The sequence below is a fragment of the Leiobunum rupestre genome, chromosome 1 (genome assembly GCF_980474605.1).
Source record: "Leiobunum rupestre chromosome 1, qqLeiRupe1.1.hap1, whole genome shotgun sequence".
NCBI classification, from domain to species: domain Eukaryota; kingdom Metazoa; phylum Arthropoda; class Arachnida; order Opiliones; family Sclerosomatidae; genus Leiobunum; species Leiobunum rupestre.
Window position 1 is genome coordinate 39283370 of NC_143384.1, and position 144179 is coordinate 39427548.

A 144179-nucleotide genomic window follows, 5' to 3' on the forward strand; every position below is an offset into this window, starting at 1 on the left:
CAAAATTTCATTACAGAAATTTAAGAATTTCGTTGCAAACATTTTAGAATTTCATTACAGAAATTTAAGTAATTAGTGGAAAACATTTCAGAATTTCATTACAGAAATTTAAGAAATTCGTGGAAAATATTTCAAAATTTAATTGCAGAAATTTAAGAAATTCGTGGAAAACATTTAAAAATTTCATTGCAGAAATTTAAGAATTTCGTTGCAATCATTTAAAAATTTCATTGCAGAAATTTAAGAATTTCGTTGCAATCATTTAAAAATTTACTTGCAGAAATTTAAGAAATTCGTTGCAATCATTTCAAAATTTAATTGCAGAAATTTAAGAAATTCGTGGAAACATTTCAAAATGTCATTGCAGAAATTGAATAATTTCGTTGCAAACATTTCAAAATTTACTTGCAGAAATTTAAGAAATTCGTTGCAATCATTTCAAAATTTAATTGCAGAAATTTAAGAAATTCGTGGAAACATTTCAAAATGTCATTGCAGAAATTTAAGAATTTCGTTGCAATCATTTCAAAATTTACTTGCAGAAATTTAAGAAATTCGTTGCAATCATTTCAAAATTTAATTGCAGAAATTTAAGAAATTCGTGGAAACATTTCAAAATGTCATTGCAGAAATTGAATAATTTCGTTGCAAACATTTCAAAATTTCATTATAGAAATTTAAGAAGTTCGTTGCAAACATTTCAAAATTTCATTGCAGAAATTGAAGAAATTCGTTGCAAACATTTCAAAATTTCATTACAGAAATTTAAGAATTTCGTTGCAAACATTTTAGAATTTCATTACAGAAATTTAAGTAATTAGTGGAAAACATTTCAGAATTTCATTACAGAAATTTAAGAAATTCGTGGAAAATATTTCAAAATTTAATTGCAGAAATTTAAGAAATTCGTGGAAAACATTTCAGAATTTCATTACAGAAATTTAAGAAATTCGTGGAAAACATTTAAAAATTTCATTGCAGAAATTTAAGAATTTCGTTGCAATCATTTAAAAATTTACTTGCAGAAATTTAAGAATTTCGTTGCAGAAATTTAAGAATTTCGTTGCAATCATTTCAAAATTTCATTGCAGAAATTTAAGAATTTCGTTGCAATCATTTCAAAATTTCATTGCAGAAATTTAAGAATTTCGTTGCAATCATTTCAAAATTTAATTGCAGAAATTTAAGAAATTCGTGGAAACATTTCAAAATGTCATTGCAGAAATTGAATAATTTCGTTGCAAACATTTCAAAATTTCATTATAGAAATTTAAGAAGTTCGTTGCAAACATTTCAAAATTTCATTGCAGAAATTGAAGAAATTCGTTGCAAACATTTCAAAATTTCATTACAGAAATTTAAGAATTTCGTTGCAAACATTTTAGAATTTCATTACAGAAATTTAAGTAATTAGTGGAAAACATTTCAGAATTTCATTACAGAAATTTAAGAAATTCGTGGAAAACATTTCAAAATTTAATTGCAAAAATTTAAGAAATTCTTAGAAACATTTCAAAATTTAATTGCAGAAATTTAAGAAATTCGTTGCAAACATTTCAAAATTTAATTGCAGAAATTCGTGGAAAACATTTCAAAATTTCATTGCAGAAATTTAAGAAGTTCGTGGAAAACTTTTAAGAATTTCATCGCAGACGTTGCGTTGCAGTAACACAAATATTTCGGTACCAATTTAATTGTTATGGAAATTGCACATTTTTTGAACAAAAACTGCATAACTGACGGTAATTCGCCAAAATTTAATTTCCAATATATCAGTTCGGAAAATTAAAATGAATTTCGCTTCGAAATATGTCTGGAAATATTTCAAAATTATATTTCCGAAATTCGCCAACAAACATTACGCCATAAAGATAATAAAATAAGATAAAAACCAATCGACCAAAAAAGGCATGTACAAGAATTTAATCGAAAAACCAGCAAAGACTTAAATCCGAAATCACATTTTGCCCAAAAAACAGGACATTATCAAAAGATCAAAGAATTCGAAGATAGTTAAATTCAATGGACAACCAGTTTTCAATGAAGAAAATTCTTTCAAAGACCTCGAAATTCATCGAAAAGTCTTCAATAAATTATCGAAGCGAACGAAATGATGGAAGACCGAAAGGGAAAAATAAAATACTTTCTTGGGCCTTTGTGGTAGAAATTTGGGAATTAGGTAATTACGTAGTCATGGAAAATAACTCAACCAAAAACTAGAGAGGCTTAAAAGAATTTCGGGCATAAAATGGGATACAAGAAAAAATAACTCGGCAAGAACAACAAAGAAAACCGTTTGTGTTTAAAAAAAAGTGGAAAATCATAAGCTCTCTATTTCTTCAAAACCGAAAGAGCAACGTCTTACCGAAAGTTTTTAACCTGATCCCGCTACACCTATTTTGTGTAAGCAACTTTTACAATTAGCCAATAAATATGTTGTAGAGCTTTAAATAACGATTGAGATATTCGATCATAGCGCCATCTAGATTTATTTATCGGGCAATGTTAATGAGATATTTAAAATAATATAAAAGTTAAACCACTCCTTGACAACGTGTTGAGTAAACGTTAAGCTTTTTGGGGTGACGGAGTGGTTAGCACGAACGCCTCGCAGCAAGAGGAGCCGGGTGGCACTCTGTGAAAACTCGGAACCACTCCTCCTGCGTTGAGTTGGCAAGTTCTCACTCGTTTAAGGGGTTTTCCCCTGAGCTCTTCGGTTTCCCCTTTCATAAAAACTTGTAGAGGTTAACGGTAATAGTTAGTGTAGGGAGCTGTTGGCTTGCCACCACCCTCCTACGCGTCGTAACCGGCCACCTGAATTAATGGCTTCAAAAGTCGCTTGATGACTTAGGCCTAAGATGGTGCCTTGGGTATTAGCCTAGCTGAGTATTATTTATTAATATTATCTTCTAGTAGTTCCCCTTACCTGACTATTAACAGGGAATATTTTCTTAATTCGTGTTTAATATTAATTTGTTATGGGTGCGGCGCACCGGAGATGGTGCAACACCGGGGCTACACGTAGTGGCAAGCCACAATAACGTCACCTAAACTCAAAAATAAAATTAATACCAATAGACTCGATAAACCCGGAACAGATATTAAGCTAATCAGAACAGATTCTAAAATCGATCTTAGCCAAAAGGCCGAGAAGCAGTGTTGCCAATGTTCGAAAGTTGAAATTCCCATTGCTGGATAGTAAATTTCACACTCCTATTTAGCCCCGGAAAACATGCCAAAATTAAATTTTCCAAATTTTGGAAAATGAACTTTTTAAAATGAAATTTTATTTTAAATTACAGTTTTAAACATTTTGGTTGTTAGGCCTATACATTGATTGATTGAAGTATTAGGAGGCGCCTCCTTTACATTATTTACAGAGTCCCAAGATTCACAAAAATACACTGCGCTATTAATAGTCAAATTAATAAAAAACATAGAAAAAATCCCTACGAAATCAAGGTTTTTGAAAAATATTATCTTTTTCCCCAGAGCCAAAATGGACCACAAAATTTTTTATAATATGGGTTATATCTTTAAATTTGGCAACACTGCTGAGAATCTATAATAATGGTGGATCTCCTTTAAGTACCTTTGTGGAGAAAACTGACTTGTGTTTACATTATAAAATACTCCATGATTTAAACTATAATTAACTCGTTGCAGCTACTGCCTCATCAAGCACACCTTAGACAAGATACCCTTAAAAACATAATCAGTTAATTATTTAGAAAACTGATCGAAAATATCAAAACGTCGCAGCTCAGAACGGATGAGAGGTGAAGCTCGCGTCATCATAGCTTGGCCGCCTTGTCCCGGAATAATTCCGTCGTCCATAATCACTCTTCGTACGAGAAGAACATTTCGCGAGCCCGGGGAAATGGGAGTGGAGAGATGAGCCAATCAGCAGCGCGCGGATTAATATTAAAAACGAGCGCGAGAGGGCGTCCGGACCGTTGAGGGCTAGGGCACTTTTCCCCGCCAGAGGTCGCGGCAACGATCTCCCACGCAAATTGCAACGCTCGGCTAAAAACTCATAATGTGAAGGCGCGAGTTTCGCGTTTTATGTATCGCTTTTTTTATTTTTTCAAGTCTTAAGAATTATTCGCCCACTAGTCTGTAAAAAAATATCTGGAATTATACGTTTTATTTTTTTAAATGGTTTGGGTGCTTTTGGAGTGTTTTATGCGGTTTTTGGATGTCTTTAGTTTTTCGCTGACTGATTTAAGAATAATAGAATTATTTATTTTAAAAAAAATTTAAAATATTTGCCAATCCCCAAAATACGTTGTCTGCTGCGAAATTTATTACGCAAAGAAAAAAAGATAAGAATTATACTAAATTTTGCACAAAATTGCTAAAAAATAAATATGTTTTAAGAACAAATTTACAACATTTGAAATTAAAAAAAAAAAGTTCTTCACGTACCTGTGGATTTAAAATGAATAAATTAGAAATGAATACTGTACAATGTAAAAACTCAGGTTGGCGCGTAATATTGGTGAAAAAATTGTTTCAAATATGATAAAACTAAACTTAATTAATATTAATTAATTTATTAATTAGTCATTAATTTATATTAATTATAATGGCATGGATTTAATAAATTCTGTAAAAAATATTTAGATTTTTGTTTAATAGTAAAAGTTATTATTTTATCACTTTTTCAAAATAGTTTTAACGTCTTTAAGAAAACTAATTTTATCTCCCTATCCTGCTGTAAATACGCATCTTCAATTACGTCAGTAATAAAAAATATTGCATCTTTAATAATCATTAATAATATTTTTATAAAAAAACCGGAAAATTTATAATTTTCTCATTTGTTAAAACTATACATATCTTCAAGTTACCAGCATTAGCCCAAACTAATAATCACCCTCGAAATCAAGAACCACTAAAAAATGTTTAAACCAGTTAACCAAAGCCTATTTATTATATTTACATCAAACAACAACTTTCAAAAGCATAACCCAGTCTAATTACTAACATAATCAACAAAATAATTAAAAGCTTGTACTAATTTAATAAAATTATTAACTCAAACCGTGGGTATCATACTTCAATAGACCTTTCTATAAATGCCTAGCTAAACAGGTCAAACACTTTCACTCAGACCACATAGCGCTACTTCAGCAGGACTAGCAAACTTATTTATTCTCTGGTTTAAGAACATCTGCTTATGCTCATTCCTATTTAATTGGTGCTTTCTGTAGCGTCACCCATAAAGTCCATTTTCAAAATAGAGCTAAGGTAGTCTACGTGAAGATAGTATATTTCAAAATATAGTAATTACATAACTGAACTATTTATAAAATCAATGAGATATAGTTAATTAGCTATTTATAATGGTTTGTATAAAACTATAACCGTTAAATGAGTAGGACTTGTATCAAAAATCCACTATTCTTCCAGACAACTAGGTTGGCAGGTTTGCCAGATAATCCTTTTATGAGCCTCCCTGGTTCGTGAAAAATCGGGCCAAACCTTCTGCCTCTCTATACACAAAAGTAAATAAGCACTAAGTATTATTTTATTGAATGGTCTATTATCCCCGGGCATTAGAGGGGGGAGGAAAAACGTCACAGGGTGCGCTCCAGTCGCCTCGGAAGACGTCACTGAAAGGGAACCAATGAGAAAGCGTTCTGATTCGATTTACCTTACTCTTTAGCCGCGTTCACACTCACCCCTTAAATCACTTCGTTTAGATAACTAGTTTTCGAAACCAGCGTGAGAAATCGCTTCGTGTTGGTTCGGGAAGCAAGTTGTCCAAGTCCGCTCGCTTAGAATCGTTTACAAAACGACAAGGCGGGGAAGTCAAATTGCTCGTATTTTCGAAAACCATGGGAATAAAATTCTAAATAATGTCCAATAATATTACTGTATGTATAGTAAACTTGATTAACTAATTGCTTTGGGATACATTTTAGTATTTTCAAAATTCTAGTCATAATTTGAAATGGCGTTAAGCCTTGGCTATAAGCGAACCGGGCTGAATAGATAATAATCAGCTAGGCTAATACCCAAGGCACCACTTTAGGCCAAAGTCATCAAGCGACTTTTGAAGCCATTAATTCAGGTGGCCGGGTTACAATGCGTAGGAGGGTGGTGGCAAGCCCTGCATGCCACGAGATCGAGCCAACAGCTCCCTACAGTAACTATTACCGTTAACCTCGACAAGTTTTTATGGAAGGGGAAACCGAAGAACTCGGGGGAAAACCCCTTAAACCAGTGGGGAGTGAACTTGCAAACTCAACGCGGAAGGAGTTATTCCGAGTTTTCACCCAGTGCCACAAGCTGGGATCGAACCTGGCTCCTCTTGCTGCGAGGCGAAAGTGCTAACCACTCCACCACCCCACTTATGTGAACCAAGTATGATCGTCGGCGGTCAAAACTGGCATTCAAACCGACCTAAACTGGGTTTTAGGCTATAGTGTGAACGTGGCTATAGAGCATAGTTATTTTCCCTTGAAATACATTATTAATTCCAGAAATAAGTAGCGTGTAGGTTTTCCCCGTTAGTCACAAACAAGTTAGCAGAAACACGTTTAACAATTCGCCCCAACTTGTAACAAACAAATAACATAAAATTGAGGACGTTACGCCACTTGAATATTTCAGGAATAAATTAATTCCCGGTATATCGAAAAAAAGTGAAATCCTTGGAAGAATAATCAACTATTTCACCTTGAAGGCAGTTATTTCGGAGATGGCACTAGTTTTGGCATTTAGTCAATAAATGACAAGAAAAGCGGTGCCCATATTGAAAAAACGATTACTTCAACCATGAATATATCTAGCTATGAATATACAATAGCAATAGCCTCTCTAACCTCCCGCTAAAATTTGGGTTGGGCTTATCTAGTCACGTGATCAATCACATCTGCTCCGACAGAGTGAGGAGCATGCCGTCATTTCCTTCAGTCTCCTGATTGGCTGAAAACGCGTCACTGGTCTCGAAAGTTGCCACCCAAATCAAATCGACATGATAGAAGGGCTATATCATAGGGTTGGATATTCATAGCTAGATATATTCATGCTTCAACTTATTTTTATAATTTTCACTTAGATACACAAAATTGTTTGTCAACTTAAAATTGTTAGTTCCAGTCTTATCAGGATAATAGTCATCCAAATTCAATTTATTTATTTTTTAAATTGGGATTGTTTTCTTAATATCTTCATTCCGATATTTTATTATTTAATACCGGAATTATTCATTTAGATATTTCTTAATATCTAAATTCGGTTGATTAACTTAGTTTCTTATATTCGTTTCCAAAATTTCTTAACATCTAAAATATGTTAAATTGTTAATTTCTTAATATTTAATTTTTTTAATTTTCAAAATTTCATAATATTGAAATTCACATAATATAATTTTATATTACTATCTAAATTATTCATTTAGTCAGATCTTAATACTTTCGGATAATTAGCTTAATTTCTCAATATCTAAATTATGTTAGTTTTTGCTTTTTCCAATTTTTTTATTCGTTTCTTAATATCTAAACCATTCATTTAGTCATTTCGTAATATCTAAGTTAATTAACTTCTAAATTATGTAAATGTCATGTATTTTGAATACCTAATTTTGGTTAAATCGTGTTTCCTTAACATCTAAATTCGGATAAATCGGCTTAAATAACATCTAAATTCGGATAAATCGGCTTAAATAAAATTAAAATTCCGATAAATCGGCTTAAATAACATCTAAATTCGTATAAATCAGCTTATTTAAAATGAAATCTAAATCCGGATAAATCGGCTTAAATAACATCTAAATTCGGATAAATCAGCTTAAATAAGATCTAACTTCGGATAAATCGGCTTAAATAACATCTAAATTCGGATAAATCAGCTTAAATAAGATCTAACTTCGGATAAATCGGCTTAAATAACATCTAAATTCGGATAAATCAGCTAATTTAAAATGAAATCTAAATTCGGATAAATCGGCTTAAATAACATCTAAATTCGGATAAATCGGCTTAAATAATATCTAAATTCGGAAAAAATCGGATTAAATAAAATCTAAATTCGGATAAATCAGCTTATTTAAAATGAAATCTAAATTCGGATAAATCGGCTTAAATAACATCTAAATTCGGATAAATCGGCTTAAATAACATCTAAATTCGGATAAATCGGCTTAAATAACATCTAAATTCGAATAAATCGTCTTAGTTTTAATATTAATTCGGTTAAATCTTTATGATTAATATCGAAATTCGCTTAAGCCGTCTTAATTAGCATCTAAATTCGGTAAAAATGTATCTTTACATCCAAATTCGGTTAAAACATTTTTTTTAACACCTGAATTCGGTTTAACACATATTTATCCATATTTTAAATATTTGGTGAAAATATCTACTGTTTATTTAGGAATTATTTACATAAAAATAATAAAAGGTTATCGATGAGCGCCATATCAGAATATAATGAAAATATAAAAAAAACACGCAACGAAACTTTAAAGACAGATTTGATTACATTTCTTAATACATTAAGTTAAAAATCGTTTCGAACAGGAAAAACGTTTATCTAAAACCGGTCGCGGGGTATTTATATTTTTTAATAAAAATATCTAGATATAAAACAACAACGTTTAGTAAACTCCGGCGAACTTCTTCGCTTCCTCGTCGTAACGCGGTGCTGACGAAATACGACGAAAATGAGGAAAACAAACCAGACGAAACTCTTTAGCGCTGATAATGAAAATTGAGTATGCGAGACGAATGTACAGTTTGATGTGTTTATGTCGGGACTCTAATTAGTTTTCTGGTTAGGCCACTTGAGGGTTTTTTCCGATTGAAGATATTGTGTTAGGGAATACATTTTCTCAATGTATTTATATCATAAGTAGCACAATAACTATAAGTATGACAATTAACGAGATTTACAACCAAACTGATTTTCATAGTTATTGCGTAATCAAGATGTTTTCTCAGCGCAGAGCCATCTAGTGTCTAAAATACGCGAGACTTCCGCTAAGCCGAAATAACTGGTTTCCGATAGATAGGCGGAATATTAGGCTAAAATGATAAAAATTAAAAAAGTTTTTCTCGGCGCCACGAGCCATGTTTTTTTTATTACGCGTGATTCGATCAGCCTAACTAATCATCTTCAGAGACAATGAAGATGATTAGCTAGGCTGATCGAAACTAAGGTTAGACAAAGGCATAAGCATTTTTATTTAATAAAAACGAATATATATACAGGGTGTTACGGATAAGAGTACCGAAACTTTCTATATGCATTCTATGGGTCTCTATGAGTAAAGAATGTCTCATAAACATGGGTCCTAAAGTGCTTCGTTTCGGAGATATGGGTTCCCAAAAAACTACCCAAAAAAACCGGACACAGCCTTAAATCTGGCCAACAATATTCTTCCTTGAACCAAATTGTTTTCATTAAACTATCAATTGTTTTTTATTCGTGAGGCGAGAAACTTTAATAACAAGTGGCAAAAGTTCATTAATGTCCTTTTAGAAGTAAAATGAGTTTGAAGACAAATACAAGCCATTTTAATTTATTGATACGATTTTAATTATTTTATCTAAAGATAAAAAATAAAAATTCTAAAGGAATGGCTTTAAAATTGTCTAATATTGTAGCTAATATGGTACATTGGTCCAGGAACGCTTATTGCACGGACGGGCTCAAGAAAAATGGGTTAGAAGGTTAAAGATTCAACCAGCAGTAGATTCCTAAAAGACTGGTGTCAGATCGACTGGCGTTTGAGTCTGTAGATAGACGGCCAAGAGAAATACAAGAAATTTTTATCTTTAAATTTAATAATTAAAATCGTATCAATAAATTAAAATGGCTTGTATTTGTCTTCAAACTCATTTTACTTCTAAAAGGACATTAATGAACTTTTGCCACTTGTTATTAAAGTTTCTCGCCTCACGAATAAAAAACAATTGATAGTTTAATGAAAACAATTTGGTTCAAGGAAGAATATTGTTGGCCAGATTTAAGGCTGTGTCCGGTTTTTTTGGGTAGTTTTTTGGGAACCCATATCTCCGAAACGAAGCACTTTAGGACCCATGTTTATTAGACATTTTTTACTCATTGAGACCCATAAAATGTATATAGGAAGTTTCGGTACTCTTAACCGTAACACCCTGTATATGAAAATATAACAAAGTATACTTTATTTTAATTAACCAAACTTTAAAATTTTTTATAATTTAATAAAATCTGATTACGATAAATTTTGAAAGGTAAAAGTTTAATGGAAATAGATTTCTATAACAAGCTACCGCTCGAAAGAGTAAATTTGAAACAGCCTGTATGTAAATGAAATTAAAGACTCCAGCCAAAATATTCCAGTATTCTTATAAAATAACATAAAGCTATAAAAATGAAAACGAAATATTGCAATGGGTACTCCACCTCAATTTCAAAATCTCCCGGCTAACGAAATATCATCATTCAAATTTATTATACCAAACCCGAATCTAACCTCAGACGAAGAAAAAAAAACACCCAAATTTGGCCAAACTCCAGGAAAATATCCTTCAGAAATCTACGGAAAATTATGTAATCGTTGAGTATCTTAAATATGTTCAAGCTCAACATTAAAACGCGTAAGTTTTCAGAACTCCGCAGGCTGCCTGCATCTCAGCACCCCCTAGCGTCTCGAAGGCGAACCCACCGATTTCAATCTAACCTTCGTCTTTCGGGCGGGTCAAAGGTCAACTGTGCGCCCCTTTACCTCGGCGCGTCCCCACCCCTGGCGATGACTTATAATGAATACTTATTTATAATCTCGAGGTTCCTCTCTAGTGGCGCCCCCTCTCGTGGCAAAAGTTTGCCTGTTTTACGATCTGGGCATTCAGCCTTATTCCAGTCAATTTTTTTAAATATTTCTTAAAGGAAATTTTCGAAAGAAATGTGGTATAATGGATGAGGTAAGGGTGAATTTATGGGAAAGAGGGTTTTGCTATTTTTTTAATATTTACGTCTCGGAAGGATTTTTTATTAGATTTATATTTTGAAATATTTTATCGGGATAACCGAAAATCGTTGAAATTATTTTCAATTGAAAATATAAATGAAGAATAATATTAAATGTAAGTTAATAAAAATATTAATAATATTAATATTATATTTTTAATTCAAAATACCTTCGGAAAACTACGAATATTATTCTAAATAAATTAATTTTAATATTAATATTCAACCGTAGTTATTTTAATATTAATTAATCTCTTTCAACCAGTAAAATATTAACGACTTAAAATGAGTTTTTACCAGTAAAATATTAATATTAATATAACTCCAAAATGAGTTTTTACCAGTAAAATATTAATATTAATATAACTCCAAAATGAGTTTTTACCAGTAAAATATTAATATTGATATTAATATTTCTGGTCAAAACGCATTTTAAGTCATACTAATATTTTACTGGTCATATTAATATGACTTCAATTGAGTTTTGACCAGTAAAATATTAATATTAATATGACTTAAAATTTGTTTTGACCAGTAAAATATTAATATTAATATAAATATTAATGACTTAAAATGAATTTTGATTAGTAAAATATTAATATTAATATTAATTAAAATTAGTTTTGACCAGTAAAATATTAATATTAATTAAAATTAGTTTTGACCAGTAAAATATTAATATTAATATGACTTAAAATTAGTTTTCATCAGTAAAATATTAATATTAATATGACTCAAAATGAGTTTTGACAAGTAAATTATTAATATTAATATGACTTAAAATAAATTTTAGCAAGTAAAATATTAATATTAATATGACTTAAATGAGTTTTCACTAGTAAAATATTAATTGTAATAATGACTTAAAATGAGTTTTTACCATAAAAATATTAATATTAATAATGAATTTAACTGAGTTTTTACCAGTAAAATATTAATATTAATAATGACTTAAAATTAGTTTTGACTGGTAAAATATTAAAATTAATGACTTAAAGGAGTTTCGACCAGTGAAATATTAAAATTAATTACTTAAATGAGTTTCGACCAGTAAAATATTAATATTAAGAAAAGGCAGTAGCGTAGCCATGATTTTGGTTCGGGGGGGGCACATTTTACAAAAATATGTATTGGGCATTCAACTCAGGATACTGAATTAAACTGGCTTACAGAATATTTTAGAAATTATTCAGTTGTCATCTTACCAGACAATATTTCCTTTTATTTTAGAAACTACATTTTAGAAATTATTCGTTTCCCTGCAAAATGTTTTTATTAGAGATAATACTAATAAATCACTTTAGTATTTGTCATCGCGCCATCTACGGCAGATTTGCGAAAGCAGACACTGTGTAAGTTTTGCGTTATGTAGGGAAATAAAAATTACATATTTTATGCTGATAGATGGCGCGTCAGTCATGGCTCTACCGTATTACTTAATTAAGTGGCAAAAGCTTAAGTGGGAGCGTCAAAAGAATACATAATTTTAATTCACAATATGCAGTTCCTATGTACCGGGCATATTAACTATTTTAACAATTGTACACGTGATATTACTGTGATATTATCTTTAACCCAAATTTAATTTTACTGTTTAATTTTTAATTTTGCTTTGTTTACGCTTATTTGTGTAATTTTTGTTCTGTATTTTTATACAGCAATAAATAACCTATTCGCCACCGAAAACTACAGCTGCGCCACCTAGTCACACTGCCTAGAACTATATTTGGGTGATACGAGTAATGGCGTTATGCGAAAATGCGCGTTTTATAACATCAATTAAAACATTTTACTAACGATTTTAGCATATTTTTTAAAGCGTGTTCGAATGTTTTGTATTAACAAAGGTGTATATACGACATTTATTTATTAATTTTGAACTGTCAATAGGTATTGAATTCGTAAATATAAGTATAAATATTCGAGTTTAATAACACTATGAGTAGGCCTTGGAGAATTCATACACGGGATCAGTTTGAAAGTTTTAAAGGTATGTAGGAAATTTATTATTATCTTCTCATTAGAACAAGCCCAGATTGTTCTAATTTCATAGACTAGTAGCTTCAGCATTTTGTATAATGTATAATGTATTTTAAATAATTTTATTTGGTATATGAAGCATTTTTTAAGTATATTGGAGAGTAGTCTACTCTTGATCCATAGAATAAGGTGTGCGGATGCTTAAAACAAAAGTTAAAATTTTAAGTTGGTGATGGAAAACACAGCATTGAAAGTGTCCATTGTTCATGCAATAGTGGGTAAATATATTTTTTATTAAATCCCAATTCTTTAATGTAACCTGTTTTACTTATTATTCTAGAAATTCAGGCTTTTGCAAACATGCAGTAAATTGCTGGTCTATTTTATATATAAAGATACTGAGAGCTATCCCAACTTTCTGACTTTAGAAGTGGGGTAAAATGAAGGAAAAGAACTAACTGTGCCTTCGGTATTGTACGGTAATAAAATGGTTAGAGTTGCGAGGGTTAAATTTGGCTGGCTCAAAAAGGTTTATGTACTCTTATTTGGTCACTTAGTTAGTCTCAAAAATGTATTTCTAGCTTTTAGTCGGGATGAAATATTTGTGGAGAGTCCATTTGTAGCTAAGATAATATCAATTGAAGAGGCAGTGCCACAAAATAACTAAGTTGGAAAGGAAGGAATCTACTGGCTAACGACTGTAGAGGCTACTATGGAAAAATTCAGCTAGGCCTTTTCATTTTTTTGTCTATTCTCTCAAGGGCTATTTTTAATTGATATTAAGAGAGACTGACAATATTTGAAGATATTTGAAGAAAAACGTTGTCCAAATATATCATTTTTATTTTAGATTTTAGTTAAAGAAAAGTTAAAATTAAATTTACACTTCTAGTCAAGGAAAGTTTTATTTTTAATATGTTAAAATAGTTCCTATTTTAAATTTTGGCCAATTAGTATTTGTAGATAACAAATGAACTGAACTATTTATGTTATGAATTTTCTACTCAAAGCCATGTTAACTAAAAAGGCAAAAACAAATGTATTATAGAATTAATTCAAAGTTAAAAGCAATTAAATTCATTGAAGAAACCTTTTAATTAGAAATTACAATAGAAGTGAATAAAATGTTAAGATATGCAAATAAGTATTAAAAATAAAAACCATTTGAATTTACAGTATTATTTTTAATCATATTGGGATCTGCGGCAATAGCTCGAAATGTTAATAATCAACTCGAAAACTCATACCGAACCATCAGGGTGGCAAAGATAGGAAAATTGGGGTCCAATACCAAATAGAAGAAAATATGCCCTTTTAACGCATAATTTTGTGGGCCTCAATGTAATATTTTCCAGCGATAATGACAATCGAACGGCTTGACCTAAAATTAATTTAATTCATTAGGATTTCCTTATTTTGCAGTATATAATAAAACAGATCACCTTTAAAACGATTCACAAAACGTAGGGTCCACTCTTTTTATTTAGTTAAATTGGATTTGTAATAAGTCTACATGGTAAATTATTGCTCGGAATGGCACTGCATTTCATGCGTCTCTTGAATTCTCTTCATCTAAATGACAGTTATTATGATATATATTTAATAATATTAACTTTAAAATCAGTAATAACAAGTAAAATTTGTGTCTCACCATTTCTTTCTAAAAAGTCTTTATCTTTAAAATGGGCGCTGCAAATCTGTGCCCACTAACTAATCTTCCCTGATTTTATATTAGTTAACCACACATTAAAAAGATTTTTTGCATTTCGGAAAATTGTGAAACGATAACTCCAACGTTCTTTTCTCACCATCTACTCGAATTGTAATATTTTTAAAGGCAGTATTACTACAAAAAGGCAATTTATGCCACCTCTGCGCCTACAATCCGCCATATTAATCGTTTGTTTTGATCAACAAAGTACGCAGACAAACCAAGCTGCAGGGGTAGCGACTGTGGCGCCGCCTATACCCGTTTCGCTAGCGATACCTATTACGGCAGTGCTACGTTGCTCGGTTTCCATGGCATTGTATATTTACCGAAATAAGGTTGTCATAGAAACAAACATTATTACATTAATTTACCAGTCGATATTAAATCGTATTTCAAACTTTATTGAGGTTAAAAAGGTGGACTCTTAATAAACAGGTTGTCATGGACACTAATCACACTAATCACACTAATTTAAACTCAAGAGCAGTATTACCCCCTGGCTTGAAAACATACAAATTCCCACAGAAACTCTAAGCCACAACACGTTCCAAACATAATAATATGAATGGAACCATATTTATCTATGCCCGCACCAATATTTCACACAGGAGTCCCGCGACACCGAGAAGACACCACCGACAGCGAAAATTAAAAAAACACGCTAAAATTAACAAGGACCGTTAGTTAAAAATACTTATGAGACTGCAGTTTTGTGTGGGAAAAGTTGACGTGCATTTCCCTGAGAGAATCACAAAAGGAAAACTTGAAGAAAAACGGTTCGTCTTTTAAAATAAAACCAGTCTTAGAAATGTATTAATAAAGCTTGGATATTAATTTACAATTCCGCCACTAGGACGCGCCACGTCGTGAGACGCTCACCCGCGCGGAAACGGGGTAGAAATCCCGAGAATGGCCGACGGCGCTTGTCCGTCTATTTTTGCGACTAGAATTGGGTTGAGATAAATTTGCGAAGTTGCTGGTAAAATGCAGTATGTTGAAAGTTGATAAAAGTATAAGAAAGCTTATTTTAAATTATTATTCAAAATTAATGCAAATAGTTTTAAAAATTTTAAATTATAAAAATTCAGTGTAAGAATATTTTTATTTCTGCCATAGAAATTTGTGGAAACAAATATGGTAACGTTATATAATTGTTTAAAAATTAGGAAAACAGAGAAATGTACTTAATTTAAATTTCAAATAAAAATTAATGCAGGAATTAGCTACAGTGTAAATTCAAAAACGATAAAATCTATGTATAAATATATATTTGTATTATTTAATTGTAATTTGTGCCATAAAACATGGTTAATGTGATTGTTATATAAAAAATTGTTTTTTTTTAAACTTTTAATTAAAACTGTCGAATGAGTTAATTACAATTTAAAAATAAAAAATTAAAAAATTTACAGTGTAAAAATAAAAAATTAGAAAATTTACAGTGTAACAATATAAAATTAGAAAATTTACAGTGTAAAAATAAAAAATTAGAAAATTTACGGAGTAACAATAAAAAATTAGAAAATTTACGGAGTAAAAATAAAAAATTAGGAAATGTACAGTAAAAATTCGAAAATTTACAGTGTAAAAATAAAAAATAGAAAATTTACAGTGTAACAATAAAAAATTAGAAAATTTACAGTGTAAAAATAAAAAATTAGAAAATTTACAGAGTAACAATAAAAAAATTAGAAAATTTACAGTAAAAATTCGAATATTTACAGGGTAAAAATACGAAAATTTACAGGGTAAAAATGATTTAACCTCGGTCTGTTATTTCATAGAAATTTGTAAAATTAAATATTTGAATAAACGTCATTTGAACCATATAGATTGTAACTCTTTATAATTAAAATCACGAAATAGCCAACTAAAATCGCTGTTCCATGATTCTCCTCAGAATATAGAACCTTCAAATCGAAATTTTCGAAAAATAAAAATCTTCAGGTATACGATATTTTTGCATCGAAGCGGTCGTATTGAATCCCGTTTGTGGATGAATTGATAAACAATTTGGAGATACCGAAGTTCTTTTTCAATTTGAAGTTCCTTTTTTTATTTTCTGCGGGTTTTCGTGGTGTTATTTCGAGGTGGGCTTGGTTCAAGGATATAATATTTCAAATAAAACCTTTTGACGGCTTGATGGATGAACTGATTACTATTTGGGTTATCCTATTCATTTTACTAGTTTTTGTACATTTGGATTTTATTAAGGTTGTTGCCTGCTAATGCTACAATTTATTTACTTTATATCTTTTTATTTCATTTAAAGTTAATACGCCACTTTAGTGTTTATTGTGGCGCCATCTATGACAGTTTTTCAAATTGTTTGGAGTATCAGGGGAGAAGGATTGCATGATATTAACTCGTAAGAGGGTAAACTCCGTTTATAATAAGTATATTAAAGTTATGTATTATCAGAAGTAAATGAACTAAAGTTACAGAAATAGCGGTCAGAATCGGAGGGCAGTTATCCTTATGAAAATGATGATAAAAGCTAATTTCCATCCCCGTCTTTTGACGCGATAAATTGCACTTCGGAATTGTGGGTGTAGCTATTTCTATGTATATAAAATGGTTTCATAAACAAAAAACCTTTTTTTTTTCGTCCTAGGAGCGCGCAAAATTTTAAATTCGAGGTCAAAATGTAACTTCATAAGAAAAAAGCCTCCAACAAGGGGAGTATAGCAGTCTGATAACTTCGGTTCATTTACTTTTGGTATTACCTATGGAATTATATAATAGTACACTCAAAATGGACGACGATTTAAAGCCAAGGCTTAGTTTCAAATACCTCTATTTTCATGTTATTTCAATATAATTTTAAAATTTAAAATTTTAACTTGACTTATGAGTTAAAAATAGTTTGAACTTTAAAATATTAACTTGACTTATGAGTTAAAAATAGTTTGAACTTTAAAATTTTAACTTGACATGAGTTAAAAATAGTTTGAACTTTAAAATTTTAACTTGACTTATGAGTTAAAAATAGTTTGAACTTTAAAATTTTAACTTGACTTATGAGTTAAAAATAGTTTGAACTTTAAAATTTTAACTTGACTTATGAGTTAAAAATAGTTTGAACTTTAAAATTTTAACTTGACATGAGTTAAAAATAGTTTGAACTTTAAAATTTTAACTTGACTTATGAGTTAAAAATAGTTTGAACTTTAAAATTTTAACTTGACTTATGAGTTAAAAATAGTTTGAACTTTAAAATTTTAACTTGACTTATGAGTTAAAAATAGTTTGAACTTTAAAATTTTAACTTGACTTATAGAAGAAAACATTATGTGGAGCTAAATACATAATACAGTGAATTTCCAAAATTATTCATGATAAATATGGTTTATAAATAAATAAATATCCTTGCGCAGTGGCAGTAGCACCGAGGGGTAAGACACTCTGCGAACTCGGTGTACACTGCCGTATCTTTGACAGTGCTAAATGGAACTCGCGAACTCTTTAAAATATGTACCTTTAACAGTGCTAAATGCACGAACTCGGTGTACAGATTTTCTGGGACTTTCTTACCCCTCGAGTAGCACCTCTCCTAGTGATAGCAAATACGACCAATCAAATTCCAGCATTTTCCCAGCTCTACTTCCAAAACTCAAATATTAAAATGAAATTAAAATAAAATTATTATTAGCTGTAATTACATTTATTTCCGAAATAGCAAAAATCACACTCGGTCAACGAATTTCCAATTTAAATCGTTATGTTTAACGACACTTTAACCTTGAAGATATTTTCCAGAAAAACAGTCCAATAAAACCTGAACTCTTAGCACATTTCTATCATAAGCCTGTGTACTTTTCAATAAAAACCTTTCATTTATCTACAAGCTCAACAAAATACGCTTACAACTTGGAAAAAGAGAGATTTCGGCGTCTTCAAAAAGTTGGCACGAAAGCAATTAAGACATCCTTCACCGTCATAAAAAAAGCCCAGAGATAGTTCCTTTTGCAGAATGTTAAAAGAAAGTTTTAAAAAATAGTAAAATATGACTGTTAATGGCCAAAAACGGTGTCGTCCCATTGTGATGCCGAAAGAATCTCCCAAAAGGACGCAAAAAGTTTCGCGCCTAGAGGGCAGGCGTGTCGTAAAACATTTCCCTCGCGCGTTTAGTTCCGCTGGCGTCCGTCGAAGGCCTCCACCACCGCGTTCCTTCACTCAATTCGTAACCGGATAGTATCATATATGGTCGCGTAGGTTACTATTCCGTCTTGGATGGGGATGTCAGGTGACGTTTGATCTTCTCGGCGCTTTCGAGGCAAGGGTCGTAAAATAATTATTCTTTGACTTTTTATTGCCCTATTTTTAAGGAAGAAAGAAGCATTTTACGGCGAGGCTGGCGCGGCTCCGATCCCATTTTAGGACTAAATTGCCCTTGTATAATGGGCAAAGGCTTAAGTGCCCGTAAACGGCCATTTTGTTCGGGCTTGCACGTGGAAGCAATGATAAATGGAAAATTTTCTGTTGCCATGGTAATGCGATTTAGAGAACCGGGGCTGGGTTTACTTTTGGAGAGTGGTTCATAATGGAAGAACGAATAATTTTAGCAGTTTATTTTTAATCACGTTGGATTTCGGATTTCTTAACTTCGTCCCGATTTCCCGCGGAATTTCAAAATTTAACGTAGGATTTCGTGATTTCTTGCCGTATTTCTGGATTTCTCATCGGATTTCGAGATTTCACGTCGGATTGATGAATTTCTAGCCGGATTTCGGGATTTCTCATTGGATTTCGAGATTTCACATCGGATTTTGGGATTTCACGTCGGATTTCGGGATTTCTTGCCATATTTCGAGATTTCCAGTCGGACTTCGTGATTTCTTACCGTACTTCGAGATTTCCCGTCGGATTTCGGGATTTCTTACTGTATTTCGAGATTTTACGTTGGATTTCAGAATTTCTAGACGGATTTCGAGATTTCACATCGGATTTCTGGATTTCTACCCGGATTTCGAGATTTCATATCGGATTTCTGGATTTCTACCCGGATTTCGAGATTTCATATCGGATTTCTGGATTTCTACCCGGATTTCGAGATTCCACATCAAATTTATGGATTTCTAGCCGGATTTCGAGATTTCACATCGGACTTCTGGATATCTACCCGGATTTCGAGATTCCACATCGGATTTCTGGATTTCTTGCCGGATTTCGAGATTTAAAAAAAATCCAGGCTAGATTTCGGATTTCTTGGAAAGTGTTCAAGATTTCTTTGAATGTTCGACCCCCCGTTCAAACCACTTGGCGCTTTTCGGCAATGCTACGATATACTAGACACTAAATAATAATTAAATTAATTTCTGAAATTCATTATTATGTATTTTTGTGATAATCAATACTTTCAATTTTGAGCCTTAGTAATTAATATTTAACACTAGCGATTGTTACGAAACCTGTAAATTATTGTGAAATCTATTTCAATTAATCTTTAGTAGACCATATTGAGTGTAATACATTATTCTTTTCGTTCATTATTTTCATTAAATTTAAATAAAAATTCACGGAAGTAATAATTTTATAATTAAAATTTTTTAAATTAATTTCACGAAAAGTATAATTTGAAATTTAATCTTAAAAAAATAAATTTCTCGAAAAGTAAAATCCCAAATTTGAAACATAAAGTTCACGAAACAAATAATTCCAATTTTGAAAAATAAAGTTAACGAAATAAATAATTTGAAAATTAAATTGAAATTTAGAAAAAAATAAATAATTCCAAATTTGAAAAGTAAATCGAAATTCAGAAAAAAATAAATAATTCCAAATTTGAAAATTAAATTGAAATTTAGAAAAAAAGAAATAATTCCAAATTTGAAAATTAAATTGAAATTTAGAAAAAAAATAAATTCACATAATAATACATTCTACGTAAAAATTATTTCAAATTTAAATCTATTCGATTCGAATTATTGGCGTATTCTAATAACAACCAAAAATCCCAAAAAATGAGCCTTTTGAAAAAAAGTTACCACTAAGAAAAAAAACTCGAATTTTCAAACAAAAATCCTCCCTTTCCATTTCAAAGGATTTTCATATTCCGAGTCTGAATTCCCCGAATTTAACGCGTACAGCCCAAAAAAAAAGAGAAACTCATAAAAGAAAAAAAATCAACGCAATGATTTATAAAAGTGGAAATTTTTGTGAATCTCTCTTTTGGCGTTGAACAAAGAAGGTTTTAGTTGAGGAGCGCCCAGGGCTACACGAGCGCCATCATGCGCCCATCCAGAGAAACGAGAGAGAGAAATTACATCGACGCCCTCGCATAAGGAAAGTGAGCTAAAATCTCTCGCCCAAAATGTGCGCGTTTCCACCCTCTGTGATCTTCGTCCACCGCCCCCCCCCCGACGCCCCCCTCCAATTCCCCCCCCCCCTCGGGTGAGTCCCAAGACTGCACTTAAACATCAGTGGTTTACGCTTTCGCGAAAAACGTACGTCGCCCCCTCTGTACGTACGGATCTCCACTAATCTATTGAAATCTCACCAAGAGAAAAAGGTGCTTTGAACCGAACGTGAACCCACAGATGTAGCAGCGAACGTATGCTTTCATCCCGTCCGTTTTTAAGTGTTTTTGAGGTGGTTCCTGTCGAGTCATCAGAACGATCTTTGGAAACGCGCGTCTAAAAGTCGAAAGGCAACCGTTGCTATTTTCGTTTCTAAAGCTAACGGTAACACTTGATATTACGGAACTAAAACCTAACGGTAACAGTTGCTATTAAGGTTCTGAAACCTATCGGTAACAGGTGCTGTTTCGTTTCATAAACCTAACGGTAACAACAGTTATTTTGGTTCTTAAAGCTAACGGGAACAGCAGTTATTTTGGTTCTAAAAGCTAACGGCAACTGCCATTATTTGATTTCGGTTCTAAAATCAAAATTGGGGTTCTAAAAGCTGACGGCAACTGCCATTATTTGATTTCGGTTCTAAAAGCCAAATTGGGGTTCTATAAGCTAAAGGTAACATTTGCTACCTACGTTTTTAACGTTATAATACGATTTCTGCGTTTAGAATCCAAAGACGACCGCTTTACTGGGTCTAAAACTAAAGCCAATAGCAACTAGCTTGGTTCTAAAGCTAACAACCACAGCTAGGTTATAATTGATAACAAAACAGAGCTGTGTTATAATGCTAACAACAGAGCGGGGTTATAATGCTAACAAAAAAGAGCTGGGTTATAATGCTAACAAAACAACTGGATTATAAAGCTAACAACAGCAGCTGGGTCATAAAGTTATCAACAACAGCTGGGCTATAAAGCTAACAACCACAAGCGGGGTTTTAAAGCTAAAGCTTACAACAACAGAGCTGGGTTATAATGCTTACAAAAACAACTTGATTATAAAGCTAACAACAACAGCTGGGTTATAAAGCTAACAACAGCAGTGTTATAAAGCTAACAACAGCTGGGTTATAAAGCTAACAACAGCTGGGTGTCTAAAGCTGACAATAACAACTCGATTCTAAAGCTAAAAATAACAGCAGGAATATAAAGCTAACAACAAAAGCTGTGTTCTAAAGCTAACAACTGGATTGTAAAGTTTACATTTATAACTCGGTCATAAAACTAACACATACCGACATTTCATAGAGCTCTCACCTTTAAAGCAACAACGACAGAATTATATTCGTAGTTATATCGTAGTAGTTTTAGTAGTTGTTATTTTTAAAAATGCAAAGCCCATTTCCTCGCTTTATCGGAAGTTTCGAGGGTCAAATCTAACGTAGGCTGGCGACTTATTTCTCGGGTGATCCTCCCCATCACGTTTCCACTTTTTTATCGGAGCAGAACATCTCTACTCGCGGGCCCAGCTATACCCTCATGCGTGGATCCATCAAGTCTCAAGAGCAAGGTTGTTGAGGATGAGAGAGAAAGAGAGCGCTTCCCAGAACCACCGCCAGGGGAATTATACGGAGGGGAAAAGGGGGCCTATCTTTCAACGAGGCCGCGCTCGAGAAATTGCGCCCAGAGGAACCAGACTCAGTTCGGCCAGCGGTGCGGAACGCCACGGATACGTCGCCGCCGCAACTCGATATCGCCCGAATCTAAACATTGATTATTTACCGTTACGCGATTAATTGCCGCGAGGGGGCGTTCGTCAACAGCCCGCTACCCCCCTTTCCTGGGATAACATTTCGACGCAAAACGGTACGCCTTGTTCATTGCGTTGTCATTGATAATACCTTATTTAAAATTAATTAAATAAGTACCGAGTTAATCACTTCGTTAATTACTAGGTGGCGCTGATTAATTAGCGGTCGTTGTCATGGTGACGAAGTGAATTGTTTTTCGTATCAATTTATGGTGTTATTACGTACAAATTGCCCACCGCGACTACCTCTACTAGCGGAGTGTAGAGGCGAGAGCAATATTTTGATAAACAGTCGAGAAGAAGAGGCTCCCGTTGCAGCGAATGCGATGTATGAGAAGGAAGCGGGTGTGACGTCACGGCAGTAATTGGCCAAATAGGAAAAAGGGACACATCCTGTTTAAGGCGGCGCGCAAATTTGTGAGAACTCTTTCGGGAGGGGGCGGCCGCTATCTTCCGCTCTTCAATTCGACTCCCAATGGGATGGGTCATCGGAACTTCCTGGATGGCCACCACCAGGGTTCGACGCCGTACCGGACATTGAAAGGGACACTCGCCGTCTGGTTTTATCTGCTTCTGATACTCTTGTTCACCTCCGCCCTCAGGATTGAAGCCCGCGATGCCTGCGACTGGACTGGGAGGTAAGCAAAGGGGTCAAGGGGTCATTGTTTTAGTAGAGTGGTTAAGACAGCGCCTGACAGGCCCGAGAACAAACGAGGGCAGAGCCCCCCAGAAATAAAGTTGAGGAAAATAGCAATCAGGGAAAAATGTATTATCTCACTACCTTTATTTGGATCCGAATCCAGTCTTTCACAAGAGATATTCTGAAATTGCAGATGCGAGTAGCGTTAAGAGATATAACCGTAAAATTGATTTCGATAGATTCGTCCAAACCGAAAATCGCCGCGTCGTGTACCCTCTTTTACCTAAAATTCCTTCGTTAAAGGCTTAATTATATAGCCTGATATTTTTTTTAAGATATCGACTTCACTTTTGTTTTCAATGTATTCATTGACAGAGGAGACATAAGAAAATTACTTTTAAAAAATATATATAGTAATAAAAATTTAGAGCTGTACATTTTCTGGCTTAAGTTTTAAGTATATGAATTTTTGGATAAAATGGTTGAGCATCCCCAACCCGACCGACTAAAAAAAAATCGATTGCTCAACTACCAAAAGACATGATCTAGAATATTTGTATATTAATCAAAATGGAGAGCTACATCACAATTTAATTTCAGAAAAAAACAAAGATTTTACTGTAGTTTTGAAAAAATTGGTTTTCGCGGGTTTCACTGCACCTAAAGTTTAAATATTTCAATTGAAGAAATACCAAACTAGCCGATCAAAAGTGTTTCGGCGGATATAACATTGCCTTAGTATTTTGGGCTTCACCAGAATAAACGAAATTGAGAAAAGTGATTGACAATACTATAAAAACATATTCACTCATAAGTATGCTATAAAAGCAATTTATTTATTGAAACTTTGTCGTAATGAAATTTGACGTAAATTACGTCATTTCCAACTGTGACGACAAACTTGTCCTCAATCTTGTAAATCGGAAACGGAAGTTATTGTAGCGGATTTAGCATCTCGATCACGAGGTTTTGTTTCCATGGTAACGTTTTCAATTAATGGATCTTAAAATTCCTTTAGCGCGTGAAAATACGCCTCCATGTTAGGGTATAAAAGAAGGTAAATAAGCCTGCTATACCTCACAATGTAAAGGTACTGTCACGCGAAAAAACGTAATTTTGAAATCGGTCAATAGCACAAGCAATATAAGAAACAAGATTTCATTGAAATATTTCCTAATGAAATCTTATATGGGTACTCTTATGAGTTATTATGATTATGATTACATTTGTTATTTCAACTAATAATCCCTAAGGGTCTAAATCTAAACATAATATTTATATATGACATATTATATGACATTATTTATTTAAATAATAAATAACTAATATTTTTTGGAAATGAGGCTAGAGCTATGGTTAAATGAGCTCTAACCTACTGGTTAACTGGTGCTTTAGCAACGCAGACTGCTTTTAAATTATTTAAAATCTCTACGATTGTAATAGAAAATTAAGAAAATTTGAGACTTATTCTACAACAAACAAAATACGAGTTCGAAAATTACTAAAGCCCTCCTTCTATAGAGCTGTGAGCATTGTCTAAACATACATTTTGTTTTCGTGTACCCTGCTTTATCGACAATTCCCCACATTTTAAATTCGTACCAATACAAGCCTTACACGCGACTCAATTTAAAACACTTCTAAATTTAGTTTAGTTGGCCAATAGTCGAGTTGGAAAATTTGAGTTTAGTTGTCCTATAGTCGAGTTGACAAATTTTAGTTCAGCTAGACCACTGGTGTAGTAGGTTTTAATCTATATGCTGTGCTTGGAGCACCGGTATATAAATATCTGACATACTGGCGAATAGTCGAGTTGGCAAATTTTAGTTCAGTCGGAAAATAAACAAGTTGGAAATTTTTAATTCGGTTGGCCAATAGTCGAGTTGGCAAATTTTAGTTCAGTCGGAAAATAAACAAGTTGGAAATTTTTAATTCTGTTGGCCAATAGTCGAGTTGGCAAATTTTAGTTCAGTCGGAAAATAAACAAGTTGGCAATTTTTCATTCTGTTGGCCAATAGTCGAGTTGGCAAATTTTAGTTCAGTCGGAAAATAAACAAGTTGGAAATTTTTAATTCTGTTGGCCAATAGTCGAGTTGGCAAATTTTAGTTCAGTCGGAAAATAAACAAGTTGGAAATTTTTAATTATGTTGGCCAATAGTCGAGTTGGCAAATTTTAGTTCAGTTGACCAATAGTCGAGTTGGCTAAATCGAAATTTCAACCTTTATTTTCGCAAAGGTTCCACCAGCACCAGCCCCTTAGTTTTTCCAGCACCCCTGCCCCTTGGGCATTAGTTGGCAAAAAGTTAATTTCGCAACTCTCGGTTAAAGACGAAATTCACTACGCCCCTGGTGAATAAAAGAATATCCACTGTCTTTGTAGACTAGATAAAAAAGTATCAAATTTCACTCCTGGGATGAAAATTGTTTAATTTAGTTAATAAAAAATTAGGCGAATTTGAACTTGGCCCAAACGAGATTATTAAAATAAAAAATCCTAATTTCTATCACGAAACTGAAACTTGGAAACGATAAATTTTAATTACATTCCAGTTACCCTACTCCTTGATAAAAAAAAACCAAAACAAAAGACGTTTTTATCAAGGTCGCGTGACTCGCGTGCAAATTAAAATATTATATCCAGGCCGACGCGTCAACAAATAATTTCCCTTTCCGAACACACGACAGCCGAGGGGGGAGAATCTCCAAACGGTACCTCCCCCCCCCCGTTAAAAACGGTATATTATTTTCCCTGATTCGCTCGCAGTCATAGGCATGTTTCCGAAACGTTTATTTGTTGATTTCGCCCGAGTTGGTGAACAGGACGGAGGGAAAACGAAACCTTTCGAGCTATTTTTTCGGTCGGGATGGGGGGGTTAAAGAAGGTTTCGGTAAAATGTGACTCACGAGACCTCCGGGCTCATGTTTTTCGTAAAAAAGATTTTCATAGCGAAGACGCGAACAATAGATGGCGTTATACGCAGCGGCTCCTCTTCTCTACTGCTATTATAGCATTGCCCCTAACCATTAACAATGAAGCTGAGCCCTATATTTTTGTTGCCAGACATTTTCCACCCCCGGAGACGGCCGGAAAAGATTCTGCCAGATATTATTGAGAGCCAGTTCCGACGAGGCCCAACTTTCTTTACAGTTTTGAGTTCTTGCACACGCTTATGACCGTAGTGCCCCCTGTGGCGGAATGGAAAAATAAAATGGCCGTTATAGGTCGAAATTACGCCACTAAGAAGTTCTCGAAAAGAAACTTTTAAAAGTTGAACCGCTTTTTTTTAGTATAGAGTAAAATAAACTTAAGTGTTATTGGTCTGAAGTGTGTGTCAAGTTGAGAAAAATTCTTATAAGAATAGTATTTTCTTTGGCGCCAAAACGTAGGTTCCGCCATAGTATTGTCGATACTACGACCCAAGATATTAATTTCAGGGCCCCCAGAGGTGCTATAATTCCTGTAAATCCTATATTTTAAAAAATGTCCTATAACATCCTATATTTTTAGCAAAATCCCCCAAAAGTCCTATAAAATCCTATAATTTTGATATTATGCCCATTTGAAATACCGCCTCTCAGTTAAATTTCTAGATTTAGCTATAGGATAAATTCCTATACAAAGTCATTCTAGTCTATACTTTGTTATTGTTAACATGGTTAGCTACTAGTATATTTTTGTGATGAAATGGTTCAATAGTTTCTATTTTTCAAGTGAAAATCAAAGAATTATTTCACTAAATATATATTTTGTTTTTTAAATACATAAAGTTAGTAAATGAAATAGCATATTTAGTCCTATAAAATCCTATAGTTTGAAAAAATAGTCCTATAAAGTCCTATATTTTTAGAAATATAACCCTATTTTTCCTCTAAAAAAATTTATGATTTGAGTGGGGGCCCTGTAATTTACTTCCTTCACATTTTGACAGGAAAACGAAAGTTGGTTATTTTCAGTGTATTTCAAACAATAGAATCGGAATTTGACAATATTGATATCTATTTTTTGGCCGGCTGTGTATTTTGTTCGCCTGGCAGCCCTGTTTTCCCTATACCGAAAATGGCGTACGTTTGCAGTGTTCCCAGGTGGACAATAGTGTGGAAAATTCCGACCTGGCCCAAAGTGGACCATAAATATTTTCACCCCAGAAAATTATAAAATAATAATTTAAAAAAATATTTTAACACCGAAATTTCAGATTTAGGCTACTTAAAGCAAATATATGCGTAGGAATGGTCAGATTCTGTTTAACATTAGAATAGTTTGTTATTTTTTGGAATAATTAATTATAACATCGAACGTTCAGTGTAAATCAAGACATTTTTACAATAAACTCCCTTAAAATGTAATTCCAATTACAGGGAATATAATTTATCTGGCAAATAGGAAACATTTATTAAAATACAAATGAAAAAAATAAGCCAAAATTTTGGCACAAATTAAGTCAGGTAAAATCTCCCGAGATGATTTGGGAAAACTTGAAAATCCAGGGAATTTGAAAAAACTATGATTGGTGATTAAGCCTTGGGAAATTTCTTAGTTCCTTTTGGCACTGGTTTGGCCACATTTAAGTGTGAAACCTTATTCATTTATCGGCAAAATTATTAAAATAATCTTTTCTATGCAAAGAAATAATCCCATCTCAATGTTATGTGCATGCATGTATAACATTTATAATTATATTTTTAAAATAAATACTCAATTCACGTAGATCACCTTAGCCATTTAGAGAATACCCAATGAAATTGTGGTTTTCTTGCTGCTACTAAAAAAAAAACAATCTTCCTACCTACAAACAACATTAATGTTGTACAAAATGGTAGCGCCCACTTTTGGCGCGAAATAAATTCTGTAGCTTTCTAGAATGCGTCAAGTTGATAAGAAATTAAGAATTCGAATAAGAATGCTAGCCGAAACACAATACCAAGAAAGTCTACAGTAGCATTTCCCTTAAAAAAAATTAAAAACTTAATTTTTTCTGATTATAAAAATTGTGCAATTCTTCCAAATTGACATTGTATGTTTTGTCCGTAAAATTTCTTCTACAAAAAACTCTTTTTAAGATTAAAAGTCAATCAATTTCGAACAAGTTGGTAAGTGCTTGTAAAACACAAACACCTCTATTTTCTGTGTTCAACTTCACGAAAATAACCCGGAAAAATGTCAACAGTACATTTCAATTTGATATCGACCCGGAAATTGTTGGTAGTTTCTATTTTATCAGAAGTCGCTTCCGCGTTCTAATCGAGCTCCTTTCTAATTAATTTAATTAATAATAATAAGGAGTTCTACAAAAGCAACCAACTTCTCTCGCGTCATTAGTCAACACGTTACTCTCGAGGTTCACCCATAAACAATTCTGGAAAGCGCATTTTCGAAATCTTAACAACAAGTTTGTTCCGTGATTTTTACCAACAATTCACCAAAGTGCATTTTCAAAAGCTTAAAGTAAGTTTAATCCTTGACGTTTACCAATAATTAACTAAAGTGACGTTTACTAACAATTCACCAAAACGCAGTTTCGAAATCCAATAAGCAAGTTTGTTCCGTGACGTTTACCAACAATTCACAAAAGCGCATTTTCGAAATCCTAAAGGCAAGTTTGTTCCGTGACGTTTACCAACAATTCACCAAAACGCAGTTTCGAAATCCTAAAAGCAAGTTTGTTCCGTGACGTTTACTAACAATTCACTAAAGCGCATTTTCGAAATCCTAAAGGCAAGTTTGTTCCGTGACGTTTACCAACAATTCACCAAAACGCAGTTTCGAAATCCTAAAAGCAAGTTTGTTCCGTGACGTTTACTAACAATTCACTAAAGCGCATTTTCGAAATCTTAACAGCAAATTTGTTCCGTGACGTTTACCAACAATTCACCAAAACGCATTTTCGAAATCCTAAAAGCAAGTTTACACCATTAATAATTCAGTATGGCCACTAGCGAATCAGTTCGTCCGAAAAAGACTCCATTAACGGGAGACATTCACTACATCAAATTCAACTGCGGATACAAAATATTTTGGACCATCCCCAATTTCGTCAAGTACTGCAGACAATCGAAAGAGACGACGTGCCGCCAAACAGTTCCCAAAACGAAAGAAATCTGGATACTCAGCCTCCTCATTTCCGACTACAATCAGGACAGAAACGCATTGAACCTAAACTTAAAAGCGCGAAAAACCAAGAGTTCCGAAAGGGTATCGGGCTCCTACGAAGTCACCATTTTGACCGAATTGCGAAAATCCGTTCTGAGTCGCAACGCATTGGCGACCGATATCAATAACCTGGATTTGACGTTGACGACAGATTTAATTCCTCTGAAGGATATTTTAGTGAACGGGGTTTTAACCGTATTCTGCACGATAACGACGGGGGACAACGTCAGTACTGGAAAGTTGCTACGCGGAATATTCGAAACTGGCGTCACCAGCGACGTCCAGTGCGTCACCGGTGACGCGCGTTTCAATTGCCATCAGTACGTTTTAGTGTTCGCGTCGCCCGTTCTGGGAAAGATGATCGAGGCATCGGATGACGAAGAGTGTGTTGTCGACTTCAGCGGTGTTTTAGACGACTGCACGCTGAAGGATATGTTGTCGTTTATTTACACCGAACAGACTCCGAACATCGAAGCTACGCACAAGGACTTATTGCGGGCGGCGTGTCGTTACGAATTGGACGATTTGAAAGCGAGGTGCCAGTTGTTTATTGCCAAGGAAATGTTAATGTTGGACAACGTCGTGGAGTATTTGGAATTAGCGGTTGCGAACAAAATCATTTGGTTGAAAGAGTACGCGTTATATTTTGCGGCTGTTCATTTCAGGCGTGTTAGAGAAACTGAGGGTTATCGGAAAGCATCTCCGTATATCAAAGATCTTATATTTTGAAAGGGTCAAGTACAATCTGAAAATTAATTTCAATAGACTTTAATAGACTTTAAATCAGGTGTTACGCATTATTAGGCGAACTTATAAATAAAATTATTTCATATATACCACATTAATTATACGATACAATATAATATATTTTGAAATATGTAATGTTTCAGCCCTTCAAAATTTAATAAAATTTGACTCTCTATTAAATTTGACTCTCTATTTCAGATCCTTTTAACCTCTATTTAAATAATTGCTCCTAATGTTTGGGTACGTACATATCGAAAACACGTGATGTCACAATTATAGAATTATTATTTACTTAGTTTAGTCTGAAATATTAAAAAAAAAGAATCGTGAGTGCACCGATATTAACGTTTAATTTGCCTTGACTAAAAACCCGAGTCACGGTCGTATTAAATTTAAAACTAACTTCGAAATTTAATACCGCGTATCGTGTACGTAAAACATTTATCCAACTAAAGAAATGGTGAATATAGAACTCGAAAAGATTTTTATCTAATTAAGAAAAAGCGTTTGAATTGGAAGTTCTTGTGCTAATAAATTGCGAGATAAACCTGGGTACCCGACGACGAAACAATTGGGCGAATAAGTGTATAACGTGTGAAAAAATCAGATATAACAGTTTTTGTTACTCTGTCGGAGCCACCCCTTTCTCAACTGGAAAATATCCGGACCCTTAAAAAAGTGGAGTTATTGAAATCGTACCTATTGCTAGGTACTCGGAAATAGTATTGTCCAAACTCCAACATTTCGTCGTCGGAAACCCGGTTATATCTCAAAATACATTGCAACAGATATAAAGAATTGTATGACATACATGATACATTCTGCTAAAGCCTAAATATTACAGCCCAGGTTAGGATAAACTACGAAAAATCAGGAGACAAAATTTTATTTCCGCAAATTCTACACAATTTCTATAAATTTTAATCGGTTCACTCAAAATATGTACCTCAACCTTGAAAACAAAATGCTAGTGGGCATATTTTTGCAAACGGGTAATTTGCCAACCATTAATGTTCTGGTCACTAGAAATATCTCTATATGGATTAAACTACTTTATATATATATATATAAAGTCGACATACCAGTATCATTAATCCCAATAAATAACAACCCAACCTTAAAAAATTAATTATCCCGCCACAACTAGACCACTTAAAATCACATTATACCTTTTTATACGGCAAAATATCAAACTTACCTTTTGGGACAAAGAAAACTTTATATAGGTCTTAAACTCGTATTGAAAAAAAGGAGCATAAAAATTCGAATAGAGGGTCTATTTGTCTCGACGGCGCTGAGATCTGCATTTTACGACCCATTTTCCTTCAACAATAAACAATCCTTACAGAAAAGAACTCCGGAAGATTAAGAGCCGGGGGAAAAGGCTTAGCGAATAAAATGAAACGACGCTCTATGAAGAAACTTACCTTTTGCTGTTGAAATCTCGTCTTTCAAAACCTGTAACTTTTTTACGTAGTTTACGGTGTTACTTTGCACGAGGGGCTGTTGTTGGGGGTAATCTTTTGGTGGCTTAAATAACGGTGCCAAGGAACGAGGGATTATTTTGTGACCCCAAAAATCTTTTGAAACTAATAACGGGGAAGCCTGTGTAAAATTGGCGCTCGATTCTAAATTTCAGGGGTTGAATCTAAAGTGGTTTTTCTCCGGTTTTATGCGATTTGAATGGTTGTTTTTGGTTGAGTTTTCTAAGGCGACTTTTAGTACTGATTTTTCACATAAAGTTTTAAATTGGATTATAGAATTTAATAGTTATTTTACGCCATCTATTGTGATTTCAATTTGCAATATTTTTCTCGAATACTACCAAAGATAAATTTTAAATATTTTATTGATTCAATAAAAATGGCTAGTTTATTTATCTGCCCCAATGTATGTTGATGTAAAACCGGGTACACGATGAAATGTCTATGTTTGGACAATACTATTTCCGATACTAGAAGGCTAGTAAAACCGTCTAAAGATTACTCTGTCTGGGGAATGTGGTTCAATATTTGAATGGGTATTTTTCATTTGTACTTTCAATACATACGTTTTCATTACTTCCTCCGTCGCAATTTATTAAAACAAAACGCTCTTACAATTTTTAGTTCTTACGCGTCATGTACTTGGGCAACAATATTGTCCAAACACAAGTGTTTCTCGTCGGATACCCGGTTGTATCAAATTATCATATTTTTCAATTTTACACATAATGTTATGAAAATTAAATGTATTTTTTAAAATTTAAACAATTTTAGACAAAATAATTATATTTTTATTTTTCATTTTAAATTTTCAAATCACTACGTTCGTAGTTTCTCAACAATAATGCGCTAGTATCGGAGATTTAGACTCACTTTTAAGGCTGGTTTTCAATAGGGCAAAAACGCCTCAACGGTGAGAGTCGACGCAAAAATATTGCATTAGGTCTAACGGGAATGTTTTGCGTCGACGTTCACCGTCGTGGCGTGTTTGCTCTTGTGAAAACCAGCCTTTACGCCGAAAAATACTTTCGCGTGCTGTAAATGTTAAATCAAAGGCTGCGACTTGTAAAGTCCTAACGGAACGCAAAAATGCCGTCTAAAATAGCGCCAAAGCGATGTCCCACCTAAGCAAACACGCGAGAGAGAGACACCTGCATCGACCGCCTGAAACCTCTTTTTGCCACCCACAACGCCAAAGCAGCTGATCTCGGCAAACGTGAGTTCAACGCGAAAAACTCCCTCAGCAGCTCTTTAGTAACGGTCCCTGGCGGTTTATGATATATCACAGACAAAAGCGCTCCCCCTAGTGGGCGTTCGACGCGTTAAAGCCCCTCTTTTTATTCAACCTGACTGACTATACCGCAAACTTCTCTACTCGCGGATGATTCTTGATAATAGAGATGGTCTCGGATCTCGAGGGCGGGTTTTTCTTCGGCGTTGCTGCTCAAATCTCGGACCCTAATAATTTCGTTTCAAGCCCGCTAGGTGGCGTTCCCCTCTTCTCGCGCTTCCCGAGTCCATCAGCGTATAATCACAGGTTTGTCCGTTTTCACGTTATGTTAGAGAGGATGAGAGGGTGCGTTTTAGAAAGTGGTAATGCCTCTACAGTGTTTCCCCTTTCATGCCTGGAAAATTATTTTTGTAAAATAAAGGGTTGATGTTCGTTATGCCCATTTTTTAAACGATTTCGTTTATTGTTTTGCCAAGGGTCTTTGCCTTTTTTTATCCAGGGAGATATATGAACGTTGTTTTCAGTTATTGATTGTTGCATAAGTGGATAATAAACATAAGTATGACGCTTCCTATTCACCAATGCAAATTTTTTAATGGTAGTTTGTTTCGCAAATGACAACTTAAGTTAAACCATTACGTACCGACGGACTGACAACTCTCCGCGAACTGCTGGAGGATGCCCGGAAAATCGGCGATTGTCCGCCGCCAGCCTTTTCGACGGACCAGCCAAGGCCTATTGAAAATTGAAATGCTTTCAAAAGTGGAAATAAGACACACTTTTGCAAAACAATGAGGAATTATTGAATCGGAAGATAAAAATAACTATTATTAACACTGGCTCCATTTCAGAAGTTACTTTCGAAATCAAACCTAAGCGCGTGTACGCTCGTATTTCTCGCCATCAAACTAACTGACTATTTTGCCAACGGAAAGAGTAGGAAGAGACGAATTTCCTGTTCGGAAACTTCCTATTTCGCAATCACTCCACGAGGACCACGGCAGACTATCATTAACCGAATTCGCTCTGTGCCATACTTATGTTTATTATCCAATTATGAGAGTAATTTTGGTTGTTATTGATTTGTTGTTTTAAATGGTGCTACGGCAGCAGTTATGAATTTCCCAGCATCAGAAGTAAACAAGTTGGCTAGCCAAAACCCGTAGTTCTGTGGTAGAACGCTCACCTGTCCTGCAGGAGGGCTCGGGTTCGAATCCCGCCCGATACTAACGCAAATTGAAAATTATACTAAACCCAATGACAAAAAGAGGGCTCTCAAGAAACTGCGAACGCAGTGATTACACTTTGCCCCGCAAATGCGTACGCCTCCGCAGCCCAAACAGACACACCCACAGACAGACAGACACGGTGATTGTAAAACCCCTCGGAGAGGTAAAAATACAGTCACAGTGGGTTAGGGGGTACATTGTACCCCTCCAAATTTAAGTCGGGGGTGCGATGTATATATTTGTAACCTAAGCCCTTCCTAAATTGCACTCTTAAAAATTTCTTAAATCATGTTTCAGACTAATTCTCCAAACACATTTGAGTAATAGAAAACTTTGGGTAAAGGAGGAAACACGAAAACACGATAAAATTTAAACAAACCAAATTAAAGAAGGGTACTCGAAGACAGTAACAGAGGAACTGTTTGGACAATATTAAGAAATTGTTTATCATTGTATTAATTACGCTATAGCTATTAATTGTCCAGAAATTAAAATATTTAGTAATTTAGCAACACTTTTATGAAAACTTTAACAAGTAGTCACCAATTTAACTAACATTTTCAGTTAAGATAGAGCCACTCCAGATTTTGAAGTGCTATGCAGACGCTTTTTGTTTCTTAGCAGACGATAATCCATTAACTAGTGAAAGCTTTTAGCGTTGGCCGCTAGATGGCTCTACGTTAACAGAAAGAAAAGCTAATTATAAAACATTCCGAATACACCTACTAAAATAACAACACCACGCAAAAAAACCTTTTAGCCTAAAGAATAAACACATTAAAGTCACGTATATAGATGGCGCCTGTGGCGTATCACGCGTTGATCGGCCGAAAAGCAAAGTGGTGGTCATATCTGCCCCCTTCTATTTACAGGACCACTAAAAGCGTCTTAAGAGCAACCTCGGTCAGTAATAGAGCGAGGTCTGTTTACAATTGGCAGCGAAGGGACCAAAAATATGCGCGTCAAATCAACACCAGGGGGAGACGCGTAGCAATAACAAAGTGTGTTTATGCTGTGGGCAGGCATGACCGGTCAATAGCGATCCCACGCAAGCGGATAGCGACAAAACGGGCCTATTTACGGGATATACCCCGCGGGCCAGCTGGCAAAGATATCTTTTACATTCAACGGTATGTCGCGTTGAATATTTTACCCGGCTATATTGCGTAAGTTAATAGCGTCTCGTTCGCATTGAAATTGGCGTTTCAATAAATTCTTTTACGCAATTTCATTCCGTCAACGCCGTCAGGCGTAACAATTTTTTGTCGACGCAAAAATCTCCGTTAGGCCTAACACAATTTTTATCCGTCGACGCAAAAATCTCCGTTAGGCCTAACACAATTTTTATCCATCGACGCAAAAATCTCCGTTAGGCCTAACACAATTTTTATCCGTCGACGCAAAAATCTCCGTTAAGCCTAACACAATTTGTTTTCCGTCGACGGGAAAATTTCCATTTAGTCGTAAAAATATTTTCCGCCGACGCCAAATCTCGGTTAGGCCTAACACAATTTCTTTCCGTGGAGCGGAAAATTTTCATTTAGGCCGAACAATTTTTTCCGTCAACGCCAAAATCTCCATTAGGCCTATTAAAGCTTTTTCGCGTCAATAATCTTTATTGCGAAAACCAGACCTTATTTCTGGCATCGCTTTAAGCAGGAATCCATACCTCTACTTGGAATATTAACGCAGCAGAATTTCGTCTCGATGTGGCTGACGGTTTTTTTGACGTCACTATGTTAACTTAAAAAACACAACGTGAGAGGGAAGCGCGGGCAGAGGGGATTTTTTCTCTCGTAGGCGGGGCTAAAGCCGTCAGAGTGATCTTACCATACGCGATACGCCAGGATAAGTATTCCAAGTATAGGTATGGATTCTGGCTTGAAGCCAAAGCGACAATGACAATATAAAGAGTACCTGTAACGTCCAGATTCTGTGTATTAATACTTGATATCGAATTTCTGAATTATTTTTATTGAAGCGTCTAGTGTTATATAGTATAAAATTATAATTTTAAGTTAACATAGAGCCTGCAACATCTTATCAGAAACTTCATCTACAAAGACGAAAAACTTTTTATCGTCGTGATTTGAAATAAGTAGGAATAAATACGTTCTTGGTACTTCCAATTTTACGTCTAAATAATCTCTGCCACAAACGCGTCCTCCCGAAGACATCCTCATCGTCGCCATCAGTTCCAAGAAAGAATTACCCATGCGCGTATCACAATAATATCAGGGCATCATCTTAAATTTTAAAAGCAGCCCATAAAAATACATGTGTTTTCGTGAGGCTGTGATATATGTTTTTTCGTTGGTAACTTTTTTTCGCGCCTGTTCTCGGTGGAGCAAACGTGGTGGAATCAGTGGGCCCGCAGAAATATGACACTGCCAGAAATTCCCGCCATTTTTAAGCGGTGGCGACATCTGGAGATCATCAGCGTACGGAACCCTCTTCGCGAGGGGGCGCTGGCTGCAGCGTAATTCATCTTTCATGGCGTTTTTCGATTGGGACCCCGTTTTCTCAAGATCTCTTTTTCAGTTACGTTGGTATCTAAGGCCTTTGGCTAGCACCACAATTTAAAAAAAAAAGTTTCCCAGTTACGCTCGCGAGGCAGGGAGAAGGTACCCTTCTGTCTTTATGGTCGTCTGCTGTCGGTCTGTCAGGAGCGCGTTAATTTTACGTACGTGGCGACGTCTAATTTATATTTTTTCACTTACGGACCTGGAATTTTGAGATATTTTGGTCGAAATGGAATTTTTAGACTGAGCATTTTTAGACGGCAATTATAAGTGCGAAAAGACATCTTTATTTTGCAAAATAAATTACGCGTAATCATTTAAGTGGCAAAATAGTTTATAACGATTATGGAATTTACGAAACGGTATTTTCTATAGAGCACAATCCTTACCTGAAACCATAGGAAATATTTTTACAAACTAATTTATAAATTTTGCCAGAGTAATATCGTAACTACGATATGAACTAATTTATAAATTTTGCCAGAGTAATATCGTAACTACGATATGAACTAATTTATAAATTTTGCCAGAGTAATATCGTAACTACGATATGAACTAATTTATAAATTTTGCCAGAGTAATATCGTAACTACGATATGAACTAATTTATAAATTTTGCCAGAGTAATATCGTAACTACGATATGAACTAATTTATAAATTTTGCCAGAGTAATATCGTAACTACGATATGAACTAATTTATAAATTTTGCCAGAGTAATATCGTAACTACGATATGAACTAATTTATAAATTTTGCCAGAGTAATATCGTAACTACGATATGAACTAATTTATAAATTTTGCCAGAGTAATATCGTAACTACGATATGAACTAATTTATAAATTTTGCCAGAGTAATATCGTAACTACGATATGAACTAATTTATAAAGATACCTCAGGGTAACTCTAATTTTATCGTAATTACGTTATAGCTGGGTAACTGTATTTTTATGGTAACTAGAATATGAAATAATTTATGAAGATACGACAGGGCTAACTCTAATTTTATCGTAATTAAGTTATAATTGGGTAGCTCTACTTTTAATGTAACTACGATTTGAACTAATTTATAAAAATACCTCAGGGCTAACTCTACTTTTATGGTAACTATAATATGAACTAATTTTTAAAGATACCACAGGGTTAACTCTACTTTTATGGTAACTACAATATGAACTAATTTTTAAAGATACCACAGGGCTAACTCTACTTTTATGGTAACTACGATATGAGCATTTTCTAAAGTATTTTGGGTTGATTTAATCAAAAAGGAAAATATATTTTAAAAATGTAATGAAATTTGTTTTTTCAAGTTATCATATTTTGAAATGTAATCATTATTCTGTAAAGCGTAAACGGTCTTTTTTCATTTGCTTGCAAATAACGCAAACGACTTTGCATAAAACGTTAACGGTCTTTTCATTTAATTGCAAATAATTCAAACAGCATTGCATAAAGCGTAAACGGTCTTTTGATTGCAAATAACCCAATCGTTATTGCAAAAAGTATAAACGTTATTTGCATTTAATTGAAAATAACACAAAAGTCATTGTATAAAGAGTAAATGTTTTTTTATTGCAAATAATTCAAACAGCATTGTTTGAAATGTAAACGGTCTTTTGATTGCAAATAACGCAAACTTTATGGTATAAAAAGTAAACAATCTTTTGATTGCAAATAACACAAACGTTATTGCAAAAAGCGTAAACGTTATTATCATTTAATTGCAAATAACACGAAAGTCATTGCATAAAGCGTAAACGTTATTTTCATTTAATTGGAAATAACACAAACGTTATTGCAAAAAGCGTAAACGTTATTTTCATTTAATTGCAAATAACGGAAACGTCATTGCATAAAGAGTAAACGTTATTTTCATTTTATTGCAAATAACGGAAACGTCATTGCATAAAGAGTAAACGGTCTTTTCATTTGATTGCAAATAACGGAAACGTTATTGCAAAAAGCTTAAACGTTATTTTCATTTAATTGCAAATAACAAACGTTATTTTCATTTAATTGCAAATAACAAACGTTATTGCAAAAAGCGTAAACGTTATTTTCATTTAATTGCAAATAACAAACGTTATTGCAAAAAGCGTAAACGTTATTTTCATTTAATTGCAAATAACACAAACGTTATTGCAAAAAGCGTAAACGTTATTTTCATTTAATTGCAAATAACGGAAACGTCATTGCATAAAGAGTAAACGATCTTTTCATTTGATTGCATTTAGCGCAAATCTGCTTAGCAACGGCTTTAAATTCGGAAACTATTTTACCATTTCATCAATTTAAAATATTCCAAAAGATGGAAAACACGTGCTAGGGAGAAGTACGAGTTGCTGAAACCCGACTATTTCCAAATCAAAGATAGCAGATCTGAATTTTGGTTTTACGAAACGCTCCCGCCAGGGGGCCGCCGAAACGAAATGGCGGCCTATTTCTTTGATTGGCCGTTGACAGAGAAACTTCGCGAGTTTTATCATCAATTTGAAACGGCTACAGCTTCGAGTTAAGAGAAAGTGAAATAAATTATTTAGGATTTTTTTCCGGGACTCGAATCAGCCCGGCGCAATTTCTTACTTTCGCTTCGCTGTCTCAGTGACTGAAGGGGTCAAATAATATTCTAAATTGAAGAAATTGCCGACAAGGAAAATATATGCGTCTAGATGAAATGTTATTTCCAACTGGCAAACACGTGTTTAGTAATAGCGAAAGTAAAGTAATTACCATGAAAATATCTCAATAGATGATTCTATAACAGGCAACGCCTTCTCGTTCGATTCCATCACGTCTAGTAAGGTGGATAGTAGGAATGAAGTTATATTTCTATCTGGAGATTCCTAGTAGCAACAAATAAATTCCCATACTTGCAATGAATAATTTCTTACATCTGACCTTATTTTTAGTAGCAATAAATGAATTCCTAATTCTCATCAGGGGTTCCTAGTAGAAATAAATGAATTCCTAATTATCATCAGGGGTTCCTAGTAGTAATAAATGAATTCCTAATTATCATCAGGGGTTCCTAGTAGTAATAAATGAATTCCTAATTCTCATCAGGGGTTCCTAGTTGTAATAAATGAATTCCTAATTCTCATCAGGGGTTTCTAGTTGTAATAAATGAATTCCTAATTATCATCAGGGGTTTCTAGTTGTAATAAATGAATTCCTAATTATCATCAGGGGTTCCTAGTAGAAATAAATGAATTCCTAATTATCATCAGGGGTTCCTAGTAGTAATAAATGAATTCCTAATTCTCATCAGGGGTTCCTAGTTGTAATAAATGAATTCCTAATTCTCATCAGGGGTTTCTAGTTGTAATAAATGAATTCCTAATTATCATCAGGGGTTTCTAGTTGTAATAAATGAATTCCTAATTATCATCAGGGGTTTCTAGTTGTAATAAATGAATTCCTAATTATCATCAGGGGTTCCTAGTAGAAATAAATGAATTCCTAATTATCATCAGGGGTTCCTAGTAGTAATAAATGAATTCCTAATTCTCATCAGGGGTTCCTAGTTGTAATAAATGAATTCCTAATTCTCATCATGGGTTTCTAGTTGTAATAAATGAAATCCTAATTCTCATCAGGGGCTCCTAGTAGTAATAAATGAATTCCTAATTATCATCAGGGGTTCCTAGTAGTAATAAATGAATTCCTAATTCTCATCTGGGGTTCCTAGTTGTAATAAATGAATTCCTAATTTTCATCATGGGTTTCTAGTTGTAATAAATGAAATCCTAATTCTCATCAGGGGCTCCTAGTAGTAATAAATGAATTCCTAATTCTCATCAGGGGTTTCTAGTTGTAATAAATGAATTCCTAATTATCATCAGGGGTTTCTAGTTGTAATAAATGAAATCCTAATTCTCATCAGGGGCTCCTAGTAGTAATAAATGAATTCCTAATTATCATCAGGGGTTTCTAGTTGTAATAAATGAATTCCTAATTATCATCAGGGGTTTCTAGTTGTAATAAATGAATTCCTAATTATCATCAGGGGTTCCTAGTAGAAATAAATGAATTCCTAATTATCATCAGGGGTTCCTAGTAGTAATAAATGAATTCCTAATTCTCATCAGGGGTTCCTAGTTGTAATAAATGAATTCCTAATTATCATCATGGGTTTCTAGTTGTAATAAATGAAATCCTAATTCTCATCAGGGGCTCCTAGTAGTAATAAATGAATTCCTAATTCTCATCAGGGGTTTCTAGTTGTAATAAATGAATTCCTAATTATCATCAGGGGTTCCTAGTAGAAATAAATGAATTCCTAATTATCATCAGGGGTTCCTAGTAGTAATAAATGAATTCCTAATTATCATCAGGGGCTCCTAGTAGTAATAAATGAATTCCTAATTCTCATCAGGGGTTTCTAGTTGTAATAAATGAATTCCTAATTATCATCAGGGGTTCCTAGTAGAAATAAATGAATTCCTAATTATCATCAGGGGTTCCTAGTAGTAATAAATGAATTCCTAATTATCATCAGGAGTTCCAAGTAGCAATAAATGAATTCCTAATTATCATCAGGAGTTCCAAGGAGTAATAAATTAATTCCTAATTATCATCAGGGGTTCCTAGTAACATTAAAAAAGTTCCAAATTCTCATCACGGGTTCCTAGTAGCAGTTAATGAATTCCTTCATCAAACCGAAGGTTCTTAGTACCAACAAATGAATTTTTAATTCTCATCAGGGGTTCCTAGTAGCTAAAAATGGATTCGTAATTCTCATCAGGGCCTTCCTGGTAGCAATAATCGGAGGTTCCTTGTAGCACAAAATACATTCCTATTTCTCATCGGTGGTTCCAAGTTGCCCTAAATGAATTCCTACTTCTCATCAGTGGTTCGAAGTAGCCATAAATTAAATCCTTCTTCAATCCGAAAGTTCCTAATAGCAAAAATGAATTCCTAATTTCGATAATTTCAACCCCTACAAAACCCTTTTCCCTGGGCGCCACCCGACGTGTCAGGCAAAATGATATATTAATTTTTGAAGAAGCGGAACACAATGATACGGAGAGGGTGAGTGTGGAGGAAGGGTAACTCAACACCATTCACCTTTGAATACAATATCTTTGTTAAGAAGGCATAATTTCTAAAGGCAGCTCGTAAAGAAAGAAGAGACAAGGACAGAGAGGAGAGCGACCTCTGGGGATCAAGAAACAATACACCGGAGCCGGAGAAACGGTTTTGGCCGCCATAAATCAAGCAATAAATCCTCACCCATCACTCGCAGTCGCATGGACGCGGAGCGAGTACTAGTAATCGCGATGTTACTTTCAACTCAAATCAAGAACTTAAGAGGGATTTATAGCTTTCTGTACCGCTCTCAGGTGACTAGATGGCCAAGTATGGTCTCGGATAAAAAAGCTCTTTACGCAATCTAGCGCGTTAAGAAAAAAAACCTGTTAGAAAACGCCACTCGCTCCGCCTCACGGCCAAAATCAAAAGTATGTACGCGGAAAAAAATACCTCTCAACAACATTAACATAAAAGAGGCCAAAAAGTTCAGGTAGAACCCGAGATCGACAAGTTAGCTAAGACCGTTTTGAATCTAGTCGCACTTCAGGTATGGTTAGTTTCGTTACGCAACCCGTCTAAAACGTTTCGAATTGTTTAGTCTACATTGTTTTCTTCCGTCGCGAGTCCTCTTTCAACCACAAAGTAAACGTTTTTAAAATAATTGCAATCGAATGACGTCGGTCGTATAAGAACTTTCAATTTGCTAGTTTAATCTAAATGTTTTGTTCTTCCATCGCGAGTCCTCCTTCAACTAAAAAATAAAGGTTTTTTACAATAATTGCAATCGAATAAAGTCGCTCGTATAAAAAGTTTCAACTTACTAGAGTAATCTAAATGTTTTGTTCTTCCATCACGAGTCCTCCTTGAACCAGAAAGTTTATAGTTTTTAAAACAATTCCGTCGTTTAAAGCGATATCGATATTTGTTGTTTCAAAACGCATTCGTGCATTACAAAAACCCTAGTATTTATCAGGATGGCCTGCTTTATTTTTAGGTAAGGCAGGGTACGCGACAACGAAATTGAGAAGTCATGTGACTCATGACACCCAGTAAGCTTGGTCGTCGCGTACCCTGGTTTACAAGCAAAACTAATAATAATGAAGTTTTAAACAAAATTACTCAAGGTTAATTTAGCAAAAATTACGGTTATTAAAATCGAATATTTGATTTGCAATTTCAAAACAACATTACAACATCATAAAACACATCTTTCGAAAATCGAGGCGCCACGGCAAAAGAATATAACTTTCCCATTCGTTTTTTTTTTCACCTGCCAAAAAACCACCTTCACTTTGGTGGGGGGTTGGAAATTGGTGCCTCCCCGTTGCCCGGGCCTTTTAATCGGTTCCTGCAATCAGCGAGGGGTCAGAGGTCGGAACAAAAGTGCATTTACCACCAGAGATAGAAAGAAAGCTCCTTTGATCTTTGGCTGGGAGTATTTATATATTTTTTCTTTCGTTTTCCCACTTTAGACATTTTGGCATAATGGCCGCCATTTTTAAACGTTATACAGCGCCTCATACAGGTGTTTTTTTATACTTCGGTACGTAGACTTATTAGCAAATGTGAAAAATGTCTGTGGCTAGAGCTGTAGTGTAAAATAATAAGTCTTCTAGGATATTTGAATTTTTTAAGAATTTAAAACTAAAAAAAAAGGTGCAGAGGGTGGTTTTTGCTTTAAGATGGATATCGCGATGCCTTTGTTTTTGGGCCACAAATTTTCTAGAATAACTTATTATTTTAAATATACGTACGTATTGTTCAACTTAGTGGACGGTGTTGATTTTGAAGTTGAGTCTTATCTGCTTAGCATAGCATTGAATTATTTTGGCTTTGTTAGGAAACTCGCTCCGCGCTTAGAACCAGTTTAAAAATGATAATTGGGTTTCATTTTGTTTCGGTTGGAGATTTGTACTTTTCAAAATTGAGTAATTTTGGTTTATTTCTGTTTCAAAACTTAACATTATAAATGCAATGCTTTGTTTCGGATAAAAATTTAACTTAACATTTTAGAACGTTTTTTAAATTAATTTTCACAATTTTTTTAATTTATTTTCTTTAACAAACAAATCTATCTATTTCTACAAACAGCATTTGATATTTGAATTCGAAATATATTCCATAGCTTATATGTAACATAATTAGTTATAATTATGACGCAACTTGCGTCACTTCCAATTCCGTGACGAAAAATGGAAACGGAAGTTGATGGAGCGGATTTTGAAAATGCGCAGAATTCCTGACTTTCGCCATCTACAGTTTAGCTCGTGAGTCGCGATCAAGTGATTTCGTTTCCATGGTAACCTTCACAATAGCACAAGGATGATAAGACATTTCCATTTGGATTATTATGTTACATATGATTATATGTATGGATGGTATTTCACGTGCCCTTCATATTAATTAGTAATGTGTTATAAAAGTTTCGAAATATATAATTTCAAAAACATTTTTTTAACGGTTGAAAAGATTTCCCTATATTTTCCTAAAATTTCGGAAAAATATTTTCCTAATTTATTAAAAGATTTTGAAAATTTTGAAAAAGTTTTTTAGTAAAGTGATAAAACTTTTGAAAAAGATTTCTCTTAATTTCGGAAATTTTCAAAATAAAAAACCCTAAATTTTGGAAAAGGTTTTGACGCGTGTCTTATGTGTTTCTTACTAAAAAGTTTTTTCTCTTGTAAAAATTAGGGAAATGTTTTTCAAAACCTTTTCAAAATGTATAGGAAAAGCTTTATTAAAAAAATTTCAAAACCTTTTCCAAAAATTTTTATATTTTTTCCCAAATTTTTCGGAACATTGAAAAACACTTTCCTATTTTTTTAAAAGATTTTGAAAATTTTGAAAAAAAATTCCTAATTTTTGGAAAAGGTTTTGAAAATTTAAAAAAAATCCTAATTTTTGGAAAAGGTTTTGAAAATTAAAAAAAAACTACCTAAACATTTTGAAAAGGTTTTGAGAAACATTTCCCTAATTTTTATAAAAGAAAAGAAACGCATGATACGCGTCAAAAACACGTACCTAAGATGGGTACAGAAATCAAAATGTGGGGCATAAGCATTTCCATAATACCGAAATTCCAAGAAACCACCATTTATATAAAAACGAAGCGTGAACCACGAGGACTGGCGTCTCATAAAGCCAGCGTAAAAACCATCAAACCAGCCCGTTAAAATACCGCGAAAGCAGGCTTCGATATCGCTTCACCGTTAAGTTGTCGCGCGAGATAGAATCCTCTCTCGCCGGCGCCAGGGGCCACGGCCAATTCTAGCGTCTCGACGCCCAGACATTTACAAGGCGCGTTAAACCGCCTCGCGTAACGTTGCCAACTTAACTTGGTCCCCGAATACCCCTCAGCTATGTAAAGCTACTTTTATTCCACTTTTATTTATACAGGGTGTCCTAATTCGCTTAAATACTGATGAAAAGATAATTCTATGCTAAAGATGGCGCCACACAATACTAAATAACGGCGCGGGAAGCACTCTCAGTGTTACCGGTTAATTGGCGGATTTTGAAATGACGTTTTAGCGCGCGACACTACAGGTACATGTTTTGGGCACACAGCCTGCTTTGCGTGCTTTTTTGACCATATCATGTAGAGGTATTTTCACGCGCAAAATGAATTTTAAAAGCCGTCAATTGGAAAGTGCTAAGGACTAAGGAGCGTGCGTCGCGCGCCGCTATTAAATAGAATAAATGTTCTCAATAAATATTTAATTTAATTAACTGATACACTGATTTGAAAAATTATTATAAACTTACGATATGTTATTTTAAAATCAGTCTAAAATTCAGGAGAAAGTCAAGGAATTTAATTTTGGTTTCAAATGGAAAATGTTTGCAAATATATAGGTAAACAATTGCCCAATTTTCACTTTAAATAAGTCGGGGAAAATCTTTGGAAACGGTTAGGGAAAACTTGAAAAAGTCAGGGAATTTTAATTCTTAAAATCTCTGGCAACCCTGTATACGTTAATTATGCAACTTAGAAAAACTTTAAAAATTTGTTACAATTAAATTTCAAAATTAAATAAATTACTACACTCTGATAATAGGCGCTTCAATAAATCCTCTTCCAGGAAATCGCCAAGAAGTAATATTTACGAGTACCAGGACCTGAAAGTTACGGTTTATATAGTACTTTTTGAAATAATGGAAATGTTTCACTTGTAAACAGAATGCCGTGTTTTTGCTAAGCCTTAATATGCCAATAACGCTACCTGGTAAAAGGGGAAACACTTGTTGCATACAGTACAGGTTTAGAAAATTCCATTATTATAAATAATAATAATCAGCTAGGCAAATACCCAAGGCACCACCTTAGGCCCAAGTGATCAAGCGACTTTTAAAGCCATTAACTCAGGTGGCCATGTTACAATGCGTAGGTGGGTGGTGGAAAGCCCTTCATACAACGCGAGCCAACAGCTCCCTACACTAACTATTACCGTTAACCTCGACAAGTTTTTATTTCAACAAGCACTATATAAACAGTAACTTGCAGGTCCTGGCTTTTGGAAATATTTCTTCTTGGCGATTTCCTTGAAGATAATTTATTGAGGCGCCTATTTCAGATCTTGAGCATTGTAAAAGTTTTCGACAAAAAATGCGTTTTAAGGGGGAAGAATACAGTAAAAGCCTCTTTTTCGTTCAAGCTGAACGTTTCTGTTTTAACAATTACATAATTGAATTATATTTTGCTTATTAGGCTGAACCTTCCTCTAGTGCTTAAAATAATTTTGATAATTATAATATTAATAGTTAACGAGATATAAGGTCCTAACTAAAGGGTAGTTTGGGCGCTTGCCCACCTTGTTTAGCTCCGGGGATACGAATTAAAACGTAATAACTTAATTACTTTTAAATTTTAAATTGTCAAAATTATTTTAAGCACTAAAAAAGAGGCTGTTCTACACTTAAATATTAATTTTATAAGTTTAAATACAAAATTAAAAGAGTTCAGCTTGAAATAGCGCGAAAGTAGACAATGGCCACTGTAGTCTTCCCCCTTAAGACACCCTGTATATACTCGTATCTAAGGGTGCTTTACCGGAAAACAGGTTTTTATTTGGGCATTTCTGGGTGAATTGAAATGTTTCCCCCCCCCCCCACCAGGGGGAACAATATTCAAATCAAATTCTTCGCATCGGCTGCTCTGTTTGAAGAAATAAATCCGGTTTTGTGGTGCTCTATGTTTATATAATGCCGGTTTAATGTTAATAAATTCCGAGAATCTTTCCAAATTTACAAAGAATCCGTAGCCACAACTACAATCTCTGTTTTAATGATACCCGTTAGATACTCTCCGCCTAGTGGGGGGGGGAGAGCCCGCGTTTGTACTGGAGTGTCTTCCCCCTTACCCGGAAAAACTGGGGAAAGCTTACCTTGTGCAAAAGCGCGGGGGCGTGGTTATTATCTCGGGTATCATGAAACGAACAAAGGTTCCAGTGTAATCTCTATTAACTTGAATATATTCTTGGTAAGAACTTCGTCTATGATTAAGGTTTCCCCAGTTTCTAATAGGTTTGATTAACTTAATTGTTAAAATCGTTTTAGAGGGCTGGTTTAGTGGAACCGAACCCCGTTAATCTTAATTATTATTTTGGCGGGAATTGGGTTACGATTGTATATAGGTCTTAATTAGCTTTTCGAACGTTACCGGTGCCGCGGAACTATAATTAATTATTTTATGGAATTGTGGCATTTTGCGATGAAGGTTAAATAAATACCGGTGTTTTGTTTTGGAAATTAGATTAACGTTTTTGTAACGGGATCAGTTATTATTTAAAATTTTATAACAGGTTTATGTAAATTATGTATACTAAAAAACCTTTACTACAATGGTTATAGATAATGTAAAAATCTTTACTACAATTGTTATAGATAATGTAACAAATATTTATTTTACCATTTAGATTTTTAAAATAGGATTGTTTAGATTATAATAATGGTTTGAGTCTATTTGATCGATTCCCAAATGATCGAACGGGTCCCATTTGATCGAATTTCCATATGATCTAATTGCATTTGATCGAATGGAATTTGATCGAACGAAATTTGATCGAAAGCTACTGTAGGGTAAAACTACTAGTTTTTGGGAGTAAATCGAAAAGGCAACATCTAGTCAGAATGAGATACAGTAGACTCTATGAATAATAATTATTTCTTTAAACTGTACTAAAGAAAAATAACCATAGTACTTCTCCATAATAAGAAATTAAAACAAACAACAGAAATATGCATATTCAAATTTAACAGATTCAAACTATTCTCCGCTATATTTGTAATACAACTAAAAAACAACAAAAATTCAAAAAATAATATACAGAAAAAAACCTGAGCGCAGTGACGTAGAAAACAAAATATTATCTCGGACATAATTAATAGAAAGACCTATTAAAAAACGAACTCTGTACCTAATTTTTAGCAATAGAAGGGCCGTGAACGTGGTCAGACCCCTCGTATACAACGGTGCATACGCGCCTATGGCGCGCGTACATCAACCTAACCTAACCTAACTTAACCTGACCCTATTTATATATATCAAAAACAACGGGCCGTTATCGTCGATGTCATAAAAAATTCCATCATATAGTGTATAAAGTAAAAATCTCTTCATCTTTGTGGCTTAATACAGTTAAAGCAATGAATTATTCCATCATTATTCCTTCTGCACTTAAAGGGCAACGCAAGTGACCATGCAAGGGGGTAAATTATCTTATAGATAAAAAGAACGACTGCGCATGCGCTATCTGCCATAGCCTTTCCCTCTGTAAAAAAAAGCAGAACCATATTTGCCGAATTTATTTTGTATACATGCGCCTCTCGCGGTTTTTACGCAAAATCCATGCATTCATGATGCATTCTTTAGTCGCGAAAATGGCCGAGGAAAGTGAAGTCACCGTGCTTACCGACAAATCGGATCCTAAACTTCTACAAAATAAATGTAATAAAAAAAGATAAATATTCTGTCGGGGTATAATGATAGGGAAATTGTTAAGGGAGACGGGATATAGGAGTGTGTGTGGTGTTGAATTTTCTTAATCCAATGTGAGGCTAGCGGCAGAGATTTACCGCGTCCAAGGCCTAATATTTCAACTTAAATTATTAAAAATATTTAATTCACAAATAATTTTATTCCAAAACATTGTTAAATCGAAAATATCAAAGTCCAACTCTCGGAAACCAACCCAGTTCTTTTCTCCATAATAAATAAATTAAGCTAGGCTTAAATTCCTCGGTTCGTTGATTGCGAGCTAACTCAGCGAAGAAAATCGAAAAATTCGCGAATTAGAGCGAAATTGCGCCACGTGGCTACACCAAGGAGAATAAGGCTTTCGCGCTGTATAAAATCATCCTTGGAAAACCTACTTACGGCTTACATAGTTCCCCCCTGCATGACCACTTGCGTTGCCCTTTAAGCAATGAATTATTTCATCATTATTCCTTCTGCACTTCATATTGACATTCGGTAAAATAAAAACATACCAACTGGTACTATAAATACTTTTGAATTCGATCAAATAGTATTCGATCATTTGAAGGTTCGATCTTATGAAACAAATGACAAATGGGATTCGATCAATTGCAACGTATAATGATCGACTGTCGATCACATATTTTTCGATCAAATGGACCAACACCATAATAATATTTTATGATAGAATATATTAGAAAAAAAACTCAACTTCTTTGGTTATAGAGTATAAAAATATTTTCCGATAATAATAGGAAAAACTCAATTTCTATGGTCATAGGTTATAAAAATTTCTACTCGGGTGGTCATAAAAAACTCGTACTCCAAAAGGGAAAGACTATAAACCAAATCTTACGATATATTTTATAATAGCATTGTTTAGATTAAAAAATAAATTTTTGTACCTTAAAATTATAATACATTAAATTCTATTGATTTTAAATATTTCTACTCCTATGTTTATTGATTTTAGAATAATCTCCATCTTAGTGCTTTCAATTTGAAACTCACGACGTCACCAATGTAATTTGCATATTGATAAAAAACGGTAACTGTCATGACGGCAACTATTAACACTACAGCTGTGACTTTACAAGTTTTCAAAATCGTATCAAACATTAAAAAACTTCAATTTCTATGGTTACGGACTATCTGTAGAAAAATTTGTGGTTATAACACATTCGTAGTGCAATAGAACTCGCGACGAGATTACAAAATCCAATCTAAACAAAACTACATTTATCTTCTCGGTACATTTTACGAACATCCACGCTGCCTTTTCCGCTACTATTTTCAGAATAACCAATTGTTCTTGCTCGTTAAAATAAATCAATTGTCCCTCGCAATTGTCATTCTCCCTAATTATAAATAAATACATTTTCGGTTTTAGGTTAAGAAAAATACAATAAATGGATAACTAAATAAATAATAAAATTAAAACCTGCCATTGAGCTATTTGAATAAAAAAATACTTATTTGTCTAAGACTATTTATTATTAAAGGCTTTAAAATTGATAAACCGATTAAAAATACAAAAACCACGTACTAATTAATTACGTTGTCTACCTAAAACCGTTTACCATAACAGCGGATAAATAGCCAACCAAATGAAAACGGGGCGTGAAAAAAGGTGGGCGCTGACTAATAGCGACGCACGAACGGAGCGCGCGTGCTGGAGCGTCCCCTCCGTTTGTTCCCAACCTGACCATTTGGTTCTGCTTGGCCGGCCATGCAAAGGAAGACCCCGCAAAAGGATGGAATTATATACGTGGGGGAAAACAAATAAACGCTCGATTAAATCTATTCGGTAGCCACGCCATTATCATGCTAAAACAATCACGAAATTAAGTTGTTAAGCTGACCCCATAACGCGACACGCCACACTAATATCGAGACTAATTTCCCTACTTTGTTTTTCAATTACGGCTATTTTGGTGACGCTTGAGTAAACAGTCACACGCGGAATGGTGGTGACATCTCGGGTCGTAAATGGGAACTATTTCATATTTTGCGACACAAAAGACTTTGGAATGACGCGTTTTAATGTGTGTTTAAATGTAAACAAAAAATACACGAAACAAATAAAGAAAAATAAAATATAAAATTAAATGTTTACGATTTAAAGATTCTAATATATTTGTTTCAAATCCGTTATAATTTATTTTGAAAATTGGTAAATGTACATTTCACACTCAGCCAAATCTGCATTCCGGGATAGGAGTATCATAGGAGTTTTTTCCCAAGTTTACGCAGTGCGTCATTTAGCAGAATCTTCTTTAAGATGAGAAAGCGCACGCGTACAAAATTTGCATAACGCCGTGGAAATAGAGGATCCTACTGACTTTTAATTCTAAAAGTTATCGACAGCGCTCTTAGTGGCAAAAATCATCGTATCGGTTTACACAACAGTTTAATTCATTTAAAACTCAAATTCATTGGTCAGTATGAGTTCAGTTAATAGTATTCCTTTGGATCAAATTTCACTTAAATTATAAACCTAGTCTAATCCTAACAAATAAAAAATGCTTAGAAATGTGCATTTACAGATAAAATCTTAGAAATTTATACAATGTACCGAAAAATATCCCTTTTTTAAGGAAAATAATAAGGGCAAACCCGATATTTCGCGGTTGAATTCCAAAGGGACAGAAAGCAAACAAGTCAGGGCCGGAAAAGTAGATCAAAGAGGGCTACTACTACATTTTACAATTCAGGCAGAAAAATATCTTTTAAAAGCATCTTGACAAGAATCTTCAATTTTTGGGGGTCGGCGCCAAACCCCTTTCATCAAAAAACGAGCGCCAAAATAAGTCCCCCTAAACAAGTGAACGCCGAAGTCTTTACGCGTGACTAAACCGCCATTCTGAATAGAAGAATGCGGTGCACGTGCAGCGCGCCGTCTATTGAGCTTTTTCGACAATAAAAACTCGCCTCGGAAAACCGAAAATGACCATTGTGGCCGGATTAGACGTTTGCGCCGAATGCTTACTGAAAAGTAGAAACGAAACGTCGACTAATCCTTGACCACTTTATCGTCAAAGCAGGCGTCGCTACTTTCGTAGCCATAATTTTGACGCGTTTCCCAAAGCGGCCGTTCACTGCGAAGTTAAGCGGGGGCGGAAAAGACCCGCGGTTGTCATGGTTACATCTTCCTTTAAAATATTGTGGCTACGTAAAGGCTTAGCGAAAAGGGGAAAATTTCTCCTTTCAATAGAAGCTTAATCCGTGACGGCGCCATCTCGTGGCGTTTTGAATTAATAGGTCTTTTTTTTTGGAAATGGGGTTTGAGATATGGTCTGAAGAATTCAATGAACGATTTTGTTATTGCTCTTTTTGGAAAACGTGACAATGAAATGAAACGCTTCGTAAACCGGTTGTGCGCCCACTTTGATTACCCAAAAACTACTAATGTACCCACCAATTAAAACGGACTCTCAATATTCAGATAGATTATGATAAATTTCTTAATAACAACACGGAATATGATAATTTCATTAATAACTACATGGAATATGATAATTTCATTAATAACTACATAGAATATGATAATTTCTTTAATAACTACATAGAATATGATAATTTCTTTAATAACTACATAGAATATGATAATTTCATTATGAACTACATAGAATATGATAATTTCTTTAATAACTACATAGAATATGATAATTTAACTAACGCTCACATGGAATATGATAATTTCTTTAATAACTACATAGAATATGATAATTTAACTAATAGCCATATAGAATATGATCATTTCATTAATACCCATAGTATGATCATTTCATTAATACCCATAGTATGATAATTTCATTAATACCATATATATGATAATTTCATTAATACCATATATAATATGATAATTTCATTAATACCATATAGAATATGATAATTTCATTAATACCATATAGAATATGATAATTTCATTAATACCATATAGAATATGATAATTTCATTAATACCATAGAGAATATGATAATTTCATTAATACCATATAGAATATGATAATTTCATTAATACCATATAGAATATGATAATTTCATTAATACCATATATAATATGATAATTTCAAAAATCACAACTTAGAATATGATAACTTCAATAATCCCAACTTAGAATATGATAACTTCAATAATCCCAACTTAGAATATGATAACTTCAATAATCCCAACTTAGAATATGATAACTTCAATAATCCCAACTTAGAATATGATAACTTCAATAAGTCTCACCAAGAATGTATTGAAGTGACTAAGAATATTGGACTACAGGATTCTGATTCCCATCCTCGCAGCCTTTGGAGCTTAAATTCGTCCGCTTTCCCATTCAAGTTTGCTATATGGTATAACCTTGAATGCGCCTTAAATGCAGACGAACTTTCTCTACAAAAGCTGTGAGGATGGTACCAGGGGTTAATGCTATGCTCAAATATTCTTAGTAACTTCAATACATTCTTGGTCTCACTTAGAATATGATATTTTCTAAAATTCCCACTTGGAATGTGATTCATTACACTGAAAAATATGGTAAAATAATTTAAGTGAATCATTAATATGATTTTTCATGTCACAAAATATGATCTTTTCATATACCACAAATTAGGATCTTAAAATATGATCTTATATCTTAACTCACAAAAATATGGTCTTTCAATATCCCACAAAATATGATCTTTTAACATCCCACAAAATAGAATCCATTCATATCCCACAAAATATGACATGTTCATAATTATCCTACAAAAATATTACTTTTTCTTATCCTACAAAAATATTACTTTTTCATATCGTACAAAAATATTACTTTTTCATATCCAAAAAAATATTACTTTTTAATATCGTACAAAAATATTACTTTTTCATATTCAAAAAAATATTACTTTTTAATATCCCACAAAACATTACCTTTTCTAACCCCTATAAAATATGATATTTCCTTAACCCTAATTAACATGCTCTTCTCATATCCCAGAAAAAAGGGTAATTGCCATAAGCAAAATTACTATCCCCTACGCAGTGTAATTTACGACGTAATTTCTACATTTGTCATGGCGGAATAATGCCCGCCACAAATTGAAGGTCTTAGTGGCGTGTACCCCTCCGCGGTTTGGCGGGAATTGTTTAGATTTTTGGTCCTACAAGGGTATTTAATATATTGCATACTTCCGGTCAAATATGACTATTTTACTGATGACTTAAAATTAAAGGATTAACAATAAATGTTTTTTTTTTCTTTACACTAGCGGCCTTGACATGCCCTCGGATGACCCGACTAGTTCCTCGCGAGTGGTGCGTCCCCTGTATCTGCGCTGCAACCAAGGCCACATCAAATGGACCTACCCTCTGGGCGCCCTACGACTGCTACTCAAACTCAATCGCGGTACGACGGCTGGAAGCACGTCATTTTCAACTTCTCTTCCGCCGGAAGTTATCACGGAAATCAACGCTTTCCGGGAACGGCAAAAGGACGCGTCGTCCGGGCAACCGTCGTCCAAAGAATTCCGCGGGTGTATCAGAGTGGAGCCGGGCTTCGAGGGCGCCCGGATCTACTTGGAAGGTGACCGGAAGTTGCACTTGTTGCACGCCGGAAGGGCCGATCCGAGGCCCTTGGAACTGGTCAGGTGTTTCGTCTCCGTCCGCGGTCGCGCGGCCCTCTACGTTGAGGCCGAGCCCGGAACTAGAACTACTTACAAGGACCATCGGCTCCGAAAAGCCGGAAGTGAGAAGAGCGCAAGTGCGTGGTACCGGAAACGGATCGCCTCTTTCAGCTACGATTTGCAGGCCGTTGGCCAGGAGGTATACGACGATGATTTTAAAGGTAAGAACATTTATATTAACATTTATTCACGTAATTCTTAAGTTTTAAGTTAAAGGAAATAGCAACTTCAGTTAGGATACATTTCGTTAAAATTCGTTTTAACTAAATATTTATAAACTTCGACTAAATCGCAAATTCATTAAAAAAATAATTTTCGCTTCGGAGGTAAGGGCACTGTGGTCTATCTATTAATTTTCAAAATAAGCACGAGTCCCACTACACACAAAACTTTAATAAATTACCAGTCAAATATATTCAACACACAGCTGCGTTTAATCTTTACTCACAATCGTTTAGGTATTACGAATGATATTATAATATTTAAATATATTCTAAACGCGTTTGAAATAACTTTTTTTTTAAAAAGACGCGTTTAGGAGTGGGGCACGCGTCATTTCAACCACCTTGCTAACGACGCGCCCGCCACCTACGTTTAGGCAGTATGATAATCACTACAAATTGACGTCTCGGGATAATTTCGCGACAGGCTTCGAAAAGCACCATATGGCCGCAAATTGAAACATTTAAATACTTACATCCGTCGTTAATGGCAATATTTTACCAGAGAGTGTAAAGTCGCTTCGCTACAGAGAGGCGCCTCTCTTTAAAAAATCCGTGGTACGATTTTATTCGCCGAGAATGTCCACAATTCCCGGGCGTTTGATGGCGCTAGTAGTATCTCCGGCGCGTGCTAGATTAGAGTTTGAGAAGACGCAAAAAAGAAAGTGTTTTAGGTATTTTTGCGAGTTTAATTTATTTTGAAATGTCTTGTTCGGCTAAAAATTGTAAATCGAATATAAAGGTAACCACGTGTCTGTCTTTTTCTTTCAAGTTTCCAAGGGATAAAGACCGGTGAATACGCGTTTTAATTTAATAAGCCTATTCTAATACATTAACATTTCTTAAAACTTAATAGTTCTGCAGTGGCTGCAAAATGTAAACAGTGAAAAGCTCCAAAATAAAACTACAGATTACTTACACTTTAATCACGTATTTTGCGGGCTTCATTTCACTGACGATTGTTTTATGAATATCAAAACCAAAAACAGGCTTACACCATTAGCTACACCTACTATTTTTTTTGGAAAATTCCAATGAAACCACGGTTTTCCCTAGGTAAACTGAAGGCAAAAACATATCCCGCCATGGTCTCTTACTGCCTTATGTTCATTTATAATTAATTCAAATAGTAGCAAATGAAAATGCACCTGAAGATCATGTTACAACTACAACATGGTGTAAGGTAAGCGCCGCACTACAAATGCCAAATTATGCCCTCCAAAATCAATTCAACGAAGAAAATGATAATTTATATAAAATATTCACAATGATGAACACTAGCTTTAAATGAAATTTTTTTTTACAGTGGATAAAGTCAATTCCTATGAATTTAAACCCAGAACTATCTATTGAATTCTATTCCATTTAAATATATTTGTACTGAACATAATTATAGCCATTCAACTAAACATTTTGACAATAATGAAAACGATAACATTTGAAGGTTTCGTAGACTTCGGTCCATATGGAAGGTCAAAATAGTACGCAAATCAGGCCCTAGTGTTCATGGTGAATGACATAAAACTGAAATTCAAACCACCAATTGGTTACTTCCTCACAAAAGATGCTTGTCACGAACAGACTTTGAAGATATTGCTTCATGATTGCTTAACTCACCTAAAACGTATTGGCCAAAGCTGTAGTCTGTGACCAAGGAACAGGCAATCAAAATTTGTTCAAAAGTATGGGGATATCAGTGGAAAAGCCATTCATTGAAATTGATCCTCCACATCTCTTGAAAAGTGTGAGGAACAATTTCAAACGGTATCCCATAATAGTGGAAGGCAATCTAGTTTCTTGGGCAGTCCTAGAACATTTTTTCAAAATAGACCAAGAAATTGGTAAGTTTCAAAGCACACATAAGCTGAAACGTAAACATATCAAGTTACCAGCATTTTCTAACATGAAAGTCAGTTTAGCTGCCCAAATTTGCAGTCAAAGTGTTTCTAATTCAAATGGCCTGTTCACTGGGATTAGGAGAGTTAACAATTGAAAGCACATACACAGCAGAGTTCCTCTTACACATGAATGGCCTTTTTGATTGCTGCAATAGCAGGACATTAAACAATGAAACACACTGTAAGAGAGCAATGACTGATCAATCCATCCACATACCAATGCTGAAAGAAAAATTGGAAAGGTTTAATACATGGTAGCTTCAGAACTGTAGGTATAAAACCTTACCTTGTATTGAAGGGTGGAAACTATCAATTCAGTCTTTGCTACTCCTATGGAATGATATAAAGGATAATTTTGGTTTTAAGTTCTTAGTAACTGGAAGAATTAGTCAAAGATTTTTAGAAAACTACTTTGGTTCCATTCGCCAATAAGGAGACAATTGAGATCATCCAAATCCTCAACAATACCAGGCAGCGTACAGAGCTGCATCAGTCAATAGCCTCTTAAAACCATCAGATTCATATTGAATTGACAATTTGGATGACTTTATTTTAAACAGACTCGTTTAAAGTACCAGCTCCTGGACCCTGAAGAATTGTCCAAATATGATAACCATTGGGTTTTGCAAGGTAAAGGACAATTCACTGACGAAGATTTAGAAATTTGCAAAGCCATTGAAAGTCCAAACCTTCTAAAAGAAAATGTTCTTAATTATATTTCAGAATATTTAATTCACCACTGCTATTCAAAACACATGTTATACCATGGTTTTGGTATATTTAATTAAGACTTGGCCAGCCCATAAAATATTCCACTTTAGATTCCACGAATTTCTTTTGATATATTAAAAAAGTACAGTTGATAATAAACTTACTTTTATATTTCTTACGAAATCAACTGTTTTACTTAAATAGTTAAAATAATTCAATATCACAGCTGACTGAGCTGAATTCAACTTTAACCTATTGAGAGCAAAATTTATTTTTCTTTGATAAGCAATTTTACAGTGCCATCGTGTGTCCGGGAATTGCAAACACCGTCGTCTGCTTCTTCAACGCTCTCATGGGGAAAAAACGTACCACGAAATTTTAACATTACGGGGATAGGAAGAGGCGCCTCTCTGTAGCGAAGCGACTTTACACTCTCTGATTTTACTATTTATAAATTGAACTTGATTGAAAAAATACCGATCAGGCCCAGACATGTCCACAAGATGCAAAAAACTTTACATTAAACGTCATTAAACAAGCGGCTATCGTAGAAACGACAAACTTGAAAAAAGCGAAAAGCGTCCGAAGAATTTTTTTTTCTTCAAATCCCCAGTTCTATGGGTACCGCTAATTGCTGTTAAATGAAAAAATGTCTGTGCAAAAATTTAATTTCGCCCGCGGCTAGAATGTAAGGACGTTAAGCCTAGGCCCTGCACGCGACATCGCCACCGAGTGGTGTGTTAATGAAGTCTAAATGCGCGTTTCGTCTTATCCTTACTATATATTTTGTTGGGCCTTTGACAGATGAAGCGGAGGCCAATTTAAATTACTGGCTTAAAGCGAAGAGAGATAAAAAAAGTTGAGAAATTGACCTTTTCGGTAGCTAAAACGCGCTCCTTTCCGACGCGTGTCTAGCTTTGATAATAATCTTTAAATTCTTATCAATGGAATTTAATGGTTAGGACTGATGGGAGTTTTCGCGTCTTGAGGATAGGTGGCGTTGTTTGGTCAGATTATACGTTGGCGTGTTGGGGCCTACGATATAGGTTGATAGAATGTTTAAAAGGAATTCATAAACTTAGAAAGAGTGTCCCTAATTAGAACCAGAGGCTATTTTGGCGAAAGCCGGGGTGCGTCAAGTTCTTTGAATTCTCAGTAGCTGTTTTCAAATCACCATTTGACACCAAAGAAATACTCAATTTGAAGATAATAGTAGAATTCTCAATAATCTTACCTAGCATTGAAGTTCAAAATCCCAAAGGAGGATTAATTTTCATAATTTAACCCGCAAAATGGCGGGCTTAAAGGCCGACTACATAAATCTTCGGTTTACTCTGTCTTTCACTGGGAAGTAGGCTGACTACATGGCACAAGTGTATTGCAGTAAGCCTACTTCCAGTGAAAGACAGAGTAAACCGAAGATTTATGTAGTCGGCCTTTAAGAATGATTTTCGTAACTCGCGAAAGCTATGAAAAACATGTCCTTGCGATAATGTAGTAAGTTTAAGAAAAAACGTTCTGACAACTTTCTAATTTGTCCGTAGCAGACGCTAGATCATAGGCGCAACCTCGGAGAAGCTAGCGCCGTTACGCCACCTAGACTCGTTTCTGTCGCGAATAGAAAATTACTCACGCGCCGACTTAGCTGTTTTCTAATACAGATTTGCATTATCCATCCTGCTCATAGAAATCGCGAATCCACCTTTCCATTGCGATTGCCTTAGGGTTTTTGCGTGCTAGTTGTTTTCCCTATTGACCGCTAGGTTCGCTAGTGTGTGAATGCTGTTAAGTACCACGTAAATGACATAAGGAAATGGTAAATGGTAACTCGTAGGTGGCGTTCTTTTATGAATGAACCGAAGCTTAAAGAGTCACTAAAATCCGTGTGAAAATCGATTATCTCCTCCCATTCCATACCTAGTTACAGCCGATCCGACCAATCATCTTCTGTAATATTTCTAGCCCTATTTCCGGAACTCACGCGGGAAACGCAAAAGATGGTGTGGTCTTTAATTATACGATTTACTGAAGTTAAAGGCGTCTCCCATACCATAAAAATCGTGTTAGATTATGCAAAATAAATAATTTAAATAAGTCTCCCTAAGTAGTTTAATGCAAATGAATAAAATTTTCTCACGACCTCTATAGGCCTACTATTTCTTTTCATTGAAAAGTAAAATCACAACTAACACTAGAGGGCAATACTGTATCGATGAATTACGGTATAATTATGAACATTGCGCATCTGTATAATATATCTCTGGGAATTCGTAAAATCTTACCTTCTCTTAGAACTCTAAAGAAAAACAGTACACACCCAAATTTAAAAAAATCCCCATAGACTAATCTAATAGACTACCGTAAACGTAGAAATGTTTTATTCCAAGGGTGTAGTTGCCATTAAAAATTCTCATATACACTATTTACAGAAAGCCCAGCAGACGACTACCTTTCATGTTTGCCAAAATGGAAGAGAGGTTAAGCACGTAAAATAACATTAAGAGAAAAGTCCAAAATGTAGTGTTTTTCTTGGGGGGAATTTGTTAAGCCTAACTACTTCTAGCTCTACGCGTGGTAGGTGCTAAAATAGCCAGGACGCGTTATCCCAACCTCCATTTCTGACGACTTTCCCCAAAAATCGTACGGAATTTACGAGGAACGCGGTTGACGCGGGCTAACGTAACGAACACTCCCTCGCGGCGAGTCTGAAAAATGAATTATTAGTGCCCGGGCCTTGGCGTACGGCCTGTAATTATTTAATGTCGTCTGCCGAAAATGATAATGTCAGTTCTCGGCCGTTTTGCCTCGGATTAAATAATTTATTTCAGGGGATGGCGAAGAATGCGTGTTGAGGTGTGATTGCTTCTCTCTGCCTTCTGGTCGTATTACCTTTTCGGGGGGGATACCTGATTGAAAGGTGGGTGCAAGGGTGTGTTTAACGTCATTGCCAGACTGGGTGGGGGGTGTTAATGAAAGTTAATTTATTCCTAAGGACCTTTTTTATAAGACAGCCGGGGAATTGGTAATGGTTTAGTGTTGCCATAGAAATTAATGTTTTTAACATTAATGGTTCGATTTACATTTTGGGTGCCGTTTGATAAGTTTGTTTGGTAATAAATTATGTTTTTTTCGTCGTTGTTTTTCTGTAAGGTACGTTTCTGAAATGCTAAAGACTTGTTTATTTTCTAATTATATTTTTGGAAAAACACCCAATAATGTTAATAAGAATGCGCTTCGAAAAAAAATTCTGCAGTATAGTGCATGTCGCAAAAATAGTATCAACTAATTGGTCATCGCACAAATAGTAACAACTAATTCGGCGTCGCATAAGTAATATCAACTAATTGGGTTTCGCATAAATAGTATCAACTAATTGGGTGTCGCACAAATAGTAACAACTAATTCGGCGTCGCATAAATAATATCAACTAATTGGGCATCGCAAAACTAGTATCTACAAATTACAGGTCGCAGAAATAGTCTCCAATATAGTATAGATAGACCTATGGTCAAAAATATACTGTGAACAATGCATAATCGTATCTCTAGCAACACGGTCTCAAGCCATTCCAAAAACCAATATTCCAAGCCTAAGTAATAACCACAAGCACATTATTTTAATAATAAGTTTATCACCTAACCCTTTTGCGACACTGGCCCAACTCCGACTTGGACTTGCACCCTAACTGAGTAGCATATTATCGTCCTTGTAGTAGTATATTTCGTTCTGGACATATTTAGGCACTACGGGGCTTTGTTTTAAACTAATCCTTGATTACGCAATTGACGCTTCTAAAAAGTATCTTCAAGGAAATTGCCAAAAGTAATTTTTCCTGCAAGTTACTGTTTATGTAGTACTTGTGGAAATAATGAAAACTTTCCAATTTCACGGTATGCAACAAGTGTTTCCTTTTAACCAGGTAGCTTTTTTTTAACATGTTAGGGCCATATACAGGTTTCGTATGGTTAAAGTATTTTAATTTTCACAATCTACTAATCAAGAGCGTCCGCCCAAAAGAATTAACTCTTTTAAACATGTATTTGTCTTCATTATATTTCAGAATCACCTATTAACTATCCAAATCAGTTCGGTGATCTTTTTGCTAATTATCATAATTATTTTTATTATTATACTAATGTTAAGTTACTTATCAAAAATATAAAACGTATATCGCTTGCAACATCAATCACGTTATAATGGCGCATAAGAAAAAAAACTCCTTTAGACCCTTCACAACTGCTCTCTCACAAAACACTAACAAAAACAACTAAAAATACAGGCATTTCCATAAATCACATTGCGAAATTCAAACCACCCTAACAAACCAACTCCGCGAAAAAAGCGGCATACAACCGGATCTACAATAAAATACTTATTGATTGCATTTAAAGCATTCAAAAAAAGCTATGTAAAAAGTTACACCTCATCCCAGCCACGCTCTCTTCCAACGTTTCTTTTTGGCGAACCGTAAAAGACTCACTTTGCATTAGGACGCGAAAAAAGCCGAGGCCCACGGACCCGCGTTTGGCAACGTGCATTTAGCAGACAACTCGTGCCGAAGAAATTATCTAGGGCGTTGAAAGTTTTCCAAAACGTTCGGTATAAGACTGTAGCTTTGGAAAATTTTAACTCGCCGTAGTACGACGCTAGAGAGCGTGGGTGTAGCCGGCGCGCGCCGAAAGTTTAAAGGTTACGCCGAAGACGCAATATAACGCCAAAATGGCGGCTTCGTTTTCTATAGAATTCAGGGCGGTAATTTATTTTATTTTACTTTTTTTTTTAGGGGGAAGATTCGCTTCGCGGTAATTTAGGCAAAACTCGAATTTCAAGTTGAAATGGTTTTTTGAAAGAAATATTTTTTCGCGAGTTCCTCGCTTAAATGGGAATTCCAACCTTTCCGGGGCGCGAACGTTGAAAAATGCGTTAACCCTTTGCTCCGGCGGGGTGAAATGAGAAATAAGTTTAGGATACCGCGGAGATGATGATGATATTGGGGAAAGTTTTTCGCTTTTTGGCTTGTTTGAGGATGACACCGAGGTGATGACGGACCAGTTGCTTTTCGAAGGTTGTTTTGTAAATGGGATCTTTTGCTGGCGGTTAGACTATAGTTTAAATTTACGACTGTGACTAAAGGTTTAGCATCCTTGGTTTAAATACACATATTTTTCTCATTTTTCAATCTTCTTTAGTTGGCAAGCAAACGCGAAATGAACAAAACGAAACGCGTTTTAATGGAGAATTTCGAAGACTGCTTTACAATTAACATTCCACATATTAGGTCATATTATAAAGCTAAAGTTGTGGGATCCCGTTGGTTTCCACATTAACGCGAGATAACAATTTTATTGAGAATCTAAATACATTATAAAGGGAATTAATTATAGTTCAAATACATTGAGAAAATTCGGTTCGTTAATCTGAATGATAAATTTTAAAGGGAAAGAATTCTGATCCTTTTTTAATGATTAATTCTAAAGGGTAAAAATTTGATCGTTAATCTGAATGATAAATTCTAAAGGGGAAAAATTCTGATCCTTTTTTAATGATAAATTCTTAAGGGGAAAAATTCTGATCCTTTTTTAATGATAAATTCTTAAGGGTAAAAATTTGATCGTTAATCTGAATGATAAATTCTTAAGCGTAAAAATTTGATCGTTAATCTGAATGATAAATTCTTAAGCGTAAAAATTCTGATCATTAATCTGAATGATAAATTGTAAAGGGAAAACATTCTGATCGTTAATCTGGATGATAAATTCTAAAGGGAAATAATTCTAATCGTTAACTGAATGATAAATTCTAAAGGAGAAGAACTCTGTTCACCTATGTATATTCTAAAAGGAATAAATTCTGATTGTTAATGTAAATCCTAAATTTTACAAGAAATAAATTAAGTTCCCTATTCTAAATCAGAAATTCTAAAAGAAATCGATCCTGTTCACTAAAGGAAATAATAAATTCTAAAAGAAATCGATCCTGTTCACTAAAGGAAATAATAAATTCTAAAAGGCATCGATTCTGTTCACTAAAGGAAATAATAAATTCTAAAAGGCATCGATTCTGTTCACTAAAGGAAATAATAAATTCTAAAAGAAATCGATTCTGTTCACTAAAGGAAATAATAAATTCTAAAAGAAATCGATTCTGTTCACTAAAGGAAATAATAAATTCTAAAATAAATCGATTCTGTTCACTAAAGGAAATAATAAATTCTAAAATAAATCGATTCTGTTCGCTAGTCTATATTAGAATTATGTATCAAATGCCCATATTTGATTTTGCCGAGCGAGTTAGCTATAGTATATAGATGGATCTAAGGTCAATGGAGGATGTGGAGATATGTTTCACAGCTGATGCGAAAACATAGTGCACATTGATGTTAGCCAAACGATGAAGCAGTTTACATTTTTCCAAATCCTCTATTTTGTACAAAACCAAATATTTTATTTCAGTTTTTCAAAAAATATGATATAGAATTTGCACATAAAAACTGTACAGAAAAAAACTATATATGTATTTATATTTTATAATTCAACATTTTTGTATAAATTTAGGGTTAGTAGCGTAATAACTATATTTTTAACAATATTTTCCTATAACCGCCTATAATTACATAATTTTCCCATATTTGTGGAGTTTTTCGTGCCTTAACTGTTGCAATTATGTGTTTTTATATCAAGTTCTACAAAGTTAGAATTTCGGGCACACAAATTCGAGCAAAATAATTTTCCACCGTATTTAGAAATTTTAGCTCGCTCGACGAATTATTTAACCAAATTCCCTGTAAAACCACTGATTTTCACATCATGAATACTTGAAACCTATATTTTCCCGTAATTCTAATGGAATTTATCCTATATTTTCCAAAAATATGTCCTATGAAATATAGAGTTGGTAATTTTCCGAAAAAATTAAATGCTGGAAAATTTACTAAAATATTAAATATGTATAACTTTTTAAGGGTCTTATTTCCAGATTAGTCTTGAGGTTAAAGTTTTACTTTTGGATTCGACAAAATGAGGCGAAATTTATTTTTACAGGGTTCGTACAGAACCTGGATATCCTGCAAAACCTGGATAAGTCAGGGATTTAAATAATTTCGTAGAAAGTCAGGGATAAGTCAGGGATTTTAGTTAGTCAACCAAACCACACATTAACAAATAATTTTTGACCTAAGATAATAAAAACAATTTCTAAAAATATAACCAAAATGGTCGGGAATATTGAAAAAATTGGAAAAGTCAGGGATTTTAGATCAGAAATTTTCGTACGAACCCTGTTTAAATTTGCGAACAATATTAGGGTGGCTAATACAAAAAAAAATCCTTTCCAACTCTAATGAAATCTTTTAAATAAACTAAAAATTTCTTATTTTTCCAATATTTTTTCTGTAATCACCCCGCGTTAATTACCGCGTTAGAACCCAAAATATTTAGTTCGGTCTTTTATCTATCAACTTAAACAAAAACCAAATCGAAAATGAGAAAGCAAGCAACATTTAGATACAAAAAACCTACAATGTATCGTAACACTAAGAATCATTTAAATCATTAGACAACCATTAAATACCGGGCCTCCGTCTAGAAACCAAACAGACACCTCCTGACAATTAAAAGGATAATTATCCTCAAAAACTAACACGCCAGCAATTGCCATTAGAAACCAATTAACCAAACGCTGCAAAATATGTTTAAAAAAAATTCGCAAGCTGTATCTTTTTCCGATACAACATTACAACTTAGTCCAGACTAAACATTTCAATAGTCGAATTTTTGATTCAGAAAATTATACAGGGACTCGCGATTTTTTTTTCACCCGAGTTTGGAAGAGGGTGTTTTTTCAAAGGCCTAATTGTGGGGTGGGGAAATGTTAGACGCTTGCCAACTGTTGTTTCGTACGATTTTCGGCATAAAAAGGCCGCCATTTCAGCCGGGGTCAGTTTCCTTCTCGATTTCATTTTCGTTAAACGATCGAGAGCGCCATCTTGTTATCAATATTTTCATAATTGAACTAAGCTAAACTCTTTTGAAATATATTGTAAGAATGTATTTATTTACACTTCGGGAGAATTACTATGTTGAGACCAGTGGCGTAACTAGGCCAATAGAATCGGGGCCCGTTTATTTTATAGGGGCCCGTCTAATTTATGGGGGCCGTCTAATTTATAGGGGCCATCTAATTTACAGGGGCCCGTTTAATTTATAGGGGCCCGTCTAATTTATGGGGCCTGTTTAATTTATAGGGCCTGTTTAATTTATAGGGGCACTTCTAATTTATGGGGGCCGTCTAATTTATGGGGGCCGTCTAATTTATGGGGGCCGTCTAATTTATAGGGGCCCTTCTAATATATGGGGGCCCGAATAATTTATAGGGGCCCGTTTAATTTATAGGGCCTCGTCTAATTTATAGGGGCCCGTTTAATTTATAGGGCCTCGTCTAATTTATAGGGGCCCGTTTAATTTATAGGGGCCCGCAAGCTTAGCCGTCCGCCACGACTGGCGTAAATTAGCTGGGCCCATTTTGCATTGGGGCCCAATTTTTCTAGTTACGCCACTGATTGAAACTGTTTATAGGATCCCGTCTAATTTATAGGGCCGTCTAATTATTAGGAGCCCGTTTAATTTATTGGGGCCCGTCTAATTTATAAATATAACTGGGCCCATTTTGTATTGAGGTCCAATTTTTCTGGCTACGCCACTGGTTGATTGATAGTTATTATCGATAATTATCCGATTGAAAAAGACACCGGTTTTGAAACAATCGGATAATTATAAAAAAAAATCAGAATTTTTGGACTAATTTATTTTTCAAGTCTAGCATGATACCATAAGTTTATAATTATTTCCGTTAGTGTGTCAGTTAGTCGAAATAATTGTGGCGCTTTTTAATCAGTTAAATTTGAACTCTACTTTTGTTTTGGTGTCTATGGCCTATTAATTACGCATTAATTAAATACAAATTGGCGTGACGTTGAATTGACGTCATACCTAAAAGGATGAGCTCCTCTAGCGATAAAAATACGAAATTAAAAACACAAATTGTCCTACGCCTCGGCGAGGCTATGATGACGTGCCAAGGATCATCTATTAGGCCTAATGACTGAAGTCCATCAAAGATGTGTGGTCATTCCAAAAATTCATCTCGGTAAAAGTTTAAAATTCAGAAGCAACTGACTCGAATGTGAAATTATGAATTTGGTATCGTATATGGATGGATCCAATGTCAATAGTGGATGTGCAGATATTTTTCACATATTAATTACTACACTTTGATCTTAGCCAAACGATGAATCAGTTTACATATTTCCAATTCATCTATTTTGTACAAAACAAAATATTTTATTTCAGTTTTTCAAAAAATATGGCATAGAATTTACACATAAAAACTGTACAGCAAAAAAAACGATGAATCAAAATATATAACAACATTTTTGTATAAATTTAGCAGTGTGACCACACCTCCTATATTTTATAATTTCCCCTATATTTTTTTCAATGTGTTCCTATAACTTCCTATAATTACACTATTTGTGGATAATAATTATATATAACGTGTATCGATGAAATTAACAGTCTGTACGTTTTAGGCTTAAAAATGCCTTGAAAACGACTGATAAGTTCATATAGACATTTTTGCGTCCTTACAGCTATAGGAGCAACAAACACAGCACCAACCACAAGGAGAACGCAACCCGTCAAAAGTCATGCATTTTCTTGCGTACATTTTTCATTGGTTTGACGCTTTAGCGCCTGCTGCCGTCGGAAGGGGAAAATTCGGATATTGTCTTCCCCCCGCCCGTAAAACGTTCAGCGTAAAGGTTCGTCCAATGAAATTTGTACACAACACTGCGTTAGCGTGTTTAATGGCTAGCTGCGTTCTCCTTGTGTTTGTTGCTCTTAGCTTACATAACCTATCTATAAATATCGATTTGAAAAATAAATTTCCAAGCTTCTTGATAGTATTATCAAGGCTAGGCCAATGAAAACTGTCGAACACGGGTTTAACCTACAGCTTACCGTCGCCATCAGTACCTAGTGAACCAAGATTCCGTGTAGGGCATTAGATGTTAAGCATTGGGATATTCAGCTTGTGTCAAATGCGAGCATTCCGCGGAATTAGTCTGTCCTGAAATCGATGCCACCGAGTAATTTATGCACCGGTTGTAAACCCAACCCCTCTTTGGCCCACCGATTCGGATTATGGTCGAAGCCAATACTTCAGAACCCCAAAATAGTCCCTGAAGACTCGGTCGGGGAAAGCTTGGGTGGTCGGCTGTATCTGCTATCGAACTATCGCTTTTTCTGCTTGTGTATATTTCACAGATACCTTTTATATCGAGGGATGCCTCAGATTTCGTTTAATTTAATCGGGAAATATTGGATTCGTTATTGAATAGAGCGTTCTATAAAATCGGCCCAAAACCGGCCAAACTTTTCATACAGACTATAGAGCTAGTTCAGCAGGACTAACAAACATTTGTTATTCTTTGTTGTCCTGTCTTAAATGAATATTTTAGAGACGTACCTTTTAGAAGTTGTAGGAGGGACTGGTGTTAAAGTATGTTCGAGGTTAAGAATATTTTCATGATCTAAGTTTATCTGGGACTAGTATTTTGCTTATTTGCCTTCATACATTTATTACAAAAATCATTTAAAATAAGAAACACGGCGAGGAAAGCCGGAAATTAGTGAAGCCTAGGCTAGCAACTACCCTACTCCTAAAAATCGACTGCTCTCAATTTCTTACGGGTTTGCCAGATAAATATTTTTCTCTCACACGAAAATATGGCCAAACCTTCACCTCCTTCGAACTCAAAAGGGGGAAAAGCACACCACACCGATTTCATAGAACGCTCTACTAATAAATGTTTCTATAAAACGCTACCAGAGAGGGAAAGTCAAGCGAGTGTAAATACCCCATTTTGAGAAACAAAATCCAGGGTTGCCAGGGAAATCAGGGAAAAGTCAGGCAATTTTAAAATGTGCCTAAAAATCAGGGAATTAGCCTAGCTGAAATATTATTATTTTTATTTTTATAATTTGTAAAAATTAAGGAAATAGTCAGGAAATCCAATTTTATCTTGACACTTTTTGAAGGTAATTTTACTCTAGATCTATGACAAATTCTATGATTATCATTTATTTCCTTGAAAAATTAGCTAATTTTTCCAACATTGCAATAACCTTTTTACTTAAATATAAGACTATTTAAATTTATTAACTTCTGATAAAAGTAAAATATAAAATAAAATTTTGGTCTTAAAAACTCTTAAAAAAATCTCTTAAAATGGTCAGGGGAAAAATGGAATAGTCAGGAAATTTGAATCTCAAAATTTTTTGGAAACCCTGAAATCGGTTTTAATTAATGCAATGATAGTTTAATAAATATATTAAAAAGAAGGTTAAAGCAAGACGAAAAAATGAAGTTATGAATTATGTAGAAAAACTAGTAAGTTTCCTTTTTCGAATTACAAAAGTCACGCATCTCGACTTGCTTGACTTTTGCTCTTAGGTAACGTGATGCTCTTACCTCACGAGATACCTTTATTAGTATAGTCTTCGCACGCGCTCTGAGAGACAGTGACGTAAATCTTCGTTGAAACAAGAAGCCACGTTACTTTATTGAAAGGCCTTCAGGGAAAATGTTGTCATCATCGTTGGCATGGTCAAAGTGAAGCGATTAGAATTAAATTTCGAACGTAACTAGATCTACCGAGGAACTGTACCGTCGTTAAGGGGCCCTAATTTCGAAATTGCCATCCCTGATCTGAGATATTCGAGTTTAAAAAATTAAGATTTTAAGTGTATTGCATTACTTAATTTTTAAGCGTTGTTTAAAAATTTTTAATAAATTTAATCGTGATTGAATAAGTTTAATCGTTATTGGAAAAAATTTAATCGTTATTCAATAAATTTAATCGTTATTGAATGCATATAATCATTAATGAAAAATTTAATCGTATTTTAATAAATTTGATCGTGATTTAATTAATTTAATCGTAATTTAATAAATTTAATTGAAATTTAAGAAATTTAATTGAAATTTAAGAAATTTAATTGAAATTTAAGAAATTTAATTGAAATTTAAGAAATTTAATTGAAATTTAATAAATTTAATTGAAATTTAATGAATTTAATCGTGATTTAATAAATTTAGTCGTGATTTAATAAATTTAATCGTGATTTAATAAATTTAATCGTGATTTAATAAATTTAATCGTGATTTAATAAATTTATTCGTTATTGAATCAATTTATTCGTTATGAAATCAATTTAATCGTTATTGAATCAATTTATTCGTTATTGAAAAAATTCTCGACATTGAATAAATTTAATCGTTATTTAAGAAATTTCATCTTTATTTAATAAATTTAATCTTTATTTAATAAATTTAATCTTTATTTAATAAATTTAATCTTTATTTAACAAATTTAATCGTTGTTGAATAAATTTAATCTTTTTTAATAAATTTAATCGTTATTGAATAAATCTTTATATAATAAATGTAATCGTTATATAATACATTTAACCATTACTTAAATATAAAACGCCATATATTAAACTAACAAACGTTTTATTAAATTTAAACACGATTCCTTCTTAATCTTTGGAGTGATCTGACCCCAAACTATTTCTCCAACCTTAGACCAAGAAACTCCAACTTAACGTCCACGAGCCGAGTTTCTGGTCGCTAGGCGTCGATCACGGCCGTCGCCCACTACCGAAATGCAGCGCCTGTTGGAAACGTCAGCGCGGAGAGACCTTGGTAAGGTCCTTTCCGCGGATTGTATAATCTGGCGTCTCCCCCGAAATATCTCGCGCCATTGTGATTGCCGCTATTGGGCCTCTCAAATTGGGGGTCTCCGGCCCAGCACCTCCAGCAGGCCGTCACAAAGTCACAATGCTCCGAGCGAGAGGGGGCTTTTTTCATTTATTTCCTTTTTTAATTCTAGATTTGGAATTTTTTGCCTATTTAATAAAGGAATTCGACCAAGTCCCGGTAGCGCCACCAAGCGGTTTCTTTGTTGACGCGTTTTTTTTTGGAGTGCGATTTGATTGTTGATATTTGAAATATCGAGCAGATGTTTTCCAATCAAAAGATATAATCCCGGGAGGGGGGAATTTTTTTCGACAATTTTCAACTTTGACCTTTTCGAAGTTTAAAGTTACGAAAAGTCTAGTTAGGTTAGTTTTTGCCTTAAAACTCCCGCTATTAAGTGTTGCCAGGTGGGTTTTGAAGCTTTTTGTTATTTCTTAGTGCTTTTGAGCGTTGAGGCAAGGTTGAATTGAGGATAATGTTTGTTTAATTTGATGTTGGGTTATGTTATTTTTTGGTAGGTCGTGTAGTATCAAACAGTTTAATTTAGTTTAGTTTTCGCGAGATATTTCCCTATTGTTTCATGAGTCCCTCCTTATCCGAAAATTCATGTGCATTGTACCACGTCTAAATGATCAAGTCTTAAAAATATTTGAGCAGATACGGTAAACAAACGTAGTTAATTACAATACATAACCGTATAATTTTACTGGAAATAGAAGTCTACTTCATTCTTGATTTTTATAATTTAAATTAAATTTATTTAATTTTAATTAAGTTCCGACTTAGAACTGGAATTGAGTCCCACTGTGTGACTAATTTAGCGACACTAACTATTCGTCAAGGTCAGCGTATTATGGCTACAATATTTTACTCATGAAAAAAGGAGGTGTGAAGAGATTTAACAGATAAAATCGTCTGCTTAGCCAGAATTTATCTGCTAAAATAACCACGTACAGGCAGCCATTTTGGTAAAACATTTTTACCCTGATTCGAAAAAAATACGCATAACCGCTAGAATGAAGACATCCTTTAAAACTTCTAAACCAACTTAGATAAAAAAAATTAATCTTAACACATACACTCTATCTCTTTCTCAATAAATAAAACCATCAGTATAACGGAAACGCGCAATTCCCCGAAACGAAGCGTAACCATGGCAACGTAATAGGACTAAATTGGATCAAGCCAAGACGCCGTCCTTGAAGAACGAACCGTCTCGAATCGGCAACGTCCCGAGCGCCGCCAACGAGAGATTGAGTTAAAAAAAATATAAATAGTATCATTTATTTTCGTTTCTTGAACTTTTCGCAACGTCAAATTCGTAAAGTGGCTCTCCCAAAATGTGTTTTTATTGCGCGCAAAGGGGGAGACGGGAGGTGTGGACGAGATAGAGAGAAGAGGGGAAAAGATAGTGCAAGCGGGTACGCGAAGAGCCCTCGATATAAAATAAACGTGTGGAAAAACGAGGCGTCATTTCGGGTTGCGATCTAAGCGCTAAATTTGACATCTCTTAAACCTTTTTTTTTACGCCGCCGCTAGTTTTTTCAATAATCTGACAAGTTTGTTCCTCTAAATTGAACAACGCCCATTCGGTGCCCCCACCTACTAACGCCGCCACGGCGTCATCTTGATTGCGATACAGGCTTTTTTCATTCTCCAATACGAAACGTTAATAGATTGAATATTGAGAGATTTGGAGGGTACTCGAGCTATAAGTTCAACGTATTTTTTATTGGCCATGCCTCTGCTGGGAAATTGTGTGTTTTGTACCATAGAATTTTATTTGAAGATAGTTTTAATTTTTTTTAAGCCTGAAGTGCAGTGGAAACTGATTGTAAATAATTTTTAAGGTGAACTTTCCAAATAAAATATTACGTGTATATACATGTGTGTATGGCATTAACATAGTTAAGACGATAGTAAAATAACATTAATTTAAAACGTGGTTTTGTCTCAACACGAACACGACATTGAAACGATGTTTTTCAAATCAATAACAACACGACATTTAAACGGTGTTTCATATCAATAACAACACGACATTGAAACCTTTTTACATATCAATAACAACACGACATTGAAACCTTTTTACATATCAATAACAACACGACATTGAAACCTTTTTACATATCAATAACAACACGACATTGTAGTGTTGTTACATATAATTAACTACACGTCATGGAAACATACGCGTGTTTTCATATCAATAATAACACGTAATATAAACATTATTTGATATCAAAAGTAACTCGAAATTTAAACGTTCTTTACGATATCAAAAGTAACTCGATATTTGAACTTTCTTTGCGATATCAAAAGTAACTAAATTTAAACGTTCTTTGTGAAATTTAAAGCAGGTGGCGGCTCCACGCGAAGTAGTTCTTTTTCCAATAGAGGTCACTAGCGTCGAAAATTGAAAAGGTGGTACTTTTTAGGTACCCCTCGCGTTGATTGGATCGTTTGTAAATTGGTCAATTTTACATGGGATATATAATTTAGGTTAAAGCCCGCTAAAAAGAGTATTAGTTGTCTATTTATAATACTCTACAGTGGTTCTCTGAAGAAGTTATTTGGAATTTTAGCTTCCTTTGCCTTAAATAGATGGCACCACGTTCTCCCGTAAAGTCGCGTTTTTCGAAGAATCGGATAGATTCATGGCCATCTTAATAACAGGGGCCTTTTCATAATACAGGTGGCAATGATAAGGGCACCACTTCCTTTAAACGTTATTTGATATCAATAAGAACACGAATAGTGCGATTGTCGTCCCCTAGAGGGCGGGTGTTTATAAGATAAATAGTGCGGGGCGAAGACCGTCATATATTGATTTTCAAATACTATTTAATCGGGAAAATATGATTTATCAAATAGGTAAAATATTTGTAAGCGGTGTAATTTTTTATGTAATAGACTCCGTGAATTTAGAGAAGTGGTGTGATGTATACATCCCCGATTTGGCGGGAAATTCGTTCCCAAAGAAATCCTTGAAGTTACGTGTTTCATTTTAATGGTCAAGATACGGATACTTATTTCGTAAACTAAACTTCTGCTAAAACGAGTCGCAAACATGTTGTAATTTGTTCTCAAGTAGCAAACTTTTCTTCCTAGAGCCGCTACTCTTTTTACAGGGTTGCCATAGTACCTGAAAAACCTAGAAACTTCCGGGTATTTCAAAATGAGTCTGAAATTCAGGGAAAAGTCTGATAATTATAAAACTAGTATTTAATTTAATTTCATTTTGGTTGCAAATGGAAAAGGTTTGCAAAAATATAGGTAAAACATTTAAAAATTTTGGCTTTAAATAAGTCAGGGAAAATCTCTGGAAATGATCAGGGAAAACCTTGAAAAATCAGGGAATTTGAAACTCAGAAATCTGTGGCAGCCCCGTTTTAGGTATGACGTCAATTCTACGTCACTCACCACGTAGCTATCGCTAATTATTTCGCCAAACTGGTACACTTATGGAATTTTATAATTTAGAAGACTTCTGCTATTCATAACCGCAACTAAAATTTGTAATTTTCTTTGTGCTATTTTACAGAATGCCGACCATGTACCGACGAGGAAATGCTACAGAATTTCTGTACGAGCGATTTCGGTAAGTAACGATAAAGATTTAAATAACGGGTTGTTCTCGTATAGTGCTGTTGTCGTCCCCTAGAGGGCGGGCGTTTAAAAAATTACCAGATTGACAGTTCCATTATGGCGAGACGTTAAGACCCTCGAAATTAGTCCCAGATTCATTCTGACAGCGCCGAGGCCTAGATCTTTATCCTCCGAGAGTTGCGCCAGACATTTGGACAATAGATAACGAGACGCCAGAGAACCCTGCCGAGAATTCTTATCGGAGTTATGTGTCAAAATCTTAAAAAAAAAGAGCTTATTGGCAACTACGCCCCCCTACCGGGTGACGCGAAATCGAACATCCCAATAATTAGAAATATCTGCCTGGAATACAGTTTTTCAAAATATTTAAAATGGCCTTGTATGATGTATCGTTACAAAGTTTTATGAATCTTCCGCAAGTTTCCAATATACTTATTTGCTAGCTTTTTAGATAAACGAGGTTACGCGAAGAAGAAAAAAATTGATTGGACGATACTACAGTGATTGCAAAAATCCAATAAATAATTTGTCAATTGCAATAGAGGATTTTTCTTAGATTAATAGCGCTTTTTAAACCACGAAAAATCCACATGTTAATAGACTTTGTTCAGCGCCATTTTCCACAAAAAGTGCCCGGAAACACTGCTACCAAGCTTGTTTTGTTACTAATAGAACGTTAGTAGTTATCGGGAATATTCAGAGGTTTTAGATTACTAATAGAACGTTAGTAGTCTTGAATACTTTCTAGAGCGTTAGTGGTCTTAAATACTTTCTAGATCGGTAGTGTTTAGATATAACTTGATCGGTTTTAGATAAATAATAGAATGTTAGTAATAGAAATTATGTTTAATTCAGAGAAAACGGCATGGTATTAGAATATAAAACTTATTTTATACAAGACGTTTCGAGCCGAGGCTCTTCTAATGTTAGTAATCCTGAAGTATATAGAACTTTAGTGATTTTAGATTATTAATAAAACATTAGTGATCATCCCAGATAATTAATAGAAGGAACGTTAGCGATTTTAGATTAGTAATAGAACATTAGTGTTCATAGATCGAACGTTAGCAAATTTATATTATTAGTAGAACATTAGTGTTAACAATAGAAAGTTTGTGGACAAAGATAATTAATAGAACGTTGGAGTTCAAAGATGAAACGTTAGCGATTGTAGAATACTAATAGTAGAATAGGTAATTATTGTTCATAGATAGAACGTTGGAGATTTTAGATTATTAGTAGAACATTATGTTCATATATAGAACGTTAGCTATTTAAGATTTTTAATATAACGTTAGTGCTTTTAAATAAGAAAAACAATTACTCGCAAAAGTTAATCTCAATAAATAGATCGTATATATAAAGATTTGAATTATCTTTACAGTGGTCAAGGGTACAGTCACCGACCTGCAACACAACGCGGACTTTGACCGCACCGAGCTGACCGTTAAAGCCAGCAAGGTCATGAGGGACAACGCCATCAACCCGGTCTTCATACCTTCATCCAGAACGGAAAGACCAACAACTATGGGTCTTTCCCAACTGACCACTTCCGGTCATTTATTGGACGCTGCCTACGCCCAGTTCCAAGCGCAGTTCGAGGACAAAAACGGTAGTCATTCGGGCAACGAACAACTGACCGGCAAGACTGCCCATTACGGCGTCCTGCAAAGGCCACTGAAATGCGGAACCAAAGTGGGACACGGTGAATTCCTGTTCATGGGTCGCATGACCTTGGGGAACGCGCGAATCACTTGCGCGCCGCGTATCGGTGACTGGAAGAAAATAAGAAGGAAAGCCATCTTGGCGGGAACCAATCAGTGCGCGCTAGAGTGAACACGAGACGCTCTCATTGGTCAGTTAATTTTATGGGCATTTTTTACGTTTTTTTTCATAATGGAAGCGTGGATATTATGACGACCGTAGAGTTACGGAAATAAATTACAAAATGTATTTAAATTAAATACCATGTCCAAATTAATTGGGATAAAATACCGGTTAAAATAATTGGCGAATTTATAATTATTTTATTTAAACTATTAACAACTTAAAATTGTAATATGTTATTCCGCCGAAGTAAAAAAATTCTGATACATAGGGGAAAATAATTGCCCGAATTATGAAAAACATTTCCCAATAGATATATAATACGGAGTAAATGTTTTCCCTATAAATAGCACAAGTGACATAATAATCAGTCAGTTTCTATACTTTCCAATGATTAATATTTAATTAAATATCTCCGTCGAGATAGAACACTTGACGCACCCTCTGCTTCTTTACGTTCGTTGGTTTTAGCTTACATAGATGGCGGTGGAGTTTTCTATCGTAGACCTGCTAGCTTTCTTCAAATCGTCATGATTCTCACCAGGCGGCACTATCTCTACTCCCTCTCCAATGCATGCCCTCCCTTATTCCCTTCCAATTTGTATTTCGCGAGTAACATTCATTTAAAAACTATCAAATTAACACACGTTTGGTAATTATGTCATTTTTGTAAATACATAAGTAGGAACTCAATTACCGATAATCATAATGTTAATAAAATAATTTCCCTATAAACATAATACGGTTAAAATATTTTCCTGATAAATATACTTTGGATAAAATAATTTCCCGCTAAATGTACTAAGGATAAAATAATTTACCGCTAAATGTACTAAGGATAAAATAATTTCCCGCTAAATGTAGTATGGCGAAATTAATATACCGATAAATATATAATAAATAAACTAATTTACCGATAAATATATAATGAATAAATTAATTCCCCGATAAATGTACTAAGGATAAAATATTTTCCCGATAAATGTACTAACGTTAGTGTAAAATAATTTCCCGATAAATATATAATGAATAAATTAATTCCCCGATAAATGTACTAAGGATAAAATATTTTCCCGATAAATGTACTAACGTTAGTGTAAAATAATTTCCCGATTAATGTACTAAGGATAATATAATTTCCCAATAAATGTACTAAGTGTAAAATAATTTCCCGATAAATGTACTATGGTGAAAATAATTTCCCGATACATAGGAAACAAATGATTACACGCTAAATAAAAGCGGTGATAAATAATAATTATTTTTATTGTAAATATTTTCTTATGAAAAATGTAAATATGTTGCGAAAAACTCAATTTATTAGAGTTTAAATATTTTTTTAAAACAATTTGCATTTGTTAAGCAGTACCACGCATGAAATATGTGCCTTATTTTGACAATTAATTTTCGATCTCAAAAATGTCATGGTGCTAGGAGACAGAACATTTTTACCAATACCACTTTTTAATATAACACCCAAAAAGTCAAAATATTTTAAAACTATTCTGTGTCAAATATTTAAAAGTTTTTGGAAGATATCTCGGGCGTACCGATTCAAGATGTAAAATTATTTTGTATAAATAAAGGAATAATTTTAGATTTTTAACTCATAGTCTAATTTAAATTCTCCTTTTTACACCTAGCTACGTCAATGGAAAGTATATATTTCCGGCCAATAACATTAGCAAAGTTGAATGCTTACCTCTAAAATACATTTCATATACTTCTGGAAAGGGTAACAATAATCCGGCCCTGGGCTAAATTATTTCTTAAGACCTTTGCGATCCCCAACGGTCAGCCTTTGTATGTCAGTTGTCTAAATTCAACTACACAATAATCAAACCAAAACTTTTAATTTCCAAAATAAGATTTTTACTGACAGCTAGGAGCAACAAACACAAGGAGAACGCAGCTAGCCTTTAAACACGCTAACGAAGGGTTGTGTACGAATTTCATTGGACGAGCGTCACGAGCCTTTACGATGAACGTTTTACGGGCGGGAGGAGGACAATTTCCGAATTTTCCCATTCCGACTGCAGCAGGCGCTAAAGCCAATGAAAAACGTACACAAGAAAATCCACGACTTTTGACGGGTTGCGTTCTCCTTGTGTGGGGTGTGGGGTGTTGTGCGTTTTTTTTTTAGAAGCTCGTTATGAGCGATTGTAACGGGTGGGACAATTCAGTCCGCTCGTCCATTTGATTAATCAGGTGCGAGATATGTGTTACGGCCACGCCAACGGGGGGATACTTGGGGATAGGGTTGGGACACCCGTGGCGGAAGTATGACAACCACCCGTTGGGGGATTAGTGGTCGTCCTCACACGGCCATCCACAAACTCTGCCTCCCGGACGCCTGGGATTACAGGAGTGAGCCACTACTCCCGGCGGGGTGTTGTGTTTGTTGCTCCTAGCTGACAGTGACTCGCTGTTAGGTTTTAGAAACGGTAGGTACCGTATGACACCCGATGTGGCAATGAGTCAAATTACTTTAGACGTAACTAGAAGCACGGCCAACTTTGATCACGCGCTGTTCGCGCTACAGCGGCCATCTCATTCGTTGACGTTTCTGTGTTAACCTATGAGCAAAAGATGTGTATGACGTCAGCGCCCCTAGCGGATTATAATTTTTAGAATAGCTTTTACATTGAAGTCATTATAACAGCCGAGCGTGGCGCTGACCTCCTACACATTATAGTACAGTTTATAGAGGGAAAATCCTTGCTCGCGGAATTTCGACGAATGTGTTGGCCGCTGTAGCGCGAGAGATGCGCGAGACATCAAAGTTGGCCGTGCTAGAAGATAAATAATATTAAATGAGCATAAATAATATTTAACCCAATAAACCCTTATCCCTAGACTTTAGACGGCCCTGGGTAATATCACTTATTCTATTTTTCACAGTCGTGTGTCTACCTATACACAAGTAGCCCACCAAACCTAAAACTCTCTTCTATTTATATACCGCTTGTCTACTAACCTTGCTATTCTCTAACAAATTTCACGGAACGTGCATGGGCCTCTACCATATATCGCGTAGGCAACAGATTCCGACTTCTATAGGAGTCCTTTTAAATTGCAAAACGTCCCAACCTATATCATCCATTTCTGTAAACCCACAGAAAAGCCATTCGGCTAAACAGGCGATAGCCACAAAGCAGCCAATCATTTTCAATCATCCACGGTTGGCCGTTCTCAGGGCGACTGAAAAAAGATCTTTTCATATTACGCAAACTCTCCTTTTCCCGCGCGCCATCCGGGACCATCTTTTTTCCATAAATTACAATCAAAATGGAAAAGGCCGAGGCTTACATTTTTGAAGGAATATTACTGGATTTGATCTCGCGTGCTGTACATAAGAGGCACCCAAATATTCATCTTTTTTCTCGGTGAGGGCGAAAACGCGAGGGGGGAAGCTGCTCGTTCGTAGGTGGAGGGATATTTTGGAGGTTATTAAATGAGCGGGAAAGAACCGAGAGGTCAAATAGAGAACGGGTCACGGCACCCACGCCATCTCGAGGTTCCCAAAATTTATCCCCCTTTTTACTTTTAGGGGGAAAGGAAAAGTCTTAAATGGGTAATTTGAATTATATACGTTTTTTTTAAAGTTAAGGTTTGGTTTAAAAAAACGAGTTTACTTACTGAAATTAAGAGAGGGTGCCGCTGTCTAGCGGACATTTTTTTAAACTCACAAAATTTATTTTTAAACATTATGAGTAATAAAGTAAATATAGAAGCTTATGGCGGGGTTAATTGATTAAAAGGGGATTCACTACAGCTACGGATAAAATGTTTCAATTTTGCTACTACTCGATGTTAGTTTACTAACTGGAGCCTTTGAAAATCACAAGAATTCTTCAAGATGCCTTTTTAGCCTTTAAGTACCTTTTTTACTACAGCAGGGAATACGAAAACGAAATACTGCGCGTGGACTGAAGCTCTATGGAGTTTTCACCATCGCTGTAGTATCGTCCAATCTTTTTTTTGTTCTTCATGTAACCTTGTTTATCACATTTAAGTGCTTTAACAACGCAACGGACTTCGCGCTCAAAAATAGATTTGTAACTTGTAAATAGTTTGGATCCCACGATGACAGTAATCGGTTACGAATTTGTATGTTAATGTTTTTTAAAGGTCGTGTATCGGTGACTCATAAAAATTCGTAGATTTCACTGACTCGGGATCTAGTTGATTAAAAAGAAACAGCTAATAACCGTCTTATCAAACCATTTACCAAACTAATATTTATTTCGATAAAGAAGGACACATGAGGACGAAATATGTGTTTTAACAGTTGTAGATCACATAAGCTGAATAGCATAGTGCCGTACTTTTCATCGTCGTCGTGTACCCTGCGGCACTAGAATTACTATTTGCTCAAAGGCGGAATGCATAGTTATTCGGTTTACTCTGTCTTACACTGGAAGCTGGCTGCTTGCATAGCACATGTTATTAGTTTCGTTAGCATATTCCGGTACTTTTTTCAGAGCCGCTAATTCTCCAGCTTAGTTTCTCTTTGGATTGTCAAATCTTTGGATGCCATCTTGGAAAATGGTCGCCACTTGAATTCAAGATGGATAACTCCTATACAAGCTTGGATCTTCACGCGCCAAGAATATATAATTTGAAAATAAATTATGAAAGCCTGATTTTGAAGGTTAAAAATGGTAAGTGGCCAGTGGCCAGTGGCCAGATTTTAATTAAACCACCTAGGCTCTACTGGCCACAGGTCCAGTTTAAAAAAATCCTTATTTCTCAGCCTGCTACAGAGCGTTTCTCCATGCTGCCAGACGCGAAGAGATTTCGCGTCGAGCCTAAAAAGCGGGAAATAAGAGAAACCACGTGTTTCGTGACAATGGAAACCGAAAGTGCATCGGCCCGTTGACCGGCCACCATAAAGCGCGGCCCTCCGGATAAAGAGAATACAATTAGTTCCGAAATAGTAACATCGGGAGCAGGTGATACCTGGCGAGATAAAGTCCACCGACCTATCACGGAGCAAATTAGCGCCGCGAAAGCGCGCGCGCCCTGGTGGCAGGGAGTGGAACTGCAGCCAGCTGGTTGTGTCAAGTCAAGTTCCTCTCGCTTCTAATCAGCAAGACAACGGCGCGTGTGGTGGAAAACAACCAAAAGTGATTTTTATTCCCCCTTTTGTCTTCCCCCTCCCTCGGTTAGCCTCCACCTACTTGTAGCGTTCAGCTATGAACATTTATTTTACGAAATATTGCGTCTTAGAAATAATTTCGGTGTTTTAAAACGTTCTACGCTTTCGCCCAAATTTCGCGATGATTGTTGCGCTTATCGTAGCCGCGGATATTTCGAAAGGGACATTCACTAAAGTATTTAATGGTGAAACACAGGTGTTTAAAATTTTACTATTTATTTCCTGCCTACATTACTTAAAGTCAAAAGTGACATAATTAACTAAAGTGTGACAATCCCTGTATTTTCGTATGTTAAAGGTTTAATGAATACTCGACTAGAGATCGACCACATAAAAGACTATTTATTGTCGCCTGTCTGGATCTTTTTTTAGTCTATGGTATTATATCGTAGGTAGATGGCGATAGCATCTCCACAAAACGACGAAAAATCCAAAAATACACTTACTTTGACCAGTGCTACTTAGTTCCTCCGTTCCTCACTAGGCATTATTTGTTGGTTTTAACTTCCTTCCCTTTCCAAGGCATACTTTCCCTTCTCCCCTCCCAACTTGTATTTCGCTCGTAACATTCATTAAGAAATAGGTCCGATTGACACACTTTTGGTAATTATGTCACTTTTGTTAATATTAATATTTTGAACTTATAAAAAAACCCCTACTGGAATGGAATGTTTGCTACGGCAATATAACTAAACAGTATCACCTCTAAAAATATTTTATTCAACGACGAAATGGCTGAAACCTTTGTTAAGATTTGTAACATTGATATTTTCTATTACAAACCACAGACCTCTAACTGGGTGTTAGAGGTCTGTGTACAAACTAACTTACCTACTATACAATAAGTAACACAAATCGTTTCTACTGCTAAATCTCGAATTGTATCAGTTGTGGTATCAAAATAATTCTTCGCACAATGAAATCTCTCGAATGTTTAGACAATAGCCCGTTACACATTTTATAAGGAGAAGATCGTATCTCATGACTAACGCCATTTGAGGCCGATTTCTAAATACATGTGGTCTTACCAGATGGCGCCAACAGTCTGAAACGAAGAATTATTAAACATATTAATTATTTCGCATTCCTTTTTATGGCAATTTTTTTATAGCTTTACTTTAAACATAGCTTAAAAAGTCTTAGAAGTTCTATTTTTGTAATAAATCATTAACTATTTCAATCCATTTCTTTCAAATGGTTTGAACTAGGCGCCATCTAGTGTAAATTAAAGCATTAAAATCAAACCTCTAAGGGATTCACCCTAAATTTTTGTTTCCCTGTACGTTATTTGTATTTCAATCTGTTCGAATTAGTGTTGTAAGTCGGAAATTTTTCCGGAAAATGACCAAGACCTATATTCCGGAAATTTTTCCGCATATTATATTTTCAGAAAATTAACAACACTTTTTCGAATATCTCAAACCTTTCAACAAAGTACATCCCAAAAGCAGATAGCATTTGGGCAACACTGTAATTCTAAGGAGACGCTCCCCGGGGCTTAATCTCTGCGTCGTATCAAGGCGGTATAAATTAAAAGCGAGAACTTCCAGAGATATAAAACGTAGAGAGCCTTCAGAAAGATAGAGAGAGAGAGAGAGCCCCCACGTGCATTGAACCCTGGCGGCCGAAGCGCGCAAAATCTTCACAAACAAAACCATAAAAGAGAAGAAAGAGCCGTGGCCTACGAGGGTGGACGAGGTAGCGCTAGCAACGGGGGAAATAGGAGCGCGCGCGCGTGCAACGTCCGGGTCCGCGATTCATCAGCGCCCCCTGGCGGTTGGTTCCCTCCCTACGGCCGAAATAAACGGTCACGCCGACGCTGCTCGCTCGGAGGCGCGCCTAAAGCCAGTCACGTGACTCCGATGGTAATGTTCCTCGCGAACAAGAATAACAAAACAATGCAGGGTGGTTTACTGGATTTTGCCGTATGAAACTTTCTATTTTTAGATAACACCCTAACTCGGGCGTTATTTGGAAATGTTTAAGCGTTTAGGCTGTGTCCGATTTCCAAATGTTATGGATAAATTATTCAGTTTACAAAAGATTGTTTTTCAACTAATATTTTAGAATATGATGTTTAGAAAAATGTATGGCCCAGGTTGGTTAATACAGGGTGACCAGACTTCCTATATTTCCTATATGTTCCTATATTTTCTATGCCTTCTTATAAATTCCTTTTCCTTTATTCCCCTATAATTTCACCAGTTTCATTCATTTTAATGGTTGTATTTAATTTTTATTCTCAATTTTATCTGGAATACTAAACAACGGGAAAATAGTATTCGGGAGTTACCATAAAACACAAGAATAATAACGTTGGTTTTACCGTGTAGTATAGCCCAAAACCCATTTTGCCGTCGTGTAACCAGATGTATCCAATATTTTACTTAATTTGGCCAATTTATACCTGCACGATTTTACCAACCTTGATATCTTCCTTTATTTTGCCTATGGTGTTTCCTATATTTTCCTTTATTTTACCTATTTTGTATCCTATATAATTCGCGTTGACATTGGTTATTTTTCCTATAAATTTTCCGATTAATTTCCCTGGTCACCCTGTTAATCCGTTCTTAAAAGTCTTTAAATGAGCTTAATAGGCGTTTTAACTATACTTTTCTATAATGGTTTACGAAATATCATAAACCTGAAAATTTAGCCAAATTTCTAGTGAATAATGGAAAACTTAAGAAACAGATGACGTTAAATACTCGATAAATATGGTCCTTCAGTATTTATTGTGGCGCAATCTACGGCGGTTTTTCGAAAGCAGATACCATTTCAGTTTCGTACAAGCCGGTGAAAATGAAATTAAATACTACTGTTTCTGATAGTAGATGGCGTGTCAGTCACTGCGCCAAGCGTAAAACTGAAGAACTGAAATACTGCTAATTTTCTGCGCAATTTCAGAATTTAAGAACATGCATCACACAAATTTTACGTAAATACTAATAGCGCCATCTACGAAGCATATTGCCAATAACATAGCAAAAAAACAATGTATAAAAAAGCTGCGACTTGTCAGGCACGACCCAAATCCGCGAACTAAATCTTAGCGTCAACAAACCAACAATAAAAAGCTTAAAGACGTTTGCCCAAAGATTACAGACCGCAAAAACTGAAAAAAAGAGATTAGAGAGTTCTATGGCTTGGAGGGAGTTTACGTTATTTTCTTGACGTTTGCGATTTTAAATCTGGCGTAGGTTAGACGTCTTTTAGGCCGAGGGCGGCATTGTTCTTAGGGGCTAGTGGCTCCGCCAAGCGGTCAAAAGTTGTCTTCATCCAGGAATACGCCCAGCCAGAACTTGAAGTAGATTATTTTCTTTCCGCGAGGATTACAGATCTGAAAAAGAACCTGATTTCGCGGGTACCCCGAATGAATGCCTACGTCTCGAAGGCCCTCTTTTGATAAACAAGCGAGGACGCCACACGCCCCCTGGCGGCGGGGGGAGGAGACGTGCCCGGGAAAGAGACGGAGTGCGTGTACCTTTCCTATAACTGACGCTACAGACTGATATATGTACAGGTTGCCTTTTTTTTATAACTTTTTTTATTTTTTAGAAATGATGCCATATCTCACTGGCCGGTTTGTTTTTAAGGTGGGAACGCGAAGAAAAGAAATTTAAATGGTTTCTATGGTTACGATTTATTTTAAATGCTAGTTCGGTTGCTAGGCGACCCGCAGATTCGTTTTAGATAATGGTGTGCGTGCTATGCTTATGAACGCAAGTAATAAAATTAAATTTTGTTTTATGCTTATGAACATAAGTAACTTGTTGAGGTAAGCGGTAATAGCTAGTGTGGGGAGCTGTTGGCTCGCATGGCGTGAAGGGCTTGCCATCCTCTTCCTACGCATTGTAACCCGGCCATATGAATATTACCTTGGGTAATAGCCTAGCTGATTATTATTGTTATTATTAAACTATTTTCTGTGTTTTATAAGAAAACTACTTTGTGTTTTTGCTTATGAACAAATGAACTTTGTAAGTGCTTATTATGCTTATGCACATAAGTAAGTAATTAAAATTTGTAAGCCCGTGTTATACATATGAACATAAGTAACTAAAGTAAATTTGAAAGCCCGTGTTATGCATATGAACATAAGTAACTAAAGTAAATTTGTAAGCCCGTGTTATGCATATAAACATAAGTAACTAAAGTAAATTTGTAAGCCCGTGTTATGCATATGAATATAAGTAACTAAAGTAAATTACTAAGTGTTTGTTATACTTACGAACATTAGTGAATAAATTAAATTAGTAAGTTTGTAAGAGGATAGATACTTCAAATACTCACTATGACTCTTAAAAAAAATTAGAAAGTTCACAGGTGGCGATTTTGTGAACTATACTAACGTGTAGCTGAGTTTGATATTTTACAACACTACTCCATAGAAAAAGGAAAATAAAACACACAAAAACAGGAATAAGTTACTTCGATAATCATTATTGCGCCATCTACGGTAGTTTTTCGAAAGCAGATTTTATTTAAAGCAAGGGGTGACCCGACGTGAAGTAGCTCTTTCTTCTTTAGATGTCGCTAGCGTTTGAATCAAAAAGGCGGTACTTACAGGTACCCCTCGCGTTGATTGGATAGTTTGTAAATTAATCAATATCATAAATTACAGCAATTATAAATAATGTTTTTACACGGGGTATATAATTTAAGTTAAAGCCCACTAAATAGAGTATAAGTTGTCTAGCTATAATACTCTACAATGGCTCTCTGGCGACGTTATCAATTGGCTATTTTGAATTTTAGCTTCCTTTGACATAAATAGATGGCACCACGCTCTGCAGTAAAGTCGCGTTTTTCGAAGAATCGGGTGGATTCATGGACATCTCTAATAACTGGAGCCTTTTCATAATACAGGTGGCAATGATAGAGTCTCCACTTGCTTTAAGTTTTGTAGAAACGGGAGAGAAGGAAATTCCATAAATAGCAGTTCTCTTTTCTAATAGTAGATGGCGCGCTAGTATCTACCCATTACTCAAGTCTAAAAAAAATTGCCAAAATTCATAAATAGTATTAATAAATAAATATAAATAAATGTACGTAAGTGTAATTTCCCCATTCGTGGCGGTACAAGAGAGGTGCATTTACCACGGTACCCTTGGGAATACTACGGAGATCAGATTGATAGCTTATTTTCGGACAGATAATAAATGGAAAAGGTATTATTTAGATCGGTAATGGGTTTTTCTTCTGGTCACAATACTTTAAATCGGGAATGATAAAATGACCATGAATCTATCCGATTCTGCGAAAAACGCGACTTTACTGGAGAACGTGGTGCCATCTATTAATGGCAAAGGAAGCTAAAATTCAAAATAGCCAAATGATAACTTCGTCAGAGAGCCATTTTAGAGTATTATAGTTAGACAACTTATACCTAAATTATACATCTCATGTAAGAATATTGTTTATAATTACTGTAATTTATATTATTGACCCATTTACAAAAGATCCACTCATTGCGAGGGGTACCTATAAATACCGCCTTTATTATTCCGAGGCTAGCGACATCTATTGAAGAAAAAAATATACTTCACGTCTAGCCGCCACTTGCTTTAAAACGTAAGAAATACATTTTCCCAAAATTTTCACCCCAAACCCGAAAAAAAAATTATGAAATAGTTGATGAAAGATTTAAAATTTTTGAAAAAAAACCTTGGAACGATTTGGGCAAATGCGAAAAAGCAATTACCATAACTTGGCGATGGAGACGGAGGCGCCCAGTGAAGCAAATAACGCGATGGGCGATTTCATTCGAAATTCCATTTCGTATTTTATATATTTCCGAAATATAAAAAGGAGACTGCGACGTGGTCCATAGATGCCAGGCTCTCTCAATGCGACCACCAGGGGGTGCCTTTCCTGGGAGTCTTGTCGGCGCGCAAAGCACCACGGGAGATCTTCCCAAAGTTATGGCTCGAGAAAAAGGGAACGGCCAGTGAAAGGGCAATTAAAAACATATTTTAAAAAAAGGAAGAACATTCTTCCTCTCGCGTTCTCGAAGCCGAAACACTTTTGAGAAGGAAACAAGCCGCCCAACAGCAAATATATAGTTCGGCGCTTACATTCGTAAAACCGAAGAAAATATTTTAATATTAATTTAATTTCATTGTTAATTTTGAATTGAAAATTTCATTGTTAATTTTGAATTAAAAATTTCATTGTTAATTTTGAATTAAAAATTTCATTGTTAATTTTAAATTAAAAATTTCATTGTTAATTTTAAATTAAAAATTTCATTGTTAATTTTGAATTAATAAAATCATTGTTAATTTTAATTTAATAAAATCATTGTTAATTTTCATATCATAATTTCATTGTTAAATTTCATATCATAATTTCATTGTTAAATTTAATATCATAATTTCATTGTTAAATTTCATAAAATAATTTCATTGTTAAATTTCATAAAATAATTTCATTGTTAAATTTCATAAAATAATTTAATTGTTATTTTTCACATAATTTAATTGTTAATTTTAATTTAATAATTTAATTGTTAATTTTCATTTAATAATTTTATTGCTAATTTTAATTTAATAATTTTATTGCTAATTTTAATTTAATAATTTTATTGCTAATTTTAATTTAATAATTTTATTGTTAATTTTAATTTAATAATTTTATTGTTAATTTTAATTTAATAATTTTATTGTTAATTTGAATTTAAGTTTTATTGTTAATTTGAATTTAATAGTTTTATTGATAATTTTAATTTAATAATTTAATTTTAATTTAATAATTTAATTTTAATTTAATAATTTAATTTTAATTTAATAATTTAATTTTAATTTAATAATTTAATTTTAATTTAATAATTTAATTTTAATTTAATGATTTAATAATTTAATTTTAATTTAATAATTTAATTTTAATTTTAATTTAATAATTTAATAATTTAATAATTTAATAATTTAATTTTAATTTTAATTTAATAATTTAATATTTAATTTTAATTTAATAATTTAATAATTTAATTTTAATTTTAATTTTAATTTAATAATTTAATATTTAATTTTAATTTAATAATTTAATTATTTAATTTTAATTTTAATTTAATAATTTAATATTTAATTTTAATTCAATATTAATTTCAGTCTCAAATTTGAATATAATATTAATATAAATCTAAATTTGAATATAATATTAATTTAATTCTTAATTGAAATATAATATTAATTTAATTCTTAATTGAAATATAATATTAATATAAATCTAAATTTGAATATAATATTAATTTAATTCTTAATTGAAATATAATATTAATTTAATTATTAATTGAAATATAATATTAATTTAATTCTTAATTGAAATATAATATTAATATAAATCTAAATTTGAATATAATATTAATTTAATTCTTAATTGAAATATAATATTAATTGAAGTCTAATATTAAGCCCCACTAGACAGAGGGCTACGTAATCCTAGAACAGACAGCGACGAATCCCTTTACGTACTTTCCGTATAAACCCTTGGAGTCCGTTTGCAACTATCCAAAAGCCGCTCTACCGTTGGCATTGGTGTTTACCATCATGAAATTTATGAAATTTCTCACTTCATCAGCGTATAATAGTTCGGCGTTATCCACGATGCGCCTCACTAAAAAACGCGCGATGAGCCGAACCTGTTTGACGTTAAAAGTTCAAAACGATTGCGTAAAAAACTCCAAAAAGCCTTGAACCTTTTGATTCTTGACCCGTACGAGAGGCCGGAGCCAGAGGGGTTATTTGTCGTCTGCTAGCGATAGGTGGCGGCACCTACTGAGAGGGCGTGCCGACCAAGTTGAAAGGAAAGGGAGGGCTGGAGATTTTAAAATTTACAAAATGCGTTTTAATATTCTAATATTTGTGAATTTTGGCATTATTGAAAAATAAAATTTGCCTTATTTTGATTGGTTGGTTTTTTAAAGCTTACTAAATTGCATCGAAACAAAATGTTCCGAAATTCCAGTCAGCAAAAATGAAAACACTTTTCAAGTTTTACGAATGATGCTATAGAGGTAAAATTTTCACCCACTTTCCTTGTTCTTTGGCGTTTTGGTTTTAAAACGTAGATAGATGGCGGTAGCGGCCAAATAGCTAACTTTCTCCAGCGCTTCCTTAGTTTTCGAAGCTCTCATCAGGCGACTCTAGCTCTATTTTTAAATCTTGATTAAATGGATTAAATCTTGATTAAAGGAATTAAATCTTGATTAAAGGAATAAAATCTTAATTAAATGGATAAAATCTTGATTAAATGGATAAAATATTTATTAAATGGATAAAATATTTGTTAAATGGATTAAATCTTGATTTAGAGGTTTAAATCTTGATTAAATTGATTAAATCTTGATTTAGAGGTTTAAATCTTGATTAAATTGATTAAATCTTGATTTAGAGGCTTAAATCTTGATTAAATTGATTAAATCTTGATTTAGAGGTTTAAATCTTGATTTAGAGGTTTAAATCTTGATTTAGAGGTTTAAATCTTGATTTAGAGGTTTAAATCTTGATTTAGAGGTTTAAATCTTGATTTAGAGGTTTAAATCTTGATTTAGAGGTTTAAATCTTGATTTAGAGGTTTAAATCTTGATTTAGAGGTTTAAATCTTGATTAAATTGATTAAATCTTGATTAAATGGATTAAATCTTGATTAAAGGAATAAAATCTTAATTAAATGGATAAAATCTTGATTAAATGGATAAAATATTTATTAAATGGATAAAATATTTGTTAAATGGATTAAATCTTGATTTAGAGGTTTAAATCTTGATTAAATTGATTAAATCTTGATTTAGAGGCTTAAATCTTGATTAAATTGATTAAATCTTGATTTAGAGGTTTAAATCTTGATTAAATTGATTAAATCTTGATTTAGAGGTTTAAATCTTGATTAAATTGATTAAATCTTGATTTAGAGGTTTAAATCTTGATTAAATTGATTAAATCTTGATTTAGAGGTTTAAATCTTGATTAAATTAATTAAATCTTGATTAAATTGATTAAATCTTGATTAAATTGATTAAATCTTGATTAAATTGATTAAATCTTGATTAAATTGATTAAATCTTGATTAAATTGATTAAATCTTGATTAAATTGATTAAATCTTGATTAAATTGATTAAATCTTGATTAAATTGATTAAATCTTGATTAAATTGATTAAATCTTGATTAAATTGATTAAATCTTGATTAAATTGATTAAATCTTGATTAAATTGATTAAATCTTGATTAAATTGAGCTCACAAGTTCTCTGCTCACTGGTTAAAGGGGTTTTCCCCCAGCTCTTCGGTTCCCCTTTTCCATAAAAACTTACAGAAATTAACGGTAATAGTGAGTGTGGAATTAAGGGCTTGCCCCCTCAATCCCGACCATCTGATTTAAAAGTATTAATGGTCACTCACTGATTTAAGCCTATGGTGGCCATCTACGCTCTGGAAAATGCTTTTCTCGGCGGTCAAATATATATATATATATATATATATATTTTCGCGACCGAAACGAGTCTAGATGGCGTAACGGCTCTAGCTTCTCCGAGGTAGCTCCTATGATCTAGCATGGATAGTAGATTTTAGAGGATCGGTAAAAAGCCTGGTTTTTAGCCCCCGTAAACCAATCACACTAAGGGAGTCGGCCAAGGTTATTTGAAGAAAAAAAAACGGTTGTATACTATTGGACCGAATCCCGTTTGACCGAATCCCATTGAACCGAAAAGTATTTTCGTTTATAGCCCAACAAGGTGGGATTCAGTTGAATGGGAAATTTAAATCTGGTTCGTTTTCACTTCGGGTAGGTTAGTTCAGGTTGGGTTAGGTTAGGTTAGGTTAGGTTGGGTTGGGTTAGGTCAGGTCAGGTTGGGTTGGGTTGGGTTAGGTTAGGTTAGGTTAGGTTGGGTTAGGTTAGATATTGTAGGCAACTATTTCACGTCTTATCAAGGTTATTTTCCAAAATTAAACCCGGAAAATATCAAATTTCAAGGGAAAAAGGTCTAAAAATACACGTCGGTACGAAATAATAAATATTTAAGACATAGTTTAGTCCAAATTAGATATACTATCGTCACGTAACCTACGATATCTAAATATGTATCACTAACGGTATATTGAATGAAAACCGCGCAAAACGCGGTTTTCGGTCGATTGGAATTCGGACGAATGGGATTTCGGTCCAATGGTCTACAATCAAAAAAACAAGTATCGCTAAGAGTGGACGATACTGTTCGAAAAAAGAAAAAAGATAAACACAAAGTACATTTTTACGCCGAAAGGTATTTTTTCACGTTTTTATAGATTAAATATGATCAAGAATGTATTTATTTATATTTAGGAAGAATGATTATGTTGCGACAATCGCCGGGCACGTTGAACGTCACCGGCGTTTGATTACCATCGCGTTAGGTGACGTAAATTTTAACCAGCCAATGAAATACCGGGACTATTCGTTTTATTTTAAGTGGAGGAGCGTACTGGGGGGACCAACGGGTGGATTGAGAGAAAGGCTAAAAACCGTCTCGACATAGACATTCTCCCTAGGTATAAATAAATACGTTCTTGATATGATATACTAAATATCAGTTGATAGTTTTTATTGAATTGAAAAACCAAAATTAAAAATTACTAAAATATAAAGCGCAAAAAATTACGTAACAATATCAACCGCATTAGATTGCCATTTTGAAATTTTAAGATCACGTGGTACAAATTACCTTGCAGGACTCGCTCGGAGTCTCTCGAGCTGATTGATACGCGGGGAGAAATAAAATGCACTGTGGAAGCTAGGAGCAACAAGCACAAGGAGAACGCAGCTAGCCTTTAAACACGCTAACGAAGGGTTGTGTACGAATTTCATTGGACGAGCGTCAAGAGCCTTTATGCTGAACGTTTTACGGGCGGGGGGGAAGACAATTTCAAAATTTTCCCCTTCCGACGGCAGGAGGCGCTAAAGCGTCTAGCCAATGAAAAACGTACACAAGAAAATCCACGACTTTTGACGGGTTGCGTTCTCCTTGTGTGGGGTGATGTGTTTGTTGCTCCTAGGTGGAAGGGTATCGAAAACCTGTCCTCTTAATTTACTGTCCATGGATCTAGTGTCTGCTACGAACAAATTAAAAAGTCATGAAAAAAGTTTTTCTTAAATAAATTTATCAAAATATAAGGCTCAAACGATGCAAAAAAGTATAATTATTTATAAAGTCAAATTTACCAATAACGATTAGCAAGAGCTAATACCGCCTGCTTTTACCGCTACCTATCTATTTTTCAAAGGCGAACCAAAGGGGGCGTTGAGATAGTTTCCGGTCGCGAATTATAAATATTTAAATTCCACTTAGCCACGGTAAAACAAATTATGTATTCATAATATACTTAATTTTGACAATTTTAATCGGAATTTGTTTTTTAAATATACTAAAGTATAACAATTAAGTATCTAATTTAAAACATTTTTCTGTGATGCTTTATTGTATGGCACCATATTACATTTCTTCAGAGGTTATAAAAATTTCGGAGTCCAAGGTAGCCTACGTTCTGGATGTAATTTAAGAGGTTTTCATGAAGTTCGTTATGAACGTATTCAATGCGTGCGTTTAATTAATTATTTTTCTTAAATTCTGGAAAATAGACCAGTTTGCACACAAATTTTTGTGGGTCTTAAAGCACGTGGCGGCTCTATCATTGCCACCTGTATTATGAAAAGGCCCCTGTTATTAGAGATGGCCATGAATCTATCCGGTTCTTCGAAAAACGCGACTTTACGGGAGAACGTGGTGCCATCTATTTATGGCAAAGGAAGCTAAAATTCAAAATAGCCAATGATAACGTCGTCAGAGAGTCATTGTAGAGTATTATAGTTAGACCACTTATACTCTATTTAGTGGGCTTTAACCTAAATTATATATCCCGTGTAAAAATATTGTTTATAATTAATGTAATTTATGTTATTGACCAATTTAAAAACGATCCAATCAACGCGAGGGGTACCTGTATGTACCGCCTTTTTTATTTCGACGCTAGCGACATCTATTAAAAAAAGAGCTATTTAACGTTGAGCCGCCACTTGCTTTAACTCTTAAAACTCTAAGCAACCGGCTCCAGAGACGAGACAACCTAGTGGCCAGCATTGGCAAATTAAGATGCCGGAAATAAATTGAAGAAATTTCGCGTGCACAAGCTACCTTTATAATAAGGTAGGTACAACATAGACGTTTGCTTTTGCACATTTTCATGGTTTGCGTATGCATGGGTAGCTAAAACTGTTTATAAATAAACCAAATTAGCTCCGAAGTGCATTCGTCATTGCATTTTGTTTATTCCAGTTTCAACTATTGTACCTCCATCTATCGGGTGTAAAAGTAACTATAGACGTTACACCTTTCATAACGAAGAAGAATCTGAAGTCGAACCTACCACTAACATAGTTATGATATGAGGTAAATTTATCATCTTCGTCTACATTTTCACCCAACTGCGCATGCGTCATCAAAGTTGGTCGCGATAGGATTATGACAGCGACCGATGGAGGTCGTGTTTTCGGAGGTCACGGGCCGGAAGTGGGTAAACGCTTCGTTACAATATCGTCAAGTAGATAGCTCTCATAATTCGAATCTAGGGTACGGGTTCCATATTATCTTTGGTCTGCGGCCTAGAGGATTGCGTTCTGGTCAAATTGATAAGAATACCATTAATATGAACACAGATAATTACTACTACTTTCAACTTTCCTCGAAACCGACGCAAAAATATTTAATCCGATAATTTCTCGACAGTAAACCTATTATCATAAGTAACATAATAACAATAAGTATGACAATTAACGAGATTTACAACCAAACTGATTTTCATAGTTATTGCGTAATCAAGATGTTTTCTCAGCACACAGAGCCCTCTATAGTTTCTAAAATATGCGAGACTTAAGCCGAAATATCTGGTTTCCGATAAATAGTCTTAGTCGATAGCTACGCCGCAAAATTTTCGTTTTGAAAACGAAAATATTTGAGAGAGTTGGCCGTTTTCGGTCTATCGAAATCTGGCACCCTTGCCTGCCTTCCGGCCTGTATCTCCATACCGAAAATGGCCGACGATTACGCCGACGAAAATATTTTACCAAACTGATCGGCGGCGTTTTTGACCGTTATTTTGAATTATCGACTAAGACTATAGGCGGAATATTAGGCTAAAATGATAAAAATTTAAAAAGTTTTTCTCGGCGCCACGAGCTCATGTTTTTTTATCACGCGTGATTCGCACGCGGGCTTCAAAACAAAGCCAAAGCCCCTCGCGACTCCAGAACGTGCTCTCCGATATTAGGCTTAAATTTTTATCGAAAAGTAGTCATCCAAAACGGTAAGTCGCGAGTCCAAGTCACAGCTTGAAGAGAGTATTAGCATATGTAACATAATTACTCATAAGTATGCCACTAGCTCTATTTCTTCACTAACGGTTTGTTTCACAGATATTGCGTCATCCGTACCCTACGTAATATTTGACCAAGGTTCGTAAAAATGCTTGCCGCACTATATATTTGACGTCATATTTGATGTGGATTCCTTCAAAAAACCGTTGATTCTGCTGATTTCTAGATTCTGCTTAGATTCCAAATAATCACAATTTTACGTAAATTTCGTATTTCCTAATTGATCCCGCATATTTCAAAGGAACAGGAAATGCAATATTTGGCATTTCTATGGATCCGCAACCTACGTTGTAGCATTTGAAATTATCAGACTGATAATGATCGATGTTTTGTATCCCTCCACCAGTATCAGCGTTCACTACGTATTTCCACTACACCCAACTTTTATGATTTTTCTGCAAATTAAATTGCACATCCCTTTAAAATTACACTAAAAGGAATAATGATAAACCATATACTTCCACTGAAAAACAAACAAATAAAGGAATTGTGCGGACCGTTTATTAATCTTCAGAAGAAGAAGCAAAGATTCAGTGGCGCCATCGAGCGGCCGCGACCCTGATTCATATCCTCCATGATTAACCGGAAAAGATTCCATCACTAGAGTTTGATTCCCGAGGTGATTCCACGATTCTGGGATGATTCCAGATTCCTGAGATGATTCCATAATTCGGTTATGATTCCAGATCCGAATATGACTCTTTGATTCCAGATAAATATAAGATTCCCTCCCAGATTCCTGTAATTCGGAATAGGGGAGTCAGGGTCTGTACAGTGACGGACCCCTCGATTCAATCACAACCAGTTTTTTCTTATGGTCAGCTTTACATGGCATTTCATGAAGTTTTCCTATCGTTTTTACATTGGAAATTATTAAATCATTTTTCTCATTTCAATTTAAATAACCTTTTATTTACAATAAAAATTACTTAAATTTTGGAAGATTTTATTAAACTAATTATAACAACTACTAGCCGAAGGCCAGGCCCCATCTAGTAAACCTAGTAAATTGATAGAATTCCCGAAAGTTTGAGAGTTCGCAAGTCAGGATGAGCGGTTCATAAAAATTTGTGGAATACCTGGCGTCATCTACCGACGATTCTCACAACCAACTTATCGATTAAATGTTTTAATCTTTTATTAAATTAAAACTTAAACAATTAAAAATAATTGCACTTTTTAGATCTAAATTAAGGATTTTACTAATTGGACAAATTAAGATATTTGATAAAGTGAATTTACCAAGGAACACTAATAGATGTCGCTAGAGCTCTTAGAGGCCTTGCAAATCGTTACAGGTCAGAGGGAGATTTAAAAGTTCCGAATTTCGCGTAATAAAATACTTTTAAATATTCAATCCTTACAAATTATTATCTAATAAATATATTTTGACAGTTTTACAGTCTTTTCCATAACCTTTATGACAGATAAATATTACGTTAATATGGTAGGTCAATGGGTGAAATCGGACAAATGAGATAAAAGCAAAGACGCCCTTGACACACCTTTCAGGTATTGAGTGGTCAGAAACTGCCTGACCGTAACACAGGCGCCAATTTTCGTCTGGCCAGTACACCGTACTTTCCAATGACCTCATCTCGGCATGCAGTCACGCAAAGATCAAAGTGGGTGTGCCATTTCGTGATTCAGAGTGAGAGCCACCACAACAAAGAGGATAGATCTGTGCAGACTCCGGTATGTAAACATTATGTAATCTTTGTTACATGTTATTTCTTTTACAACTGTTATTTCGATTGAAACTGAAATTGCTTAATTAATTGGTAAATATTTGGTTTAATTTTCCATATTGTTTTACCAAAATGTTGGTTAAAAAATTACATAATATCAGAAGTTTATAATATTTATTCGAGGTACCTTCGCAGTCTCAGGACACTTTTCAATTATTCAATTCCAGTATTGTCCACCTTTTGAGCTACCCGAAAAGGCAACTGTCGACCTTTTGGGTATCCAAAAAGGTTGACAACGTTACCATAGGATTTCCTCTAGGGGTTTATAAAATCACTTAACGAGTACCAGTACGAATGGATTAAAAATTCAAATATTAAATCTAGGCTTTTATTTAAATATATTAAATATTAAAAAATAACTTTTGATCTGGGTTATGGATAGGTTGTACACGCTTGATTCTAAGTACTGAATTAAGTTTAGGAATGGGTTTCAATTTTCATTTCAATCTCTATATAATAATTTTAATTCGATCTAATTAATTAAGATTTAATTAGTTATTCATAGCTTATTACAACTTGATAACACCTATATATTATCATCATTTAGCTTATTAAATTGTGATTTAATCCATTTAACCATTATTATTTGAATGACTTAAAAACCATGGAAATTATCTGCTCCATCCAAGGCATTATAATAGCTTTGGTAGTATGCTGTTGAGACTATTGAGTAGTTTCAGTTCGTAGCTTTGGCTATGGCTGCCATTTTGTGCGGGATTTTTTCTCTATGGGAAAAAGCAAAGGTGACGTCGTGTCACGTGATACTGAAATCACTGTATGGTCTATAATGGCTACAGAAATCGGCTCTTTCTGATAGGCTCTTTGCAAATGTCGTCTTAACAACAATAACAGTAACATTTCAACCATATTTGTATATAGAAAATTTAACAATGGTTAAAGTCCACTTAGTTTTGTCTAGTTATTATCAGTGGCGTTATTATCATGGTGTGCTACTTACTAGTCTCTAGTGGGTGCTTGGTTGACTTCTCTACTCCAAGGTGGGTGTAAGTGTTTATTTTTTCACGGTTGGGTGTCACCCCCAAATCACGCCCAAACCGATGACCGCTGGTTATTATTGTATTCTACAACCATGGAGGAAGAAGGTGCTACAACGGTTTATTATTTTGGATATTCTGTTCATTAGTACGCATTACCACCAATAGATGGCAGCAGAAGTTAGTTTTAGATTAGAGTTGCTGGATGGTGCTTCCACCTAGAAGTACTTCCCGGAAGCGTTTTTTCAGTTTCTTTTTGACGTTTTTGTTAGAGCCGAGACTCGAAAAGCAACCGCAAAGTGTCGCCGGGAGTAGTGGCTCATTCTTGTAATCCCAGGCGTCCGGGAGGCAGAGTTTGTGGATGGTCGTGTGAGGACGATTACCAATTCCCCAACGGGTGGTCGGAATACTTCCGCCACGGGTGTCCCCACCCCTGTCCCCACGTATCCCCCCGTTGGCGTGGCCGTTACACATATCTCGCCCTGATTAATCAGATGGTGTTTCGCCGGGTTCGCGGTCTTCTCAGACTCAATCAGCCCTTTCTTCCTTGAATAAAAAAAAAATAAAACCCACAAAGTGTCTGTTCTTAAAGTCATAAAACAGAACACAGATTTGAGATGATGAATAACAACTCTTCATTGTAATTTCAGAAATTCAAAAGGACATAAAATCCACCGTCAAACCGACCATGATGTTTGGCTGCGCAACTTCAACCCCAACCAGCTTCTCCGGAAACCAACACGCCTCCACCAACCCAACCATCAGCGTCAGCGGAACTGGTGGAACACCTCAAGAAAACCCAACAAGCACGTTCGTTACTTACGACACGCGGTTACCAAACCCAACAAGCAGTTTCGTCAACACGGCGACCACCCAATCCACTCTGACAAACACATACGTGGACACTGGTCCATCCAAATCGTCCCCATTTAAACCCGACTCGACAACAAGCCCGACCGTGAAACCATCCAAGAACATCGTCAAAACGATCCAACTGAACTCTGGCGAAGCTCACGAGTTGCACTTCAAAAGCGGCACTACCAATCGGGAAATTCGATATTTTTGGACCATCCCGAGAATCTTGGAGGAATTCGTCGAACCTTTGTGGAATTTTACCCTACCGACTTTGATTTTCAAGAGTCACAAGTTCCCCAAGGATAAACAAGATTGGCAATTAATCCTTACGTCCGAGAACAACATCACCAAGGATAGTTTGACGCAAAACGATTCAGTAGACACCGAATTAGGCCTAAGCGTGCACAAAGACGGAAGCCCGGCGAAAGGATATTACGTCATCGAGATCCGCAACCGAGCCGGAAGTGGCGTCATACGTCACGAGGGTTTTTCAACTAACCTCCATCACATGCAGTTTAATTTAACCGACAGTCTTTTCGCGAATAAAAACAACATGCTTATAAACGGCAATTTAAGCGTCTATTGCAGTTTGACCGAGATGCAGACGACAAAATACGACAATTTATTGACTAAATTGCACCACGGATGTCAAATGACCGATATGGAATGCGTCACTGGTAGCTACCGTCACAAATGTCACAAGGCAGTCTTGGCGTCCGCATCAACCGTTTTCGAGAAAATGTTCGCCACCATTTCGAGCAAGAAAAACCACGACGTTGTGGACTTCAGCGGCGTCTTGGACGAGGACACGCTGAAGGACATGCTGGCCTTTATCTATACCGAACGGGCCCCCAACGTGGAGACGACGTGCAAGACTCTATTAGCCGCGGCTTGCAAACACGACTTGGAAGATTTGAAGGTCTACTGCCAGTTGCACATCGCGCAGAATTGCTTGAAACTCGAGAATGTTATGGAGTACTTGGAGTTGGCGGTCAATAGCGGAGCGGCGTGGTTGAAGGATCTCTGTATCGGAATGGTCATGAATAATTTCAAGGACGTTCGGGAAAGCGAAGCGTGGAAAAACGCGTCCAATAACGTCAAGGAGTCGGTTTTTTGTTAGAGGGCAACGCGAGCGGCGACACGATTGACGCCAGTGATGCCAGTACGTCCGGGGGCATCGGTGTTAGATACGAACCAATATACGCGATCGTGACGCCGTATTCGTACACGTCAAGGGGCTTTGTTCGCGGTTCTAAGTACTGAAATGTTGCCCCAGAACGCCACTTGCGTTGCCCAAATACTACACACTGGTTCAATTACATAACACGCGTTATAGCAATTAGATCGGCACTTAAAATGAAATTTCCCATTACACAAACTATTGAAATAACTTCACATATTCGGACTTCGTACTCGACAATCTTAACACAAACTCTACACTCAAATTAATCTATCCTAAATTATGTCATAGCAAACTAAAATTCCACTACCGACATCTATCGAACGTAGATAATATTATTAGTTTTGAAAACCAAATGAAGCTTTTTAAAATGAGTGTAGCAGAGCCATCTGTGTAAACGTAGCTGAAGCAGTCGGTGTAAAACTGCCTATATTCGTTCCATTCAAACGTGCCACTTTGATTTTTTTCAATAAACCTTACAGTGACTTAATTAAACATTTCCTTTGGTGTACGTCGTTGGATAAACCTGACGAGCATTCGTCAATGAGGAATATTTCTAATTAAACTACGTTGAAGATGGCGCCACACAACACTAATAGACGGTAAAATAAAGGGGGGTGGCAGTTTGAACCATCTCTGCTACTTCAAAACTGGACACTAGCTGGGAGAGAGCGTCCTATTTGTTTAATATTTGAGCATGCTCAGATACCAGTTTTCGCCTGTTCCCGAGAAACTAAAATATTTATGGTAGTCGTAAATCACGATCATTTGTGGAGCACGTGGCGCCATCTAACCTAACTGACCGTTATATGTCGGAAATAAAGGCTTGAAAAAATGCTCTTCTAAACAACTGGAAATTGCGCTCTAAATTTGAATTCGATAAATTAAAACGTGAATTATGAATTAAAATGAATCATCATAGACGAGAAAAACCGTAGAAATAACCATAGTGACTATTCGCGAACGAAAACTATCGCTGCGCCCCCTTTGGTTCGCCATTGAAGCCTAGATAGGTAGCGCCTAAAGCAGACGCTATTAGTTTTTCCTCATCGTTATTCGTAAATTTGAATTTTAATATAATTTTTGCATCGTTTGCTTATATTTTGATAGGTTTATTTAAGAAAAAAATTCCTAATGACTTTTTAATTTGTCTGTTGCAGACGCTAAATCATAGGCGCTTCCTCGGAGAAGCTAGCGCCGTTACGCCACCTGGACATTGGACTCGTTTCGGTTGCGAATTGAAGTCGCGAAGCAGTGAGGATGGCAACCATGCTGTCACGATTAGATCCCTTTTTTCCTACCCCCCACTTCCAAAAACCTGCCAAGGCCGGGAAGCCGTTAGAATTTATTTTACAGTTTATTCTAAAGGTGTGTTAACACTAGCCACGGAGCTTGCTAGCAGCTAGCTATTATTAGATAACAGTGAGGAAAACCCCACTGTGTTGCGTGGCGCCATCTTCATCATAGTCGGAGTAAACATCTTCCTCATTAATTGTTATTATATAATAATTTTAATATAGATTATTAAAGGTATATAAATGTTATATTTCTTTATATTTTTTATGTTACATAATCAAAGTTCCAAATACGTAGTTCCATAAACGTTTATGTAAACTAAGAACATAAACACATTTCGTGTATAATATTGCATGTTTTCCCGAATTTCTTTGGTAATGATCAAACCTAAAATGTGTTTTTTATGGTTAAAATAAAAATTCCTTTCATAAATAATTATCAATATCGACTTTTTTACGAGTATAAAAAATTTCGTAGAGGTTAACGGTAATAGCATAAGCAAAGGTCTAGGGAGAGTTTCGTTTGGCCGACTTCTCATTTGGCCGACCACAAAATACACGTTACGCCGACTGTCCATTTGGCCGACTGCACATTTGTCCGACTGAGAAGTCGGTCATATGGACAGTCGGCCAAATGGACTGCTCATTTGACCGACTGAACATTTGTCCGACTGTCCATTTGGCCGACTGAGAATTCGGCCAAATGGGCAGTCGGCCAAATGGACAGAGCATTAGACCGACTGCTCATTTTTCCGACTACTCATTTAGCCGACTGCTCGTTTGGCCGACTGCTCGTTTGGCCGACTGCTCGTTTGGCCGACTACTCATTTGGCCGACTACTCATATGTCATTTAGACGATACTAGGTGCGTTTGGCTAGGTACTGTCCTCTAGGTCGCGTTTTAGAAGGCCCAGCTTGGTTATAAAGAACGGGGCTGGGGGGGCGCCGGTCCGGCCCCCCAGCGCTCGAGCGAAGCGAGTGCGCGGCGCCGTCAGGCGCCAATACTTAAAATACATTGCCCGTTCTATAAGTCAACCTAACACTAAAGACATAGATAAGGACAGGCTATAGTATAAGAGTCAGTGAAATGAGCAGTCGGTCAAATGAGCAGTCGGCCAAATGAGCAGTCGGTCAAATGAGTAGTCGGCCAAACGAGCAGTCGGCCAAACGAGCAGTCGGTCAAACGAGCAGTTGGCCAAACGAGCAGTCGGTCAAATGAGTAGTCGGACAAATGAGCAGTCGGTCAAACGGGCTGCTCATTTGGCCGACCAGAATTTCAGCTAAAAGAGTAGTCGGCCAAATGAGTAGTCGGCCTAATGAGTAGTCGGCCATATGGTCTGCTCATTTGGCCGACCGAAAAGTCGACCAAATGAGCTGTCGGCCAAATGGGCATTCGGACATATGAGCAGTCGGCCAAATGAAAAGTCGGTCAAATGAGGAGTCGGCCAAATGCGGAGTCGGCCAAATGCACCCCACCCAAGGTCTAGGCCAAATTTTTGACGATCACATACCCGTTATTAAGAGGTAGGTATTCAAAATCTGCACCTCCTAGTGGCTACATCCTCAACTAGGCATTTCCCCAAATGAATTTCGCGCGTTGCATAAAGCCGTGCGCGAACGTTTTTAAACTTAGAATTACGCGGGATAAATCTCCACCGCCAGCCCTAAGCACCGTAGCCAAGGCTTATTCACAATTTCAAACTTAAAATTCACACTTATCGTTGCAAAATGATTCATCAGAACCTAAAACTGGCTATTAGAAATAAGAGTTGTGTTTCTGAAGGTATTTATTTTCAAAATTTGAGATTTAGACGCGTTTTGTGTGTCATTTATTAACCCGAGCGTGGCTGCTCTACCAAGTAAGATCATATTTTAGATGTAGAAATTTCGAAAAAGAAGATGTCGCTACTGCTCTATCGTCGTACGTTCATTTTCTTTTATCCAGGACAACGCCGTTAACATGGGCCTATATGGTAGACATTTGATTATGGGGACTTTTTGATAGGCTTATGGTAATAATAAGTGTAGGGAGCTCGCGTGGCATGAAGGGCTTGCCACCATCCTCCTACGCGTTAAAAGTAGCTTGATGACTTGGGCCTAAAGTGGTGCCTTGGGTATTAGCCTAGCTTATTATTAGTATTTGAGCCATAATTAAGTAACATTATGTAAGTAAGTATAGTAAAATTATCTAATTTTCAGAGCTGTAGAGTAGTAGCACTCCGTAGCTTTGGTCATGACCGCCATTTTGGTCTCAATTTTTTTATCTATTGGAAAGAGCATTGATGACGTACTAGGAAGTCACAGTGCCATTAATCTATTGCGCAATCAAGGTCTAGTTCGAAATAAACTACTACCAAGGACGATAACATACTACTCAGTTTAGTAGTCCTAGTCGGTGCTGGCTGAGAGAGTTAGTGTCGAATAAAAAGATTCTTTCAGAAAATTAGCATTAAAACAAATGGAAGTTTCATACGTATTGTTATTATCATAAGTGTATAAAATTGTTACATTAGTGTGACACCTATTCTTAACATGCCAAATTTTTACTGAGAGCTATTCACAAGACAGACTGCATTACGGGCTTCGTCGCAGTTTTGCGTCCGCTTGCTAACGCGTCACACGTAACCTTTGACAGCGGCTTGCTAGGGGATATTTTCTTCTTGTGATGACGTCACTCCGTTACTAGCCCTCAGTAAAATATTGCCCAAAGTGACAAACTTATGGAACAATATGTTACTATGTGACACTTCCAGTTGAACCTTATTATCAGAAGTATATCATCTATCTCTTACGAGAAAAGAATCCATCAAGGAAGTTTAAAATGAAGTATGCAAGCATCTGTGATGCAACTGCAGCAACTTCAGTGCCGGATTTCGACTACTGGACGCCCTGTGCTTAAAATACTTCTGGAGGCCACCCATAAGGGTCCAAGCAGGAATCCATACCTCTACTTGGAATGCTTATCGCGGCATGTTTTCGTCTCGAGGTGACTGACAGTTTTTTTTGACGTAGCTATGTTAACTTAACAAACAACAACGTGAGAGATGAGCGCGCGCAGAGGGGATTTTTTATCTCGTAGGCGGGGCCAAAGCCGTCAGAGTGATCTTACCATAGGCGATACGCCAGGATAAGCATTCCAAGTTGAGGTATGGATTCCTGGTCCAAGTTATACCAATTCGCGGCTTTGATAAGGTGTTTCAATCTTATGTTAGAACCTTGTAATTTTGAGGTAAAATGGCTTATTTTAAATTTAAACAATACTAAAACAGGCATTATTTACTCGTATTTAAAATTCCCCGAAAATAGTCGCGCAATTTTATGTAGCTCTTACAAATTTGTATGACTGTACATGCAGACCTAGGAGCAACAAACACAGCACCCCACACAAGGAGAACGCAGCCTGCCAAAAGTCGTGCATTTTCTTGCGTACAGTTTGCATTGGTTAGACGCTTTAGCGCCTGCTGCCGTCGGAAGGGGAAAATTCGTAAATTGTCTTCCCCCGCCCGTAAAGCGTTCAGCGTAAACGTTTATCCAATGAAATTTGTACAAAACACTGCGTTAGCGTGTTTAAAGGCTGGCTGCGTTCTCCTTGTGTTTGTTGATCCTAAGTGTAACGATGTTTGTAGGATTGGAGTACTAACTTAAGTTTGTGGTAACAATATTTAAAAAACTCAATTATATAGACAAACGTTATAAAACGTGTGTACTGTTCTACTGTGGCTACTTTCGCTACGCCAATTTATGGGAGAAGACATCGTTGCTTAAAAAGCACCGATTATTTAAATTATAATTAAAATAATTATAATTATTTTTTTAATAATTTTTGTAAAAATGTTTGATAATGACGACTAAAATAATAATGTTTTTATCATTTATTGTTTTTTTAAATTGTTATTTTGATGATTTAAATAATTAAATTTATTTTAATCGTGGTCGTGCGGCGTGCATTGTTTTGAACAGTACCGCCACCATCCTTAAATTGTAGATGGGGCACACTTTTTAACTACATATTTTTCAAGGGTAAACGGATGTTGTAAAAGTGAAATAAGTGGACATTTTAACCAATTATTTAAACTGACAATCAAAATATTAAATACTTTTATATTTATACAAATACAAATTCATTTGGATTGCATTAATTTAAAGCATGTTATATAAATAGTGTTGTCTTTAAACTTCTACATAAAAAACCCTGTCAAAGGCGTGATTTACCCTTATGTGAAGATTGTACATTTATCTCTTTATTTTTCATCATTGCTTCGGTGGAACTAAAATCTTATATTCGATAATCTATTTAACAAGCTTACTTCCGCAGTTTTTATTCTGAAAAGTGTCACGAGGAACTGAATTTTGACAGCGCAACTCGCGAAGTCAGTTCTTCCCTCAGTGACGATATTATTTGTGTGGCCGGTACAACCAAAGATAATATAACTACGTACCCTAGATTCGAAATCACGGCGTTGCTCGATAGCGCGTTTTTTCATGAGGCTTTTACTGAGTTCGCGCCGGAAGTCGGAAAACTCGGGCTCCATAGCAGGGTGAGAAATAAGGAATTTCAATAGATAACCCAAGATTATATTACTCACCTTTAGTTTTCTTTCGTTTATAAACATTTTTAGAGCTACAGTCATGATCCCTTATTGTTTTAAAACAATATAACGCAAAAATATCTGGTATCTTGAAAACCGCGAGTCAAAATCCACGGCTCAATTTTCACTAAAACTTGACGTTTTAACTAGATGTCGGTAGCCCTGCCAGCTCCATGGAAGCAGTTTTTTCCGACTTCCGCCGGGAACTCAGTAAGAGCCTGCGTTTACGCGCAATTAGCTTGATTTCCAATCTAGGGTACGTAGTTATATTATATATTATGAACTAACTTCATCAAGGAGGGGAGAGGAAACTCATGCAGTCCCGGGAAAATTGTGCAAAGTACTATATACATTTTCTAGACGGCAAGGCTCTTTTATTGAATGTAAAACCTTTTGGAGGAGAGTAAACCGCTAGATTAAACTGGAGGAGAGAACTGCTGAGTAAGGGGGCTTACACGATATCTAGTTTGGTCTGTCTTTTTGAGCTATTAATTCGAATTTTTAATTGCAGTTTTACAGCTGATTTCAAATGCCTCGCTATTATTGATTTTATTACTAAATAGCAGGGTTGTTCGAAATGCATTTTTTCATTTTGAGTTAGGAAAAAGTATTTTGCATTTTGAGTTCCTAGGAAACTATTTGGCATTTTAAATTTTGCACTTTGTGCAGGGTTGGCAAAAAAACGGATTTTTTCGGAAAAAATAAAAAAATCCGATTTATACGATAATTATCGGATTTTTTTATAATTATCCGATCATTTGATAATAATCCGATTATTTGGATAATTATCGGATTTTTTTATAATTATCCGATCATTTGATAATAATCCGATTATTTGGATAATTATCGGATTTTTTTATAATTATCCGATCATTTGATAATAATCCGATTATTTGGATAATTATCGGATTTTTTTATAATTATCCGATCATTTGATAATAATCCGATTATTTGGATAATTATCGGATTTTTTTATAATTATCCGATCATTTGATAATAATCCGATTATTTGGATAATTATCGGATTTTTTTATAATTATCCGATCATTTGATAATAATCCGATTATTTGGATAATTATCGGATTTTTTTATAATTATCCGATCATTTGATAATAATCCGATTATTTGGATAATTATCGGATTTTTTTTATAATTATCCGATCATTTGATAATAATCCGATTATTTGGATAATTATCGGATTTTTTTATAATTATCCGATCATTTGATAATAATCCGATTATTTGGATAATTATCGGATTTTTTTATAATTATCCGATCATTTGATAATAATCCGATTATTTGGATAATTATCGGATTTTTTTATAATTATCCGATCATTTGATAATAATCCGATTATTTGGATAATTATCGGATTTTTTTATAATTATCCGATCATTTGATAATAATCCGATTATTTGGATAATTATCGGATTTTTTTATAATTATCCGATCATTTGATAATAATCCGATTATTTGGATAATTATCGGATTTTTTTATAATTATCCGATCATTTGATAATAATCCGATTATTTGGATAATTATCGGATTTTTTTATAATTATCCGATCATTTGATAATAATCCGATTATTTGGATAATTATCGGATTTTTTTATAATTATCCGATCATTTGATAATAATCCGATTATTTGGATAATTATCGGATTTTTTTATAATTATCCGATCATTTGATAATAATCCGATTATTTGGATAATTATCGGATTTTTTTATAATTATCCGATCATTTGATAATAATCCGATTATTTGGATAATTATCGGATTTTTTTATAATTATCCGATCATTTGATAATAATCCGATTATTTGGATAATTATCGGATTTTTTTATAATTATCCGATCATTTGATAATAATCCGATTATTTGGATAATTATCGGATTTTTTTATAATTATCCGATCATTTGATAATAATCCGATTATTTGGATAATTATCGGATTTTTTTATAATTATCCGATCATTTGATAATAATCCGATTATTTGGATAATTATCGGATTTTTTTATAATTATCCGATCATTTGATAATAATCCGATTATTTGGATAATTATCGGATTTTTTTATAATTATCCGATCATTTGATAATAATCCGATTATTTGGATAATTATCGGATTTTTTTATAATTATCCGATCATTTGATAATAATCCGATTATTTGGATAATTATCGGATTTTTTTATAATTATCCGATCATTTGATAATAATCCGATTATTTGGATAATTATCGGATTTTTTTATAATTATCCGATCATTTGATAATAATCCGATTATTTGGATAATTATCGGATTTTTTTATAATTATCCGATCATTTGATAATAATCCGATTATTTGGATAATTATCGGATTTTTTTATAATTATCCGATCATTTGATAATAATCCGATTATTTGGATAATTATCGGATTTTTTTATAATTATCCGATCATTTGATAATAATCCGATTATTTGGATAATTATCGGATTTTTTTATAATTATCCGATCATTTGATAATAATCCGATTATTTGGATAATTATCGGATTTTTTTATAATTATCCGATCATTTGATAATAATCCGATTATTTGGATAATTATCGGATTTTTTTATAATTATCCGATCATTTGATAATAATCCGATTATTTGGATAATTATCGGATTTTTTTATAATTATCCGATCATTTGATAATAATCCGATTATTTGGATAATTATCGGATTTTTTTATAATTATCCGATCATTTGATAATAATCCGATTATTTGGATAATTATCGGATTTTTTTATAATTATCCGATCATTTGATAATAATCCGATTATTTGGATAATTATCGGATTTTTTTATAATTATCCGATCATTTGATAATAATCCGATTATTTGGATAATTATCGGATTTTTTTATAATTATCCGATCATTTGATAATAATCCGATTATTTGGATAATTATCGGATTTTTTTATAATTATCCGATCATTTGATAATAATCCGATTATTTGGATAATTATCGGATTTTTTTATAATTATCCGATCATTTGATAATAATCCGATTATTTGGATAATTATCGGATTTTTTTATAATTATCCGATCATTTGATAATAATCCGATTATTTGGATAATTATCGGATTTTTTTATAATTATCCGATCATTTGATAATAATCCGATTATTTGGATAATTATCGGATTTTTTTATAATTATCCGATCATTTGATAATAATCCGATTATTTGGATAATTATCGGATTTTTTTATAATTATCCGATCATTTGATAATAATCCGATTATTTGGATAATTATCGGATTTTTTTATAATTATCCGATCATTTGATAATAATCCGATTATTTGGATAATTATCGGATTTTTTTATAATTATCCGATCATTTGATAATAATCCGATTATTTGGATAATTATCGGATTTTTTTATAATTATCCGATCATTTGATAATAATCCGATTATTTGGATAATTATCGGATTTTTTTATAATTATCCGATCATTTGATAATAATCCGATTATTTGGATAATTATCGGATTTTTTTATAATTATCCGATCATTTGATAATAATCCGATTATTTGGATAATTATCGGATTTTTTTATAATTATCCGATCATTTGATAATAATCCGATTATTTGGATAATTATCGGATTTTTTTATAATTATCCGATCATTTGATAATAATCCGATTATTTGGATAATTATCGGATTTTTTTATAATTATCCGATCATTTGATAATAATCCGATTATTTGGATAATTATCGGATTTTTTTATAATTATCCGATCATTTGATAATAATCCGATTATTTGGATAATTATCGGATTTTTTTATAATTATCCGATCATTTGATAATAATCCGATTATTTGGATATTATCGGATTTTTTTATAATTATCCGATCATTTGATAATAATCCGATTATTTGGATAATTATCGGATTTTTTTATAATTATCCGATCATTTGATAATAATCCGATTATTTGGATAATTATCGGATTTTTTTATAATTATCCGATCATTTGATAATAATCCGATTATTTGGATAATTATCGGATTTTTTTATAATTATCCGATCATTTGATAATAATCCGATTATTTGGATAATTATCGGATTTTTTTATAATTATCCGATCATTTGATAATAATCCGATTATTTGGATAATTATCGGATTTTTTTATAATTATCCGATCATTTGATAATAATCCGATTATTTGGATAATTATCGGATTTTTTTATAATTATCCGATCATTTGATAATAATCCGATTATTTGGATAATTATCGGATTTTTTTATAATTATCCGATCATTTGATAATAATCCGATTATTTGGATAATTATCGGATTTTTTTATAATTATCCGATCATTTGATAATAATCCGATTATTTGGATAATTATCGGATTTTTTTATAATTATCCGATCATTTGATAATAATCCGATTATTTGGATAATTATCGGATTTTTTTATAATTATCCGATCATTTGATAATAATCCGATTATTTGGATAATTATCGGATTTTTTTATAATTATCCGATCATTTGATAATAATCCGATTATTTGGATAATTATCGGATTTTTTTATAATTATCCGATCATTTGATAATAATCCGATTATTTGGATAATTATCGGATTTTTTTATAATTATCCGATCATTTGATAATAATCCGATTATTTGGATAATTATCGGATTTTTTTATAATTATCCGATCATTTGATAATAATCCGATTATTTGGATAATTATCGGATTTTTTTATAATTATCCGATCATTTGATAATAATCCGATTATTTGGATAATTATCGGATTTTTTTATAATTATCCGATCATTTGATAATAATCCGATTATTTGGATAATTATCGGATTTTTTTATAATTATCCGATCATTTGATAATAATCCGATTATTTGGATAATTATCGGATTTTTTTATAATTATCCGATCATTTGATAATAATCCGATTATTTGGATAATTATCGGATTTTTTTATAATTATCCGATCATTTGATAATAATCCGATTATTTGGATAATTATCGGATTTTTTTATAATTATCCGATCATTTGATAATAATCCGATTATTTGGATAATTATCGGATTTTTTTATAATTATCCGATCATTTGATAATAATCCGATTATTTGGATAATTATCGGATTTTTTTATAATTATCCGATCATTTGATAATAATCCGATTATTTGGATAATTATCGGATTTTTTTATAATTATCCGATCATTTGATAATAATCCGATTATTTGGATAATTATCGGATTTTTTTATAATTATCCGATCATTTGATAATAATCCGATTATTTGGATAATTATCGGATTTTTTTATAATTATCCGATCATTTGATAATAATCCGATTATTTGGATAATTATCGGATTTTTTTATAATTATCCGATCATTTGATAATAATCCGATTATTTGGATAATTATCGGATTTTTTTATAATTATCCGATCATTTGATAATAATCCGATTATTTGGATAATTATCGGATTTTTTTATAATTATCCGATCATTTGATAATAATCCGATTATTTGGATAATTATCGGATTTTTTTATAATTATCCGATCATTTGATAATAATCCGATTATTTGGATAATTATCGGATTTTTTTATAATTATCCGATCATTTGATAATAATCCGATTATTTGGATAATTATCGGATTTTTTTATAATTATCCGATCATTTGATAATAATCCGATTATTTGGATAATTATCGGATTTTTTTATAATTATCCGATCATTTGATAATAATCCGATTATTTGGATAATTATCGGATTTTTTTATAATTATCCGATCATTTGATAATAATCCGATTATTTGGATAATTATCGGATTTTTTTATAATTATCCGATCATTTGATAATAATCCGATTATTTGGATAATTATCGGATTTTTTTATAATTATCCGATCATTTGATAATAATCCGATTATTTGGATAATTATCGGATTTTTTTATAATTATCCGATCATTTGATAATAATCCGATTATTTGGATAATTATCGGATTTTTTTATAATTATCCGATCATTTGATAATAATCCGATTATTTGGATAATTATCGGATTTTTTTATAATTATCCGATCATTTGATAATAATCCGATTATTTGGATAATTATCGGATTTTTTTATAATTATCCGATCATTTGATAATAATCCGATTATTTGGATAATTATCGGATTTTTTTATAATTATCCGATCATTTGATAATAATCCGATTATTTGGATAATTATCGGATTTTTTTATAATTATCCGATCATTTGATAATAATCCGATTATTTGGATAATTATCGGATTTTTTTATAATTATCCGATCATTTGATAATAATCCGATTATTTGGATAATTATCGGATTTTTTTATAATTATCCGATCATTTGATAATAATCCGATTATTTGGATAATTATCGGATTTTTTTATAATTATCCGATCATTTGATAATAATCCGATTATTTGGATAATTATCGGATTTTTTTATAATTATCCGATCATTTGATAATAATCCGATTATTTGGATAATTATCGGATTTTTTTATAATTATCCGATCATTTGATAATAATCCGATTATTTGGATAATTATCGGATTTTTTTATAATTATCCGATCATTTGATAATAATCCGATTATTTGGATAATTATCGGATTTTTTTATAATTATCCGATCATTTGATAATAATCCGATTATTTGGATAATTATCGGATTTTTTTATAATTATCCGATCATTTGATAATAATCCGATTATTTGGATAATTATCGGATTTTTTTATAATTATCCGATCATTTGATAATAATCCGATTATTTGGATAATTATCGGATTTTTTTATAATTATCCGATCATTTGATAATAATCCGATTATTTGGATAATTATCGGATTTTTTTATAATTATCCGATCATTTGATAATAATCCGATTATTTGGATAATTATCGGATTTTTTTATAATTATCCGATCATTTGATAATAATCCGATTATTTGGATAATTATCGGATTTTTTTATAATTATCCGATCATTTGATAATAATCCGATTATTTGGATAATTATCGGATTTTTTTATAATTATCCGATCATTTGATAATAATCCGATTATTTGGATAATTATCGGATTTTTTTATAATTATCCGATCATTTGATAATAATCCGATTATTTGGATAATTATCGGATTTTTTTATAATTATCCGATCATTTGATAATAATCCGATTATTTGGATAATTATCGGATTTTTTGGATATATCTCGGATTATTTGGATAAATATCGGATTTTTTTGATAATTATGAATATTTGGAATTTAAGTTGAAAAATTTAACGATTATTCTGATGAATTAACAACATTGCCCTTTCAAGTTTCAAAAAAATTTCAAATTTTAAAGTTTAAAATTTGATAAAATTCATTTTGGATAGTTGTAAACATTACATAAATGCGAGCATAAATGTCATAAATACTTAATACTGCTGTATATTGCTTTAAAAATTATTAAATTTAACTTTAAAAACTGTTTTCAGATATTTTAATTTAATTCGATAATTATCATGATTTTTTCATCGGATAAATATCGATAATTATCGTGATAATTATCATTGATAATTATCCATCGATAATTATCGACCAACCCGGCTTTGTGGGTTTGATATGTGGAAAAAAAATTTCAAAATGCTTTTTCAAAATGTTTTTACTCTGATACCATCATCGCAGCTGCTCTTGTAGAGAAAGTTCGTCTGTTATTTACTCCCAATTAGTAATTATAGATGGCGATACTCAGTCACTTACTCAGAAGCAGACGAACATAATAATAATCAGCTAGGCTAATACCCAAGGCACCACCCTAGGCCTAAGTCATCGAGCGTCTTTTAAAGCATTTAATTCGGGTGGCCGAGTTACAATGCGTAGGAGGGTGGTGGCAAGCCCTGCAAGCCACGCGAGCCAACAGCTCCCTACCCTAACTATTACCTTTAACCTCACCAAGTACAGTGCCACCGCTGGCTGCAAGGATGGTTTTGAAATCTCTACGTAATTGTTATTTATTTATAATTAATAATAACAATTAATTAGTAATTAATAACTAAAAAATTATTAATAATTACAAACTAACTGTCCATTTGTAAAAACATTTTGCATTTTGAAAAACATTTTGTATTTTAATTTTGATCTGCAAAAACCATTTTACATTTTGCATTTAGAAAAAAAAGCATTTTTAAACAACCCTGTTAAATATATTTTTAAATTTTAATTCTGGTTTATTTTGAGGGTAATATCAAATATTAAGCTGATCAATCGCCTTAAGATATCTGAAAATCATCTTTCGTCAGAACAATTGTTCGGCTGCAACTCCTTATTTTACTTATTTTTTTTTAATCAGCTAGGCTAATACCCAAGGCACCACCTTAGGCCTAAGTCATCTGAAAACATAAGGAAAATATGGTTTATTAGCAGTGGCGGTGGAATAGGGGTATATTGAACCCTCCTAGATTTCCGGCGGGGGTCCAAATTGCCCTTCCAAACATTTCATAAATCACATTTTGGTCTATTATTTTCCAAAATCCCCAGAAATAATAATTATACTATACATAATATATTCATATAATTATATACATTAAGAAAGTGATTTAATTAAATACTGAAATAAACTTGATATTTGCTAAACACTGCTCTATTGTCGTGATAATAGTCTTAGTCGATAGCTACGCCGCAAAATTTTCGTTTTGAAAACGAAATCATTTGAGAGAGTTGGCCGTTTTCGGTCTATCGAAATCTGGCAGCCTTGCCTGCCTACCGGCCTGTATCTCCATACCGAAAATGGCCGACGATTACGCTGACGAAAATATTTTACTAAACTGATCGGCGGCGTTTTTTACCGTTATTTTGAATTATCGACTAAGACTATCACAAATACATAATTTTCTTGGAGCGCTGTGGGCTGCCCGGATTTATACTTTTGTGCCTAACCAAATATTTCCCTTCCGACGCCATTGTTTACTAGGTCGTCGCAAAAACCGAAAACGGCATTTTCAACGCTGACTTGAGCGGAGCGAGCTGCAAATCCAGTGGTTAATTAGGCTTAGATTATCTTATTGATAATTTTTAAAAGGCACGCAATATTAAAACCCGGGTCAAAAATTATACCATCCAATGATTTAACTCGCGACACGGCAACATACGTCATTCCAAGGGCAAGCTCCCCTTTTCCCCCAACTCCTTTGGCTTCCGACGGACAGCAATCTTTTCTCTAGAGTCGCTTCCGAAGCTCCCCTCTACCCCCAACTCCTTTGGCTTCCGACGGACAGTAATCTTTTCTCTAGAGTCGCTTTCCGAAGCTCCCCTTTTCCCCCAACTCCTTTGGCTTCCGACGGACAGCAATCTTTTCTCTAGAGTCACTTTCCGAAGCTCCCCTTTTCCCCCAACTCCTTTGGCTTCCGACGGACAGCAATCTTTTCTCTAGAGTCGCTTTCCGAAGCTCCCCTTTTCCCCCAACTCCTTTGGCTTCCAACGGACAGCAATCTTTTCTCTAGAGTCGCTTTCCGAAGCTGATAATCTGATGTCTGATCTATCGTAATTATTAACTCGTATCAGATAACGCGACTGTTATCAGAGTGATAAATAACAACATACAATATTTTGGTGTAAATTAAAAAAAAAATTTAATGACTGATTTAAAAACATCCAGATAAATAAATAAAATCAAGGTAACGGCATGTATTTCTCCATCCTGGTAATATCAATCATGTCCTCGGTGTTGTAATCGCAGGAGGGGTTTCTCTTTTGGCAAAATCGCGAATAAGGGAATGTCGTTCCGAAGTCGAAGCTTTCTTGCAATTGGTTAATTTCTGGAGAAAATATTTTTCTCGTTCTTTCTCTACAACAAATACAGAAAAGAAGTTTGTTAGGAAAAATTAAGCCAGTCCTTTACTTAAACTGTTACATCCTTTCACCTAGTAGCAACAACCACAAGGAGAACGCAGCAAGCCTTTAAATAAGCTAACGCAGTGTTGTGTACAAATTTCATTGGACAAGCCTTTACGCTGAACGTTTTACGGAAAGGGGGAAGACAATTTCCAAATTTTCCCCTTCCGACAGCAGCAGGCGCTAAAGCGTCTAACCAATGAAAAATGTACACAACAAAATGCACGACTTTTGACGGGTTGCGTACTCCTTGTGTAGGGTGCTGCAACAGAGGTGAACGACCATTAGGGAGCTACTTTTAAATAACAAATCTTACGAGATGGCGCCAACAGGCTGAAACTCAAATTTGTGAAATTATTTAAAAACCGTGTAAAATATTTATTTTTTCGTCGTTATTTTTCTGATAAATATTTATCGAGCTTAATTTGTGGTTTTTACATAAATATCGCTTAAAATAGTTTTAATAGTAGTTTATTTATTTTTTATAAATCACTGTTTTTATTCCTTTCCCACCAAAAGGTTAAAATAAGCGCCATCTATTATAAGTAAAAGCTTTAAAACCAATTTTCTAATGGCTGTGCTCTTAATGGTTGTTTACAAATGATTTGTTAATCGCTCTTAAAGCAAGTGGTAGCTCTATCATTTCCACCTTTATTATGGAAAAAAATAACCCTATTGTTAGAGATGGCCATGAATCTATGCGATTCTTCGAAAAACGCGACTTTACTGGAGAGCGTGGTGCCATCTATTTATGGCAAAGGAAGCTAAAATTTAAAATAGCCAAATGATAACGTCGTCAGAGAGCCATTGTAGAGTATTATAGTTAGACAACTTATACTCTATTTAGTGGGCTTTAACAGAAATTATATATCCCACGTAAAAATATTGTTTATAATTGCTGTAATTTATGATATTGACCAATTTACAAACGACCCAATCAACGCGAGGGGTACCTATAAGTACCGCCTTTTTGATTTCGACGCTAGCGACATCTATTGAAAAAAGAGCTACTTCACGTCGAGCCGCCACTTGCATTAAGATTTAAAGAAAAATGAAAAATGATATTTACCTAAACAGGAATGCCACGCGCATTCCATAAACACCAAATAAGGTTGGGTTAACAGCAATTTCGCAGATGAGTTTTTTAAGGCAACCATCGTCGTCGTCTTTGACCATTTCTTTAAAGTCCTCAACCATAGACATAAGACGGCTTCTCTGGTAAGCTTCCTCGAGGTCGTGTTGTCCGTCAACGTCATTTTGTCCCTGATAACGGTAGGGGTACCCCAACACTGGATGAGCCGCATTTTCAATCAGGCAGATTATTCCAAGCCAGCAGAATATGGCGCTAGCTTTGGTAAATGACATGATTGTGGAAAACGGTGAACTGCAAAACAAATTAAATTACGAATAGAATAATTTATCTATCTGAACCAATAAATTACGAATAAGAACCATTTATATAGCTGAACCAATAAGTAATTTAATAAATTACGAATAAGAACCATTTATCTATCTGAACCAATAAATTACGAAAAAGAACCATTTATCTAGCTGAACCAATAAGTAATTTAATAAATTACGAATAAGAACCATTTATCTATCTGAACCAATAAATTACGAAAAAGGAACCATTTATCTAGCTGAACCAATAAGTAATTTAATAAATTACGAATAAGAACCATTTATATAGCTGAACCAATAAGTAATTTAATAAATTACGAATAAGAACTATTTATCTATCTGAACCAATAAATTACGAATAAGAACCATTTATATAGCTGAACCAGCAAGTAACTTAATAATAAATAATAATACCAATAAATTACGAATATAATAGTTATAGCTAGTATGTATTTATTTATACTCAGGGAGAATGAACATGTCGAGATTATTTTTAGCGTTTCTCCAATTCCACCCGTTGGGGCCCCCGGTATGCTCCTCCGCTTTAATAAAATCAAATAATACCGCAATCTCATTGGTTCTTAAAAATTACGTTTTTCGACGCGATTAACGCTGCTGTGAGGACGCAAAAAATAAGACGCCTCCTTTCCCCCCCCCCCCCTCTTGTCCGTCGATAGTCTCGACATATTCATTCTCTCTGTGTATAAATAAATACATTCTTGGTTATAGTTATAATAATATCAATTGTAGAATAAATAAACTAGATTATTAAAATTTGTTCAGATAATGATAATCTGACAATTTTAACAGCCGTAGAAAGGGGTTGACAAAACATGGGGGTAATCACGGGGTTGTTTTTGAAATCAGACCAGGTGTTCACCCCCGTTTTGTCAACCCTCATTTAACAGATGGGATCACTCACGGACTTAGAATTCCAAGAATTCTTTAGAATTCAAAGTCCATGGATCACTATACGCGTTAAAATAGATGTTTCTATACGCCCATATTCTAAACAAACTTGAATAATATTTCTTTTTATTAAGTAATGTGGCGATAAATATATTTTTCTAGCGCGCGTGCGAAGATTGTACTAATAAAGCCGTGTCTTGTGACGTAAGAGCAACGTATTACTTTTTTATACTTTTTATTAATTTTATTTTATACAACTATTTAGTCCCATAATTTGAAAAATCTTGATTAGTCTAGATTCTCTTACAAATGATATTATTATAGCTATTTTAGTACTAAGTACACGATTAAGGTCATTGGACAAAAGTATGTTTAGGGTAAAATAGACTAGCTTAAAAGTACCACAATTAAAGGTAGCGTTGCCAGATGTAAAATAGTAATTATGGTACACGAACTCAAAAATTATTTAATTATTTGCAAAATTATTTCACTAGCATTATGTAGGCTAGTTTCGATAATTTAAAAAAAAATAAAAGTTAATTTTAAATATCAAACCAAAGAATATAAAGCCCCAGGAATGGAAGGATTGAAATTATTGGCCGCGTGTTTTGGTTGCGTTCTAAACTTCCGGCAAAGCAAATCAGAGTAACCGGAAACTGTTTACGCAACCCGGTCTCTCTTTAAAAACGAGAGGCACAAAAGTTCCACTAGACGGAGCTACACCTTCCATTCCTGGGGCTTTATATTCTTTGCCTTGTCGACTTCAAAATTTAATTTAAACAAACGCGGCTAATAACCTTTTTGGGCTGAAAATCAGTACAAAATGTTAGTGGTTTCGAAACGTTTTGACAGTATGGTAAGACCTATCAGAATTATTGATAATATGGTATACGGTCTGTTCAAATGATTGCAAAAAGGCGTACCAAATTCCTAGCTAGAGTTATTGAATTGTACCATAATTACGGTACGTCTGGCAACGCTGATTAACGGTAAAATAACTCACCAAAGTACTTCCAGCTCGATGTAAAATGCAGCATTAAATGTATGGTTTGATGGCTCTAAAGTCAGCGTCGATGAATTCGATACTGAAGAAACGATAAGCGGGCCATCCCTTTTTATAGCTGGCGCCCGCTGAGGGCCGTTTCCCCCCTTGCCGCTGATTGGCTGGTTCGGGTTTATGGAATTATTTCAAAGCAGACTGAGAGCTTCTACGTCCACTAAAGCCTGAATGAAATCGCAATCAATGTCAATTGTTTATTAAAGTTCTACTGATAAAGCAATTCTGTTGACTAGGGTCAGTCGCAGAAAACGGTTTCTTAAATAAACAAAACGGGTGTAATTAACGTAAGTTTTTGGAATACCCTTCTAATTACCCATGACTACCATTTTAAAATGATCAACGCCCAGGGCCCGTAGCCAGAAGAATTTCGTTAAGGGGGCAGTAGCTTTTTGTGAGGGGCACATTTTTTTCGTTACCTAATTTCGGAAATTAACATAAGTGGCGCGTTAAATATTTTTGGTGTTCAACAAAAAAAAACCTTGCTTTCTGAAGCAGACCATTCTACAAGACTATAACTTGTATTTTATTAAGAAATAGTTACCTATAAATAACGATCTAAATCTTAAAGATGCAGGGGGGGGGCAAATACAAATTTCATTTGAGGGGGCAACATTTAATTTTGAGGGAGCATCACCTCCGAATGACCCTGTCTACGCCAGCTAGGTTATGACGAAATTAGTTGCCAACAGTTGTACATTAGGTAAGTTGGCTATGGCGGGAGCCCTTGACTTAACGAACAATTATCAGCTGGAGATGAAGTATATTTTGAATTATCCTCAGACATTTAGGAGAGAAAACACGTGAAGTGCTTGGGAACCGAACTGGCTTAAGAGGATTAAAATTATAATAAGTACACTTCAGTAAATCGAATCAATTTTAAAATAAAATTTATGAGGCTCGTTATAAAAAACGTTAATTTAGTCTTTAATCGGTTCACTATAATATTTTCGTAAGATAGAGTGATAAAGGAACTCTGAAAATTTTCCATTAGTGCGCGAGTTAACTAATATAACTGATAATTTGAAGGGCAACTATTGCACTATTCTACACACAGAGCAGCCGGGCTTCGTACCGGAGTGTTTCCCCCCTTACCACGTAATCTCTGCTCACCTGTCATCGTTAAGACGTACGATAATTTTTGGAACGTACGATATTTTTTATGCCGTACTATATAGTACTCATTTTTCGATAATTCATCTTACGTACGATATTTTTTATGCCGTAATAAATAGTACTCACTTTTCGATAATTCAGCTTACGTACGATATTTTTTATGAGGTAATAAATAGTACTCACTTTTCGATAATTCAGCTTACGTACGATATTTTTATGCCGTAATAAATAGTACTCATTTTTCGATAATTCAGCTTACGTACGATATTTTTTATGCCGTACTATATAGTACTCACTTTTCGATAATTCAGCTTACGTACGATATTTTTTATACCGTAATAAATAGTACTCATTTTTCGATAATTCAGCTTACGTACGATATTTTTATGCCGTTCTATATAGTACTCACTTTTCGATAATTCAGCTTACGTACGATATTTTTTATGCCGTAATAAATAGTACTCATTTTTCGATAATTCAGCTTACGTACGATATTTTTATGCCGTACTATATAGTACTCACTTTTCGATAATTCAGCTTACGTACGATATTTTTTATGCCGTAATAAATAGTACTCACTTTTCGATAATTCAGCTTACGTACGATATTTTTTATGCCGTAATAAATAGTACTCACTTTTCGATAATTCAGCTTACGTACGATATTTTATGCCGTAATAAATAGTACTCATTTTTCGATAATTCAGCTTACGTATGATATTTTTTTGCCGTACTATATAGTACTCATTTTTCGATAGTTCAGCGTGCGTACGATATTATTTATGCCGTACTATACAATGAAATCATTTTTCGATAATTCAACTTACGTACGATATTTTTTATGCCGTATATAGTACCCATTTTTCGATAATTCAGCGATTCGCGTAGGATAATGTACGATAATGTTTTTAATTTGGCTGAAAACCAGTTAAGACCGCAACTTCTAATCACAAGTTTTCAATTGGTAGAACTTTTAAGTGTTATTAAAAAAATTATTTCACAAGTATAACGTCAGTACAAGGACCAATTAAAGTTTACATACTTAATTACTTGTTCAGTATTGCACACAAAAATTTAAATTTAACGACTTTTTTCAAGCTTTCGATAATATTTTTCCGAAATCAATAATTTTATTGCTCTGAACCTGGTCACGCTGTCACCTGAATATATTCATGATAATGCCAGATGTACATAAAACTTATCTTGCAAGATAAGTATTCATCTCCTTATCCTGCTTATGTTATTAACTTGACACGCGTATCTTATAGCGAGTTTCCAAAACTATTATACTTAAAAATGGGCATCAAAATTTCATTTTTCCAAGTGGGTCTCAAACGTTTTTGGGAGCCGCCCCCCCTCCTCCCCCATATCACTCAATGAGACGCCCCTGACCAGTGCTTATGGCTTAAGCGCCACCAGTTTTGAAATCCTGGTGACGCCACTGGTTGGACATAAGGGTATTTTTTTCGTAGTCAGCCTGACTAATGAGCCTCCTATCTTAATTTATTTTAGTAGTCACTGACTAGAGGGGCTATAAAACAAGGGTATTTTTTTCGTAGTCAGCCTGACTAATGAGCCTCCTATCTTAATTTATTTTAGTAGTCACTGACTAGAGGGGCTATAAAACAAGGGCAGCCAGTACGTATAAAAACTTGTTGAGGTTAACGGTAATAGTGAGTGTAGGGAGCTGTTGGCTCGCGTGGCATGAAGGGCTTTCCACCACCCTCCTACGCATTGTAACCCGTCCACCTGAATTAATGGCTTTAAAAGTCACTTGATGACTTAGGCCTAAGGTGGTGCCTTGGGTATGAGCAAGAATGTATTTATTTATATTTAGGAAGAATGATTATGTTGCGACAATCGCCGGGCACGTTGAACGCCTTTCCCCCGTCTCGCGCGGGGGCAAAGACAAAACGTCACCGGCGTTTGATTTCCATCGCGTTAGGTGACGTAAATTTTAAGCAGCCAATGAAATACCGGGACTATTCGTTTTATTTTAAGCGGAGGAGCGTACTGGGGGGACCAACGGGTGGATTGAGAGAAAGGCTAAAAACCATCTCGACATAGACATTCTCCCTAGGTATAAATAAATACATTCTTGGTATGAGCCTAGCTGATTATTATTATTATTATTATGTATAGATTATCTTAGGCACAGCCAATTGCTTATCACTTAAGTTACATGACTTTGGATGATCACCATTTTATAATGACTTTGACTAGTTTAAAATATTTTCATGGATAACATCATCAAATGACGCATTAATTTGAAATCGAGATTCTGAATCAGAACTTGGATGAGGTGCAGTGGACTCTCTGGACTCTTGATTTTCTACAAGATCTACAAGCATGTTGTGACTTTTTTAAATAAAATGGGATTGATGAATTTATGATCCGCCATATTCGCTATTATTTATGAATATTTAGGTGAATTTTTCACTAGTAACATTGACTAGTGAGCCCCCAGATTTCGATTAATTTTAGTAGTCAGAGCATTTATTTTAGTAGTCAAATGCCGTGACTAGTGCCTTATGTCCAGCCCTGAACGGAACCCGTGTGGAGCCTAAATGGATATTTCTCTATTTTATAAAATTCTAATAATACTGATTGTTTGTCAATATTCATAAGTTATCAAGTCTTTTCTACGGTTACACCTAAAGTCTACATTATCAAACTACATTTAAAACCAAGGCTAAAGCCGGATTTTCATGGTACAATGCCCTTGAAAACAGCGTGAATGTCAAGGTTTTTAAAAATCGTGCATGCACTACTAGGTTGGCTGATCTAGTGGAACATTCATACTCCTAGGGCTGATAGAGGCGCCCGGTTTTCGGAGGAAAAATTTGCAGGTGATAGTAGGGAGGGTAAAGAGTGGGCTCCTCTCCTATGTGACGTCAGTGTGTTAGAACATGGACTAAACAAAACGCATTTTGTTTAGTCCATGGTTAGAAGAAACGCGTTCCGTGAGTAACCAAAGAAGAGAGGTTAGTCCGCTCCCAGTTTTCATGCTTAAGCCTTGCGTTTAAAACTTTAAAATATTATTTATAAATGTTGTTATGAATAAATAAATTTTCCGTCTTTGGTTTTCTAATTTGAAAGCTCTCCAAAATGTCGGGCTACAACTGCTTTAAGAACTTTGCTATAAAATTATTTTGATATTAATAGTCAAACATTTAACTATTGACATTGTGATTTCACAATTTTTTTAATCAAAAAATTAAATTTGTTCTTCAATAATTATTTTACTAGATTAAATGAAAAGTATAAAGGTATAAACTGTCTATTACATTTCATGTTTATTATATAATACAATATATTATATTTCATATTTATAATAAAATACAATATATTATATTTCATATTTATAATAAAATACAATATATAATATTTCATATTTATAATAAAATACAATATACTATAATATTTATAACATAATATAATATTTCAAAGAAAAATATAACTTCATAAGCAAATACATCTTATTCAAATATGATGAAAGACGGACAAAACTATACACAGTATAAATCCCCTTTTTTTCTCGACTACACGGGAATTTCTAACCCAATGACGTCGCTGGCCAGCGGCGGTAATCTAAAAATATTTTTGTGGGGGGCCCAGGCCATTATTTTTACATCCAAAAATTCATAAACTTAAAACTTAACAAGAAAATGTACAGCTCTAAACTTGTATTACATATAAAAAAAATTAAAAGTGTTCTTTCTAATATCTCATCCGTCAATGAATACATTGATAAAAAAGTTAAGTCGATATCTTTCGAAAAATATCAGTGTACATGGCTAGATAATTAAGCCCTTCTTGGTCACATACTTAACGAATGTATTTTAGGTAAAATAGGGTACACGACGGGTCGATTTTCTTTTTGGACGAATCTATCGAAATCAATTTTACGGTTATATCATCATAATAATGCTACTCGCATCTGCAATCTCAAAATAACTTCCGTAAAAAGACTGAATCCGGACCCAAATAAAGGCAGGGAGATTATACATTTTTCCCTGATTGTTATTTTTCCTCAACTTTATTTCTGTGGGGACTCTGCCCTCGTTTGGTTTTCCCCCTAGGGGCTCGAGCCCCGGAGCCCCCACGGGATCGCCGTCACTGTCACTGACTACGGTTACATGGGGCTCTGAGCGTCGACGTAAGGGAACGTCGACGTTCCGAAAAGGAGAGCGGTTACATGATCGTCGTTTCAAAAAATACTACGGATTTTTCCTTCCAAAAACAGGGGTTTTGGCGATCCTTAAAAATATGCTTTACTTGCGTTTTATTAGTATATCATTTTACGTTGATTAATTTATTATATAAATGAATTATAAATTATGTTCATTTTATTTTCAGTATAATTTAAAAAGTTTCATAAATTATAAATTGCAATTTGTAGTTAGTAAATTTTTTCGAAATATTTAAAATTATTTATAAATTAATAGGAAACAAAATTAAGTAAAATATCCCCGATTAACCTCGTGATCTGCCCCTCTTATTATAGTTTAATCCAATTAATATTTAATGAACATTAGCTTGGAACCGTAATCTTTTATTGGAAATATTTCTGAAATCATTAACTTAATAATTTTCTTAAAGCGTAGCTATTTTAATTATTATATAAATATAAAAATAAATATAAATAGTAAATAATATAAAAAACTCAAATCATAGAGAAATAATAGAGGAGTGGTTAAGTAAACCTTTTTGGCGTAACTGCTGTTATGCCAGTAGAGGCTAGCAGGAGAGTGGGGGCTGACAAAAAAGGGGAAAGAACCCGGGTCTTTTTACAAAACGTTGGCCAGCTGGCGCCCTCTCTGAATAAAAATAGTGAAAGGAGTTATTTCAAATGCTTCTTTATGGCCAAGGCTAACACTTTCAAGTATTAGTAAGGAGTGACTAGCATTTGTTATTAGTAACAAGTAATTAATTAATACTTATTTATTGAATTATTTTAAAAGTAATAATTTGTAATGGGGAAAAAATACTGTTTGTTTCGGTCGTGTAAGAACCGTGAAAATTCGAAGAAATCAGTGAATATAACCTTTTACCCTGTTCCAAAACCAACACTAAACATTGAAAAATGCCTAAAATGGCTTGATGCTATTAACCGTACTGATATTCAAACAGTAAATGTTAAATCACATCACTATGTCTGCAATATTCATTTCATTGGTGGTAAAGGCCCCACAAAAGAATTTCCAGATCCGGTGAAAGAATATAAGGTATTGTTTTACATAATTTGCCTTCATTGAATAAAAGCGTTGAATTTTAATTATTGTTCCTCAAATAGACATCACGAGATTTAGATCATAGCTATTTCAGAACTACTGTAGCTGAGAAAGCATTAGAAGAAATCCGGGGTCTATTCACGGAAAATGAGGTATTATTTTACATGATTGGCTTTCAAGATTTAATTTTAATTAGTTGTATTTTCAATAGACTCCACAAGCTTTAGATCATTGCCATTCCAAACCTACTATATCTGACATTGCAACAGAGGAATGTGACAAGCTTCCCGATATTGAAATTCAATCTACTGAAGATGACTCCCATAAAGTTGTATTTGAAAATTTACTGGAACCAAGCCCAAAACATATTCAAGCTCTAGAAAAGCAGCCTGGCACAAGTTTAACACCGGAAAAAGATTACCTTGGAGATATAAATGAAATATTACCAATTGGTTCTGATACGTATGATAGAAATATATCTATTATCAAATTACCTGATGAGGTTGTTAGAAAAGTTGCTAAAGATTTTTTATATTATCAAGCTAATAACTTGGATGATTTTAATTGGTGCATGGAGATATTGCAAGATTTGTCACATTTGTCAGAAAATTCTACTAGACTTATTAAGAAGCTGATTTTTAAAAGAACTTCAGATAATGGATTAGTTAAAGTAGAATTATCCTTAATTTTAGAAGTTAATGTTTTTTTCTGCAATGACATTATCAGAAAAAATCATGCGTTTTTCGCCACATCTAAAACAGACAATGGCGTAATTTTGTGTTTTGAAGATTTGCTACAATTATTTAACAATCTTAATAACTGGAAAAGTTGTCAAGGAATTCAAGGTGAATTGCGTGACAATTTTAAGGGTCAATATTTAAAATCTATAAAAATTTGTAATCTGAGTAATTCTCTCAGATCTGAAAAATGTGATCAAATCATTATGGTCCGAAAAGCTATAGTTTGCACTTCTTGCCAAATAACTAAAAAGGTTTTACAGAACCGAAAAAGAAGAGAAAAGGCTGATAACATGGTTAAAAGAAACATGAATTTGCGCTACATGACAAATGGTCAAGTTAGAGAAAAAGTCATGAGTCTAAATAAGAAAAATATGGCATTAAAAAATAGAATAAAGGTTTTGGAAGCCAAAATTAGAAGAAGTTTTAAAAATGAAGGAATATTTATGTCTCAACAAGAAAGTAGGGAGTTTGAAGACATAATCCTTAAAAATCCATTTGAAAGCAAATCTATTTTTCAGAAGTTGTTGCTGCGAGAGCAATTAAAATTAATATTGTCTAAAAAATCTCGCCCAAAGCAATATCATCCTGCCATAATTCAATGGTGCCTTTCAATCAAAGCCAAGTCTCCTTCCGCATATGAAAGCATGAGACAAGCTTTCACACTTCCGTCAAAGAGAACACTTTTCAACTATTCTGTAGACCTAACCACTAAAAGCGGCTTCAATGACTTAACTCTTATTGAAATGAGAAATAAAATTAACATCGAACAACTAGAAGATCATCAGAAATATTTCTCCTTGATAATTGATGAAATCCAGGTCAAACAAGATCTTGTATTTAACAGTAACTCAGGTGAATTAATTGGAGCTATCAACTTAAACAACAATCGGAATAAAGTCACAGAAGCAGAAGCGAGAATAAAAGCCATGAAAGAAGAAACTAGCTCAAATGTACCCCTAGCCTCTCATGTATTACAAATGATGGTTAGAGGATTAACAACGAACTTCAAATATGCTTATTCATATTTCCCATGTGGTAATTTGACTGCCGATGATTTGTATTCGTTAGTTTGGGAAGCAATTATAAATCTCCAAGCTGCTGGTTTCAGGATTCTGTCATTAGTTTGCGACAAGGCAACTTCTAACCAGAAGTTAATCAAGATTTGTACAGAGGTGAACCAGAAGATAAATAATTGTAAAGTTGGCTACAAATGTATTAATCCCTTTAACAACAAAGAACCACTTTTTTTTGTTTCGGATGTCTGCCATAACCTGAAAACTGCAAAAAATGGGTTTGCGAACAGTGGCAAACTGAAAAAACATAAAGATGGTATTTATAGACCAGTGTTGCTCTCGGCAAATATAGAAAGGTAATCCAAAGCTTCATCGCTCAAATTTTCAATTTTCTGTTTCTTAATTTCATTGATTGCATTCTTTTTAAAAATAATGAACAATTAGTGCTGCTATTTGTTAAATTTATAAATATTTCCATATACTTACAATGAAAGAAATTGTTCTCCCAACATGAGTAACTTTTTGCATTTCACATGCATTTGATAAAATGATTTTCATGTTTTTTGTTAAAAACTGCTTATTGAACCCAATTCCTTAAAATATATTTATAATGTAAATATCAAATTTGCCGGTTTAAATGTTTTTATAAGAATACCTGTATCAATTTTCCTCTGTTGTGCCTTCGATGACTTTTTAAATTTGCTCGATTTGCAGTAACTATGATCCATAATTGCGAACCGCGCGGGGTGAACCACGTGTAAAAAGCGCTACATTTGAGATTTTGAAAATATTGCGTTGATATTGCGCAATTGGGAAAAACCTCGCTCGAAAGAGGGCGCCAAATACTGAAAATTCCGAACCTCTACTCCAGAAAACACCCGGGCTGCTACCCCCTTTTTCATCGGCCCCCCCAAGTAATGGCATAGCGCTCCCTTAGCAAAAATCCCCCTCTTAACGTCTCCTCTATTATTTCTCTATGCTCAAATGAAAACGAATTTATTTCGGAACAGTCGGATATGTGGTAGGAAAAATCCCTACTGGCCAAGGAAACGTCGTCGTTGAGGGGTTGCATGCAGCGCCGACGTTCGCGCGGTTACATGCGAAAAATAAACGTCGACGTTCCCTTACGGGGGCGGGTTGAAAATTTACCTTTGTTTTTTTCGTCCCACCCGAGGGTCCCGCCCGACCGCGGGAAAAATATCCGAGTGCACCACGGGTAACTAGTTCGCCATCTAGCGAGGTAAAATATATCGTTTTTCTTAGAAAAAACTACGCGAAAGTCGTCTGTCAATCGAGGCTTACAGTATGTAAGCTAAACGTCTGTTAGTTAATAATAATGGAAACGCCCGAAAATTAATTCGTTATTTGGGGAATGTTACGCGTCCGTTTATTTTGGAAAGAAGAGTGTTATTTTTAGTATTATTAAAGTTTGAAAATGTATGTAAATATCTGTTAGAGCTTCTGAAGTATACTCAATGCCAAAGTACCGATTTATCTCAAAACTTCGGCTTGTTTTGTAGAAAAAATTGTACTGTGTAAAAGCATCAATATACTCGGCATTTTGAAGGTTTCGTATTAAATTTTAACAACTTAGAAAAGGAAAATTCTAGTGTTTTTAATTTTTTACACAGACTAAAAATTATGCACGCACACAAAAGTTTACCTAGGCAACACCAGGTGGCGTATTCAAACGATCACTCCGGACACGGCCAACTTTTATCACGCGCTGTTCGCGCTACAAAGGATTTTCCCCCTAATTGTAGTCGGGCCAGGGCGGGGCAGGGCGTCGCCCCGGTGCTTTTTTAAAGGCAGGGCCCCGCCCCACATTGGTTTTTCCATTTTTCCAGGGCGGGCCATGCCTCTTTTTTCAACTATCCAGGGCGCGCCTTGCTTCTATTTCGTATATAATTTTTCTGGAATAAAGGGTGTGTGAATTTCTGATAAATTTTGCCCCCAGAAAAATACCATAACAATTTCAAATCGTTACCTAGGTACGGCCAGCTTCGATCACGCTAAAAATCGAAGTTGGACGTACATTTATAGCGGCTGGTACAGCCAACTTCGATTTCGCGCGTAATCTAAGTTGGCTGTACCCAGGTAGCACCCTGGTTCTTTTTATTTTAGGACTACCCCACTGCGGGCCCCTATAAACTGTACTATAACGTGTAGGAGTTCAGCACCACCCTCGGTTGTTATATTTACTTCAATGTAAAAACTATTTTAAAAATAAAAATCCACTAGGGGCGCTCACGTCAGACACATCTTTTGCTCATAGGTTAACACAGGAACGTCAACGAATGAGATGGCCGCGGTAGTGCGAGAGATCAAAGTTGGCCGTGCTCCAGAGAAAGAGATGCTCGTTTTTGCCGGCATGACATAACGCGTTTAAGAAGGCGGGAAAACAGAGAATTAGGGCCTAGCATTAGAGGCGTAGGTCGCTGATAATTTCGGTTCATGTATTTCTGATACTATTTATAAAACTTTCAACGAATTCCGAAAATATCAAACGTATTAATTGTATGTCAAAAATATTAGAACGTATTTTCGTATCATCAATTTTTCCAAACGTACTAAATACGACTAAATAAATTCAAAACATATTTTCGCACTTAAAATTTTAAAACGTATTAAAAAAATACAAATGTACCGCTCAGAACAACACAACTTACAATTTCAAACCCGTTTCCCATTGGCTGAATCCAGTCTCATGTAGAAGTAGTGCTTGAAACTTTCGCTTGAGCGTTAAAATATCTAGTAGGATTTGATCGACTCTAGAAGCGAGTCCCAATCTAGTTTTGTAACTAGCGCCAAATACAAGCGTGGATTAAACGCACTCTCGCAAGCTCAAAATTTGTGTTATCGTCGAGTTCGGGACTACTTATTTTCTTCAGGGTTGGCATAGAACCAGCCATACCGGTTATAACCACTTGGTTAAAACCGGTTATAGTCACTTGAAAAAATCCAGATTTTTGTGGCTTTTTAAAAAAAAAATTACAATATGAATATTTTAGTAAATTAATAGTTTTTATTTAGAAATTTAGTTTATTTTTTGTTTCATATTTAGAAACCGGTTTACTTTTACCAGTTTTTCGGTAGGTTTAAAGTTCCAAAGTTTGCTGCCTCGCTTCTGTCATACACAAAAACTAGGGGGAATTTGCTGAGGAAATCAAAAGAATTCAGTTATTTTATATAGTTATTTCGCTTTATTTGTTTAGTTTCTCATTTACGACAATAACTGCGGAGAGGTAAAAAATTTTAGTTGTAAAGATTTATGGCTTCATGGTCCTACCATAACTTAATAGTTCTTTTTATAAACTAACGTGGCCTTCTTGTTGAAATGTTGCTCTTACGTCACAGTCTTTTACTTTGACAAGCCTACTAGCGCGCGCTACAGTCGCGAGGAATATAGCTTTTTCTAGAGCGCGTGCAAATCGCTCGTGTGAAGAATACACAAATAAAGCTGGGTCTTGTGACGTAAGAGCAACATTTTAACAAGTTGGGCAAGACCACTTTTTATTTTATAAAATCAACTATTACGTAAATTTAGCTAGCAAGTGTGTCAGTCCCTTATCGTCAGTGACCCCGCCAGCGGTAGGCACAAGTAGGCACGTGCCTATGTTGAAATATTTCAGACCTACTTTGGGGGCCTCCAAATTTGGAAATGTGCCTTTAGGGGCTTCTAATATTTAAAGGATCTACATGCAAATTAATGTTTAGACGGTTTTTGTATTTAAAAAGATAAGAAACCTTTAAATTATATTTTAGAAAATACATTATTTGTTAAAAATTCTCCCTCATGGGCTCACCCCTTCCTTGAAAATTTAATTTCTGTCTGGGATTTGTTGACATCGTTGGACGAACACCCGCGACGCGCTCCTTAAAATCCTTTGAAGTCCCGTATTTCTAACTTGGTCACTACTGAGGAGCGCCAACATATCTACAACTTTCAAAGCGATTCTGTTATTAGATGTAAATGTTTTGAAGAGTCCCAGAAAGATCAGGGTTATGATATAATTCTCAAAATGCACCAAAGCCGCGACACTAGATGGTGGAGCGAGAAAAAAGGTCTTAATTTAAATAGGTTTGATTCCATAATTATAGCATTGTAGAATATGGTTAAAAACGGATAACCCGAGGAAGACGCTGAGACTTGTAGCGTGTATGTTTCCCAATTAAATAGCTTCAGCAACTTGACTTAAATTTTGGCTTTAGATGAAGTGTTAGGTAATACAAATTATCTAAAGTCATATTAACGGCACCGTTGCTATTTGTGCTAATAGGTGTAAGAAGATCTGAACGGTTTGACTTAATTGGGAATGAAGCTGAATCCTGCCATTTTCAGGCCCCGGCAGTGCCGTATTAACCCATGCCAGGGCCCCTAGGCTTCGAGCTTCTTTGGGCCCCTCAACCCTTCAACATCCCCCTCTCCCTTGTGACGCGTGGGCACCAACTCTTGGGGGGCCCTAGGTTTTAGCTTAGTCAGTCTTATGGGGAATTCGGCACTGGGTACCGGTTCTTAGTTTACGCAAACGGAAGAAAATACCTAACAGGAGACTAAAACATTGCGTCAATACTTCCACTACTGAAAGCGCAGCAACAGAAGCAAATACCCTAATTGAGTTGATGAGAACCACTTACTTCGAAATAATTGATAAATTTATCAGTAATGGAAACTACACTATAAGAAAACACTGGCCTTTTCAAAGCATTCATGGCATCTGACCCCCACCCGGAAACTTTCCTTCTAAAAAACGATGTCTTAGGGACCTAGCTCATTGTCAAATATACAACCGGTTACAATTCGATCTCCATTGGTTAAAGGGACAGATAAGAATAGCCAAAAATTAAATATAAAAAACTTGAGTAACGTCACTGACTGACTGCTTTAATTATTTATTAGCAATACAAGATAGCTTTGAGGATCTTGTCAAATACTAAATTATTATTTTACGCATTCCAGTGGCAAATACTTTATTCGAAAGGAGTGTCAATTATTTCAACAGAATTAAAACACGTCTACGGACAACAATGGGGGAGGAAAGTCACTTTTTCGATTAAGCGTGATCTATCAAACTACTTAGTATACAAGCCTCAAATAGTAGTTGACAAATTTGAGAAAAGAGCCTTCGGTTAAAAATAAAGTCGATAATATTTAATTGTAAATAATTTATTTAATAATTAAATTTTTATAAAATTATTTAACAATCATTATATTATTTAAATACGCTACCTTAGAGCAAGAGTCAAGCAAGTCTTAAAATCCCTATTTGAGAAAAACCAGTTTTATGTTCGAAATCTAGCGTAATAACAATGATAATCTAATAATGAAAATTGATAAAAAATAGAGTGAAAATATATATTAAAAATTTTGTACCTTAATTTAAAAACACTCAAGGATTCTTATTTTGAATTTCTTTCAATAGTCACGTATCTCGACTTACTTGACTTTTGCTCTCAGGTAGCGAATAATAAAATAAAATAAAAAATATTTTGACTAGTTAAATATCAACGAAATGGGGGGGCCTTTTAATCATGCAGTGCCTACTCGCGAAAAAATCCTGGCGGGGCTTCTGCTTATCGTCCGTATGTGAAATGTTTACTGACAAGGAGACTACCCGAGGTGGTTATCACCGATTTCGTTGAAACTCGGGGGTTCGGTAGACCTTATGGTAGTATGAAAATTGAAAAGTTGCAATTTAAAAACGCATGGGATTTTCTCGGTTTTACAGGGTACTTACTTACTTAAAAAATTTGAAAAAAATTAAATTTTCAAAACATACCCAAAAAGATGAATTTTACCTATTTTGGGTAAAATTTATCAATGATTTTGGCTAAAATTAATCAATTTTTAGCGTATTTTTTGTTTTGAGAGACCAAAAACGTTTTCGGTTGCCATGGGAAAACTAAAGCCCATCACAACTTTTCCCTTTGGTAATTTTCATACTTAAGGTCTACCTAACGGTCTAGCCCCCGGTATAGTCTCCTTGTGAGAGGCAGAACCAGAACCGTCCCTTGAGTAGGGCGAGCGGGGTAGTGGCCCTGGGCGCCAAAAATTTAGGGGCGCAAAATCAAAGATTTTAATTTAGATTGGATATTGAAAAATTAAAAATTTCTACCTAAGGTTCTGGGGGCACCATTTTGTTTTTTTTTTGCCCAGGGCGCCATTTGGGCTAGGTACGGCGCTGGGCAGAATCCATTATTGATGGACTTCCGAGTAAGTCATTCAGCCTAATACGTGCTCTTTGCAGCGTTGCCAGATTTTTCTGACCGAATTATTGTACAAAGAGTAAAAAAATATAGTACAACAATAGAACTTATGGTAAACGTAGAACACATTTCGAATTCGAACCATTCTTTTAATCCTAACGATTCTAGAGATAAAATTTGAATGACCTTGAAGACCTGGTTCAAGGTCATTGAAATTTCCATTGTCATTTGTCCCCCTGCACCCTCTATGTAACCTGCAAAATTCCAATTCTTACATAAAACACATTTTGAGTAATTGGCTCTGTATCGTTTTTTAGTTAACACCCTGTATACTGTGACTAGACGATATTTTGGAAGTTTGTAGCAGACCAAATCTTTAGTTTATCTGTTTATAATCTGATAAGCCCACGACATAATCCGTAAAAAAAGAATATCTAAGAGTAGAAACTAGAAACAAACGTTACAGTTTGCCGCGCCACGTGAGCGAAGTTTTGGAACTTACGTAGCAAGTTGAAATAACTTAAAATTGAATTTTGATTTTGGTTATTTAGGTCTCCCATAAACAACTTTTTTACTTACGTATTTTGTAGCTTAAAATCTTAGCTTTTTAGCGGTGGCAATCTTTTTTTGATTTTAAACTCCCTACGTACCGTAATTTTGCCGCAATCACTACCATGTTTGGTAGTTTTTCAAAAAAATAGGTCAGTTCACGTAACTATAACTCAAAAACTAAATTCCTGAGATTTCTTTCAGCGCTATTTTCGTGTTCATTGGGTTCATTTAACATAATATCAACTCTCATATTTATCTCCGATTTAATATCTTGGCAACAACATCATCTTTAGTATACCTCAAAAAACGAAATTTCAGTTAAAATCACCATTTTCAAATATTTTTTATTAAATAAATAATTTATATATTTCGGAAAAAAACTTTCTAGTTACTCACTGTTACCTATATTTATAGTATAAAAAGTTTCGTAGGTCTATCTTGAATACGTTTTGAGTTATTCGTACGCACATACCAAGATTTTCGGCATTTCGAAAATGTACACCCTAGACATCATTTTTTCAAAAAATCATATTTTAAAAACTACGTTGAATTTTGGGCTAAAAATTTGGATTTCCCACTAAAACTATCTCTATTACTAACGTGTAAAGTAACGTCGAAATCGCGCATGGTGCCGTGGGAAAATTTTTCCGAAAACGGGTGATTTGGCATGGAATTACCCTTTAGTACGCTCTCAATATAATAGTATTATTTATAATATGATGCAAAATGATGGTATTTGTATAATAAATATAGTACGTATGGCAACTCTGGCTCTTTGGCTGGTCGTTATCGCGTGCAGGAAGTCATGCCGAGGCATTGGACTGTTGCGTATAGTGATTTGTTTTTGCTTTTATCTTTTTAGGTATGAGTCGTATGACGTCAATAAGACTTTCTTCTAAAGTCATTACGCTTGCCGAACGTGTATTAATGTATCGATTTCGTCACGAGATACGTAGGAGTTCAGTTCGAGTTTTCAAGGCTAGATCTTTATAAAAAGAGCGACTCATCGAATTTTAATTCGTGTCTTGTTTAACTTGTTAAAATGTTTCACGCGCTCTTTAATACTTGAGCGTAAAAGACTCGCGCATTGTTTTTATTTCGAGGAGCTCGCGCGAAATCGCTTGAGCCCGTTGACGCTAAAATATCAAGACGCGCGTGGAGCCTTTTAACAAGTTGAATAAGACATAAATAGAGTTTATTCTAGCTAGGAGCAACAAACACAACACCCCACACAAGGAGAACGCAACCCGTCAAAAGTCGTGGATTTTCTTGTGTACATTTTTCATTGGCTAGACGCTTTAGCGCCTGCTGCCGTCGGAAGGGGAAAATATTGAAATTGTCTTCTCCCCCGCCCGTAAAACGTTCAGCGTAAAGGCTCGTGACGCTCGTCCAATGAAATTCGCACACAACCCTTTGTTAGCGTGTTTAAAGGCTAGCTGCGTTCTCCTTGTGTTTGTTGCTCCTAGCTTTAAGGGTGGCTAGATTTGCGGAAGCACCATCGCTGCATCGCATACTAGGCAAGAGGTTTGAAAACCAAATGCGTTCAAAACTCTAACCGTTTCCATATGCAACCAATTAGGAGATTTTGTTTCGCCGAACAATCATGAGTAAAATAAGGCCCAATGAGATCAAAGCCTGATGTTAGGTCTCTCCACATAAATTGAAGTACATAAGATGTTGAGCTTGGTGGTGTAGTCGGGCCAAGGCGGGGCAGGGTGTCGCCCAGGTGCTTTTTTCAAAGGCAGGGCGCCGCCCCGCCTTGGTTTTTCCATTTTTCCAGGGCGCGCCCTGCCTCTTTTTTTCAACTTGCCAGAGCGCGCCTGGCTTCTATTTCGTAAATCATTTTTCTCGAATAAAGGGTGTGTTAATTTATTATAAATTTTGGCCGCAGGAAAATAGTATAACAATTTTAAATAGTTACCTAGATACGGCCAGCTTCTACCAGGCTAAAAATCGAAGTTGGACGTACATTTATAGCGGCTGGTACAGCCAACTTCGATTACGCGTGAAATCGAAGCTGGCTGTACCCAGGTAGCACCCCAGTTCTTTTTGTTTTAGGACTACACCACTGGGCTTGGTGCTTTGGTTTCAGTTAATAGGTCATTTAGAAATGGATATTCGTCCATAGAGATAGAAAAGAAACAGAGGGAAGATTACCGAGATAAGGCACCCCTGTTTTTGACCGGGAAAATTCATCCCCCCCCCCACGCATGCATTAAAGCGGAGATGGGCAGAATTTGCAACGCCATCTATCCTTCCTTTGTTTACATCAAATGACAGTTGATTTTCAAAAAGGCATAAGGTATTTCATTTCACCGCGCGTCGATGGCGCCACGTAATCTGGCCATCTCATGGCTTCCTCCATTGGCGAAAAGGGGGTCGGCACTCGCATTCAACTTCGCCAGATACAATAGTGCCTTTATTTCATTTCTAACTCTATGTATTCCTCTTTGTCCATTGCAAATCCTTGGAACATGTATAGGGGTACGTGGGGTCAAGGTTTGACCGTTGAGCTCCGTTAGTCAGACCGAATTAAAGAACCGCATTCACCAAATGATTATCTTTCAAAAACTCTTTATTTAGCTAGCCGATTAACGCGCGTACAGAGTAAACTCAGGAAATAAAAGAGGTAAATTGATCGTTGATCGGTCTCGAGATTCACAATGACTCCCAGCTTCTCTTGAACGTTTCTTATATAGCTTCAAAAGAGCCCGCCGCTGCCGACCGTTGAACCCGAGATAAGCCATCCACCGCCAGTATGGTGGCGCCATCTCTCCACATGTGGTTCAACTATAATAATTTAAATAAACCCACTGAGGCTTCCCGACATAGCTCCCGGTTACACATGTGACTGTTGGAATTCCACATTACTTTCTCGATTACCTTTACCTCGTCATAAATTAGGACGCCATTGCCTTTTGGAATTGGTTTATTCTTGGCACAAACCTTTTCTTGATACAACTTAAATTGGTCTTGTTGTTCACTTAAATAATTTTGGTCTATGCCTAGTTGGTTATTGAGGTGTTTATAACTTTCATTTCTTCCGATTGGGAATCTTCTAACAAAATGTTTCGGTGGGACAATTGTGATTCAAGTTTTTTAACTTTATAAAGCATGACAGATCTACACTTTCTTAATCTTTGTACACGCAACTTTCTGGTTTTGGGGGTGATATTAGCAATCGTGCATCTACTGTTCGGTTTGCTACGCTTAGCTTTTCTTGTTGGGGTTTCTTGCATCTTCCTCTTTAGTCTCTTCCTGATGCTACCAGTCGATTTAGTACAATGTTCACACTTAACAGTTCTTGTCAGAAAATTAGAGTCACGAAGATACCAAACTGGGCATAACGAAGATTGTACCCTTGTAAATGGGTGGTCATAAAAAACTGTTCGTGCAAATGTATCAGTAGAGTTCACTTTTATTCCCGGGCAGTACACATAATTTTTGTTGGTTATCATGTCTAGTAATTTATCTAGCTCAGTTAAACATTCTGAATTTGTAGACGGTGATAAATCTAATACACGAATGGGTTGAAATATTACGTGTAAATTTGTTTTCCCGGTTTCATAAAAAACTACATAAGCTGGATGCAAGTCATGATCAATTAAACCAAAGTTAGCTTTGTTTGAAATAGTGACAGTTCTTTCCCCACTGATAGTGGTGCAAAACTAAATTAAAAGAAATTAAATCATTAATCCATACAGAAAACAAATGCTGAAAATGTTTACCCTTAAATCAAGGTTTCGACGAATACATTTCTCTAAAATAACAGAAAAAAATACTGTTGGAGTTTTGATGCTATTTATTAGGCTAGTCAGTTCATCACTTTCTCTTTGCTTTTCGAAAATATCATAGAAATCAGTTTGAATGAGTGCATGTGCCTTCAGAATTGATTCACATTCAAAAGAAATGGTTTGAGTTTCCTTATGTTCTAATAAACAAGTCATTTGATAATTGAAGTTGTAAATTTAAAAAATTATTATATGTATACTTACTACCACTAAGATTTAGGTTAGCAAATTTAACATTTGAGGTTTGAGTTCCCTTACGTTCTAATAAAAAAAGAGTAATTTCATTATGAAATTTTTTAACTAAAAGAACAAATGAGAAAATTGGTGATGGTACTTACTGCCAAGAATTTTGGGCTCCCCAATCTTTACATTTAAGGTTTGAGTTCCCTTTTGTTCTTATAACCAGGTATATAATTTTATTAAAGTTGTAAATGAAAGATAAATTTAAAATGATGCTTACTTTCACCAAGCCTTGGTTCAGCAAACTTTACATTTAAGGTTTGAGTCCCCTTTGCTTCTAAAAAGTCGTAGTTTGATAACTGAAGTAGTAAACGAAGACAAAGTTTAAATAATGATACTTACTTCGACTTTTGCTATCACCATCAGTTTGAGTTCCTTTTTTAAACGATTTAACCTTTATTGACGTTTCAGTCGATTTATCAAAACAACGCCTACTAACTATAAATTTTTCAGCTAGTAAATTGCACTGAGTTTGTTTTGTATACGTAGTACTCCCGCCCATAATTATAAAATTTTAATCAAGGCTAACCAGAACAAAATGAAATGACGTCACTCTACCATGGATTGAATAACCTTACAGGTTATAACCATTGAATTGGGAATAATACTGCTAGAATTACAATTACGATTTCGGTTACCATGGTTACGCGGGACCTGTTCTGATAAGACTGTACGAAATTCATCTTTATAATTAGGCGGTAGCGCCATCTATATTTTGTAAAGTTGTATTTTTTTTTTTGAGATACACAAACATCGGTGTCGACCCCAGGCCTTAGACACCAGAACACACACAATAACTGATTAATCAGGGTGAGATATGGGTAACGGCCACGCCAACGGGGGGATACGTAGGGACAGGGGTGGGGACACCCGTGGCGGAAGTATCCCGACCACCCGTTGGGGGATTGGTAGTCGGCCTCACATGGCCTTCCACAAACTCTGCCTCCCGGACGCCTGGGATTACAGGAGTGAGCCACTACTCCCGGCTTGTAAAGTTGTATGGCTAAAAATAAATAATTATTAGCTAACTCACCGTAACCATTGAGTTGGGAATATTAATCTAGAGATCCAATCAAATCTGCTCCCCGCGAAACAAGTTTTTGAAAAATACGAATGTGCCGTCTGCTCTAAAATGACGATCAAACGTTATCATATGACCCGTGGCGCCATCCATTATTTTGAAGAAAAAAATATTTTTGCTTGAAAACGCGTCTTATTTGAACGAACCATTGAGAGATAGACGGCGCCACGGGTAGAATGATAACGTTTTCTCGTCATTTGGGACGCCGATGGGAGCAGACGACAGTATTCTTATTTTTAAAAACTTGTTTCGCGAAATACTGAAATCCGACATTTTGATTGGACCTCTAGATTAATATTCTCAACTCAATGACCGTAACTTGAGTTAAAAAGGATCGTGTTGACAGAATAAAATTATTTTTAAACAACTTCAAAGGTTTGTTTGTTACGAGTAATCATACATTTCAATTTCGCATCAGATTCGCGAAAAAATTCAATTGCAATATAGTTTCCACCACTAAAGACAGATGCCGCCACGGTAGAACGATAAAGTTGATTAAGTCTCCTTATTGAACGAAATTGGTCCCGCGCCAGCCAGATTTAGTTGTACCTCTATTTATTCCCAACTCAATGGTTATAGCCCTAAGGTTATTTAATCCATGACTCAAGTATGAGCACGGTCTATAGAGATTGAAAAGAAATAGAGGCACTAGTATTGTATCTGGGAATCGAGAGGAAAGTCAGGAAACTCGTCGAGAGACGTTCGGTTTTTTTCCTTCGGTTTGCTAGCAACCGAGCACTTATCATTGAGTTGGGAATATTAATCTAGAGATCCAATCAAATCTGCTCCCCGCGAAACAAGTTATTGAAAATTACGAATGTGCCGTCTCCTCTAAAATGACGAGAAAACGTTATCATATGACCCGTGGCACCATCCGTTATTTTTGAAAAAAAAAATCTTTTTGCCGGAAAACGCATCTTATTTGATCGAACCATTGAGAGATAGACGGCGCCACGGGTAGAATGATAAAGTTTTCTCGTCATTTGGGAGCAGACGGAAGTATTCTTATTTTTAAAAACTTGTTTCGCGAAATACTGAAATCCGACATTTTGATTGGACCTCTAGATTAATATTCCCATCTCAATGGCACATAAAGGCGTAAGCTTACCGCGGCAATAGTGAGCATTCATTTTAGTAACAGGTTGAGGTAGTACTATTCTAGAGAGAGAGAGAGTTTGGCACACGGACACGCATGGCCCCCATAGAACCCGTGATACATTCGTCACGCGCAGTCGCATGAATTTTTCTCGCGCTATTTTTCAATTTCGTTTTGAATTCTGTTTTTAGATTTAGGCTTAGCGGAAACTTTTATATATAATTATCTTTTTTCTTAGCAGAGTCACTGTAATATAGATCAGGGATTAGCGGAGTAGCCGTTGTATTGATTAGGCAACGGGCTTTGAGGTGGCTTGTTGGTTATCTTACCTCCACAATGCCAAAAAAGCGCCAAACTAAAACTATGACAACACGTGATAACGTTAATTCCATTGGTTGGGTTTGTTGCGATGACTGTCACAGATGGGACCCCTTCGAGAACTCTACTCTTTTTGGCTCAATTGAATATGAAGATATAATCGACTCTACTGTTTTTTCTTGCCGACTTTGTACCATCTCTGCTAAGCAAACAGTACTCGAAAATGAACACTCACTCATCAAGGCGGATGCTGTTTCTCTTTCCAACTCTGTATCGTCTTCCAAGGCTCAGCTCATTGCGCTTGACACTGCTCTACAACTCACCAAGACAGAAATATCTAGCTGTGTCTCTGCAGTTTCGGATCTGCAATCCAAGCTTCTAGACATAGAATCTTCACGAGTTACTGAATTCGGCAAACTCTCTATTCAACTTTCTTCTGATACCTCTAGTATCAAATCGGATCTCGACGCCCAGTTCCGTGTATTTACAAGCAAACTCTCGGATGATTCTTCAAAACTTAAATCTGATCTTGATTCTCACATTCTCAACCTTAGAAAAAAACTCTCCGCGGACTCAACTAGTATACGTTCCGACCTGGATTCTACGCTTCAAGTTTTCTCGCAAAAATTAGACCTCTAAACTTCCACTATTGCTAATAGTGTTTTTGACAAACTAAACCCTATCTTACAACAGAGGGAATTGTCCTATTTTAACAAGATTGAAGAAACCTTTTGCTCTTCCGCCAAAGTTGAAGAACTTCTCTCTGAAGCAAAGTCTTCATTTTCTTCCAGAATTGAGACTGCCTGTGCGGAATCTGTCTCCACTATCTCTCGACGTAACAATGTGCTATTGTTTGGATTTACGGAATCTTCTCCTGACGATGATCACAGAGTCATTTCTGACTTTCTATCTGGCTGTGGCATTCCCGGCCTTGTCCGACTCTTTAGGTTGGGTAGGGTCTTACCTCCCACCGGTGCTCGCCCTCGTCCCATCAAAGTTGTACTGGAGTTTACCCATCAAAAATCTAAACTCTTCAACTATATACGGCAACAGCGTCTCTTGGATGGTAACTTTCCCTACTCTGCGCGTGATGACTTCACCCCTCTTCAGCGTGGTCGTTATGCCAAGGCCAGAGAGGAACTCGACGCTAAAATCACTGTGGCGATCAAGGATGGGTGATCCGTAACTTCAAAGTTGTGAAAGCTTTCCAACCCCGTTCACCTCGTGATACCCAGAGCTCTCGGCCAATCCTCGGGGATTACTTACCTCTTCCACCCCATCAAATGTTGCCTCACTCCCCCACTGCTACTCATTTTACCCACCCCGTCCAGTCCTCTAGATCTAGATCTCCCACTGCTACCGGTGCTATCCCTAAGACCCCTTATCCCACTCTACCTCTTCGTCTTCGTGACCCTAGTCCATGGCTTAACTCGCATGACCAGGGCCTTACCGAATTACCTCGTTTCCCCTCCCCCAGCCCAATGCATTCTTTTACTCAGCCCCCCCCCCCCCCCCCGGATTTTCTCACCTCTACAGTGCGGCCACTTCAGCTCCCAATAACTTTACAAATGGTGCGAACGCTTTCCCTCAACTCTACCATCAACAGCCCTTTCTTTAATGAACACTCTCTTAACGTACTAGCCAAAAACTTTCGCCCATCCAGTGCAACCTACTCTCGCTCTATTATTAGCAAACTCAACTCAATTTCCCCTGCACCCGTTGATCAGAATTCATTATCGGCTCAACCGGACTACTCTACTACTTCCACTGTCCTTCTCATCAATGCTGCTGAACTTTCTCGTTATAAACTTGACGAACTTACTAACATTATTTCTAACAACAAAGTTTATCTCGTAGCTATTACTGAAACCTGGTGGAATTGTGATATCTCGGACTCTGAACTTAGAATCCCCGGATTCTCTATTTTTCGTTTTGATCGTAAGCGTGATCCCCGTGGCGGTGCTCGGAATCCCCATGGGGGCACCGCTCTCTATGTACTCGACACCCTACGTGTTCGACCTTTTAGTCTTAATATTATTGGTATAGATTGTATTACTGGAACCGACCACCACGGTGTAGAAGCTGTTGCGGTGCAAATTATTACCCCAACCTTGAGTACTGTGGTTTGTGTATTATACCGCTCAAACAATGCCAACTACTCAAACAACTCTTATATTCTTTCCTTAATGCACTTAGTTCCCACTGTGATTCTAATAGTCTTGCCCTACTTCTCCTTGGCGACTTTAACTACCCTTTTATTGACTGTTGTAACTCTATTCCGGCAATCGGTGCCAATGCCCAAACCAAACATTTTCTTGACTGTATTAATGAAAATTATCTTACTCAATTTGTTTTGTCTCCCACTAGAAATGGCGGCGCAATGTGTCGCGACAATATTCTCGACCTAATTTTATCATCAGACCCCGACCTTGTTTCTCATGTTAAAACCCTTCCCCCTCTTGGCTCTAGTGATCATTCGGTACTTAGTTTTTCCTTTGCCCTAGCTTGCGATTCCCCCGTTTTCCGCCCTAAGCCTAATTTCTTCTTCTGTCGCTAAGTGCTTTTTTCTCAGAAATAGACTGGTCTCTCCTGATTTCTAGTGATTCTATAACTGACTCTTGGGCCTCTTTTCACTCTATTGTCCAGGCGGCCATCTCCTCTTTTATCCCTGTCACCCGTCCTAAACGCAGATCCATTCTCCAACGTCGTACCGCTCTGAGCCGTAAGACTAAAGCCCAAGCCGCGCATCGTTTATCCTTATCGAAAAAACGTTCAGCTACCCTGCCCATTATCTCACGTCATCTAGACGCGTATCGCAAAGCCCGCAATGGCCACTTTAATCATTTGCGCAAACTAAGGCGGAGGTCTGAAGCGGCTCTCTCTAATCTCATCGTGGTAAACCCAAAATCGTTTTACTCTCATTTTAACAAATTCCATGTGATGCGCCTAAAACTTTTTGAAATTCAGAAACCTAACGGTACGTTTACAGTTACTCCTAAAGAGGCTGCCAATGTATTCAACAATTATTTTGCTACTGCCGTCCATCCTCAACCGTTCATTGCTAGCTCCCCTCCCATCCCCCCACCGACTACTTTCGATAGATTTAGCTGTGAACCAACAGATACTCTTTTCTTACTCGGCAAACTTAAAATTGACAAATCCCCTGGCTCTGATGGTATTCATCCACTTCTTCTTCGTAATTGCGTTCAGTCTCTCGCTTTTCCCCTCTACTTGCTTATCTCCTTTTCCTTTTCTAGTTGTACCCTTCCTCCTTACTGGAAGGAAGCCAATGTCACGCCTATTCATAAAAAGGGTTCCCGTTCCCTCGCCCAAAACTTTCGTCCTATTAGTGTATTAAACCAGGTACCTAAATTACCGGAATACCTTGTCTTTGATCAGCTTAGTCCTTTTTCTTCACTCCACCAACTTCTTTTCTAATGCTCAACATGGTTTTCTACCGAAGCGCTCTTGCCTATCTAATCTCATTTCCACTACTAATCACTGGTCAAATTGGCTTGATCAGGGCTTTAGCGTTGATGTGATTTTTCTCGACTTCGCTAAAGCCTTTGATTCCCTCCCCCACGCTGCCATCCTCTCTGCTCTGCGTGATGCTGGAGTTTGTGGCGATGCGCTTGCTTGGATCACAAACTATCTATCCAACCGCCGACAACGCGTTGTGATTCATGGTGAGGAGTCAGATTGGTCGGCTATTCACTCGGTGGTTCCCCAAGGCTCAATCTTGGACCCCTGCTTTTTAATGTACTAATAAACTCTCTCCCTCAAGCTGTTCGCGAGGCTTTCGTTGCCCTTTTCGCTGACGACACTAAATTGTATATGTGTATTAAAACTTCCACTGATTGCCTCAAACTGCAATCAGATCTTGATGCTGTTGTCTCTTGGGCTACCTCTAAGGGTCTCTCCTTCAATACTGACAAATGCTCCGTTTTACACCTTGGTAAATCTAACCCAAATATTGTCTACAGCATTAATGGTGCCCCAATTAAAACCACGCTCTCAGAGCGTGGTCTTGGTGTAATGGTTGATATCTCGTTGCGTTTTTCTAATCAAGTTAACAAAGTGTCTAAAAAAATTCGTTCTACAACTGGTGTAATCCGTCGTAACCTACTCTTTCGCTCCCCCAAAACTATCCAGACTCTCTATAACTCCCTGGTACTTCCCCACTTGGATTTCTGCTCCCCAGTCTGGAAACCCCACCTTCAATCAGACATACTTGCCCTCCAGAAAGCTCAAAATTCTTTTACTAAACTCTCCCACAAAATTTATCGGCTCCCTGCCACCACTCACCTGCGTTTGCTTCGTATCGACCCTGTTCACCTGCGTCATCGTATTAGGCCTAACAATTTCTGCTTGCTCCACGACATTTTATACAACAACTTATTGCTAAACTTTTCTGATTTCTTTTCCGTTAACCTCACTCGTACCCGCGGTCACACCCTAAAGCTAGCCAAGCCTAGAGTCTCTTCCTCTCAACGACAAAATCATTTTTCTTGTGGGGTCATAAATTATTGGAACTCTTTACCCAATGATATCGTATCAATACCTAATAGACACACATTTCGCCGCCAAGTCTCTGACCATTTACGTAAAAAATTCACCCCCTAAATTTGTTATATGAATTTTAATTTAGTCTATACAATTTGCTCCTATAGTCTCTAATATTAAATGTGTTTTCCTATGTTTTTCATTACATTTTGTCCTTGGTCAATGCTTCATAATTGAAATGTTTATAACTTTTTTTTAAACT

General features: G+C 34.9%; 3 protein-coding genes and 1 pseudogene across 4 annotated transcripts; 1 reads left to right on the top strand and 3 right to left on the bottom strand.

The window, feature by feature from the left end:
• Positions 1-2977: 2977 nt before the first annotated feature.
• Positions 2978-3158, bottom strand: LOC149962848 (U2 spliceosomal RNA; annotated as a pseudogene).
• A 19505-nt stretch (positions 3159-22663) lies between these two features.
• LOC149962849 (meteorin-like protein) lies at positions 22664-77043 on the top strand. Of its 2 annotated transcripts, XM_090180184.1 has the most exons (5): positions 22664-22817; positions 22907-23399; positions 54021-54595; positions 73628-73684; positions 75077-77043. In XM_090180184.1, the coding sequence occupies exons 2-5, from the start codon at positions 23242-23244 to the stop codon at positions 75526-75528; spliced, it is 1242 nt and encodes a 413-aa protein (XP_090036310.1). In that variant the 5' UTR covers positions 22664-22817; positions 22907-23241; the 3' UTR covers positions 75529-77043. The 2 variants fall into 2 exon arrangements, with proteins under 2 accessions (XP_090036310.1, XP_090036301.1); XM_090180175.1 differs by having other exon boundaries at positions 22664-23399.
• Positions 77044-114383: 37340 nt separating this feature from the next.
• Positions 114384-118127, bottom strand: LOC149962850 (uncharacterized). Its single transcript, XM_090170375.1, has 3 exons — positions 117974-118127; positions 115730-116044; positions 114384-114613 (listed from the first exon to the last, which is right to left on the bottom strand). Exons 2-3 carry the CDS (start codon positions 116023-116025, stop codon positions 114439-114441), a joined length of 471 nt encoding a protein of 156 aa, XP_090026501.1. The 5' UTR covers positions 116026-116044; positions 117974-118127; the 3' UTR covers positions 114384-114438.
• A 17340-nt stretch (positions 118128-135467) lies between these two features.
• On the bottom strand, positions 135468-137421 carry LOC149962851 (uncharacterized). The gene is made up of 6 exons (XM_090164463.1): positions 137262-137421; positions 137140-137196; positions 137018-137074; positions 136884-136940; positions 136617-136819; positions 135468-136556 (listed from the first exon to the last, which is right to left on the bottom strand). Exons 1-6 carry the CDS (start codon positions 137419-137421, stop codon positions 135894-135896), a joined length of 1197 nt encoding a protein of 398 aa, XP_090020589.1. The 3' UTR covers positions 135468-135893.
• Between the last annotated feature and the right edge of the window lie 6758 nt (positions 137422-144179).

Bases quoted from the DNA above. Each gene is read 5' to 3' on its own strand.
- LOC149962849 (XM_090180175.1), top strand. From the start codon at position 23,242: ATGGGTCATCGGAACTTCCTGGATGGCCACCACCAGGGTTCGACGCCG. The intron at 23,400-54,020 runs GTAAGCAAAGGG...TCTTTACACTAG, and splicing joins GCCTGCGACTGGACTGGGAG to CGGCCTTGACATGCCCTCGG. The intron at 73,685-75,076 runs GTAAGTAACGAT...TTATCTTTACAG, and splicing joins TTTCTGTACGAGCGATTTCG to TGGTCAAGGGTACAGTCACC.
- LOC149962850 (XM_090170375.1), bottom strand. From the start codon at position 116,025: ATGTCATTTACCAAAGCTAGCGCCATATTCTGCTGGCTTGGAATAATC. The intron at 114,614-115,729 runs GTAAATATCATT...TATTTGTTGTAG, and splicing joins CGCGTGGCATTCCTGTTTAG to AGAAAGAACGAGAAAAATAT.
- LOC149962851 (XM_090164463.1), bottom strand. From the start codon at position 137,421: ATGGGCGGGAGTACTACGTATACAAAACAAACTCAGTGCAATTTACTA. The intron at 136,820-136,883 runs GTAAGTATACAT...CTTGTTTATTAG, and splicing joins TAACCTAAATCTTAGTGGTA to AACATAAGGAAACTCAAACC. The intron at 136,557-136,616 runs GTAAACATTTTC...CTTTTAATTTAG, and splicing joins GTCGAAACCTTGATTTAAGG to TTTTGCACCACTATCAGTGG.